This window comes from Corvus hawaiiensis, chromosome 5, assembly GCF_020740725.1.
Source record: "Corvus hawaiiensis isolate bCorHaw1 chromosome 5, bCorHaw1.pri.cur, whole genome shotgun sequence".
NCBI lineage: Eukaryota > Metazoa > Chordata > Aves > Passeriformes > Corvidae > Corvus > Corvus hawaiiensis.
Window position 1 is genome coordinate 7,838,008 of NC_063217.1, and position 120,652 is coordinate 7,958,659.

General features: G+C 42.2%; 2 protein-coding genes across 5 annotated transcripts; one reads left to right on the forward strand and one right to left on the reverse strand.

Moving 5' to 3' along the window:
* Positions 1–20,363: 20,363 nt before the first annotated feature.
* Positions 20,364–92,099, reverse strand: FAM53A (family with sequence similarity 53 member A). 4 transcript variants are annotated; one of them, XM_048304352.1, is made up of 4 exons: positions 71,155–71,401; positions 64,245–64,299; positions 59,678–60,480; positions 20,364–21,570 (listed from the first exon to the last, which is right to left on the reverse strand). In XM_048304352.1, exons 1-4 carry the CDS (start codon positions 71,230–71,232, stop codon positions 21,247–21,249), a joined length of 1,260 nt encoding a protein of 419 aa, XP_048160309.1. In that variant the 5' UTR covers positions 71,233–71,401; the 3' UTR covers positions 20,364–21,246. The 4 variants fall into 4 exon arrangements, with proteins under 4 accessions (XP_048160309.1, XP_048160308.1, XP_048160306.1 ...); XM_048304349.1 differs by lacking the exon at positions 20,364–21,570 and adding an exon at positions 92,024–92,099 and having other exon boundaries at positions 59,408–60,480; XM_048304350.1 differs by lacking the exon at positions 20,364–21,570 and adding an exon at positions 91,909–91,930 and having other exon boundaries at positions 59,408–60,480.
* Positions 91,816–93,870, forward strand: LOC125326087 (translation initiation factor IF-2-like). The gene is made up of 2 exons (XM_048303890.1): positions 91,816–92,372; positions 92,800–93,870. The coding sequence occupies exons 1-2, from the start codon at positions 91,816–91,818 to the stop codon at positions 93,077–93,079; spliced, it is 837 nt and encodes a 278-aa protein (XP_048159847.1). The 3' UTR covers positions 93,080–93,870.
* The last annotated feature ends 26,782 nt before the right edge of the window (positions 93,871–120,652 follow it).

The window sequence follows — 120,652 nt, forward strand, 5'->3', positions numbered from 1 at the left end:
GGGGTGTGTCCCCAGATGCAATGACACCAGAAACAGGCTGCCACATCTGTAGGTTGACTTTCCCCTGACCCTGGCATAGGTTCCTTGCAAAAAAAGCATAACTATGCACACAATTCACACCTGTGCACCCAGATGCCACCCATAACGTGTGCAGAGGACAGGACAATTAGAAGCCTGGCACCATTTAAATATTTCATTCTGCAATGGCCAAATGTCATATATGTGACAAATTCCACCAGAAAGCCCCCATTTCTGCAGAGGGAGAGTGAGAGAAGGGAAGAAAGCAAGAGAGAGACCACTGACTCACTGGTGCTCAAGTGTGATAAGAATGAAAGAGAAATGTCTCAACATAAGATGAATCTTTCACACCCACAGGCTCCATGATGGGACTGTAACAGCCCTGTAGTCTTCAAGTGGCATCAGGAACTGCAGGGATTCCAGTTTAAGGCCACGACTTATAATAATTTACTTATAATTGGTATCAGTGGGTGGAAACTCCTATTTCCAGTTTTGTAAGAGAATTGCTCTAGAAGTCTCTGCTCTCTGCAGAAAAATCAGTGTCAGGGGCTGCGGCAGGTTCAACAGCCTGGAGGACAAGGTCTGGGCACCAAGAGCAGTGAAGAGGACACTATATTGCATGGGCCAAATTGGGGATGGTGCACAAAATTTGACTGTAACAGTTCCCAGGTAATGAGTCCAGTGAAAGAAAAGCTGTCTACCTCTTGGATCAAGAAGAGCTTTCTCTGTGTCTGGGCCACTTGTCGCCATAACAGGCAGGGCCTGAACTGCCAAGTGTTTTTGTGACCGCTGAACAAATCCGTATCTGGAGGGCAATCCTTTCTAGAAGGCTTTTCATACAAAGTGCTTAAGTATACTGCAAGATTTACAACGTAGGTTATTAAGAGCTAGGATGTCAAAATGGTCAGGGTTAGAGCTCCCACCCATTCTCAAACCAAGGTTTCCAGACACGATGTACAGACCCTTGAGCTCGTGGTATGATAACCATCATCCAGATGGATTTGGGCTTCTACTCCTAGTGTAATCAATGTTTAAGTCATGCATGCAGTAGTATTTTTGACAGTAGTATTTTGACTTCTTACTGAATATTGTTCTGCTTCTTAGAGAATGTTGTTACGGAGGCCTGCAAAACCAAGCAGCGACACTTTTGCACTTTAGTTGTGCCTGACAGGTTTCAGAAACCAAAACTCAACCCCACAAAGTTTTGCAAGCAGTGTGTGTGACAGGAAAGTTGGCCAGCACCCAAGCCCATCCTGACAGGGGAAACTGGCTCAGCTGTTTCTGAAAACACCTACTCAGTTCACCCATGCACCAAGCAGTTTTACAAGTTAGTCATTAACCACCTCACCCCCACTGAGGCACAGAGAGTGTGGCTCTCATGATGTGGCTCTCTGCAGCTAAGTGCCTTGCAGATGTGTAACGGATCCAAATCCTCACACACTGGTTTGGGGTGTTGGGCAGGAGGAAAAGAAGGGGTCTTGGAAGGAAACTCCCACCACGGTTTCAATGGGACTCCAGCTGACAAAGAGGAGTCAGGATTCTCTGTGGGTGCAGAGCCAAGTGCTGAAGGTGAGTTACAGAAAGTCAGCCTGAAGCGTTACAGACCCTGAAAACAGCTGCTGGAAGCTGCGTTGTGTGACACTGCTTGCTGACAGGAGCTTGCCTAGGGCATGAGAAAAGAGCTCCTCTTCTATCTGGAAAAGACTCAAAGCCCCATGGTGCTTGGAGGGTGTCTCAAACACAGGGTTCAGGGCATATACCCTCACAGGAAAGACTTGTGGGGCTAGAAAGGGGCCAGGTGGAGAGAAATGAGACCTGGTAATTCAGGCATGCAGCAGAGTCCTCACTCCCACTTGTTGTTCACAACTTAAAGACACACAACTTAAGTTGGGTATCCTTATCACTATACTATGCCTCCAGTCTCCAGGAAAATTCTGCATCACAGAATTTTCTCATCTATTCATATTTTCAGAGGCCAGTTAAATCTGGAAAGGTTAGGAATAGATTGCACAGAAGAGGACCAGCCTTTTTTGCTCAATTTTGAAGAGATCTACTTTGAGAGAGCTGCTTCCTGCCATGGTTCTTTGTCCACTCAGAGCAGGACAAGGCTCATCAGCACAGAGGAAGATTTCCCAACTGCCTTCTGGCTCTCGGGGAGATTGCAGTGAAAGGCTGGAGAGACCATTCCATAAACAACAGGCTTCCCTCCCCTTTACATCAGCAACATTACAGAAGGAAACAAAACAAAAAGTGACAGTGGGCTGAGATAATGCCCTACACCCCTGTACTCCAAAACCCCCTTGCAGGCAGTGGCTGTGCGCTGTGTCCTCTTCTAAGTATGTCACTGCAGGCAGGGCGTGGGCTAGCAGGTGGCACGTCCCCAGCTGGAAATGGGGTCCAGCCATGGCCGTAGGGTGAGTTGAGCCCCTCAAGCCTCCCTGCTCGCCTCAGGCCTTGCTGAGCCCCGCCACGTGCACCGAGGGAAAGAGTTCCACTCCCATCTGGCAGCTCTTGGAGCAACAAATCAAGCGACGCCTTGTTAGTTTTAAGACAAAAGGGGAGGGGAAGAACAAAAGGTCAGAGCGGGACTGATTTCTGCCTTGCCGGCCTCCCTGCGGCTCTTTCCTGTTTATTGGAAAGTTTGCTGAGGGCTACGGATGAGCCTCCAGTGCAAGCTCTGCTCCAGCCTCGAGCACTTGGGAGAAGGAAATGACTCCAAACTTGGCAGCACGAGGCCCATCTTTGCTGGAGTGTCCTGCCACTCTCTGGGGAGCAGAAAGCCAAACGCCTCAGAGGAGGATGTCAGAGCACAGCTTTTTGCCACAGGCGTCCAAGCAAAGGCAAACACACACTGAAGCTGTGGCTCTTAAAAGGATGCAGGCAACCCCCTTGTCTGGCAGAGTCATGGCTGCCAGCAGCACATCTAGAAATGAGGCCATTCTGCCACGGGATCACACAGGGTTTCTCAGGAAAGTGGCTCTAAGGGAATGAAGATCTCACCCCTTGAGGCTGCTGAGTTTGCTTGTCATGCTCACCAGTGATCCCTTTTAGGCTACAAACCTCAGGCATGAGGACAAATAGTTATGGGAAGACATTGCCCTGTCCAGATTGCATTGGCAAGGAGGCAGCATTTGCTGTGACACTTGCAGAGCCCTTGTTCCTGCAGTAATGCTTGTACGGCTCTGGTTTAGGATGATTTTTTAAAATAGGAGCCAAACCTCAGTTTGCAAACACAAGAGCCACTTTTCACTTGAAACAGGCAAATGTGGTTGCGAGGCCTAGCTTACGAGCACAAGTGCAGACTTTGGAGCATGCAAAGGAACCTGGTGGCTCTAGAAGGACATCCACATGTTAACCAAATCACTCACCAGTGCTGTCTCCTCATGTTCATGCCTTCTCTACAGGCGCAGGTCTGGATTTTACCCACCAATGATGCTGGAAAGGATGATGTGCAGACACCTCACACCTGTGCACCAGTGCTCTCAACAGGGACCTCAGGATGACGAACCAAAGGCCAAATAGCTTGGGTGGGGAGAAAAAAGTTTAAACATATGTTTTACCTGAAGGAAACAGAAATGGGCCATGGCACAGATCTTATCTCCCCGCTTACCAGCAAAGCTTTTGCTGCATGACCCTGGAGAGTTGAGACCACTCCCAAAGCTTCAGGAACAACCGCTGACAACAACTGTAACAAATGCTTTTCCCTGGGTGAAGCTGAGGGACCCTTACCCGGCCCACAACCCTTCTGTTCAAAATGACCAGCTAAAACATGCCCGTTGCCATGCCCAGGAAAAGCCCTTCTGAGGCCTCTTGTGTAAAAGGTGAACATGCAAACCATCCCCATGACACAACGAGGAGTGCGTGGGTGAGCAAGCACACCTCAAAGGCACTCTGTCCAACAGGAGGGCAATGTTTTCCTTCTGCCTGCAGCCCTGAAAATGCAGGCTGAGGTCTGAACTCCACTCCTAGGTTCAGCATCAGCACGTGGTCCCTGTGCAGTGCCCCTTGGCCTGTAGCTGTGTCTCAGTCCCCTAGCACCAGTTATGTCTGCTGGCACAGGGGTACCCTGGCTGCTGGGAAAGAAAGGAGATGGCTCAGCTTTCCAGTTCCCAGATGAGCCTCCAAGGCAGGCAGTAAACAACCCACAGCAAACAGAGTAAATGGAACTGGAGAGACAGTAAAGCAACCGAGCTGTTTTCAGACGGCTGGAGTATTTTGCAAGCCAGGGACAATTTAAATGGAGTTGATTGCAAGTTTGCACATACACAAGGCACAAACAGCCTTTTTTGTCCAAAATTCAGCATATCCTACAAAGCTAAGAGAAGGAATCAGGGGAGGTCCTGCAGGGTGCAAGTGCTGTGTGCCCAAAGCATCCTGCAAAGGTAGGAGCTCATCCTTGCTGGTATCACCTGTATGCAGAGATGCCTCTCAAAATGGGACAGATTTACAGTTGCACTGCATGAAAGATGTCCTCACCCTAACCTGCTTTTCAGGCTGACTAATTCCTCCTTTAATAGAAACTCTTCCCCAGCCATGGGCATTCAGTGGCTATTGCCTTGTGGGGCTCTTCCCTCCCACAGCCTCTCAATGATCAGGTTGATCTCTGGCCAGAGGAGCAGCCTCCAGAGCAGCTGTGAGCTGGGAACCTCCTCGTCCCCCTCACAGGCAGCGAGGTTCCCCTGGCACAGCCCAGCTTGTGCCACCCAGCCCCAGGGAGAGGACACTCAGCCACAGAAGGGCAGTTGTTCCCCAAGGCAAAGCCCAAAAGTGTCCCCCTGAGGGCAGGTCAGTGCCAAGGGACACTCTTGAGATGGGGTGACACGTACCACATGGGCAGTGGCCACCACCCCTGCCAATGTGCTACAGGTGGCCACAGCAACTGCAAGCTGTCCTGAAACTGGAGCCTTTACAACTAGTTAGATAACAGATATGGTCCATTAGTTTGGCAGGCTGACAGGCCCCCGTGCCAAAAAGCCCATCTCTACTCAAAAGAGACACTGTTAACAGTAACTCAAGAGGATGCAACAGAAGAAAATAAACAACAGTTGAGGCAGTTGGTGTAATTGGCCAGCAGACAAAAATAAATTTATGCCAGCTTGTGAATACGGCTGCTGAGCATGATTCAGTGAGTAAATCGTGTGGCACAGAGCACAGGGCAGGCAGGAATAAAATTAAGTAAAAGACAAAAGCCAGGCTGCCTCTTGGAGAATATCACCCCTCCAACCACCCAGCTTTTCCCATTTCTGCCCATTTCACTCTCATGTGTCCCCTCATGTTATTAATGTATGGGTTTCCCAGCCAGCCATAATGTTTTTCAGGAGGGACATATGCTTGAATCACTGCTAAAACAAATACCCAAATCCCACAAAACCCAAGCAGAATTAAAAAAAGAAAATGTTCAGCAGAAAATCCCAACCATTTCAAGTGCTCTTTGAGCACCATACATGAATAACAAAGAGTGAGCCTGCCATTTATTCCTTTGCGGATCACTTTTAAGATCAGCTTTTGTTCTGTGCTTTTTAGAGCAGCTCAAGTCCAATGGACAAAAATTCCATTCCCAGGAGCACACAAGAAAGAACTGGGAGCCCTGGGCTGCACATTTCACCTTTACTTTTTCATTTTATACTATAAATGTTCAGCATGGTCTTAACAAACTGAGCCAGCGTCTTCCTTTGTGCAGTGGGGCCGACAGCTTGGAAACTGGAATTCCGCAAGCGGGAGAGGAGGATGGAGGCTGTAGATGATGTGAATCACCTAGAGAAAAAGAGACTTCAGCCAGAGTGGATGGGACCCCACCAAACATTAACGTAACCTCTGCTTTGCAGATGTTGCTTCCTGATCTTACAGGCAGCAGAGAAAAGAGCTCCCCTTTTCTCATCCTGGCCTGGATACATAGAAGGCATTTTAAGACACCTGTTTATCTCCTGGTTTAGCTGCAAACCACTTGCTCTTATCAGTTCTCTCTGTGAAACACCAGCCTACCTTCTTTTTGCAGAGAAGTTTCAGTTATTGCTTGCACAGAGGTGGCTTCAAAGGCAGCAGAACCCCAATGTTCTTGCTGTCTACCACCTTCAAAGGGACATCCCGTCTTGTTGCCAGCTCAAGCCCATCCTTTGCAGACAGCTGGGGGGCCTCCTTCCTACTGAAACAAGCTCCTAGCAAGAGTTGGTTTTCTTGCCTTTTTCCTCCAGCTGATGGATTGCTTGTTTCCCCCTGGTTTATTCACTCTATCTTTTTCAAAACAGTCAACCAAATCACAGTGCAAAGCAATGAGGTCACTATAAACTTCACAGAAGATGTTATCACTGCTATCCTATGATTCCCTCAGTCTTTGCTTTGACTGCCTTGTTTTCCTGAGCCATATGGGAAGATAGTGCCTCTCAGCAAAATATAGACGTGAGAAGTCTCAAGGGCTCTGCCTCAGATAACAAAGACAGTAGCATTTCCTTGACAATTATAACTCTAAGAAATAGAATTTTTCCTCTTTTTAGTTATAGAAGAAATATTTGGGCCAGATTTTCAAAGTGTATTTCAAGCCCCAGGTAGGCATGGCAAATAAACGGCCTGGATTCTTTCCCAGATCCAAGAGGCTCTTCGAAAAATCAGGTCACAAAAGTGACAGTGGGAGCTGCTGAAGGCAGAGACCTTCTACCAAACCTTGTCCTAAACAGCTTCCTGTGCTGACAGTTACTTCACTTTTCAGCCTCCTATGTAGCTTGGGAAATAAGGTCGCACAGACAGCTGTAGGAGGTAGGGAGACCACTGAAGTTAATGATGTTAGGTATAGGTGACACATCTAAGCAGATATATTTTCATCCTCTGGTAGGATGAAACCAAGGCCAGGAAGATCCACAGCAGGTGTCTAGCCTGGATTTGTATGCCCAGTACAAAAACCATTTCCTTCTTTGAATATGACAAACACATCTGTAGGGTGGCCACAGAGTGTCCAGGCACAAGGCATTGTAGGGTGAGGTTAACTTATTAACAATGAACTGTGTTTTGTGCACATTTGAAACCACAACATTCCTTTGAGAAAGCTGTTGGTGGGCACGTGTGGTTGTGCACAGACACGTGAAGGCACTGGCTGCTGCTCCTCAGCGAGGAGGCTCTAATGTGTGTCTTTGTACCTTCAAAGTCACTCATCCAAAGTCCTCCAACTGCCTTGCAAACATTAATTGTCGACTTGTGTGGTGGGGATGCAGGTAAATATCAACTGCCCTGTTTTACAGACAGGTTGACTGTTGCATAATCTCAGCTGATGTCATTCAGAAACGAAAACCAAAAGGTCATTTTCTGTTTTAAGGACTATATCCCTTTCCTTTCATTGTGCAATATTTCTTCATGTTATGAAACCATTTTTTCCTGGTATTTTACATGTGTGTCTATCCTAAATTCTGCTGCCTTCCATGATTGTCTGTTCTGCAACTGCAGATAAGTGTCCTGCTTATTTATCAGAGATATCCCTTATCTGCAGGCTTTCATCACATGTTGGAATCCCCAGCAGCTCCCAGCCCTACAGAGCAGCACCAAGCCCCATTTGCAGGTACTCAGGGGGACTGTTTGGACCCAAACCTTGAGCAGATATCACTGAGGCAGGCTGTGAACAAGATGCTCATATATATCTAATGACTGTCTAGACACATCTGGAAATCTGAAATCCTGCATCAAGCCTGGGTGGGAGGCACATCTGCCCAAGTAACAACTGGCAAATTTAAGCTGTCTCTGGAGGCTAATTTTCAGGGCTTGGCATAAAAATTCCCCCTTTATTTGGAGAAATCCACTGTGATCAGAGGATTTTCAACTCCCCAGACCTCCCTAGGGTGATGGGTGTGTTAAACCACACCTCATAAAGGGAAAAGGTGTGATCTCAGGGCAGACAGTGACTGCAGAGTGACACAACTGTAGGGATGCATATCTCAGTTGTGGGGCAATTTCTGCTCGTATTATCAGGACCTTCTGCTGCTGCCTCATTATTGAAGTGTGCAATGACAGCCAGCTTCAGAATAACCTTGTTTGCAGCAGGTGCAGCTCCAGATTTCATATCTCCAAGTTCATCTTTTGTTTGCTTTTCTCTTGTTGGCCAAACTTCTGGTAGAGCTCTGCCCAGGGTGACAGCACCAAGTTACAAAAGCTGCGTAGATAAGGAGCAGGAAATGACTTTCTCCAATGGATACAAAATTCAGCATCCAGATATCAAGGTCAAGTAGAAAATGAGATTTTTTTTCCCCCCTCCCTTTTTAAATTTTTTCTTTAAACAGGGTGAAACAAGAGTGATATTCTTGTCACAAGTGCAATGTAGCTGGTGACAAGAGACATGAGAGGCTGTACTTGACTCTCCAGTGTCCCATGGAACATGTCCACAGGAAAAGAACTACCTTAGACAAGACTGTGACAAAATATGCAGCCCAGGATGATCACCATGGGAGCAGCCAGAAGACTGATTTCCCAAGGAAAACCGTGGTCTGACATAATTCAACAATTCACCTCCTTCATTGTCTCGTTCCCCTTGAACCTGGAGCAAGCAGGCCTCACATCACCTCTGCCCCCACACTGCACAAGGTGTTATCCTTCAAAATAACTAGGCAAGACACCATGCAGCCTTTGCATCTTCTCTGTATTCATTGTGGAAGTTCCATTTTCATCCCGCCGTTGTGGTGGATCATGCATTTGGACCTGTATCTACCAATCCAATAACTATGCTGGTGCTTGAGACAAAACCATCATCTTCTGGACAAGTTACCTTCAGTTTTAAACTGATTTCTCTGCCATAAGGACAACATCATATTTCTGTTCCTGATGATAATGACCTAGGAATGACCACAGTTCAGCACAAGTTAGAAAGATGAAGAGTTGGTACCACATAGGGAAGGTGCCCTCCCTGCCTAGCAGCAGTTAAAGTTATACAACACCTTCTAGGTTTCCCAAAGGACCCCTTTACTCTTAGACAGGCCCTTGAACTTTTTTCTTTTTCTTTTATGCAGCACAGAAGGGAAAACACTAGCCTTGCTGATTGAAAACTGTGTTTCAAGCAGTAAAAGCTGGCAATACTGAGAAGAAACATAAGCTCGAGAGAGAACTGTGCTCCAAAGAGTGCCCTATTGTGAGATAAGTTTTTCTTTTAGTGATGAATCAACATAATAATCCATCTGTAACACTAGATGCGTCTGCCTGTACTACAGCAAAGGGCCATCTGCCCATCTGCATATATGTTCAAAATGCTGCTGGGACAACCACGATGGTCTCTTAATGAAAGGCACTTGGCAATTAGTACTTCAGTGAAATCGTGCCTGGGTGGCTCTGAACCCTCATTTGTCCTTCCCACTCCAATGCAACAAGTGTCTGTAACTTTTTTTCTTTGTTTTTATTCCAGCAATTTCTCTTTAAAGCCTGGTGGGGAGGGGTGGACACGTTCTGATTCCTGCAACAGCAGGAGCCGAGGCAAGTTGTAATCAACATATGTCCTGTGTGAGCTGCGCGGCCGCGAATTAGCGGGACAAACCGCTCCTCGTTTCCAAAATACCCACCTGCTCGGGGGCCAGGCTGCAGCAAAGCCATCCACTACGTGGCTCCATCTGTCTGACAAACAGGCTGCACATTTGCTGAAAGCTGAATCATTTTGCCTCTATTTACTTCCTTTCTTTTCCCCCCTCTTCTCCCCCGCTCTTCTAATTGGGGCTGGTTTGAAAGGTGCAGACACCCACAAAAACAATGCAGCACAATGAGGCCACGGCTGACATTCGTTAAACTGCTCCAACTGAAATCCGCTGGGGCTGAGCGGGCAGAAAGGAGACAGACCTTGTCAGCCTGTAGTCAGAGCGGGAAAATTAAAAATAAAAATGGTCAGGCTACAAATGGGCGCAGAAAATCCATTGGGGGAGCCTTGCGTTACAGTTAGAGGAAGGAGCTGCAACCAGGATGCCAAGGGTGCTGTAGCACATGGGTCCTGCTGGGAAAGCCAGGGGAGAGAAAATGTCAGATGTTAAAAGTCCTGAGGACCAGATCTCCAGCACCACTCAGCAAAGGGGCAGCACAGGGGAGACCGAAGCACCCTTGAGTCTGCCCCCAGCTCTGATGCAGGCTCTCTCATCAGTTTTAAGGTATAGCCCCAACAATTAGATCAAGAACAGGATTTGAGCACAGTCCCCAGAGTGTACAAGAAAGTATTGAAAATTGTATGCATTGGCATTGCAGTGTCTAAGCAGGTGTAACTAGGAAAGCACAGCTTCTTGGAGGTCTTCCCTTGGTGTCCACAGCCAAGAATCATCCTGACAGTCCTGTGGTCAGTAAAATAAGCATATTTCTATCCCTGTTACAAAAAAACAAATGATGGCCAGGAGGCTGGGTCGCTCTGAGTCTGGAAAGCACAGACTGCTGCATGGAGCTTCTAGGCCAGGACATACTGTGGTCATGAATTTCCTTCACCTAATCACTTAACCTCATTAGGGAAATGACAGATTTCTCCACTAATCAGACCTTCCATTTCACTTACAAAGGAGAGACTAAAAAGGGGAACTAACTGTGATTCTAAAAGACATTTTACTAAAAACTTTCAACAGTCTACCAGGCAGTAAAGACACATTATTTTCCCAGTAGTCTGGAGTATCTCCATAGTAATCTGTTGTGTTTTCAGATGGACTATTCATGAAATGCATTAAAACTAGACTGTAAAAGCTATTTGCAAGGATTATCATTGGTAGGAGCACCAACTTTCTGGTGAGAGAGTGAGACATGGAGAATGAGTCAGGTCTCAAACAAGGTTTTGACAAGTCAAAAAGGGTCTTTCTGGGGAAAGCACCACCTCTCTGCAGACAATGGTGAGATTTTTCTTCATTCTTTGCTACCACCTCACTGGGTTGCTCCCCAGGACAGCATAGCGAGGATCTGAAAGATGCATTGAGTTAATATTCAGGATAGGAAGTCTGTGGGAGAACAAGGTTCACTGCACATCTGAAAGCGTTGATACACGCAGCCGATATTGCTGCCAAGTCCAGTAAATTTCTCTGTGGGTTGCACTGCTCAAACCCGGCTCAATGTCTTTAAAGGTGGAGCTCTTCCATTCTTTCTGTCTATGATTCGCTCTTTTCCTTTGGCTTTGGAAACCCAGATACTGACCTGCCCATCCACGGCAAACTTCTTTCCCCACAGACATCTCACCATGATGAGCAGCTTTGCTCCAGCCCACCATGAGCCCCCTCTGCCTGTCTGTCCCTCCTGACTCCCCCTCTCCAAGCAATGCAATTCATCGTTTGAGCCCAACAATTTACATGCCTAATTGCAGTTCAAAGTTTGCATGAGTGGATTTCAACACCTGAAACGGTGCTCGGCCTTCAGCCAGATGAAATGCTGATCCTATTTTCCCAGCCTTTCTCCCACCTCCGCCCAAAAGGAAGGTGCTGAATTCCCTGCATTCATGTGTCCGGTGCCCTGGCTGCACCGAGGGCGGAGCATCCCTGCATCCTGCCCTTGGGCCACCCATCACACGGTGATGGGGGTTTTGATGTCAGTGTGGACACAGGGAGGGCTTTCCAGGAACAATTCTACAGGAGCGAGTTGTTTTGCAACCACTCACGTGCAATGACAAGGGGAGAGCTGCTGGTGCAGCTCATTCACCCACAGTGGGCGGCTCTGGAGAGATTTTATTTTGTGGCTTCAGTGGGGAGAGCTGATGTGTGCTTGCCAAGGGATGAGAAGCACAAAAGCTGACAGGGAGCCAAAAGGTAGGGAGGAGGGAAGGGGCCCAGATCCTTGTAAAAGGTCTGTGAGGCATCCGGACCCTGTTTCAGCCCAGCCCAAGGCCATCAGTCTCTGTCCCAGTGATGCCGTATGGTGCCCGACCACAGCTCCTCACCACGGACACTGCAGAGCCAGGACAGTCATGCAGGCTGATGTCCTGTCCCATCCAGCCCTGTGCCTGGGGCTGCCCCACTCTCTGGCTGGGGTCACCCAGCCCTTGCTCCCCAACATACATCACCAAGCCTGAGACCCCATTTCATAGCCCAGCAGGGGGATGCAGCTGCCCTCCTGCTGGAACCCCCACATACCCCACAGGAGCTGAGCTCAGACAGCACGACCCACCCAGCTGTCTCTCAAACCTGGAGCTTTCCACCACACTGCAGAACAAATCTGACACCAGGGCAATGAGGAGAGGTGGGCACACCACCCCAGGAACCCCAGCACATGGTCAGAGGGATTAAAACAGGGGTAACAACACAGGATGAGCCAACTTGCTGTGGCAGAGCCTGGATTTTTGTTGAAACATCACAGTTTTTCGTATCTCCGTGGCCAGTTTCAGACAAAACTTTCCTCACTTCATGGAAGAGATGAGGGTGGGAGGGAGGAGCAGGGCCACGGGCAGGGGAGTCACCCATCCTGCTTTACAAAAGCCAGTGCACTGACCTTGGGAATCCAGCATTCCTGCCCCAAACAGCTGGAGGTTTTGAGCATGCCACGGGGCCGAAGGCAAAATTTCAGCAGGCAAATGGTAAAGCTCATCCCAAAGCACCGCGGGCGCACACAGCAGCCTGGCTAAGGAGCAGGCTTGTGATACAAAGCCCAGCTGCCAGCTTCAGCCCTGGTCCAGCTGCCTTCCTGTGCCCCCCTCCATTTGCATAACTATCCATGGGTGGAGCGGGGCAGCCCCGCAGCCGAACAGCTGGCCACTGGCAAAATGGATTATATCAACCTTTTGTCCCCATGTCTGGCTCACTCCGTTTGCATATTCAAGCTTTTCCCCCCAGCCGGGCATCTCCTGCGCCGGGAACTCGAGGTGCTCCGGGCTCAGCCCCTCGCCAGCTGTAGGTTAAGGGGGTTCTGGGGTCCTGTCGGGACGGCCAGACGTAGACGGTGACGGATGGAGACGAGAGATCTCTATAGGCAGGTCTTGGGACACAGTCGGTTTATTGTAAAAGGCGTGGGTATTGGGGCACTGCTCAGAGCTGGCAGACTCAGCTCTGAGCAGGCCCAAGAAAGCAAGAGAGTGAACGGGTGAGAGAGAGAGAGTGTAAGAGCAAGAGTAAGAGCAAGAATAGAAGTGGAAGAGAGAATGAGAATGTCTGAAGTCCTGGTTACAATACAATAAATCATCTTCTGTACTGAATATTCTAATTGTCACTAACCAATCTAATACAAGATACAAATCCTATAGCATTTACATACAGCCTATGAGAGTTCTTATATTACCATAGAGTGTTACATCTTAACTTCTAAAAACTACTCTTTGGACCCCTTCTGCTGAGCTAGTAGGGTCTGCTCTGACCCTTGGACCTGTTTGCAAGCAGAGGGTATTGTTCCATCAAGAGGGGATTACTTCAGTCGGCCATACCATTGTTTTCTAGTTGTTCAGTAACTAAGACCTGGTATTTCAAAAGTGGCTTTCATTTCGATGTTGCCTGTAGTTTTCATATTCCCAAAATCTTTTGTCAGGCAATCATATTTCCAAGGCTTTCCTGTTTCATCTTCCCCAACAGCCAGCAATTCAGTTTTGTTCGGGTGTACAAATATCCCAGTGAGGAGAATGGAAACAGATCCACTGGGACAGAGCCCTCACTGTGAGGGAAGTTGGGAGAGTGGAAATGAGGTTGGATGTTACCATTTGCAAGTGGATTTAGGAACAGGTGTAACTGAATACTGGAGTCTGTAAAAACGCAGCACTACACAAATTAGAAAAAAAAATACTTTTCGAAGTCACTCTTTTCCTGTCTGAGAGTCACTGCTACCATTCTGAACAGCTCTTGCTGTGCAAGATCCACGTGTCTTCAGGAGTTCAAGGTCTATAAAGCTTTCTGTATGCACAAATAAGACGAACAGTCCCAGTGCTTTCCTGCCTATGGGCTAAATTCACATTCTTTTCCTCAAGGGCAATGGTTTTAGGAAACTTCTCTTGGCAAGAACTCAAAGAGATTGGTGCCTAAAGACTATCCCAGTCATTCTCACTAGCACTGAGTAAGGCCGACTTAAAGAAATTCCTTCCTTTGGAATGAATGTGTGTTTCAGACCAAAAATATACTGAGTAGAACAACTTGCATTTGTTACAGTTCAAACATTGTGCCACAACCTTTTTGGTTTAAATTTTGGTTGCCTATATTGGACCTTTTTTCATATTCAAATTTTGCTATTTCTGTTGAGTTCTGTGTGTTTTCCCTCTTTGTTTCTGTCACCATTTTCTCATTTGCCTAGACAAATTCCAGTATAATGACATTTGAAAGCAGAACACCCACATTAGACAGGCAAGTCAGACACACTCACCCTGCCCTACATGATGGAGAAGAGCTCCAAGATCAGGTCACCCAACATTTTTCATTACAAGATTTTAAACTTGTTTCCAATGACTTAAAGGTGTTCAGACTGAAATTCTTCCATGACAGGTATTTGCTTTGGGTCAGTTCCTTCTATTTGTTAAAAAAAAGCTAAACTTGTTCAACACCAGAACCAAAACAACCAACCAACCATGTAGGTAAGAAGTCTTAGCATCTACAGGGACTCACTTTCCTGTGATCATCACAAACCTAGTAAGGTAAAAAGGTAAAAATCAGCATCTGTGATTCCTATAAAGTTTCATCCAATTTTGACCTTGCTTTAAGATATGGAAAAACACACCAGTTTGTAAACTTTTATTTGAGATTGGAAATTTCAGTATTTCAGCTCTCTGAACATTTCATATGGCATGGGAACACACCTGCTGTCCCAGCTCTCTGTCACTGCCCAGGTAGCCCACACACCGCCCAAATCCTTCCAACAAACCAGCTCTGGACATAATTTTCTAAACTGAAAGAGGATAATGGGTGTAACTGAGCAGTATGGAGGATAGAACAGAATGATGGGGATGGGGAGACATTAGGGATCTTATGAGTCAGAGGGGAAAACCAGAACTAGATCATCTTGTAACAGCCAGACTAAATTCCAGAGTAAATCCTATGAGCCCTAGGCATGGACATTGCTTTCTTGGCAAGTAAAAAGCTATGAAGACATCTGCAAAACATGTATTTCCTCTTTGGTGGATCCATTCTATCAGACTATAAATGAAGTAATCACAGGCTGTTTGCTTGCATAAGACTGACTCTGATGTGGGCCACACAGAATGATACAGAGTCATTGGGGTTGGAAAAGACCTCCAAGGTCATTGAGTCCAACCTTCTGACCAACCACCACCTTGTCAACTGGACCATGGCACTGAGTGCCATGTTCAGTCATTTCTTGGACACCTCCAGGGAAAGTGACTCCACCACCTCCCTGGGCAGTCTTTTCCAAGGCTTAACAACTCTTTTTATGAAGAAATTCTTCCTGATGTCTAAACTGAAACTCCCCTGGAGCAGCTTGAGGTTCTGCACTCTCATCCTGTCACTGGTTGTCTGGGAGAAGAGGGTGGTCCCACCTGGCTCCAACCTCCTTTCAGGGAGTTGTGGAGTGACAAGGTCTCTCTTCGGCCTCTTTTTCTCCAGGCTTTTTCTTTCCAGCTCCCTCAGCTGCTCCTCACAGGACTTAAAAAGGTCATGACTATGCTGGTGACCAAATCTGGACAATTAGCGTATTTTCCTGTCTTGTTTCAGTAGAGGATTTATATCACATAATGTTTTCAGAACTGTGCTAGAGGTAGATGGACATTGAAAAGTCCCTCAGAACTAGCAAACAGCAGAGGCAAGGCTGCCTGCAGACTCACAGTTTGCTCTCATTCACCTTTCTGCATCATGCAAGATTGTCCATTCATATAACAACGTGCTCCATTTTCCATGGGAACACATCTCAGTGCATGGAAAGAGCTTTGGAAGGATGAAGCAGAGTCATGCAGCAAAATCACAAGCAAGGGCTACAGCACTGACCCTTGCTGTACCCACATGGCCATGAACTCTGACACTTCAGAAACCTGTTCAGACAGTGTCCCAAACCCTCACCTGAGGCAGAGCAGCTGTAAGATGAAGAGCAAAGGAAAAAAATACAGTGCTGGGGCAGCTGAACGTCATCCCAGCCCATACCTGAGTGCTCTGGGAGTACATCCTCACTCCACGCTGCTGCAAGGAGGAGTTCAGCCAAGTCTGTTTGGGAATGTGGGACACAAGTTTTGAGTACTCTACAGAATAGCCCTCACTTCCCATTCACATCACCACTCACATCACCCAAGCTTACCTGAATCAGGAGACTACAGCTCTTTGCCCAAACTGAGGCATTGTGAAACATTTAAACTTACAGTTTGGGTTTTAAAGAGTAAGAAATGAAATGCTGCTCTAAGGAAGTTTTAAACTTGTTTCCATGGAGTTTATGCCATAATTCTCTGGCTCAAAGCACTCATAGCATAGATCTCAAAGGCATTTTACAACTGCAAAAAGCCATAAAAGCAGCACTGCTGATGGGTCCAAGAAGCTGTAGATAGTAAAAGCAGCCTCATTTTCCCTACCCAGCATTTCAGCATGCCAGTGACTATTGTGATGACCAGATGGTGGTGGGAGCAGCAAGTTGGATGATGTTAACTACGCACAAACTCCAAAACAACTGATGCCCAAACTCACTTTGAAAACACACCAGAATGGGCTGCTCAGCATATGGCAGCAACGCTTCACTGAAACTGCATTTTGTGTCCTTTAAACAACTAACAAGCTCCACTAAGGGGTCCAAGGGCGAGCAGCCACAGCAAGCAGGGCCCCAGATCCTGACTATTTGATGCTTGTCCCTTTATAATGGTGATGAAAAGGTGCAGAGATGTGGTGGAAGTGTCAGCCTGCAGCTCCTAGACCAGGTCCTTTGTAAGGTGAGCATGTGCAACACATGCCACCAGCACAGCTGTGTCACCTCTTCTAATGGCAAGACCTCGAAGGAAACATCCCGGGTGATTTGCTGAGCAGCACTGGATGATTCCTAATGAAAGGATGAGCCCTGCTGTGAGAGCGCACTGTGCAGCACACAGATCTAGACTTGGGTACTTTAAACAACAAACAATGCCTCATTTGCAAAATAAACACAGTGAACTGATTGAGAAAAATCATTCTGGCATCTGCCGACCTCCACTGAAGGCTTTCTAACAAAACTGTGTGTTTTCAGAGGAACTGCAGAGGCTGTCTTTACACCAACAAGTAAGCAGCAACTTCACCTGCGATTTGAAAGCAAAGGTAAATTCACTAGGCACCACCCCTCAGAATAGACCTGCATACACACAAATACGTATTTATGTTTTTCTGAGAGATGATTTAGCCCAAAGTTACACCACAGGGGCCTGTATTCAAACAATGCCAGCTCTGAGCAGGATCCACAGATCCCAGGTGAACATGGAAAGGAAGGAGCATGGGAGCTCCTTCCTTTCTACTCCAGAGTGCTCTCCTTGCCACCTTATTCCCAGCTTCTCTTCCTCCAGCAGTTATTTACCTTGAAACCTCTAGGGTTGCTTGCAGATGAAAGCTGCACAGATTCAGAGGAAAATGGGACAGGAAAGGACTGTGGAAAGTCAGCCAGCCATGTTCCCTGGCCCAAAGCAAGCTGAAACACAGCTATTGCTCCGGACAGATGCTTGCTCTTAACAGACCTCCATTTGTGGAATGGCTACTACTGGCTCCCCACACATCTGTTCAGTGACTCCCTACCCGTTTTTTTTTTTATTATTTGGCCTTAGAAGAAACTACCACTCATCCTAGCTACAGTTTAAGCTCCATCTACCATATGATTTCAAGCTCAGTTCTTTCAGTGCATCCTCACAAATGCCTTTTCCCACATTTTCAAGGTATCAGTCATGCAACTCTCCACTGCACTTTCCTGCCCTATGTGCAGTGCCTCAAGTTGCACCTCTAAAGCACAGGATTATCTTGAATCTCACCAAATGCACCACCATTTGTGAACCCCAGCCTGAAGCTTTTCTACCACCAGCAGGACAAGCTGACAGATCTTTTATCTGAAACAGTGCTCACTAGCTGGCATGACTCTGAATTTGTGCAGTTGTTTTACCCTACCTAAATTTAGTGCCTTGCTTAAAAAGGATCTTGTCTTTCCCCACCATCTCCTCCCTGCTGCAACCATTTCTGCAAGTCGCCAAGACTATTTTGAATTTTAATGCTATCTTATCTTTCACATCTGTCCAGCTTCCTGTTGACTGTAGATTTAACGTGCACACTACTTTGTTATCCAGGTTGTAATAAAAATGAAAGATAAGTGACCTAGAGCAACTCCCTCAGCCCCACACAACACGGCCTTCCGTTCTGACACTGGGTGCAAGATGGAAGGAAACCACTCCCAGAGCAGAGCTGCTTACAGCCCACTCAGCTACTTCCAAGCACAATTCAGTCTCTGAAACCACACTTTCCCTTCTTGCAAACCATCCTCTGTTTGCCCAACAGCCACTAGACCATCCTATAAGCAAGTGCAAAGGTGCCATGCTCATCATCTGTGATTTTTTTAGAGCGGGACTTCAGATCTCATGGGGTGGATGCAAAGTCCAAGCTTGTCCCATCTGAAGGAAGTTTTAACCAATAATTCCTTCTGCTGTTGGTTCTCATGGGGGATTACACTGGAATCTGCAGACAAAGTGCACAGATTCCTTCCAGCAGATTTCTTCATTTGTGTCACTGCACAGCTGTTCAACTGCTTATTTTCCTGTCACCGACTAACACAAGCCTAAACTAGATAATTACTACTTCCTACTGTCATGAAATTCATTCTTCAGTATCCAAACCCACTCTTTTCTGTTTGTTTCCATGAAAGGGCTATTTAGAGTTTTAACAGCTGGCTTAGTAGGAGACTGAGTCCTATGTTACCATGAGCAAATGTACCCCTTCCTACCCTGATCCTCAGGAATGTTGGTTTGTGTTGACTGAAAACAGCACACCTACAAAAGCAATTCATTAACACCACAGGCAGGCCATATTTCAGAGCTAGAACAAATATTATCTGGTTGTCTATCCTTGCCTTTGCTTTATCACCATCTTATTAATAGGTTCAGCTCTTGTTATTTTTTCATTGACAATGCACATCTTAACCTCTGAGGCATTTTCTTCTTTTACTTCTTCTAGGAGCTTGTCTCCTTGGGGGAGGAAGAGCTAAATGGATTGCCACATTAGCTTTCTCATTCCATGCCATTACACTTTTAACTAGTGCTTTCAAATAGGTAAATTAGCTTTTAAGTGATCCCAGTTGTACCATTGGCCTTTGCTACAATCCTGCATTAAAGCTGATTCACTTTTACTTACCTCTGCTGCTCAGTTAAGAATACACAGAGAGGAAATGCAGTTCTGCAGCCAGCAGCTGCAGTCCAGGAGTGAGTTGTGCTGTTCATTATCCACGGCATCTCATCACCACACTGTAGTACTTGTCCCATCCACCCAGGAGGGGAACTGGCTGTACCTCACTCCCTATTTCTTGAGGAAGCACCAAGACCCTCCATCACGAGATTATTCCAAATGGCTGTATGTGCCAGCACCTGTATGCTCCGTGCTGCCCCAGACCAGGCATCTGTGGGGTGAGACATTCCCAATAGGAGCTTCTGAAGGAACTCAAATTTTTGCTCCAACAGCAACTCCTTTATTTACTCATCCAGAAAAAGGAGAATGATTTTCATCAACAGTGAGTGGCTTCACTTCTCCCACACAATGTGCAGTGACACATCAAGAACCCAGCAAGACTCTGCAATGTTCTTGCACCTTACTACGCACACACACCAGTACCAACAGCACAGATCACTGCCACCTGCAGTAGGAGCCATAAAAGTAAGAAAAAAGTTTTGAGCATTTTACTGAATACCCTGAATTTTAAAATTTTGTTTAGATTCTGAGTTATGTGCACTTGTTCAGTAATTAAGGGCCAATTCCCTTTACGATCCAAGGCTGACCCTAACCACAAGGCTGGATCCTGTATCACACCTTGCCACAGCCTTTGGCGCATCTCTAAAGGTATTTTTTTCATATTTTAACCATATTCCATCAGCTGACTTAAAATAGGTTGCTGTACTTTGATTTTATGGCACAAGTTCCAGTAGGAGTTGGCTCATTTAAGAACACTAACATGATGCACTCAAAGGCCATAATCTAAGTTTCCCATTTCCTATCCCCTTTAACACCATTTTGAGATCAGCTGGCCCCTTGTTGAGGAAATTTCTTTTTGTAGCTGAACTAAAAAAAATAAGTATGTGTTGCAATAGCCTGCAATGAGTGCAATGAGACATTTGAGATGATTCCAGCGTATGTAATCATTGAGACACTTTCGGGATCCAGCATGAGTTATTCCACAGCTCTCCAGACAAACCTGATGTCACTTTTGTTTCAGATGACCAGAAATCTGCCCTTCCCCTCCACCCAATTCCACACATAAGTACCACATTACAGAATCTGCCACAGACTGCACGTTTTTCACCAGTAAAATCCATAAATAGACACAAGTGCAAAGCAAAATGTCATTTTATTTAATTCAAGGACTATTTTCCTTCTAGTATTGCTGAAGGGATCACCTCCTGGGGAATTGATCATTACAAAGTCCCTGTCTAAAAGTTCAAGTGCTCTTGTTGTACATTCTTTTGAACCACAGAAAACGTAATGACCAAGTAAGGTGGGCAGCTACTTGCAGTTTTAGCCCACCTAAATTAGCATTGCCTCAGGCTAGAAAACAATTCAAGTAGTAAAATAATGAAAAATGTTAACCTTTAAGGTCACTACCATATTTTGATCAAAAAGTCCTGAATGTATGAAAAGAACATTTGTACATGTTATGAAGTTGTTTTTTAACCAGACACTGTCAAAGATGGCAGTTAAGTATTTTGGACCAGTTGTCAACCAGATATTTAAGAGTTCTATCTGAAGGTTTATTACCAATTTTATTATGCAATTCAATTTTCACATTAAGCTCTTTAACAAAAGCAACATAGACCCGCACCAGAATCACTGTAGACAGATTTAGTTTTATAGAATGCCCTTCTGAAAATTCATTTCAAAATAGAGATGCTTTTTCTCCAGAACTGTAAAAGCCATAAAAATGCAAAATATTTGTTAGGAAATTTTTAATCAAAATTATTCCTTAATGTTCAAAATAACATTTAACCTCCTACTTTTTTTGTTGTTGTTGCTGTTGTTGTTGTCATCCACGTATTGACCAATAGACTAAACAGGTAACAATGGTTCACGTTTTTCCCCACCTGAAACATTTCTTCTAACACAGGCCCAAAGATAGGCAATACAGAGATTCAGGGACATGGATTATGCATGGCAAAGGTAATCCTCTATCACTTTAATTTAGAACAATTCTGATTCTAGCACACAACTTGGAGTCTCAGTTGTTTTCAATCTGCTCTAGGTCCAAGTCGCCACAGTCTAGAGGGAAGATTCCTTCCTCACTGCTCTCACAATCACTCGTGTCCTCGTCGCTTTCACACACTGCGTCTGCTTTCTTATAATCCCTTGTTTTGAAGCTACGTTGGCATGAGCCATGGTGCCTCCCTTCATCCAGCTGCTCTTTCATCGGGCTGGAGCCAGGGGTGATGATGTTCATAAGATCATTTGAGTCACATGGGGATGACACAATTGTCTTCATTTGTGTGTCATCATCATCATCTTCATAGTCAAGGGAGCAAAGACTTTTGGAATTTTTTAAAGTCTGCAATAAAAAAAAAAAAGATAAAACCATGACTATATTAACCATGAGTGGACAGGAGGAACAGAACAAATTCCTTACATTGTTGAATGGTTTGAGTGTATGTACTCAAGAGTGCCACGTGTTTAAAGTAATCTTGGAAATGAGAGGCATGAAGAAAGAGGAAGAATGGTATTTACTTACAACAGTCAGGTTTTGCACAGATATTTTGGCTATACTGATTCCCACTTGTGAGAAAAACAGTCCCCTTTTTTGTGCAGGAAGTTCCAAAACCTACCTTTGGTCAACTACATGAGGAAGCAGAGACACCCGCCCAGTTTGCTGTATTGGGTTTCTGGCAAATCCAGTGCAGAGCACTTGGTAACACCAGCATTTAGGTCAGACAGCTGCACTGCAGCCTGGTCAATTAATTTCCCCTGCAGACAATGAGCCCTCAGGCATCACCTCAGTGAGACTGTCAGGACAACTGGCACATTTGGGTAATCTCAAACAGAAGAAACCCAAGCCTCTACTGGGAGCATCTTGCTCCAGAGTCAGCTTAGTTTGTCTTTCAGTTGGGTACTGTCTGAACAAGAGCTCAGGAGCAATTCTATTTAAATTCAAAGGATATTAAACCAGAGGGGCACTCATCTTTATTTATACAAAGGCAAAAGAAAAGAAACACTCAGTAAATGTGCTACCTCTGTCCCACAGATAAAGGAAAAATGCCTAAGCTCCTCATGGAGCTGTAAGGGATCCTTGGCTAGAATCCAAAGACAGCACTTAAGAAAATAAAAAACAAATATACAGAGAGCAGAACTTAGATTTTAACAAGTGAGAAACTTCCAAACTGTGCCTCATAGAAGCACCCAGTGAGAGGAAGGTGAAATAGCCAGGGCTCCTCTCAGAGGTGGTGCAAGACAGAATAACACTGATTTTCAGTCTCTCACTGGTTAAGTGACTCCAGTCTCACACACAGCAATCATTGTATTACAAGGAGATCCACAGGGAACAAGACCAACTTTCACACCCATTTCCAGCTTCCTCCCCCAATTTGTCATTTCTTAAGTATTTTATATTTATTTGAAATGGGAATATTGCAACATTCCTAGTATGCTGTATTCCAGATGCTCTTCCAGAGCACAGGGTAATGGTTCCTACTTCACCAATGCACATCAGCACCCGCATAAGGGGCTTACCAGTATCCTTGGGTATTTTTTAAACAAAACTTCACAAATTCATAAGAAATTTGAATTAGGCTTGTCTGTATACAGCTGGTTAAAAGAGGAAACCTCACTACGGGGAGGTGATTAGCCTGATCCTCACATATGGAACACCTTGCAGACAACCCCACTGCCATGCTGCAAGGTCACACAGTTCCTTGGACACACCTACATCAAATCTCCACAGAAAGCTCACTGGAGGGAAAGCTCAGGTAAAGGTAAAAAGCAGAGCACCCAAGCTTTGGAGCTCAGTCACAACACAGGCAGGCTGAGGTGATCAGAAGCGATGGGATGGGATGGTGGTCCCCATCACTGGTACCCCTCCACAGGGAAGGCACTGCAGCAGCATTCCCTGAGCCTGCACCACATTTAACACATCAATGCAACACATTTCTCTACTGATCAGAGGTTTGTTCTGCTCTTCTCCTGCTCAAACAGCTTTCAAACAACACACATTAGATGATTAGTTAACAAGTTACAGATCTTTCTGGCCAGAAATGTATAAGGGATAATCTAGTTTCTTTGAACAGACAAACAAGACCTCATTTAGAAGCTGATTTATGTAACTTCAAGGCCTGCATTCTAAGATCAGCTCTCAGAAAAAAAATTACTGCTGGTCACAGTTTGTCAGGAGGAATTCAAAGTCTTTGCTAGCCATGGTTAAAGCCCATATCCAATTTTGCATGTGACTAACACCAACAAGATAAATAACCCTGCATGATCAAAAAGATTTCTACTTTCAATTTTCACTCCCCTATGAAAACAGCTGTGGTATAATATACATTCCTCTTTTCAAAATGCTTCTGTATAGCTCACAGCTTATTCAAGTAGAAACATTTGAGTTTCTTTCTATGACTAACAGGTACAAATTTCTCTCATGTTTACTTAAGAGCAAACCAGTATATTTTTAAAGTAAAAAATGTTTAAGTATATTTTAATCCTAAGTCTATCTCATTCCTTTGGAAAACACAATAGGATGTGTTCTATCTCCATATAGGGGACAATATTTTCAGTTCTTTAAATTTATAGTAGGCACGGGGAAGGAAAGGGACCAAATAAAGAGAAGCTTTGAAAGTTCTGCTTTCAGTGTTTCAGAAAGGAATTCCCGACTCCCCCTTCAAAATATCTTTTATTCAATTTACTGCTAGAAATTAATCCAACCACACAGCTGTCTTTCTAGAAGGTTTGTGTACATAAATGGAAAATTGCCTGTTAGCTGTACTGTGCTGAAACCACTTGAATGGGAACTTTTAGCCAGTTTCAACACAACAGCAAGTGCATTCAACTGGTTCTTTGTTCACCCACTTGTCACAACCTCACCAAACTAAAAATAGGTGGATTTATTATCTCACAGCACAATCCCGCTCCTTTCACAAAGCAAAAGGTAGAAATTGCAATGCATTCAGGCCCTCTGAACTGCAGCCTTCCATGTTACACTGGTACAGTACCACACCTTCCAAGCACAATTGTGCTCAGTGGGGAGCCTGCGAGTACTTGCTCAATGGTCCTCATTTTATAAAGGATGCTGGACTAGCAAGACAAAAGAGTCCACAGTTGGCAATGGATAGAACTCAATCAGCTAAAAGTATTCTTTTGTGTGATGGAAAAAAAGGAAAAAAAAAAAAAAGAACCTCAGTTTTAAAAGAAGTGAGGCAATAAAATGTCTGAATATTAAGAAAAAAACCCCAACTTTGTACCAAAAACAATGGCAGGGAAGGAAATAAAAGAAATCTCTCTAGACCCTTGCCATACAAAGCAAACAAGAAAGGCCCAGAGCAGCTTGAAAGGAAGCTAATGTCTGTACTCTTTACTAAACCTTCAGCTCAGAAACCCGTAATACATCACTTTCCAAATATAAGAAGCAATAAAAAGGTTGTTTTTGTTTTACTAACAAAACTAGAGCATTTGCTACAGTAGTCAAGGGAAAAAATAAGACATTTATGTGCATGAAAACCTAGTGTATAATGGGAGCAGCAGTTCTCATGCTTCTCCCCCAAGCCCCCCATCATCCTCCAAGTCCACCCCTCAGCTTAGAGTGGGAGTGAAGATCCAGCTGCTCTGAAGAGGTGCAGCTGCAGCAGCTGGCACACAGTGAGGAGCAGAGGAAGCCCGAAACCACCAGGAGCTCTGAGCCCATCCTACTGCTTTCTCAGCACCTGTTATCACCACAGGATGGGCTGCTCCCTGAAGTCACAGGCTTAGGAAGAGAGGGAATTTATCAGGATAATCAGACTGGTTATCTGGCTTGCTTCCTCTCCCATCCTGCAACTTCTGCCTATGATGGCACAAGAGATGCTGCTTTAAGACTGGCACACAGGATTTCTTGACTGTTAAGGTCCCTCTACCAGATATATGAAACATGTGGCTGGTACAGTAGTCCTCATGAGGAGATTCTGGAATTTCCTGGAGTATCAGCATCTAATCCAGGAGTAAAACACTGAAGTAGCAGAACCCAAGCATGGAGCAACATGTGGCCTTTTTGTTCCTTCCCTGTATCTAGCCAGTTGATGGAGATGGGGCAAGTTAGATGGGCTGCACTTCTCCCTTGAGAGCTTCATGGGTCCTTACTTCACTTCCTTGACTTGTGTTTCCTGTAGGTTAGTGAGACTGGCTGAAAAACAAATGCCTTCACTGATGATAACGCATAGTTAAGCTTCAGATCAGAAACACCACAAACAGCATGATGTGTTCATGTCTCAGACACCAACCTGTCCCCAAAGAGGTCACAGTCGAGTCTCGGCAACAACAAAATCCAACCATGGTACAAATTCATTATTTGGAGAGACTCCATTCAGTGAAGCTAAAAGGGAGGCCTAAGGAAGGACTTTGTAAGAACTGACACAAAAGCCTGGTGCTGAGCAGCTCACAGTCACACTGAGAACAAACCATCACCTGGCTGACATCACATCCAACCACACAGATATGAACGGTGTCCCTCCCTGTAAACTGAATTTTCATTTCATGCACCTAATTACTTATATTAATACCTTCACCTCTGACAATTTAAGTTGGAGATATGTGCAGTGTCTACTGTAAATGATTAGAAATGTCAGCTGGTTGTATAGATTAAAAAATATCCCATCAGTCCCGACCCCTGCATCTTCTACTATGCATAAAGTGAAAAATAGCAAGAAAAAATGCTGTGTTTATTTAACAAACTATTAATCTTTCTCTAACGTAAATCTCTTGACATTTGACTCTGACTTTTCTGTCTTGAATTGCACTGAGCATTCAGGGAACACTTCAGTGTTTGCAGATAACCTTTGCTTTCAAGTAACTTGCAGCTGAGTAGAAATGTTGCTTCACTGGTACAAAGTGGTGCTGACAGGAGGAAAACAATACAATATTCTCCAGGATGTTATGTGCTTGAGGTTTGCTAATGCACTAAAAGTTAAAACCCAAAGCTTAGTGGGAAAGAATTTCTCCCTGTTCAAACAAGAAATTAAAAGGTGTAGCAATACATTAAATTTTAGAATTCAAGTGTCTAGGAAAATACATCAGGTCCTGAAGATTTTTAAGTTACGCATTTGAAGTAAATCAAGAGAGATGTAATTTTTGTTCTTGCACCAGGTTAAAAAACAAGTAGTGAACAAAAACATTTCTATTTATGTATTATGTGGAAACAATCAAATCCCAAGAAAATTCCTGACAGCTTCACAGGCAAAATCAAATCTCTGATGAAACTGACTTTGGAACCAAAGATGCTCTTCTCTTTCTGTAGCTCTGCAGGTATCCCTCATTTTCCTGGAAATCTGACTGTACTTTTATATGTTAAAAAGGCAACGTTTATGTCATCATCTATAGCTAGGAATCAGAAAAAAAGCCTGGAATACTGGATATGAATGAGAACAAGCAAACAGCCTCTAACATTCTGCCATGTAATTAGACACTAAACTATAATAACCATTCCTTTCAGCAAAGAAAGAATTACTGCTGCAATTCTTGTAGTCAAATAAGGTGAAACTCTATTTGCAATGCCAGAGACCCAGTTAAAAATCAATACAAGCTGACAGCAATACAAGCAATATGGCTACGACTTGAAATGACAATTGTTCAGTGCTTTGTCTCTGCTGTATCTTCAACGATTATTTCAATTTTTCAGATGTAGGTGCCCAGGAAGGGAAGGGAACTGCCATCAACTCATTTCACATCAGATGCTAAACAGCATCATGATGTAATAGGCTTTCATCTCCCACTAGCCAGACTGTTCCAGATTTAAGCGTGCAGTTTTCTGGTGTAGTCTACCATGAAAGTTGATCTATTTATTGGCCTAGATATTTATGCTCATATTCTAAATTGTGCCACAGTATCCTTGTAAGTTTTGTTTATAAGCTGCAAGAACCTGTGATTTAATTTGGGTTTTTATTTAGTGCTATTAGTTGAAAAAAATAATGACTTAAAGAAATATTTAAGCAAAACACTGAATTTATCTAATTATACTCAGTTATGCCAGAATACAAGGCTGCTCAATGTGTAAGTCTCCAAGTGAGAAAAATAAAATGCACAAAAACTGGGGGACAGGAAGGGAAATTGGGGTCCAGTTCCCTGACTGAGCACCACTGCACTCATACAGAGTTCCCAGCAATGGTGAGGTGATTTCAGAACTCAGGCACTGCAGCCTTCAGAGCTGTAAAGCAGCCTACTCACCTAGCCAGGAAACTTGTAAGACCCAATTAACATCACTGCTATCACACCACAATCCAAACAGCCAAGTTGGAGGCATGGCAGATCCCAAATACATCAGGGATTACAAATACCACAGATTGAGTTCAACCTAAAAGCCTGCTTCGCCTTGCCCCAAACTCAGACAAAAAAAATCATTCATTATGGGCACTGCACATATGATATTAAATTTCACACTCAAACTAAATATCCTCTCAAACAAAGCATCTTTTCCTTTTAGTGATCTGAACAACTGAGAGCATCCCCAGCCCCCCTCAGAGCTAACACAGCTCACCCCTCATGTGCTTACAGACTACATGCACTCAGTGAAGTTCCAACATTATGTAACATAATAAACTAAGGAATTTAAGCAGATTAAAGAAAAGTTTGTCAGTCTAAAAGAGTTTAAACTGAATTTACTCAGCCAAACCACTACTGTCATTCCTTTAAAAATGAAATTTTGGTCTGATAGGGACAATTTAGTGCAGGAAACCCAGTGCTGGGGTTTAGCAGCTTCTACAAGTTCAGGACCATTCATCTCAGGGATTAAGTTTCGTTTGCTTTTAAAGACAAATTGAAAGCTAAGTGAGTTAATGCAGTACTTAATGTAATACAGTCAAGAATATGATTCAACACTAGTGCTAACATGAAGAGGGTGAACATATATAGCCATTTTCCCCTTTTATAATGCCCAGATCAACATTAAACCACATTTTTAAAAGTTTACAGTATGGAATTTTAATCAAGATGTTAGCCTCTTAGATTTTCTAATTCAGTGGATTTGTGAACCTCAACCTTTTACCTTCCCTGTCTGAGTAAGTATAAATCATGCAAGCTTTTATTGTAAGAATGTGGAATTACACTCTACAAACATCAGGCCTACCTATTTCACCTGCATGTAATTAAGCAGAGAAAGTTTCAGCTATTCTTAGGACCAGTCCAGTAAGCACCTCCAGATGCTATGAATTATGCCATTAGCTACAACAGAGGGGGCTCACACAATGGATTTAACTCTTCTGAACTGGCTGATAATCAATACAGTGCCAAAGTGAAACACAGTGACATTGCTTTGTTCAGCTGCCTAACGCAGCACAAGGCTTGGGCCAAACAGGACAATTACCAGATACAGCAGCAGCACTCATCTGAAACGCACCGATGCATTAAAGCAGAGGTTTCTTCAAAGGCAAAGAAGCACCTCACAAAAAAATGATTCAAAAGGGCACTGAAAGAACAGGGAAAGGGCCTGGAAGATGGTTCTTGCTCTGGTCTTGCTTCAGCAACAGCTGCAGTCAGGGGTCTCTGCAGTACCACAGAAGCTTTTCTGCCTTAAGGTAAACACTGTCTTTGCACCCCTTCATCCAGATTATTTTCCTACTCACTGCTTGACCCTAAGCACATCTCTGTTATGGATAGTGAATTTATTCACCTTATGGATAGACTGAAGAGCTAGACAATGTGAAGCTGGGCCTCTACTGTGCTTGACCTGCATAAGCTCGAGAGGCTTCAGTCTGGCAAATCCAGTCAGCCAACAGCACTAATGAGCAATGGTGTGATGAACAAACAGATGCACCACTTGTGTGCATACAGGGATGATAAACACATCTGGTTTTGTGGTAGGAGGACACAGAGGGAAACAATGTAAGCACATGCTCTCTCCCAGCAGAAATGATTCATGCTTTGCCAGAGTCATTCCCTCTTTTCCTATTCAAGAACTATTACCTTCCCTTTCAGAAAAGGAACAGGCTATGGAAGCAAGAAACAACTTAAACTGCTTATTACCATCTTCATTAGTAATATGACAAAATAATTTTATGAAGACTTAATTTAAACCTTATCTAATTAATACAGATGAAAGCTGCATCTATTTTTCCACATTTTAGACTGGGAAATAAGAAGGCATGTACACATCATTAACATAAGCTACACACACATCCCTGAACAGAAACAGGCACAAAAGGAGCAGCACAAGAAAACTGCTTAACAAGACTATGATTGCTTGCAGTACCATCTCTCAGTGTTCAGCATTCAGGATCCAAAAACAAAGACCACCCTGGGTAGTCAAAGCCTTCTGATGTATTATTCCTCTGACAGAAGAATTAACAGACTACAATCAGCTCTGAAACAACATAAACAAAAAAGTTAACTCCAACCCCAGGAGTTTTAATAAGTTTCTCAGTTTCTAACCAGATACACTTAGACAAGAAGAGAGAAAGCTGTAGCTGTGCTTCCACAAAACTCCAAATAATCAGTGACATTTCAAAGTTTGCTTTGCCATGCCAAACTCTGCTCTCAAGTAACAAGGTTTAACTTGACTGATTATGCACCAGAGTAACACAGGACAGGATTTGACCCTTGTGGCTTCAAAACATGACCATATTGGCTTCATTTCCTGCCATTTATGTGTCATCTATTTTTATAGAGAAGTTCTATTCCTGAGCAGTTTAGCCAAGGTCTTATTCCTTCATGACTTTGCTATGAGCTGCAAACAATTACTTTAACAACTGAATCACATATGCACCAACTGCTGCAGCACGCATCCACGTACCTACTTCTCTTAAAATTCCTGCATGTTCTCTTTTTTTTTTTTAATCCTCAGGTCCAATATTAAGTTGATATGATGGGTCAAACTTAAGAGAAATTAGAAAAGTAAACCCCAAATCCTGATTCCAATGCTGCCCTCATTAGTTACTGACAGATGTCAGACTCACCTATATTATTGGGTTATGCTAGCACTCCATCATAACTAGCATTTTAAGGGATTCTATAATTGGGCCATAAAGTTCACTTCTGCCAGGGAAGGGGGATGGGGAAAAAAAAGGGAAAACTACCCCATCATCTTGGGAACAGTTCCCCCTTCTTCAGACCAGTTTTCCACTACAGAAATACTTGTCCAAAACAAAGCCTTAAGATCTTGCCATGGAAGTGCACAGAGGCACACATGGGCACAGACACACAAAGCACAAGTGCTACTATGAATCTTTTGCTCAGCTCAATGCAAAACCCACAGTTTAACAGTAAATTCTTCCAGGAGCATTAATTCAAATTGTAGGTGAACCTTTACCACTAATTATTTCCAGGGCCAAGTTAAGTTGAACACAATGCATTTGTTTAAGAACAACAGAATTAGTACCAGAGATTGAAGGTGAATGGTGCATGGACTGCATTTTCTACCTTGGTATCTGATTTTGGACTATCTATTTTTGAAATAATGTGGTTCAGGAAGTGCTCCTGACATTAAGTGACAGGACTGCTATACATTTTTAATACTAACTCAACTTGTACTAAAGCTCCTGCTTGATAAATACATTTCAGACAAGTTTGTTTATTGGTTCAAATACCAAAGCTGACAACATGTCAGCAGTTGAGGCTCACTTTGTTTTTTTAAAAGCCAGGAAACCATATATGTGGGTCCTTTATCCTTCAGTGCAATAGATGTTTTAAAATACATCAAACCAAGTCAGAGGAGAAGCAAAGTATACACAGCTTGTGTAAGACAGAGTCAGCACTGAGATTCCTAAAACATTGAGGTAACACTAAAACTGAGCTCAACCTCTCATTGTACGGCCTCAGTTTTCCTCTGTTGTGCGGTAAACCCAGAGTTTGCATGAAAAAGCTGAAACATTCCAAAAACTGCATTCAATTATTACACGTGCTTTATTTCGAATATGAGCATTTGTTTATGTTACCCCAGCTTGCAAACTTCCTAGCATACCATGAAGGCCTTCTAAGTTTTAGTCACATGGTTATTACTATAAAGAAAACTGAAATCAAGAAACTCATCAGAAATCTCATTTATTTAAATTTCCTTTTCTGCTAATACTTAAGTTTTATTGCAAAGCACATGTCATCATCAGCATAAAAATAAATGAGTACTTCCAAGTATAGGAACAGATAAGCTATTTGATTATCTGCAGCTCACCTTAACACTAAACCATCACCTCCCAGATCACTTATGCAGAAAACATCACCTTATTAACTATATTCCATTAAAAGTTGCACCTAACAGCAACTTAAGAACAGGACAAACTTCCCTTCAATTTGTATGTACTTGAAAAAGCATGTAAACAAGTCAGTATTTCCCATCCTAATGGAAGAATTGACATCACTAAGTGATGTAGAGAAATTCCCATCAGTTCATTTTCACAGTCCTGAGATATCTGTTCTGCTTTTATCACACATATGCACCAGTGCATAGATGCAGCAGGAATTGATCTACACAACGCAAGACTAACAAAAGACAAAGTGACAGTTAAACCTTCCACTTTTCCAAGTGATTTTAATAAACCTCTCTGCAGAGAAAAGCCTCAGGTGAATCAACTTGGTTTAAGGTCTCTTTTAGATGATGATGCATCAAGTCAGAAAGTGACTGTCAAAAAGCAAGGAAGTTTCACAACAGATAACAGAGTATGGAAGAACAAAGTCTAGTTTGGGAGTTAAGTCCTTGCATTCAGGTACCATAAATATGTACTAATCTATTAATTTCATTAACATGTTATTAAAAAAATACTGCATATTTAAAGAACCCTCTCCCCAAATTACCCTGAGTTAAAGTCAAAGACATACAACTTCTTTTTCTAATAAATTTTAGAAGATTACACTGGGATTTTATTTTTTGCCAAAAAAATGTGGGGAAAGTTCCTGTATCAAAGATGAAACATTACTCAACACTTCTGCTAGCCATCATCTTTTGCAATTTAGAGCAAGGGAAAAAAATAACTTAATCCCCTGCCACCTGCCAAAACCCAGATGGTAAAACCTGAGAAAAGTGCTCTCACCTCTCTTTAAACCCTCTGGTGCAGCTTAGGCACATTAACTAAAAGTACTCTATATTTAACACTAAACCATAGCTCTAAACTCAGTATTGTATTGTTTTTGAAACAACATCACCAATAATTTAAGCATAATCCAATTTTCTGATGGGATAAGTAATAATTAAAAAAGAAATATCCACAGCTGGCTGAAACCTGACATGTGATTCAATAGATGGCCCCTTTCTTATAATGTCAAATGCAGCTGGTCTGGTACTCATTAGCTCTTTCAGCAACGTATACTTATTGTACATACAGGAACTTGCCAGAAAGGAAAAGCAACTCTGCAGCAGATATTAAGCTGCCTCCTCTTCTTCTTAGCACAGTGCTTACAGAAAAGTACCGTAAATATACACACAAAGCTGACTGCAGGTATGGCAAAGCAACACAGTGCTGAGCAGCTCTGGGTATCTGCAAGACATTTGTTACAGAATCCATTCACAAAAGAGGGGGAAAACCTCCATCCTTAATGAGATTTCCTTTTCTTCACTCTCCTCAGGGAGAGGGCTTATACTCCCTCACTGTCAGAGCACAGGGCACCTCCAGCACAAGGGCTCAGTTCATTAAATGCCATTTCGGGCCTAATTTCACATTGTGACCCACTCTGCCAAGGCAAAGAAAGCAAAACGCCAGATGCTCTCTGTGCCTGCTACCTCAGCAGCGTTTCATTCACTGCTCCAAAAAACTTCCAGGCACCCATTCAAAACCAAGTACCCCCAGCCTGGTCTGTCCTGTCACAGGACAAAGTGCTGGCTTGTCTTCAGCTTACTTTTGACGCTTGCCTATCATCTCCCAGCCCAGCCTACTCCTATCTCCTTTCCTTCTTCCCAAGCCTGCTGGAATTTGAACTTTAAATGGACGCCCTCCGTGGCAACAATAGATAAAAAAGGAGCCTTTGATTGTTCATGCGTTGCAGAAAAGAAAGGAGGAGATTCATCCTGGCTGCGACCTAGCAGGAACTCATCAAGCACGGCTCCCCTTCCATTGCAATGGGATGCCTGAGCCTGGAGCTACTCATTCAAGCTCCCTGCATCTATGTTTCCATTCAAAGAGGATGAATTCTTCAGGTTTCCCCTGAAGGAATTAAATGTTGATCTGTGAATGAAGAACACCACCAAGCTTGGAAAGTTGCCAAAAGGTTCTGTAACACTCAGCAGTTTGGACTTAATTCAATACTTATTGATACCTAGCAGGATTTATAGCTACATTATTTATAAGGGGGGGGGGGGGGGGGGATCACAGAGCCATATTTAGACCTTGGTAATAAACTATTTTTAGCACCATCTGTTTTTCTAGTTTGCTCCCTTGCTTAGGCAAGAGCATACTTTTATCCAGCTCCCTCTTCCTTGCCCATTTAAAAGAATCCACAGGGTCTAAACTGAAGCGTAAGTTAGGATCACTTGGAATATTTACTGTGCAGCAATCCTCCTAATCATGTTCTGGAAGTCAAACCTGCTGACTAAAGACAGTCTTGGGCTGATGTAACACTGTATGTTGTCTTGACAGAACTGAGCAGATATATTTAATGTAAGGGGCAATGTGTTTCACAAAAAGGAGGTTACTATCTGGAAAGGAACAACTGATCATTAACTGCATTGAGCCATCTGAAAAGTGGTTCAGAACTTCTGGCAGTGCTTTTCTGGGCCACAGTTGCCAAGTTTCACCCTCATTAAACACACAGATTTTCTTTTTTTTTTTGTCACAAGTACATTCTGTCAGGCCAGGCTGCTGTTAGAGGGGGAGACAAATCATAAGCAGCTGCTGCAAGCACCTTGTTTCAGAGATGAGTTTCAAGCTGCAGCTGCTACCCAACTCAAAAGCTCCCCCAAACCTTAAATTACCTCTTCAAGTTTACATTGATATTCTGCTTTTAGTATGTGACAACACTGGTGGCCTCTGCAGCATGACAAGAGAGAGTGAAGGGATTGCTGGTTCCTTGAACTCTGACAGAAGTAAAGCTTTGGGTACTTCATGCTGATTAAGTTCTCAGAAATGCACTTGATAGCAGCAATATATTCATCTTACCCTCCTGGCTCACAGAAGTTTTGTTTTTACCCAAATAGCATACATATTCAGAAGTTTCACTGCTAACTGTGTCAGATTAAGAACTTTTAATGTAGAGCAAAGCAGAAAACTCCTGTAAAATATGAGCTCATAGAGTTCTTAGTCGTTACAAGGGGCAGCAGCAATAAGGGTTGCAAGCTGGTTTCCTAGGTCTTGCAGCACAGGTCAAGCACTCCTGGGAAGCCAACTGCATACAGCAAAAAACCACAATCATTCCCAGCATGCAGTACATAGGTCAAAATTAAATTCTACAAATGCACAACATAAATGCACAGCCACCACTATAATGGGTTCCAACAGTCTTGAGGGCTTTGAAACATTCAAGCAATGAGTATTAATACAACATTCATTTGGCACTGGCATTATGCAAGAGTAAGTTCAGTGTGAAGGAAATGTAACAGTGCTGCCCACCCAGCAGCCTCTGGGATGTTTCCTTCCACTTCACCGCATTTTTTTTTTATTTCCAGTGGAGGAAACAGGGCACAGCACTTCCCACAGCAAGTACAACAAACTGCCAGGTACATGGAAAGGCTCCTTGGCAGCACAACATGCAGACAAGGCCATTCCCAGGATCAGAGCCAGGATGGGGAAGTCTGCTCCTGGTGAGAAGCGTCTCCACACACCCCAGCAGCAACCACTGTGTCCCATCTGCCAAAGCTCCCAAATGATGTGACAAGTGGTCTGTCCCTCTCCAGGGAAAAAAGCTCCAAATCTGTGCTGCTTGGAGAGGACACCTCTCAAAGGACAGTCTGCCTCAACTGAGAGCGCTCAATAAAAGCCGTTCAAAGGACAGAGTCAGTCTGCAGTACTTCGAGTGGCCACACAAAGCACATGGACAAAAGCCAGCGCATACAGTAACTGTCGCAATAAATTTAAGATTTATTGCCAAGTATGTTTAAGAGTAAAAACTGAGATCACAACTTGTAGTTCAATTCCCTAAGGCATAACCTGCAAATATATTACAACATGAGAGCAAACTAATACTGGTGATTAAGCAGGAATATAATTAGAGGATCTGGAAATCTTCAAAAATGCAGCTTGTTGCAAGCCTTATAGCAAAGCATCCAACTTTCATGGGGGCAAGGATGCTCGCTTGTTTGCACATAAATATACATTTTTGTAAAGATCTGGAAGGTATAACCTACCTGATTCCTTTTTCAAAGCTGATACCTTATTAGCTACTAGACATGCATGTTTAGAATGATTCTGCACTCAAACAGGACAACAACGACAGATGAATCACAGTCTCAGAAAGCAACTGGAGAAGATGATGGCAAAAAGATCCAGGACCAGGCTTGCTAGGATCTGCCCATTCACCCTTCCCTTACACACCAGATGGTCATGGAAAGACAACAGTTATCTGTCCTTAAAAATCAGTGATCACAAAGAAAGGACTTTGTGATTAACTCTCAAGTCCATACCAATTTGAGAGGTGGCTGGGTGCCAGTGAAAGGAACCGGGGCAAGTCAGAAAAATCAGTACAAACTCCATTTATATCCTAATTCATTCACAGATCTCTCCCCTCCACCCCAGTGACTGTAAGGGATCTGAGCAATTGTGATTCACAACTCCAACGCTGAAACCCTCTCTGTCGATATTCTTACATAGCAAGCCTATGTTAAACTGAACTACAGCTGGTTCTAACTGTATCAAATTATATATTGGCAAAAAACAGGAACCATTAGAAAATTTGTATTTTATCCTACTTAAGTAGCTAATCTGTAGGTGAAGTCTGAGCTTATCTATTTTGAACTTCCAATTTTAAAAATAATGCTCCAAAAGCATTGAAGTAGTTTGAACAAAATGACTTTTTTAAAAAAAAAGTCATACAATAAATGTATTTTTTTAACCTCAGTAAGTTTGTTACCACTACTTAGCATTTTGAACAGTATTACTTCAGTTCTCATGATGATCATTATTCAGCAACATGTTTCCATGTCAAGGCCTCCGATGGCAGAGTAGAGTGAAAAAGGTACAGAAAGGCCTTTTTATGTAAAAATATATAATTAAACTGTGTATGTGCTCTGTAAGCAGCCACAAACAAATCCTTGTCTCCTGACACTAGTTAGAACAAACATATCAATACTAGCCTACAAGGTCACTCACACTAACTTATGCAGTGTCAAATCCTGATTTGGAGTGGTATCACCCTTGCTCCTAGTAGAAACATTTTATGGTGACATGTACACAGAATTCCTTGACCATTTCCAACAGTTCACCATTTTCTACAATTGCTGTATTTACACAAGCACATGCTGGCTTATGTCTACTACAGATGTGTTAAGGCCACCTGAACGAGTTCAAATTATACTTGACTCAAGCTACAGGTGGGAATCCAGTTCTTTAGTTGTTAAAGATATAAGAAGGGGATACATGCTTCAGGTATTGCAAGTACACATTACAAAGGATTTCTCCTACCCCCATCAAACAAGAGAATAACATTTACCAGATTAACCACAGCCTAAAGTTTAATCTAATTGCTTTTGAATCACACTATCACTACAAGATGCAACAAAAACACTACACTTGACATGCAGGCACCCCATTGACTTGAGGACCCATTTCTCTTAAAACTGAATTCTTTCTGCTGCCCACTCTTGCTGGGCGAGGACACCTCCTGCAGAGCTCAACCACCACAGAGCAGAAGTAAGGTAAGATGAATTTAAACCAGGCTTTTTTCCAAGGGATATGGAAACAACCAGACAGTTTGGATCTCAATTAAGAATTTATTATTAGTGTCTCAAAAGATGGGGATCAATTAAGTTCCTTCCAGTATACTGAAGCCATTCAAGATTACTAATTACTGCCCATCTACTCAGGGTCTGTGCTTTCTGCCATTAAAGAATCGTAGGCTCAGTAACAGAAAGGACAAAAATTGTTATTTCTTCATCTGGTTATTCAAACTTTCCAGGAGGTGTCCTCTCCCTAGGAGAGGGGACAGCAGAAAGAATTCAGTTCTCTTAAAATACAAATACCAGAAAATAGTATTTTTCAACATGGTACATATATATACTTTAGTCAAAAGTCTGAGCTGAGTCTGGAAGTTAAACACACTTCACTGCAAAGTTAAGTATTTCTGTGCATATTAAATCCCATTATTACATTCCTACTCACCTCACAAAGTACTTTATTTAACAAGCTTAAGGGCCATTTACCAACCTAACTGCACACTTGCATGCCCTGAAAACTCACCTTAGTGTGCCAACTACGTGAGCTTTGCAAAATTGAAAAAAGCAAGTTTATTGCTCTGGGACATGCAATTTTAACAAGCCTTGGAAATTCAACTTAAAACAATTTTTGGTTCTATAGTAACACAGACTCAAGTTACAAGAGTTACACAATCAAAATAATATTAAATGCTTAACACAATGGCCTGTCCATTGAGCACTTCAGGACCATACAATCACTCTGGAACCTTCAAGTTCGTATTTTGATTCATGAAAGTATTCTTAAAACAAGTAGGATGAATAACATTCTCAAAAACAAAACAAACCAAACCTGCTAGGAAAGCTTATACCAAAGTAAACTCTAAATGCTGAAAGGACAGAAGGGAGAAAAACCCCCACACTAAGTTTTTATTTTAGGGGTTTGTAGCACATCGAGAATCTCAGCCTCTGGATCAATTTTGGTTTTGTGCACTAATGAAGAATTTCAGCGAGGCTCTACGTTGACTATGCTTCAAGCACATCTGATTTCTGCCACTCTCAGCACACACTACAGCAGTTACATATAACCTTGAAGCTCTACAAAATAGGACATGACAGTTAAGCCACAAGCACCTGTCATATGAGTTTTAAGATCTCATTTAAGATCTTTCATACTATTTGTACATCATAACACTACTTCATATCACTTATTTTAACCTACTACTTCAGACCTAAATACCCTTATATATCTTTTAAAAGGGACAAGTTTTAACACATTAGCTGAAATGGAGTTACTCAGCATTAGCTGAAGTTCAAAAAACTTTCAGTCCTGCTAACCAATTTACGCCACAGTATTCTTGTTCCAGTACTGCCAAGACCACAAAGTTCTCCTGCTCTTTACTGGTAATGTGAGTTAGTCTAGAAGACAAGCAAAGCACACACCGATCAACGTAAAACAGAACTGAAAACTGAGATAGTTAAAATATAACTAGACAAAGGAAAAAAAGTCTCATACAGTATCAAAAGCCACACCTGAAGAACACTGGGAATATGCAAAACCCTTTCCCATAAGGACAGTACCTTTGCAGAGCTTAAATTGTTCGACCTCTGGTCTTAAAGGCTCTTTTAAACTCTGCATTTGTAAAACCTTTAGTGGCCCAAGCAATCATACATGGAATTTTTGAGTGTGACAAACTAGTCTACCTCTTGCATGAGAAAAAGGACCACACAGGCTATATGCCTTCTAGTTTTACTACTCAAGCTTGGCTGAGGGAAGCCAGTTTCCTTAGCAGGAAGCTAGAAATGTTAGTAAGTGTGGTATTGCAGCCTCCTGCTACGTGCATCCTTCCTGGGTGAGGGCAGGGTGGAAGGACAAGAGATTCTCACCCTACAGCAGGCACCAGTGACCGCAGAAGGGACACACTGAGCCAGGCCTTGGTTCTAGTGCAGACCTAAATATCTACCCAAGAGTGAGATCTACCACTTCTCCTTCCCCTTACACTGACAGGCACAGGATATTGTTCTCCTATTGCACTAGAACATCATGTCCTTTTGAAAACGAAATAGTTACATACAAAAAAATCTGCAAGTAGAATTTCAACACTTTGATATTTCTGATCAAGGCAGACGATGTAATGGTACCTGGAACACTAGGGTATTGCAAATAGTGAATGTCAAAAATTTAACAGGCCTCCAAAATATAACTCAATATTTTATCCCACTGAAACACACCATGAAAACACTTTTGTGCTGAAGATACTTCATGTTCAAAACATTCCACTGACTGAGCAAGAGGGCTCATTTTTGCAAGCCACAAAATACCAAGATATGCCCCTTCTCCCTTTTTAGAGGAAAACAGAAATTAAGGATTTGCACATACAAAGAACTGGGAAGAGGCCTTAGACTAAGAGAAGAGTGTCTGCATTCAGCTATTCTAGAACAGTCATTATCATTCAAACTTCACACCCTTCTCACTTGATAACTGAGCTACATAGGCAAGCCTCAACTCACTCATACATGGGGCCTTGCTACAACTTGTCCCCTCAAAGTAACGAGTTGTCAAACTAGTGGTATGATTAGGAAAAAAAAAAAAAATTAAAGTCCAGGCTTCCTTTGGTTATACCACAAAATAATTCATGTGAAAAAAATGTAAGTGCTGCTTTCAAATTAAAACCAGAGGGTGTTTCCCTACTACAGGAGAAACATGTTTGACAGACTGAAGATAACCCTAGTCAAATCATCCCATATACCTTGCATTAATTAAGCACAGTTCAATTAAACACAAGAACAGGTCAGATGAGTACACTGTATTTCATGCAGCTGGAAGCAATGCTCCTAGGTCAGAGAAAGACAAATTTGTTCAAACATCTGCAAAAAAGTTCAATGAGTTGATCCTCTCTCCTTTCCCAGTTTCCAAAGTACTCTGCATTTTTGCTTCCCCTATCATACTTCTTTATAATGCCTAGAAGCATAGATATTCTTTTGGACCAAAAAAAAAAAAATTAACTGCCAAGATTAGCTTGAAAATGTTTCAGTTACACCTGAAAAAGCAGTTATTGAAATTTAGTTTACATAAGTTTATCAGTTTCTATATCTAATTTGAGTACTTGAGTATTTAGTCACTTGGTTGAAGTTTACAAAGTTGCCACATTAATAATGAAGTTATCAGCACACTGTTGCTGCTCAGCAGTACTGGCAGCAAGCAGAAACAGTTGCACTTCAGAACTGAGGATGCATTTGCTATTTTCTCAAAAGCATAGGAAGACAGTTAAAATGGAAGTGCTGTTAAGCAAACATCCGGATCGATGGAACAGTCATTTCACAGAGCACTGAATGATCCAAGTTATTTTTTAACTACTGCAAGTTCAAGATTCTTAAAAAAGGCTGTTGGGCGGATGAAGTGTGTCACACCAGTATTGCAACAAGAACAACTAATGGAAAACCACCCAGGCTTCTGTTTCACACAGGGTACTGCAGCTCAGACTCCAAAAGGCTTGGGCTCTCCACATTTCTGCCATTTTATTGTTAAAGTCAGAGCATCATTTTAGCCACTACAGGTTTATCAAAAATACACTGTCAGCAAGATAATTTTTCTATGTCAAAAGATGTAAGTTTAACACAAAAGGACCTATCTACTACTTATCCTGTTGATGACTTGCACTAGAAATTTTATTTAATCCCTGATTACTTTCTATTGCACTTCAGAGCTAAGAACTCCTGTTCAGGAGCTGCACTTTGTTCTCTATCACCTCATTATTACAACAGACCTAATCTCCAAGGTACCACCTTATTTCTCAGCTAATGCAAATATTTACTTGAACTATTTAATTGCATTTTTAAACCAGACAGGTGATGCCTGATCAAAGTATTTTCCTGAAAGTCAGATACACAACATAGCAGATGTGTTCACATGGCAAAGCAACCTCAAAATTTGTGGTGGGATCTCCAACACTGGGAACAGTGCAGAGAAACTATAACCATGACAACAGCAAATCACCTAGAAAAAAAGGCTGCCACACCTCCTGATATCAAAACAACACAGGTCCTAACTTCATCCTGTGTTGCCCAGATACAAGCAGTGTTTTTCACTCCAAACTGACACTTTCAATCCTGATCTCACAAGCAAATCTGAAACCAGCTCCTTCTGCTACACATAAATGAATAATTTATATAAATAAAAATGAATCAATTAGAGAATTAATCAAAAACTAAGAAAACCAAAGACTCCAGGACCTAAAGAAAAGCAGGTTAAAACAATTCATTTTTTCATCTCTGCTTGCACAGAAAGTTGGACAACTACAACATCTGGATATGAAGAAACTAGCAAGATTTGAAAGAAAATTCCTCTCATTTAGTCCTGATTTTCTTTAAATAGACTCACCTGAAAGTAACCATACTAACTTCTGCCATAAATATTTTTTTTCATTTAACAAAAATTCTTCAATCCTTTGCTTCAAAATGCACAGTAAAAACCTCATTCATTTAACCTCTCGAATCCTGGTAAATTCTCACACAGATTCTAGAAACACTCAAAATCCACACCAGAAGACTGCCTACCAGCACTGAGTGACCTTCCTGTTGCTCCCTCCCTTCAACCACACCAAAAAAATCCCCAGATTTTAGAGGCTTCTAGGCACTGTCTATTCCTGGATAATTCTTCCCAAACAGAGAAGATTCCTCTTGCTTTTTACAAACTTAAACCATTCTTATTTCAAAATGGAAATTCTCCCCTACACATACAAGTCCTCACCCTTGTAATTTTCACAACAAAAGCTCATTTCATATCATGATTGCAGCTGCATTTGTTGTAAGCCAATTTTCTTCCTTCACCCAAAATCCCCAGCAGTCATTACACTCAAGTAGTCTTACATATACAAGTTTGAAGCAAGTTATTTTCTCTAATGTTTGTACACCACACTGAATTTAAAAAGTCTTTCTGAACATCAAAAACCCCACAGAAGATGAGTCTTCTCTACTAATCCAGTAGTACTGATCTCACAGGAAGTTTCTTGGGTGGAGACTTGAGAAAGTTTTCACAAGCCTCTGAACTGTCTCTGAATTACTAGTTGGGTTTTATCGCACATGCCCACTTTCTACCATCCAAACAGAGCTAAACCAGAACATACGTCCAGAGAAAAACCTCAGCCCTGGCACATCTTCATCCCCCTAGAGGTGAGGAAATCACACACCCCACTCAGCACAGCAATTAATATCATATTCTACTTACCCTTACTGACATAATCAAAGCAGGTTAAAGGACTTTTCCATAAGTAAGACAGGCAAGGGAGCTGAGTGACCACACTTCAGTCGAAGGGAGCCCAGAACAGCAGCATGAGACAACTAGTCTTGGAAGTTATGCCTTATCCCAAAAGGAAAGGGGTGAGTTATTCAAAACCATGCTATGACACAGCACTTGGAATAAAAAGTTATAGTCTGTATTAAAAGCCCTACTAGCAACAAACTTGCAATGCCTACAAGAAAAATAAACTAAGCATTGAACCTCAATTGCTTACTCCAGGAAAGTATGTAGGAAAACAGGTCCAGAAGAGAATAGTTCTTTCTTCTTCATGATCACACAGTTTTCTAAAAAATGTATCTCTTCTAGTTTCATGTACTTAAGAGCACTGGTACATCTACTTCAAGTGTGGCACAAAAACCTGCTCCCAACTCTAATGTTGTATCTACCTCCATGACCAGCTAACTCATCATTTATGAGTTCTGCAAGACACAGTGCACCAATACTGAGACCCTCATCTAGAGCAGAAACACACAAAACAACTGCACAAAGATGGAGGTGGACATACATGTTTGTGACAATGCATCTGAAGACTGCTTAAAAATGGGAAAAATATGCCCCGAAAGAATACATTATATTAACAGACTTCATGAGTTAAAGCTGAGTGACATCAGCCACATAAGGGAAGGTTGGAATATTCATGAACTTGATTGAAATGATATCATGGGCACATTTATAGAAAAACACAAGGTCACACTATCAAACTGCATCATGAGGAATTAATCAGTTGGAAGGGTCAGTGCAGGACAAGAAAAACAAGTGACTGCAGTCACCAACTCAAAACAGCCATAAAAGGAGAGAGAATAAAAGCAAACAAAAAATAGTAGTCAGAGGTAGGGATGGCTCACAATCTGCTTCACCAGAGCCTGTTTTACTTAGCATGGAGAAAAGGACCATCAGCAATAACTTTCTCTAAGCAGGCACACTGCAGAAGGGCCAGCTGGAAGGAAGAGCTGAAGAACCAGCTCCAGGGAACACACACTTGAAAAGGACATGTGATATAATCAGCTATGAGTAAGTTAAGAAATCACTCACAACCTTTTTTTCTTCATGGAAGTTTTCTATCATAAACCAACCATGCTGGGAATGAACAACAAAATCCAGTTCCAATTAAAATCCATGTTAGATTGGTGCTCATGTGCTAATCCTAGAAGAAAAACAAAACAAACCACAACAACTTCTGCTATATTCACTTGGTTTTTACAGGATGTTGAAGGACAGGAACCTGTTCAGTCACTTTCAACAAGAGACTTCAGCCTGGCTATACATCTGACAGTTACTACTTCTTGGAAATTGATGCTTCTACAGTATGTAAGCCTAACCAAGAAGGTTAAGGAAGAGAAACTAGCAGGGTGGGGAGTGTTACACAAGAACAAATCTATCATAAATCTCAGGACATATTTAAACAGATCACACAAAAATATTTTGACCACAAGCTGGCCAATGAAGGGTGAAAGTAGCCTTACTCTGTGTACACAAAACCTTTTCAGAAAAAAAACCCCTCCAAGTAGGTATGAGTCATATTAAAGAATTTAAATATGACTGCTCTGGAACTGACATGTAGAAGGGGAAGGAGCTTTAAAGCAGAGGGAGTTAACAGCAGCACTCATAGTTCACTAACAGTTCCACTGAGGTTTGTTCTTACAGATTAGAGGTTATTACAAATACGACTGTTCGCAAAAAATGCATTTCAACATCCTGCCCCGCCTTCATTTCCTCTCTGTAATCCTTTGGTTTACAGTTTCCAAACATGCACTTCAAGGATAAAGTTATTTCTCCTGTAACCCAAAGGTAAACCCACTAATATACATTACAAACCACATTATCATTACAAAACTGGACTTGAACCTCAGTCTGAATGAATATGGATCAAATGATCCCCCATGGAAGGCATGATGAAAACTGTTTCACAGCAAGGGAAGGACTTCACCACAACAGAAGAAAAAAACCACCCCAGCATGACAGCAGCCAAAGCAGTACTATTTGCAACATCTCCTGTAAGACATCAAAGCAAAAAAAAGGTTGTTTTGTTTTGTTTTTAGATAAACAGATGAGAAACTCAAAGTGTCCCAAACCTGTCACTTGTTACCCTCTGCAGACAGTATGTTGTAGCACTAGTTTGAATCTCCTTCCTATTTAGGTCAGTTCCTGCTACTCCCACAAGTTTCTGCAGGACAAAGAAACACCTCATATTGCTACTATTACTTGCAGTGAACGTGGCAGTATATTGATTTTTGCTTTGTGTAAGTGGCAGTTGGTTTCATCACTAGTCAGAAGAACAAGCATCTTAACTGAAGTTATTTCACAGGTGCATGAGGAACTCCCAAAGTAGAAGGTCCAGCATGTATCAGTAGACTCATACCTGAAGAAAAAAATAGCATTTATGCTTGAACAGATATCTGAAACCAAAGGCCGTCTCAAGAACATCAGCTTTACAAATAGTGCTGCTCAGGGAATTAATAATTGGAAGAGACAGGCATTGAGAACTATTCATAGACCTAGAGCATACACTAAAGAGGTTGCAGAGGACATTCCTTCCTTCCCCCTCAAACTCTGGCATCCCCTCCTGAAGTACACTAGCATGCTTTTTTTAACCCATAGCTGTAAGGCACTAACTTCCAGACTATCAAACTGCTGACAGAAGCAAATAAAAAAAAAAGATTTCCCCAAATTCTGCTTGGGAGCTGAGGTCTTCATATTTTTCAGAATATGTATTAAGACAGAAAAAGCCAGAATTATGCTAAGTGGATTTCAATTTAATATGGTAATGTTAAAGATTCAAAAACCACAGTCACTGATTGCAGAAACAGATTCACTAAAAAAATACAAGTACGAGCCATAAGAAGAGTTGATCACATTTGAGCCAGTTTGGATGGCAGAAGGATGGTCCTGTGTGCATGGGAGCAAAGGTGGACACAGATGTTTGAGTGAGTTCACGCGGCTTCACAGATGCTGGATACTCTCAGCCCTGGCTCTCAGATATGCCATGGCTACAACATCCAGCAAATGTCAGGGTCACTACATCCCAATCCTACCTAGTCAGGCAATGTTTTGTATAAAGCAGCTTCTACAGTAGCCCAAGAACAGCTCAGTGTCTTTATGTAGTACTGACTGTGGGTCATGCCACCACACAAGAGGATCAGAGAACTCAGTTCTACTGGATCTTTCTGGTAGAAGTCATAGAATATTCCTTACTGCCATAATGAAAATGGAGCAGGACTTAGTGAAGCTCAGCACCAGGAAGGACAGCTGGTTTTTTGGACAGTTATTCTCTACAATGGAATCTAAACAGGATTTTGACACCAGACCAAAGAACTTGAAAAATCCCTAAACAGAAAGCAGCAGAGCAGAGCTGCAAAGATAACTCAGAGCAAAGCCAAAGGGACTAGCAGAGCAGCAATATACATGAAGCAAAACCTGAGGAGTGGCAAGCTGTGTAAACTACTTAATTCTGCACATGTCCTGTTCTCACACAGTAAAAGAGAAAGGATCACTCCCGCTTCCAACATTCAGTTCTGCTGTTCTCCCTCCAAAAGAAAGAGCTTATAGCAGCAATAGTCTGTAACATCCTTATAAAACATAAGCACATGCAGGAACACACAGACACAGTAATGGGGAGAGAAGCTGGCAACACTTAGGAGGAAAAAAGTTTTTAGACCATGTGAAATTAGCCAGCAGACATCATGCTGGGTTGCCAGTTCCCAATAAACACAGACATGCATTTCGTAAAGATGCTTAAATGCTGTCTGACAAAAACGTTGACTCCCAGTAGAACAGTTCCATACTTTAGGTTTGTACTATCTAAGATTCATCCTAGAGGAAAAAGCCTGATGTGCAGACAACGGTTTCCTTTTTCAAAGCCTGTTACTGAAGGAGCTTTTCAGGTTCAAGAATCTTACTTTTTTTTCTGCCCAGAACACAGCTGGGCAGAATAGCATCCAAATTCAACAGTATCAGAGGCAGAGACTAGAGGTTCTCCAAATCCTGTGTCAAACCATCAGACTAACCCCTTCAGGCAACAATGTTCAAGGTAAGAAAAACAGTCATCTGTCTTTGAAAAATAACTAGGTCAAGAAAATACTCTGCTGTGGTTAGAAAAAACCCAAAAGGCCACTTCTTAACAAACTTTATGACCTGTACAACTCCAGTTTGGAATGTAGTTATCAGTTATGTTTCAGCACAGAAAACTTAAATCTGTTCTCGACAGCAAGATCATTTTAGGGAACAAGACTGGGAAAAAAAGGTTCCCCTCTAACACTGCTCAACCTAAAAAGCTTTTCCTAACAAATTAAGGACTCCATTAATCAGCAATTAGAGCTATAAGTAAAGGACCTTTTTCATCATAATGAAGGGGGAAATCACACAAGATCTGGATTACCCAAGATCAGATGCATCTGAAATGGAGCCCTAGATGGATAGCAATTCCTAATCCCCTTCCCTCCCCTTTTTGTAAGCTACCTAGAGAATTCATCTTGTTCATGGCAGAAGGAGCTAAAAGCATCAAATTTAAGTCTGGCATTATCTCCAACAACTTGGCAAACTGCAGATTCATCCTCAGGTACTTAGACTAACATTAGAGTAAAACAAGTCTCAGTTAACTGGCCCTGTTCATTAAAAAAGGACTGGAAAAAATAAAAGTATGTTCAAATTCAAGCCTGGTAGAAGCTGAAGGTATGGGGACAGGACCTGCTGGTCCTGCCTGAAGGATCTGACATCAATATGAACACTTGCTCCCATAAGTCTGAGACTATGCAAGAAGCCTTAGATGTGCCCTGGAGCTCTTAGGAAAAGCTTTCCTGCTCTAAGACACCTATTTTTAAAGGCCTTCTTTCTCAAAATGGCTGTTCCTTGGACAAGTTACAAAGACTAACAGCTCTGGTGTCAAAAAACCTTCATCAGTAACCAAAGGAATTTCACTAGTTGTATACCAGGCACAGAGCTATACACAAACACCGTCAGATGCACTGAAATAGCAGGGATTTGGAGACCACTCATGTTCAGCAGACACCAAATGCTATGGGCAGGACACTCCCACTCAACAGGAAGTGTGAGCTCTGATGATTAAGTGCCCCAGGCTACTCACAGAAGAAGCCAAATACTGGCAACTGGAAGCTTCTAGCTTGCAGAAGTAATTATTTGTAGTACTTTGAACTAAGCTAAAGATACATAGCCTGATATATAAAGGATGCTTCTTCTCATTTAAATCAGTATGAAAGTAGCACAACATGCACACCAATACAGGCAAAATAAATCACTTGTCCCCCTCACTATAACAATAATTACTTTTTAATAGATTACAGTTTCATTTTTAATAGTTTAATCTGTGATGCCCTAAAATATACTCACAAGAACTAAGCAGATAAAAAAAGCCCAGGAGGTAACCCCGTGACAGCAATTCATACTGGTTTTGTACCACGATATAAAAAGTTGCCATTTAAAGGTTTCACATATTAGATCAAATTATAAACTGGGTAGAGAATGTTATTCTAAACCACCCCACCAAAAGTAAAAATACCTGTCAGATGCTACAGCTTCACAGGACCAGGACACTAATTATCCATGATTCATTACCCATCCCACAAACCTGTTATCGCTTCCTCATATGGAAAGTTCTTCAGGACTGTTGTATTCTGAAGCCTGGCAGTCAGAAGATGACTCACTTGCTTTGAGACAAAACATTATTACCAAAATATAATGCCTGTTTCATACAGACATTGTTATCACCATTGTATTTGGAAGATGAAAACAAGGAAAAGGAATTCAGCTTCCCTTCCTCTGAGTCCTCCTCATACAAAACTCAAATCACAGGGGTGGCAAGGGGAGGGGAGTGAGGAAGGGAAAAACAAATGTTAAAGTGGTTTCCACAACCAAACCCTCCATAATTTCAAAGCATGTGCAACATTAAGATGTTGCAGGGTGACCACAGGAAAGCACAGCTTCAGGGAAGATAACGCCTTACACCAATGCCTTGCACACTACCATTTGTTTAGGGACATCCTTGAACAACAAAAACTCAAGTACTTTGTGAGCCCAAGCTTAAAATTACACAATAGTGGCTGTGAAAAGAAATGTTTCGGAGTTAGCTTATCTTCATCTACATAAAATAAAACACTAGAAAATTAAGCAGCAAGTGATGAAGGAGGGTCTGTAATTCAGAACAAAAAAGGATGCAGTTTAAGGGTTTTTTTTCACCTATAGAACTTACTAGAAAAATTAATCCAAGTTCCCAATCAACACTTTATTGGATGGGGCAGGGGGAGTCTCAGTCTCAATTACATCCTAGATTCAAAAGGAACTGGGAGGAAGCTGAGAAGTAGTAGTTTCGACATCTCATTTCGTGTTTAATTACACATGCCCTTTTCTCTAGCTTCATTCAATTGCAGAACTATCTGAACTGTAAAGTTCAAGAAATTGATATAACCAACATTAATTGCTATCAGAGATGCTTCTACTCAAGTAAAGAAATCTTTTTTTCTTAAAGGAAAATCAAAAATACGGAAAACCTTGAAATTCAAGCATCCCTCTCAGTTTAATTTGCTGGACTCAGCATGCACCATCAAGCATAGAGGATTCAAACTCATCGCCCCAGTCTACTGCTACAGTCTCCTGCATCTCCCTCTTGCAGTAACTACACTCTTAAGCCAGCATTGCTATGCCAGGAAGCCCTCAGAGCTTACACCATCTACTACCTGTACTGCTGCCATAAAGGTTGACACAAACTGTTCAAAAGGAAAGTTAATTCCACAGAGCAGTGTCTCTGACAATTAAATCCATTTTGAGCTGAGTTCATATTACTTGGATAGAGCCCACAAGTTTTACATGAAAAGCTCAGACAAGTCAGTTCAATAGCTACACACCATTGACACCATCTGGGATCTTAAGCCCTACAAGATTCATTGTCAAATTAAGTTATGACCTGTCCTGCCTTTCTCATAGGCAGATGCTGGAAGGTTTACACAATGTTTGCCACCTTCCACAAAAGAAGGTATTAGATTAGATACCATTCTTCATTTTAGGAAACTAAACTGTTCTTCTCACTTCCACAAAAACTTGTCACAACAGATTAAAGAAATAAAAACCACGCTTAAGTCCCTGCACCTCCCCATCAGCAGAGAAAGTTCCTAATGCTTGCTCCCCCCAAAGGGCCTTTAAAGTCAATCATGGCACAAACATTGCCCTTCAGCACTGCTGCTACACACATTTTGGTGAAAATTCTCAGCTCTTTGTTCAAGAGTACTTCTGTTTTCACCTGGTACAGTGCTGGAACTTATTTTTAAAAATTACAGCTTAAGTTTGCTATGGTGCTTTGCTAGTTATTAAGCATAATTCAAGGTTTTAAAAATAGATTTTCACATGGTCCACATTAAAAACTATCTGGGAAGGGATGGAAAATGAACATCAGTTTTGCAACACCACAGTGTTAATAGGAACTGTGTAATTATAGATAAGCCTTTTAACTGATGTTAACAAAGTCACTCTTGAAATAGAAAAATTTAGAGACCTCCTACATTACTTTCACACAACAGATGTGCAGTTCATCTATTTAGGTTTAGAAGGATGAAAGAACCATACAACTATGCCTGAAATGACAAAATCCAACTCAAAACTGATTGTCAGATAGTAACATAAGGCCTAGTGGAAAATAAAGATTTTTGACAAGGTTAAAAAGCTGTCTTTAAGCTTAAATCAACTACTTATGCCACAAATGCATACTCTAAAAATAGTTTCATACCTCCCTGAAAATACTACTGTAATTTAAACAAGTTCCTGCTCAAACAATGGACACAGCATGAGACAAGCACTAGCTGCTACACATGATCAAGAAGTTTAGAAGAATGCTATACTGATTTATAATGGCATAAAATAAAGTTGGGGGGGGTTGTTTTGGTTGTCGGGTTTCTTTTAAATGTTTGGAGTTTAAGCCCACTTACAGGCTTTTTATTCTGATGCAACACGTTAATGATTTTTTTTTTTTTTTTAAGTTTTGAAACCAACAGCTGAGTATTTCTAACATAAGTACTTCAACTTACAAAGTAGCATCTGTATAGCACCTTACAAAGTAGAGTAAATAAAGCTTAAGATGACTGAAAAAGGTTCATCATTTTCTAAAAAATATTTCATTAAACTATTTTACTGGAGTACTTTGAAGAGGTTTAAATTAAGAGACCTAACTATTAGTGAAAGGAATAGTCTAAATGTTTGACTGGAAATGGAGATCCAGCTGAACACCTCAGCTGGTGCTTCTTAGAACTCTGCAAGAAGCTCTAATCCTTGACTATTCAGAGCAAAAACTCCTGCTCATGCGTAATTCTCTAACTCACAAAAAAAAAAATCTTCCCGGCCAAAAAAGCAGAGTCATTCATAAATTTTTCACAAAACAGAGAGGTGTAGCTGGATACAGGCTCCCAAGCTCTAGATACCACACCTAATATCTGCCATTCCTCCTCTCGTTCCAGCAGAAGTTGCTTTCAAATGGAGGCTAAGACATCTCACATGTTTTTATTAACTAGAGGACCAGGAAGATTAAAGTTCTATTTCCATGAAATATTATCATGACAGTAGGAAAGAGATCCAAAAATACATGACACTATCTTAAGTGAGTCTGAATGACTTTTATAGCTTAGGCAAAACTGCCTCTGCTTCCCACAAAAGGCTCTTTTATCTGCTAAGGAAACCACATCCCTGGAGGCATTTAAAAGGCTACAGTGGACCAAATACTAGAAAAATATATATTGTGGGAAGTAATCATGCATCAACAGAGAACAAGATAGAATGATTTAAGACATCTTTCCTCAGCAATGACTTCCACAGTTGTTTTTCACAGATTGATAGCCAAATGTAAATAGCTACTCACACAAAATTTGACTCAAACTGCTGTATATTATTTTTTATTTAATTTGAGAAAATGGAAGCTTTAATCACACTACATAGGAGATGCATATTGCTTAACTTCAGAGAGGCAAATTTAACTCACAGTCCAAATCAAAATACTTGGAAATTTATTAGACATCTGTTGTCCAGAGAGGTGCAGAGCTCAGGAATACCTGCGCTCTTCCACAAGTGACAGCAGTGCCAGGACTGCCACTGGCTATCACTGAAGTTTGCTCAAGAAGTAAATGACACAGAAGGAGGCATCTCAAGAAACTGCTCCTACCTTCCACATACCTGTTCCTCTCCAAAGAGAATTTCTTCCTGATCTTAGCAATTCTCTGGCCTCTTAACTGATTTCCAATGAACAAAAATAGCTTGATCAACCTCTAGCAGATCAAAGCTGACTTGCACTTCATTGTTCAAATTCCTGCAGGCATAGCAGTAGTTTATCTTCACTCTACTGAAGTTTAGAAAACCTGTAAGTATCTTACTGTACTCCTTTCCATTCAGACATTTGTCCTCCAAGACAAGGTTACTCTTAAAGAAAAGCCACACTCTGGGAATATTGAAGTCTTTAGCCTCTTGCACAAAGGGAAACACTGCATAGGCAAAGAGTAGGAAACTTCTCCTTGAGGTCCATTGCTGGCAATTTATTTTCAGCTATAAATTATGTTTATGCCTAGAATTACATAAAATTGATTTAAACCACTGATTTACTTAGCTGGACAATTTTGATACTATCTTGATATTTGAAATACGAATCATGTTATCTTTTGCTTTCTTGGTTTATGATCACTTACAGAAATTACTACCACAGGAAGGGGAAAAAAAAAAGCCCAACAAGTCCCAGAAGTGTTTTTCAAAGCAAAGGTTGGCCAAGATAAGTTCTGTTTTTCAAACGTTAAGTTAAAGGCTCCCCTGGTAATAGGTATTAAGTTTTCAAAGAAGAGCTAAAATTCTGTTCCTGGCTCAATTGCTTCATTCATAGCTGTTCTTTTTGCTCTTAATCTTATACAAAGGGAAACTACTGGTGTTACATATCTGTATATGCTACCATTTTATTGATCCCAATCAACCCCAGACCAATCCTCCTCTACATATTACTCATCCGTATTGCATTTTCCACAAACCATATTCCAAAAGCCAAGGGCATCAAGGGTGCCCTCCAGCACAAGATATCCACACGTAGTGCAAGGACATCTACCACCAATTTTATCTGAGCAGTGCTGCACCATCAATGCGCCACTGAATTGCAACATCATTCATAGGCAGAAAAAACCAGACCTACATTCTGACCAAGAGATGCTGTGTAGTACATCTTGCAAGTGCATCACAAGAGTTTAAGTGATTAAGTGCTGCAATCTAAAGACCTTCCCAAACCACACTGCACTCATGTGCAGGGCACAGAACGGCCTTTGCTGACTCCACTGCATCCACAAGCAAAAACTCCATCTACCCTAAATAACCTGTTTGTTCCCATTTAGACACGAGGCTACAAGAGACAAGCTTTACATAAGCATCTCAAGCTATTTAAAGCAACATGTTTACTATTTACAGAACACAATCTGAATGAACTTCATGAGCCAGTACTTAACCTACTTTAGCCAGTGCAGCCCTGTGTCGTGGTTTGACACTGGCCAAACGCCAGGCACCCATGAGAGCCACTCGCTCACCCTCCCCTGCCACAGCTGGGCAGAGGAGGGAAAAGGAAAAAAAATTAACAAACGATTCATGAGTGAGATAAGGACCAAGAGAAACACTTCAAGGGCAAAACAGGCTCAACTTCAGTGGCGATGTGAATTTATTACTAAGAGAATCAGAGGATAATGAGAAGTAAAATAAGCCTTTAGAACACCTTCCACTCCCAGCCTCTCCCTCCCTTCTCACCGACAGTGCAGGGAGACAGGGCACGGGGGTTCGGTCAGTCCATCACCGAGACTTCCTTCTGCTGCTCCAGGAGAGGAGTCTTCCCCTGTGAGGCCATGGGGTCCCTCCCACGGGAGACAGTTCTCCTGAACTTCCCTGGCGTGGGTCCATTCTCAGGAGCAGCAGCCACACCGCACCTGCTGCGGCGTGAGCCCCTCCCACGGGCACACAGCCCTCCCAGAACTGCTGTGCTGGGGCTCTCTTTCCACAGGGTGCAGTCCTCCAAGGACAGGCTGCTCCAGCCTGGAAGCAGGGCCCTCTCTCTACTGCGTCTTCCACTGGAGCACAGCCTCCTCCAGGCATCCACCCGCTCCGGCCTGGGCACCTCCCCACGGGCTGCGAGTGGATCTCTGCATCCCCCGTGGGTCCCCACGGGCTGCGAGTGGATCTCTGCATCCCCCGTGGGTCCCCACGGGCTGCAGGGCCACAGCTGCTGCACCACGGCCTGCAGAGGAATCTCTGCTCCAGCACCTGGAGCACCTCCTGCCCCTCCTTCACTGACCTTGGTGTCACCATGTTCTTCTCCCTCACATGTTCTCACCTCCTCTTCTCTGACTCAAATCCAAAATCTTGTGACTTTGTTTTGATTTTCTTCTTAAATATGTCATCACAGAGGCACTACCAACCTCATTAGCCCAATTTTGGCCAGCAGCATGTCCATCTTCAGAGCCATCAGACATTGGCTCTGCCAGACATGGTGGGAAGCTTCCAGCAGCTTCCTCATAGAAGCCATTTTTGTGGCCCCCCTGCTACCTAAAACCAGACCATGCCAAACCAATACACCCTGACTCCCAGGGCAGGTACCCTGTGAGCTTAGTGAGGGACTTGATATCACTTACTTATCCTGCACATGCTAAAACATCTACCTGGAAGAGAGCCTAACACAAGGGAGCAGCTCCTTCACTACACTACTCACATATATGACAATACTGTCTTTTTTTCATGTCCATTCTTGAGTTCTAGGTACAGCAGTACAGCTTGGGAACATTAATGCATTTTGCTGTAGCATAATCAAAGTGAACAAGTTTACTATAACTATGCCTAACAGAACATAACTTGAAATCTTCTGGACAAGAATTCAAAGAATGAATGAGAATGCTTCCACACTTATCTTGCTTAAACTTAATGAGGTCACAGTATGGCTAACTCATAAACCTGTCCACATACTGACCCATTATAGTAACTTCAAAGGGCAAAAAAGAGCCATTGCTTGGTAGTTCTCAGACTGCAATGAGAATTTTGTTACCCTGGTTATATACCTAAATAAAATAATTAGTATTACAGCTCACCCCTGTATCTACTCACACTGGCTTCTACAAACTGGCCTCCACAAAAAGAAACTCAAGTAAGTGGATGCAGAGATTGCACAAGAGAGATCAGGAGTAACCAGGAAAGTCTCTGTAATAAAAGCAGCGGTCACCTGACCCAAGCTCAGTTTGCAACACCACTGATGTGCTCTGCCCTTTATTAAGCACTACTTCCTCCTCCCACCCTTCAGGGAAACACATCCACCCCCCACATTCACCTCTACTTTGTGTATATCTTTAAACTGCTGTGGAAGTCACTACCAACTATAGTCCCTCTGCTTATTCTCACATGTAAGTGATACTAATTTTGCTGTTTTGGTCAAAGTCGACATCTTTGACTCTGTTCACACTCACCCAGTGAGAAGTCCTCCTTACTACATAAAGCCACTACATCACTGCAATCTGCAGCATAAAGGTAATAGTCAAAGCAATTTTAGCTCAATTTACTTTAAGGATCAAAGTTATCCAAGTGTTTTGCCTGTTGAAGAGTGTAAACTTCAAGAAAGACTAAATCAAGCATTCAGGTGTTGCAGGTGATGAAGAACTGTTTACAAAAATTTAACTGTTATATAACACTGGAAGTCCAAGATACAGGGTTAAAAAAGCAGATTATCAACAGCAAGCAGCTCTATCAGTAGTTGTCAGAATTTGATTCACACTCTGAAGCCCCCAAGATGCACACTGGCAGGAGCCAGGCCACACTGGAGGAAGTATCACATTGCACATTCATTGTTCCTGCATCCCTCAAAGCAGCTGTTCTGGTTGGGCAGGGTGCCAGCCACAGCTTTGGCCTGACCTGGTGTGGCACTTAGAGTCTCTCTCAGTACCAAGAAAACCCAGTACTATAAAATCCAGATGACTTTAAAGCATTTCTACAAAAAGAAGCACCCTGTGCTAGGAAATTACAACTTCAGTCCCTGAGTTACTTGACTGTTTAGAAGACCCTTAAAACTCTTCACTGTGTTGTCTTACCAATCCAATGTTAGTTAATGCATGAGATGCTCTAGGATTCACTAGTTGAAAATATTACTTATGTGGATAAAGCCAGGTGTTTGGTATTAACTATTTAAAAAGACTAAGCACCACTTCATAGAAAACACAAATAGTTCGGGCTTTTTAAGTATGATACCCAGATTATTATTTTTTGGAACCTCGTGCCACCACACTGGGGGAGGAGTAACACAAGAACGTTGAACACCAGAAAGACTTCAAACTACAGCGTGTTGTTTGATCTAAAACAGAATTAAATCTCACTGTCACAGTAAAACTTGCTTACACACCAAAAATCATGTGCAACCTCTTGGCTGCTCTTTCCTTGTCGCACCTCAGGATCAACTGACATAATTCATGAAGCAGAACATTGGAAAAAACTCAGCAGTTTCCACTTCAGTAAAGAAACATTTCTCTCCTCATACTGCAGTTAGCAGTCTAAACACCACCTTGACTCATTCTGCGGCAGCCTCTGAGACAGAGCGGATTTGCTGCGGGAAAGCACAAGAGCTCCAGAGAGGCTCTTTGCCACACGCAGGCACCTCCAAATACCAGGGTGACGGGATGTCTGCTGCCATGAAGGAAGGCTGACACTGCTTACCGGAGCCAGCTTCTGATTTGGGTGGTTGGGAACAAATGCTCAGTGGGCACAGACACTGCATTCTGCTGTGCTACAACTCCTACAGTTCTTCTTGCACACAAAACTGAATGGAGAAAATAATTTTGAGCCTTCAGGGGCTGAAAACAGCTATCATATTTTGTTATCTTTTCCTACAGTCTTTTCCACTTGTTTTTACAGCTGTCTTCATGTCCTAGAAGCTCTGATGTTTCACAAGTTTGTATTTTCAGCTTCTAGTCCAGAAAAAGATCCTTCCAGAATTTAGCACTATGCAAGAGCTAAGCAGTGGTGTACAGCAATCTACCTGAACACTTCAATCTCTTTCTACATACATGAATCACTCACTTTACTGGATATTAATGTAGCATTTTCCATGAGAACTGAAGATATGGCATATTCCTTCCCAAGAGGGCATGAAAACCTAAACCAGAGGGGGAATGCAGTGAAGTGTGAAGGTCTGTGGAAGAATAAAACAAAGTCAAAGTACATAAAAATAAACAGTTTATGGTATTAAGAGCTGCCCAATTTCTTTACCTCTCCTGAATAAAGGCACAAATCAGAATATTAAAGATGCAACAGTGGAAGAAGCAAGCCATGAACAAGTGCATAAATTAAGAACACGCACAGATAGATTAATAATCTCAATTTTCTCTTCACTGAATTCTGAACTTAAAAAGCAGTGACAATGAAAACTTTGCTTTCAGAATTAGACTTTTGATTTTCTAGCACTAATATTTATCAAATTATCAGGGACTGAAGCAGCAACCAACAAGTACATTTTCAGAACTCAACTAACAAAAAAACCAGTTCAGTAATGAAAAAAGCCCAAAACAAAAACAAAACACATCAAACAAAAAAACACTTTTCATCCCCTTCTGCCTCTAAAGCTTCACCCAACCACAGCTATTCAAGATCTTCATTCAGATATAACAGCCCTTGCTTCAAGCTAAAGTAAATAAATCATTTATTTACTGATAAATATTGACTTGAGACAATTCCTTGCTGAGAAGCCTTGAGCAACTTTAGCAGGTGTTTGTGTCAACCTCTCAGGACACCAGAGCATTGGCAGAGATGCCTGCAGCCCCAAAACTTTCATCTTCAAGCAACTGTGGCTCCAATATACCAGTTTCAGATCTATCATAAATCATATTTGCCCAACGTTAAATTCTCCACAGGCACTATTATCTAACTGCTGACCTGGTTTTAAGCAACTACTTGATAAGTTGAGCTTTTTAAGAAGATTTGAGAACATCAAAATATTTGCAGTAAAGCTTAGAATAAAAATCCTTAAAAGCGCTTGTTTTCAACAGAGGCCTTTCATAAACTGACTTGGAAGTGAATTTGAAATCACAGAAAAAGTATTTTTGGAAACAATAAAGAGTCATCAAGATACATGAAAGGAAGGTCTCACTGAACTTTCCCTAATGGTAGCCCTGATCTTCACTGAGCTACACGCAGATATAGGACACCTTGTATGGCACTTTGAAACAACCCCAGGGCAGGGGGGTAGATTATCTTTGAAAGTCCCTTCCAACCCTATTTTATGACTTCTTGATTGTATGTTCCAGCTGATGATTCTAATAAGTAGAGACAAAATCAAACTTCTGCCTTCTGTAGTATTAGTTCCTGGTATTTTTCACAGCAGTAATTTTGCTTAGGACCACAATGTAAGTTTCACAGCATATACATCTGCCAGGATTTGGGGCTTAGAGAGAAGGTAAGATATGAAGACTAACAATATAATGGGTAAGCAAGCTGTCATTCTAAAAAAACCTAATATTTATTGGAAAATTAATTCAATTTTTTACTTCAAATGTTTCCAGTACTTGCCTAGTTTTTAAACAGATGTTTCCATTAAAGTTTAGCATGTTTGGAAATTGATGTATTTCCAAGCTATACTTTGTGCCTTTGATTAAATACCTTAATAGGAAGATTCTACTGAAATAGCTGGAAAAAAAACCATCAGGGCCTTAACACTGCAGAATGAACTTCATTGCATAAACTACTCAACTTATCATGAAATCATAATTTCAAAGTAGGTCTTACAGGAAAAAGTAGTCAAGACTGGCTGAATATTAGTCTCATGTATAATTCTACAGTAAATCTAAATAGCCAAAAACCTTCCTATAGACATGGGCTGTAACAGGTTCCCTCCATACACACTGCTGTATGGATTATTTAAAAGGTGTAAGATCTGAGCAACTGAAGCTATTCTGTAGCCTGAAATATTGCATCTCACCTACAGAGCATGAAGAATGCAAGCATCAAGTCTAGCCAAAAAAGGGGTAGGTTTCAAATTTTACATAAAGAAACCTGCATTAGACCACACAGGCAGTTGAAAGGCAAATCCAATAATACTTCTGGTCTAGATTAGCAAACTAATCCCAGCAGTGATTAACACAGAAACAGGTAAAATCTGATTAGCTAACTAGTAAACTTGCATCTTGGCCAAAACTCAGAACACTGTCTAGTCATACCTAGAACAGAATTGGTTACCAACCCTGTCAATAAGTAAACCAGACTGTTCTACCCCCACAGCTTCAGCAAAAAAATTGTATTTTTCAAGAGGAAAATCCTTTAAGATATAAGAAGCTGTTTTATAGAAGTAACAAGGGAAGGACAGATGTTATAGAGACCTTTAGCCAAGCCCATATAAATTAGTTAGCATCAGACAGGTCCAGTATCTATCTTACTAGTATTTTTCCCATGTATTTTGATGTAAAGCCTACTAATACTGGGGTACCACAAACTGGAAGTTTTAGCCAACACCCCATCCTATTCAGCTTTTCTTTTGCTCAGTACATCACGTACAGGGACACTGGTGCACAACTATGTCCTCTCCTTACATTTTAACTGCTACTTTTGCCAACTACCTCCTCCCCACTACTCGTAACAGATCTATCACACAAGCCTTCCAAGTCTGGTACTTACTGACCAGTAGGGTTATACTCACAAGCACAAAGTGTTCTCTGACCATAATGTGAGATTCAGTTTAACATTTTGAACTGCAGCACTCAACTCTGTGGACACAGAAGCTCCAAAAAATGAGCTGTGTATATGCATTTGTATTACATGCAGAGTATAGGCATGAACTGAAGTTTTCTAGTTCTTGCATCAGCACCTCTACTCTCATGAGGAGGGAAGTAGAATTCTGAATAAAATTCTGGAGTAGAACACCTCTCCATTGAGCTGGAGCACCTGCAGTTGCCATATTAGAATACTATCGCTTTCCAACTGCTTATTAGCAGCTTCTTTAGTTAATCCATTTATACAGGGGTTTACTTGCTCTTATTTAGGTTTATGGAATTACTCAAACTAAGGGGAGGCTTAATCAAACAGAGTTGCACTAAGATTACTCAAAAATCATTGCATTTGGGAACACAGTGGTACAAATTTTTTTGCTACCACATCTACTCCATTCCCCATGGCTTCCTTGCTTTTCAAAAAGCAAGCCATTTCTCTGTGGCCTCTGCTTTAAGCATCTTTTCAGAGCTCACTGCATTCTGTATCAAGTAGAATGGACTTCAAGAACTGGGTTTCACAGGCAGAATATAAATTGCTTTAGGGTATAGCAACGGCAAGTACAAGCAACTTGCTCTCCTGCTGAAGGTGACAGATGCAGATTTGCAACAACTGTAACAACTACAAATTAGTCCGCTGATCTAGAAACAGCCTTTCTGCAAGAGCTCCCTTCCCACACAGAGGAAAGTAAAATCTCACCCGTGTCATTTTAAAAAAGTCTAACGATGGCCTGTTCCATCGTACATCCTCCTCCCGTCTGCGCTTCAGCCGGCTTTTCTTTTCGTTCAGGACGCAGGGCTGCGAGCGGCACCTCAGCAGGCCCTGCCGCCGGCTGAGCTCGGGTGTGGAGGTGGGAGTGCTGTTGGCTGAAGGCATGAGATTTCCTGTCTCGGTGATGTGCTCCTGGGAGAGGGAGAGGCGGCGCCTTGGGTTAAAGTCACAAGGGCCTCCAGAATTCCAGCGGGTGCTGGAGCTTGTGCTGCCCTCGCTGCTGTCCACAAACCCGCTGCTGGCAGAGGAAGGTCTGGGTACTGGAGAGGTGTTGAAGCTGGTGATGGTGAAGACGTTGTTTAGGGACAGGATGTTTTGTGGCAGGCTGATGCTTGTGCTTCTCTGCAAGGTGGCACTTCCGTGGCTGTTGCAGCGCTGCAAGGTAGCGCTGCCGCCGCTGTTACAGCGTCTCTTTGACACTGGAGTCCAAACCTTGGAGCTGCCCGGCTTCCAGGGCGACCGGCAGCGAGCCAGCTCGTCCGGCTCCGACAGGGACCTGCAGTGGCGCTTGGTGGGCGGTGCCAAGGGCTGACCCGAGTTCTCGTTCAGGTTTAACTCGCTTATCCATCCTGACACCATGGACGTGTTGGAAGATTCCTGCTGCCACGGCAGACTGCCATTGCTGGCAGCGCTGGTGCTGAACGGGCACACTGGGAAAGGGTAAGCTGAATTCCTGGTTGTGTCAGGCTGGATTGGGTAACCCCCATTTAAAGCTTTCCAAGGACTGTCTTCTGAAAGCAAAAAAAGATACAGGTAAAAGATGAAAAGAGAAAGAACAATTTGTTTTAAACCTAGTTTAATGTATAGCCATCAAAATCATGTTTAGAAGGCTGAGCCATAAATACCCAGCTCTTAATCAAAATTTCACACTAAAAAAAAAAAGATAGAAAATTCAAAAAACACAAAGACCAAAGTATTTCAGGAACCAGTCCAGGCATTCCAATGTATAAGTACTTTGTTAATACCTTTTCCTTTATACTGAATAATTACAATATGTGCTTTTCAGTGAGCAACAGGGACAGTTTCTTAGTGTACACACATACCACAATTAACAGTGAACAACCTCAGGTACAACCAAAACAGATTAACAATGTGAGAAGCCAACAGGGAATTTTTTTTTCTTTAATGCAAAAGCAGGATAATCTCTTCAGACTGCTGTTCTTCATTTAGCTCTTATACTTTTCTATTAAGAACACCTTATTAAAGAAAACTTGCAAAGGGTGTTCACATTCTCCAGTCTGAAAAGCTTTACTTTAAATTAGAAACAGTATAAAGTTAAATCAGATTGAAGATTGTTGCCTTCCCCCCTCCCTTACACTCTGAATATAAGAAAAAACCCCAAATCTTAATTCAACGCATAAAATAAAGTATCCCTTAAGAACCTCCTGCAACTTTTACTGTGAATGCAGACATAGTGCACAATTTCTCATCTGAAGTGGCAATGCTGGGTTAAAAGCAGTCTGCCAGTGCAGCCTCTCACTCTTTTGTGAAGCGTTTCTTTGAGAACATTCTGCACATTTTACAGCTGTTCCTCCACATTATACAATGAAGTGTAAGAAGAACTACGGCAGACTTTGGATTTGCAAATTGAAAAGCAGCAAAACTCTTGGCCAGCTAACAGTGCTTCATGCTTGGTTAGAAAATTTGCTAATTTAAACCAATTAGCCAAATAAGTTTCACTTATCCTGGCTTTAAAGAAAGAACATTTAAAATACCCATTTTTTTCCCATACACCTATTTTAAGAACCTAGATAGAGCCTAAACACTAAATACTAGTATATTCTTATGGTTGACTTTCTAAACTAAGTTTTAGAGTAATTTACAGCTAAAAGATTGCTGAGTAGCTTTAAAAGTTGCAAACCCAAATAGTTGTACATGTTCCATGCCCAAAGTATGTCATGGATTATCCTGTTTATTTGGATCTTATTTAAAGAACACCCTATTGTCTCAAAATCATTTAACTGTGCAGACAGCTGGCCTATTCAAACATGTTTTATTAGAATTCCTCTGTCCTTCCTCCTCCATTCTTTCAGATGGGTACAACCACATACTGTGCTTTGCCTTAAGCATGCAAGCTCTGCAAGGCAGGGACCATCCATAATTCAATGCAAGTCAAAGAGCCAACACAATGGGATCCAGCTAATGTTTGAAACTCCTAGCATCTACTGTAGGACAATTTCCTAGCTTGGACTTGCTTGATTTTTTAAAAATCCTTAGGAAGTTTTCTTCCAGGCTGGGAGGCTTATTTAAAAGTTTAAAGTAAAAAAAAAAAGCCAAGAGTTGAACCTGTGTTTTAATTGTTTACATGACAGAAGCACCTAATCATTTAGACTGGAAAACAGCTCTAAGATCAGAGTCCAACCATTCACTCTGCCAAGTCCACCACTAAACCATGTCCCAAGTGCCACATCTACATGTCTTTTAAATACCTGCAGGGATGGTGACTCCACCACTGCCCTGGGCAGCCAGTTTCAATGCTTGACAACCCTTCAATCAAAGAAATTTTTCCTAACATCCAATCTAGGCTTCTCCTGGTGCAATTTGAGGCCATTTCCTCTTGTCCTGTCACTTGTTACTTGGGAGAACCCCTTCCCTCATGCACTAGCTAGGTCACCGTGGTAGAGAAGGAAACCAGGTTGGTCAAGCAGGACCTGCCCTTCATAAAGGCCAGACTGACAGGCCTGTAGTTCCCCAGATCCTCCTTGTGGCAGATGGGTGTCACATTTGCTGACCTCTGGTCAGCCAGGACTGCTGGTAAATGATGGAGAGTGGCTCAGTGAGCCTGTCCATGAACTCCCTCAGTCCTCTTGGGTGGATCCCATCAGCCCCAGAGACCTGTGTGTGCCTAAGGGATGTGGCAGATCTCTGACCATTTCCCCTCGGATTATGGAGGCTTTATTCTGCTTCCTGTTCCTGATTTCCAGCTCAGGTGGCTGAGTAGCCAGAGAACAACTGGTCTTGCTATTAAAGACTGTGGCAAAGAAGGCATTAAGCACCTCAGTTTTTCCTCATCCTTTGTCCCTATATTCCTCCCTAAAACCAGTAAAGGATGGAGACTGTCCTAAGCCTTCCTTTTGTTGCTGATGCATTTACAGAAATATTTCTAATTGTGTTTTATGGCAGTAGCCAGATTAGGTTCTTGCTGGACTCTGGCCCTTCTAATTTTCTCCCTGCATAATCTCAAAACATCCTTGTAGTCCTCCTGAGTTGCCTTCCCCTCCCTCCAAAGGTCACCCCTCCTGGCTTTTTTTTTTTTAGCTTTGAGCTCCAGCCAAAGCTCTCTGTTCAATCAGGCCAATCTTCTTCCCCACTGGCTCATCTTTCAGCACATGAGATAGCCTGCTCCTGCACCTTTAACATTTCCTTCTTAAAGCACATCCAACTTTCCTGGACTCCTTTGTCCCTCAAGACTGCCTCCCATGGGATTCTGTCAACCAGCCTCCTACACAGGCTGAAGTCTGCCCTCCAGAAGCTCAAGGTGGCAGCTCTCCTGATCTCTGCCTCCTTATTTCTCCAAGGATCAAAAACCCCAGTCACTGTGACCAAGGCAGCCTCTGACCACATCACCCACCAGTCCTTCCCTCTTCAAACCCAGCAGGTCCAGCAAAGCATCTCCCCTGGTTGATCTCACTCATCAGCTGCATCGCGGAGTTTTCTTCCATGCAGTCCAGGAACCTCCTAGACTGCTACCTCTCTGCTGTACTGTACTTCAGCAGACATCTGGTAAGTTAAAGTCCCCCACAAGGGGGGACAACAAGGACTAGTGATTGTGAGACTTCCCCCAGCTGCTTAGAGTATTTTGTCTCCCTCTCCATGCTGGTTGGGTGGTCTGTAACAGACTCCCACCAGGATACCTGCTTAGTTGGTAATGCTATTTAAGATAAAGCATCATTTGCCTTTGAAACCTCTCACAAACCAAGATTAACATTTTAGGAGGAATCCCACTGAGCAAATAAAAGTCCTCCATGCTCAGAGAAAACATAACATGCAAAATTTCAAGTCCACGCCTTAATAAGGCAGTGGAAAGTTTACATATCAATAACTGGGACTTTTGCTTTTGCTAGGTAAAACTTATTCTAATAGGACCAAGGAGCAATAAAAGCAAACAACACTTCTATGAGGGCACTGGACTTCACCTTATGATTTGCATCATGCTATATGTTCTATGTGGCAAAGAATAGAATAAGGTGTACAAAGATTTCTACTAGCTGAGGAATCTGAAGATGTTTAACATGAAAAACAGCATTTCTGTGCTTCTGTACACCAAGGCAGATATTGAACAAAAAGAAAGTGTTACAAGGGCTTTTTACTATGCAAAGCAGATCACAAGTACAAAACTAACAACCAGCTATTCCCAGTATTGTTCAAAGACCAGCTTAAACCAGCAGGCTCTACAGCAGCATGCTCCATCCCCCTCACCTTATTTACAAAAGAAAGGCTGCTTGCTATACCAATTACCTCAGTAAAACACAGCTAAGGTTTCTGAAGAACTTACCATTGATTTCGAAAGGGAACAAGCTGCCACTTTTGTTCAGCTTCTCAGATGAGTACTGAAATCAATCAGAAAAAAAAAATTTTAACTGTGGAAAGAGTCAGCATTCACTTCAAGGAAACTGCATGCACTTTTTAGTTTTCCTATATGTGCACTTAACAATGCCTTTTAAAAGATGGGGTTTATTCAAGATTTCTTGAAGAAATTCCTGAACAGCTGATCTTTATAAATAAAGCCTCTGGCATCTATTTATAATGTTTTCTGATATACTGCTAAGTATCAAACTGTTTCAAGAATTACAACATTAGCCCATGTGAATAAACTGGAAAATTAAGAGTGATAATTCATCTTTAATGAAAAAGCTTTGATCCAATTCTCATTTCAGTAGAGAGGAAATTACAATCTGGCAGTTGGGTTTCCATTTTCAATCTTAAGGCTAGAAGGCAAAACACTTCATCTTCAGCTAAGAGACAAGAATAGCTTTAACTAAATTAAATATACAAGCTCTTGAGGTTCACCACCATGAACACTGTTCCAATCAGGCTTTATTAGTATTTTACATTTTCTTATAATCAATGCAGGGACATTTTTTTTTTTATTTCTTCAAAGTAGAAAAGCCATTGAAAAAATCTTTCCTATCTCCAAAACATCTGTTGCAGACTGACTGCTTTTTAAATCTCAACTTACTGGTGGTGGCTCCCTACTCAGAAACAACATAATAGACATGCTTAAAACAAGGTTTGTGTATAAAGGCCTTCAATTAAGCCTCATCAGTAGCATCGGCACAGTAAGACAAGTTTGTAACTAATTTTACCTAAAAAATTACTACAAAGGCATTCTTAATGGTCTAGATTTCTCAGACAAAGCATAGAGCTTGCAATCTGGCCTCCTATAAAGGAGCTATAAATAAGTGGCTCATAGCTCCATCAGCCCAAGGGTCATTATTCACTCCCCCACCACCACCTCAGGATGGAGAGGAAGATTGCTTTAAAAAAGAGCAACATACTTTATGTGAACATTGTTCTTTGTGTATAGCCAAAGATGATAGCATTGTACATACGCTTCCTTTCCAGATACAAAGTCAATTTTTAAACAAACATCCTTGAGCTACAAAGCTTTTTCTTTTTTTTCTGTACAGCAGCACATAGTGCTAGTGACAACTTTATATCCTTGAGCCCCGCAGAGAAAAACATTGAGCTGTGGTAATATTCCCTTGGTGTTATTGTTTTAGAGGTAGGAAATAATAGAACAGATGAAAGGATAGGACAGCAATGAGATTTTTAATCTTATTTTTCATCAGCATCTGCACATGAGACAATCCATTTCATTCTTACTTTCCATTTGCATCTGTAGATGCATTTATAACCTCCTTTTAAAGAAGCTACTTCAAGTAAACAGCAGAACCCTAAGTTTAAATCTCCATTGAATTTGCTATTAATTAGTCTGATTCAAACCACTTGAAGTCTGCAACTTGCCAGTTTTATAGTAGTAGTCACATTTAAAAAGCCAGTATCCATCATTTACTCTAATCAGGTACCAGCTTCATGTGAAACACAGGAGCACATTAAGGTAACAGTAGCTACATTCCAGCTGTCCCTGAAGGGGAAATGGACGAACTAGAGACTAAAAGATATGGTCTTCAACAAATTCTTCCTTTCCAGCTTTCCCCAAATGAAAGGCAACACCAACCTATTCAACTATCAGAGAGTAGCTAAGGAAATGTGTTATTGGAACAAAATTCTGTGTCAAAAAGTCTTATAGCTGATTTATCCTGAACCAGATGAAAAGGGCAGAAAGATGACTTAATATGAGCATAATAGTTAGGGATGTTTAAAAGACTGTTTATTCACAGAGACCAAGATATTCAATGCTTATAAGGAACAGAACCTCAAGCACAATCCTATGTGGCAGTCGATACTTAGTTTTTAGAGTTTTACAGCCAAATGCATCTTTAACAAGGTTCTCTTCATGGATGTCCAACTTGTTTGATTACCTGCATTTTTACCACCTTAAAAAGCCTTGTCCATCAGGTAGACACTAAACTACTTTGACAGCTGCAGAGCACTGAAAGCATTTTTCAGGGTGAACATGGAAAAAGTGAGATCACATACACACAGACCATTTGTCCTCCAGAGAACTGCAATGTTCTCTAACTCAGACAGCAACCTTGTCTTTACAGCTATTTCTGACCAGGTTCTGGAGAAGTCAGTGCTCAGTTCCATGACAAAGCAGACATATTTTCTCTGCAACTTGGGATCATTTATACAGAATCCTGCTAAGTGACAAAAAAATTCTTTGCTAATTCTTCGGAGATTCAGACCAAAAACCTTAAGAACATCACATGTGACATCATATGCTGAAAGGGAGAGTAAGCTGCACTATTTCCAGCAAAAGCTCAAGGCACTGCAATAAGGGTTGAGTGACTAAGAGGACAGTAAGTAACAAATCTCCTTTACAATATATGCTTAGCTTTCTGTAACTGAAACTAAAATACTTGGAAACAGTGTCTGCTGGTGTATTTTAATGATGTCTGGAAGTCCAAATTTGAGTAGACTCTGTCAGGCTGTAAATTCTTTACAGGAAGGAGGATTTTTTTTATCTATACAGCACATGACACAAGTCCCACTAGGTATTACTGTAACAGGGCACTGAACCAGTTTATCAGCTCTCCTGGGCTGGCCACACTCTACCCTCCCCCATTCATTCCCTTTGTGTTATGATCTACCCAAAAGCTTCCTCAATGAAGACTTTTCAAGCATAGTCATAAAAGAAAGACATTGCAATTGCTAAGAACCTTGACAGGGAAGTCTGCTACCCTCTGTGTGAAGGAAGTCTTCCTTAGAATAAGGCCAAGTTATTCAACAAAGTCACTTTCCTGAAGAGGAAGCATCCATCTTGCAACTACTGCTTTTTGAATAGATGTTAAAACATCCACCAAGATCTCATGCCTCTGGAGAATTTATTACGGAAATAATGACATATTTTAAGATGGACACACAAAACAATGAAACTACAAGTTTCACCTGAGGTTAGAATTATTTGCTTCATGCCAAGAAGTGGATCTACTTTGAAATGCTTATTCACAAATAGAACCTCTTTTGTGCAGTTGGAGAGACTATGCTCAAAAGGAAAGAAAACATGCGGCACAATATTTAGAACAATGCTGCAAGTTTCAGTCAGTTTTCTGAGTAATAGCTGTTCTTTCATTAAAATAGTCACTTGAAAAGACACCTAGTCTGAACTAAGTAAGTGGAAGAGCTGTGTGAGGCTGACAACAAATTATAATTTCATCACTAATTTTAAGTGTTCTTTGCTAGCAGAAGCCAACTGTAACAAAAATAATTCTGGCTATTCTTCTACACTCCAGTGTATTGCATTAAGAACTTCACAGCCTGTGCTATCCCTCCTCATTATTCTCAGAATGACAATTTCATCTTCATACTTTTAAAATTAATGGCTTTAATTTCAAGGCATTTTTTCCAGTTTCCAAGTATATTTGAGTTCCTCCAATTTATCAGCATCCTTTCCAAACCACAGGGAAGCCATTGTTTATCATGCAAATACTAATTTAACCACCACCATACAGATGTGACTCAGTTTGAATAGGCCATACCAGACCTCCATTTTTCTACCAAATATCCTCCAAATATAACTGGATATGAAATAGTGAGGAGGAACATTTTGACCTTTTCTCAGGATGTAAAGAAATTATTAAGTCAAGTCTTCTGACCAGTGGCTTTTCCTCTGAGGAAGTCAATCGAGTTCTACATCTTTCAACACAAATAAGCCTCAAAAATTAAAACTAATGAAACCCCCCATGCCTGTAAGGGGTTTTATAGTAAAACATTCCTTTCACAAATCCTTGTCTGGCAGTGGTTATGTTTTCTTCTTAATACCACACCTTGAAGTCTTACAGCTCACATGCTGTTACTTCACAAACCAACATGAGATTCTATACAGGAATATGAAAAAGGTACAAGTTTACTCAGAATATACAAAAAAACCCAAGACTTTGAGCTCTATGAGAGTTCTGAGAGTTCAAGGGAATAGAGACCGACTATTTGATTTAATGCTGCTGTCAATCCATGAAAGACACAATGTGCTCACAGAACTTCTGTCTTGTAAGTTGAGCAACCAGGGACACCACCTCATGAGCTACAGTACCCAAATTGAGGAAAAGACCTTGGGACAACCTTCCTGCTTCTAGAGCAGGTCACTCAGTCATTTTCCTGAAGGCAGGTGCAGGACAAGGCTGTACAACATAACTGAGCATGCACTGGCTGAATTACACCAGCCTGGAAAATTAGCATGTCATTTAACAGAGCACTAAAAAGCTGCAGCCAGTATTTTACAACATAAAAGAGAGGTACTTGGTCACCACACAGCTTACACAACTGAAAAAATGTACTATGCCCTATACATGTTGTCTTTATGCCCAGTTCGGCTGCACAGTAAATAGCTTTGAAAGAGCTATTCTTTTTTCTTTTACAACCCTGATTCATGAGCTGTATTACAGAATAGCTTTTCCCCAGCTATTTTATCTACTTGTGCCAAGACACTCGAGCAGATGCACTGCACAAGGTATCACAAAACTGATAAGGTTTAACTACATTAACCCAGGCAAGAAAAGTTGCGTCTTGATCCTCAATCAGCTCACAATGAGGTTCACCACATGGTGTCACAGAACTTTGTGCCAGCACAAGTAACAAAAGGTGCAGGCAAGATCATTTCAGAATCGCTCTAAACTGCTGCTATTAGAAGAAACCACAGCATTAACCTGAACTTCTTGCCAAAAAGCCTAAATGTGCTAGCACTGATACCACACCACCATCAGCAGCCTTTTTCCCTTAGTGAAATTACACAACTGCCTTCACCAGTGAAAAAACACTTTTTATCATCTCATGTTCACATTTTAGTCAGGAAGCCATCATTTGCTTCCATGAATCCTTTTTAGTAGGGAGCATCCTACTTGCACACTTTTATTCACACTTGCTTCTCTATTTCCACACCTCACTACACACTTTCCACACTTTTTCAGGGTGCCAATGTGTACAAACAGAACCTGTTCCTAGCCTCAGAACCTATTTTCTGTAAGAACTAAAGCACTTACAAAACCAATTACTTGACAGATAAAAGGAGGAGAGGAACAGGAGAAGGGCAAGGACAAAACAACTGATGAGACATCATGTGCCATTTTCCGCTCCACTTGTTCTTTTTCATGCTTTATTGTAAGTCCAGATAAGGAGAGGAATAAAAAACAACCAACCTACAACACATTACAGCATGCCAACACACTCCTGTACAGACTGCACACTGTAAAAGCAGTAGTATGTCCTTCTCTGCTACTCGAGGTCTGCAGTCCAAAACCTACAGTAACTACTGGTAAAAAGACAGTTCCGTTTCCAAGTTTATGCAAACTTTAGGACCTCAAAAACTAGAAGTTACAAGGTGCCACCACATTTAGTTACAAATACTGCTACTGGTTATAGGTCATCATTGCCTTACACTTAGGCCCCAGAGTTTAGTTAAATGATGACTTTGCCAGTTCACAGATACAGCAGATTCTCCTACAAACTGCACGTCCCAAGTGCTTCATCAAACCAGACAAAATAAATGCAAGCTAAGTAAGCGCTTCTCCTGAGAGTTAACGCCATTTCAAGACCTTAAATCTGTCTTTCAAGAATAGCACATATTTAAAGGGAAGGCAAAATAGAAGTAGAAACAATTATTAGAAGAACTCTAAATGGACCTGCTACAGTTTTGAAAATAAAACTGCTTGATTAATGTCTACTGTTAAGATATCCTTACTGGACAAGGAACTGGATACATGAGAATTGCAAGTGCTTGTGCACAAACTCCACCACATTCAAGATATGCTTCACCTGCTTTGGGCTCATGAAGTAAATAAGGAAGCAGTTCAGCTGTTCAATAGAGTTTTAAAATAACTGACATACTTCAGGTCCAATATTTGAATTATTTTTTTAATAAGTAACAGAACTAGAGTTGAACAACACCCTGACATTTAGTCAAATTAAGTTCTTTTGTGTCCCACTGGAACCTTAAAGTTTGACCTACACAAGGGTGCCACTGTAATTAAAGTCAGTAAAACAAAATTAGTGCATTCCATACAAAACATGGTCTCGAGGCTCTCAGGTAGGCACCTGAAATTGACAAGATACTGTTCTGCATTACTCACTCTAGAGTGGATATTTCATTCACAAATGAGATGTGAAGAGAATAGATTCCTTCATGCCTGAATTGCATGCTTGAACCACACTATGTACCCAGAGATTAAACCAGCAAGAATACCACCATAAACTACAAAGTTTTTCAGAGCACCAGGCATCTGAGACACTGAAGAAGCAAGGATCCACTCTACTGGTATCAACAACAGTCTGGAGGTAACCTGACTTTTTGTTTAACTGTATTTACCTGACAACTTGTTCTCTTTCTGCCTAGTGCTGATAGTTACCTATGTGGCAGTCAGGGATTTTTGTAAGTAAATACTCTTGTCAGATATAAAGATATCAAGCACCTGGTTATAGGAAGTGAAGAAAACTTCAACCCATACAAGTATTTGTGGGTTTTGCTAGCAAAAACAGGAATTCTGAGAAGCTTTGATAATTCTTTTCAGTCATTAGAGCACTATTTCATGAAAAGAACTGGTTTTTTGCTATTTAAAATGAAGTAGCAAGGTTAAAATGATCATTAAAGCAAGAAAGCATGACTTCAAAAAGGGGCTAAACACTGAAGTTCCACTTTTTTCCTCCCCTTACAACTCCCACCCAACCTTGCAAACCAGTCCTAACCTAAATAGCTACATTCTGGCTGAAATACATTCTTGAATTTGTTATGCAGTTCTGAGTTACTTGGCATTTCCCATTTATTTCATGTTATTTTGGTAGATCCTTACCAGATTAATATTGTATGTTTTACAGGTCAGATCATCCAAGCTCTGGTTCTGCAGCTTTTCTGTTATTAGTGTTACCATGGTAGTTGTTCCTTTTCCACTGCTCACACGGAAGTGTCAGAGGCTCTTCAGTCTCTTCTTTCAATACTCATGAGCCATTTCTGTTTTGGTCTAGAATCTTGAGATTTATGCTTCCATCTTATTGCCAAAGTTTATTTTCAAATGTTGTCAGTGTATCATGTCTGGCTTCCTGTAAAATTGGATTAGAAAAAAGGAAAGAAGTCAGAAAAATTCTTGCATATATCATAATTAGTATTGTAATAACACAACTCTTACTTGGACTATTCCTTCATGCAAACTGATGGCCTGGCATTTCAGATTACACATCTCTATTCATGAAAGAATACTCCTATTTGAGGTTCCACTGATTAAAATTTCAGAAAGGAGATAAGACTCAATGGCAAAGATCAGAGCATCATTTGGCTTTTTCCTGCTATTGAACTGATTCTACCCAGGAGTTTGATCCAAGGCAGATGGAAAGCTTTCCCAAATTTTAACTAATGAAGCTCAAGCCAGGTGTATTAGAACAGCATACAACACAGGCAGATACCCACCATACTGTTCTGCATATTTGACACAATTTAGCATTTTTTACCATGGTTTTTCATCACTAACCCCTTCTTAAGAAGAAAAGTGGAGCAGTGGGTAACAAACACTATACCCACTTCCCAAACCTTCAGCTACTTTTAATACCCTGCCCTGGGGTTTTTTTCAGGTTTGGATTTTTTTTTCCTTAGGTTACAAAATTGTCAGCAAACACCAGATCTCCTAACCAAGACAGATTCCCATACACATAGAAGTATCACAGACAACAGCTTTGATATCTTTATTCTATGAGCAGTCACCTAAATCAAAAGCACTAGGTTCATCAGCTACATAAAAAATCCTCTACATTCCTCCCCGCCCAGTGATCTGCATTAACCATTCTCAATTATTTAAGCTGGTCAAGCATATTCAGGGACCACTATGGAAAATAAAGTGGGAAGAGATCCTCACAGAGGTATTTCCAAATTTAAACATGAGGCTTTGGGAAGGAACATTGATGCTGCTACGACCACAAGTTTACTTACATTTTCTAGTTTTAACATCTACAGTTTAAAAAAAAAAGGCAGGAAATTATTTTCAAATAATGTTTCCATAAAATATTGCCTCTTCCACACTACTAATTAGCTGTTTAAATAACCAGTAGTAGCAAGGAAAAAAAGCAACTTGAGGCTATGAGTCAAGTTAAACCCACTTAAAACTAAGATATTAATAATCACAATAGTGATGTCAGACTATCTTTTAAACCTGTTGCCTTTAAGTACTCCTCTAATATTATTTTCATATGCTAACCATGCACTACTTTACCTTCGCAGCAGTCTGCTGCACAGAAGCCTCCTTCAGCCTGAGAGCTGTCCCACAAATACAACTTCTACCCAACATTTGGCCCTGTTCTTATATCTACTTTTTCTTTTGCTGTAAGGTAACATGCTTAGAAATGCTCTTCCACCACAAATAATGCTACCCAGATAGCTGGAAATTCAACTGGTCTGTTTTTACCACATATGTTCTGTCTTTCAGGAAATCACACAACTTGAAATATTTACATCTTGTTCTGAAATTACACCAGGTCAAACATCAAAAAACCTCCAAGTTCATACACTCACTGGTAAAAGCTGCACATACACTGTTCAATGTGAGCAGTCAGAGCAGAGCGTGGTTCATGAAATACTGAAGCCAACTTTGAGGGCAAGCATGTGAACACAGCAGTATCTAGAGCAGCACAATCAAACACTGCTGTGTCCCTTTTAAACCTGGCAGAGTTCAAGTAAATCTGGAAATTCGGAATACAAGTCACACGAAAGGCTGACTGGAAGTCTGAACTTGCTCCTTTACAGATTGAAAACATACTGAAGAGCTTCATAACTGGTGCAAAGACTTTCAGATCTATGTTAAGGATTAATATTTCCACAAGTAAGAGGCTACTACTAAGAATCAGCTGAAAAGTTCAGCAGACACTTCATTACTTCTATTTGAAGGGCTGTAGAAGAATTTGTGGGTTTTTTTCTCAAGGAAAAAAAAAAAAATCAAAATCCAATAAAACTAACCAAAGATGGGAGAAAAACTGATCTGTAATCAGTTAATTATAGTTTTATTTTTCTTAGTACTTCAAATCTTCAAATGTTTCACTGCAATTTTAAGTCAGCTTAATACAAGCTAAAATAAGGAGAGACTAGACAGAATGATATTAGACTTTAGTTAATGAACCAGCTGAATCAAAGGATAAAGGGAAAGCACATGAAATCACAGAAGCATGGCACTTTCAGAATCATGCTGAACTGTAGTTATCCACACTCATAAATCCTACCAGCTACTGAAAGTAATACTTGGGCACTGCAACCACTCAGGCCCTTTGTGACAGCACGGAACCCAGTCAGTTCTGAAACACAGGCAGTGTGGAAAATCCCCCACAAAAAGTTTCATTTTAGCAACTCACACTTACCAATCATAATTTTTCAAATGGAGACATGCTCCACTGACAAAGATTTTATTTTTAAGTAGGGGGAGGGATGAAAAGGTGCTGTTGGCCAGAAAAGCCTTCACCCATCTGCTCCCACTTTCTACTGCTCCCCCTCTTGAGTAAATTCCATGTCTCAATATGAAGCACAACCCTAATAGCAGGGGTTGTAGTTCAGATCAGAAGCATGCTTTGGAAGTGAATTCCCTTCTCATCTTTCTTAAATGTTCTTGATCTGTACATTGGCATTAACTGTTTTACACTAGAAATCTGTTCTTATTGGGCAGTCCTTGTTAAAGACAACACAATGAATGTTTAAGTGGTCAAAACGTCGCCAACACTTCTACCACTGAAATGTCACCATCACACACCTACCAATGAAAGGCATTCTAGGTTGCAGTTTGATGTACCTCAGCTGCCATCACAGCTGCCAACACATTGTCTTCTCTGGCTATTTGTGGCCCACAGCAGAGTGCCAGCACAAGTGTTTCTGCTCATCACAGAACTAGATCAGGGAATTTTTATAGCTGGATAAAACCAAAACACTTCCTTTTGTTTCTGGGAAATGTTGTTTTCCAGCTGGATCAGCTCCCCAGCCTGGTTTGCCGTGAACTGGACACAAATGCTTGTGTGGGCATATTGCGGGATGCTGACACTGCCTATCCAAGTACCTGTCCAGCTACAGCATCAGAAAAAGAAAGAAATACCCCACACAAGAAAGCCAGTTGACATCAGCATTTCCTACAGTGAGCCAGGCAGATTTTTCTTTCATCAGAAATTAGGCATCTCCTCCTCAAGCACGGTTTGAGCACGTTTCACTCCCCATCTTCCTTTTCCAATTTGTACTTCTTTGACTGGTCAAACTTACCAGCTCAAAGGGATCTGAAATCACTCCTGCAGGCTCAGAACCTTAACTCAGTGACCAGCCTCCTGGTTCACGCTGGTTGAGCTATTTATACTCCCCAAAGAATTGCTTCCCTCATCTTTGCTAGTTAATATTGGCTGACAGGACACAAGAGATTCTTCAGAGTGACTCTAGCTTCACTCAACTGTTGTCATCTTAAAACTTCGTTATTATGCATTTATAGGCTTTTTGTCCCTCTACCTCCTAGAGCAAAGCTTCTCACTTGATTTTCCTACTTTTGAGGGTTTAGTTCATTTCAAGACTCTCTGCTATGGTATGTATTTAATGGATCCACAGAGACAGTAAGCTGTTTACATACTTTTTCCACCATGGTATTCTTCTAGAGCTGGTTAAAGGCATCCAACTTCATTTTTCAGTCTCTCCTCATCATACTCTTTATGCTTATCAGGCTGAATCCCTCTCAAACTGCTCAGCACTTCATACTAATTGGATTTTCAGTAATATGAACCATTTGACCATCCTTGTTAGGGCAACAAGGATGCTGCTGAATTTGCATGTTTTCAGCTGCCTCATGGCAGAGATCTTGGCACAATCCAGTCCTGCCCTGGAATATGTTGGATACAGCCCACAGGTAACACACCTCTGTTGTCACCAAGTCTCCAAAGGCAGCCGTGGAGCCAAGAACTGCCAGTTCAAACAGGAACATCCTCTAAGCCTTGAGCTAATAATTGCCCTTGGAGCTCCAAGTTGGATGGAGTCCTACAAGATTATGGCCATCTTTCCCTTAGCACACCATTCTTTTTGGAGCCTGATTAGGTAGGATAGCAGGCAAGCTGAGACCTCCAAGATAAACACACACAACAAAAGATGTTACTCAGTCTCTGTCCTGGGAGAGACTTAATCTTCCTACAATTTCCTTGAGCTGGGGGGCAGAGGTGAGAGGTGGGGAGGAAGAGAAGCTATTTTTATTGTTGAAAGGTAGACTAATCAAAAGGAATAAATGGAATATAAAAATCAAACTCCAAATGCAAGCCAAAGCTAACATTCCTCACAGCTGGAGAATGAGCTGTGATGGAATCAGTATTACCATTGTCTATGTTCTGAAGTTCTTTTCTATTCATTCTGAAGGCTGAGAAAAGTAAAGATTCATTATTGTATCTCTATAGTACTACTAAAGGAGAGAGGGTTTATTTCTTTAAAAGTTTAGCTACAAGTAGTAATGACTTGTAAAATCTCTGCCAAAATTAACAGTGAAGATAGAACAGAAGTGCTCATGTCATGAATTCTGTATCTTCGGTGACATCACTGGTGTCTTTTTTTGGGAAGACTACTAAAAATACAGATTATCCAACCTCCCAGTCAATTAAAGGATGTCAGAGGCTCATTCAATTTGACAAGCTACTTTCAAAGAGATGAAGAGTCCTGATGAAGAACACAAAGCCAATACAAAAAAAAAAATCTCTCCTTGGCTCTAAGAAAGTAAGGCAGCCAGACTCATTTCCAACCCACTCCTCCTCCTCTACATCCTGCAGGACAAAATGTTCCAGCAACAGCTCAGCTCAATGGGAAAATTTATATTTGTTTGAAACACTTCTAACAATTTCTTCTCTGTTTCTGGAAGTTCTATCTTGCATAAAGAAGAAGAGATCACAAGATTTTTAGATGATTTCCCTGTAAGACAAATGTAGGTGTTTCTTGGTGATCACAATTCCATTTTTTTCTGCCTATGGCACTAAAATTACCTGAGAGAACAGAGAGGGTTGCTTCTTCTGTTACTCCTCATTATTTCCTACTCTTTGCTCCATGTGCTACATGGAACCCTCATTACCAACAATCCCATACATGCACTTAGCCTGCTCCCAGCAGAAGAAAAGGATTAGCTGGAGTCAAAATTCCAATTCGGATAAGTAGGTCCTTTAAAATATTATCTCTGCTTCAGCAAGCCAAAGGAGCTAATCACTCCAGCAGTACTAATTCCAGATCTAGATGATTTTGCTACTAGACTAGATGAAAGGTGATGCGATTTTTCGCCTCCTGGCACTTCCTGAAGCATCTAAGAAGCATTTCAAAATTGAAACATCACACAAAACTGATCAAGGTTTAAGAGAGCATTGTCTGTCCCATCTCACTTATGCTTGAAGCAACACTAAGTTGGAAGACCAGCTTTTCAAAAACTGCTAAGCTAAAAGTTTATGCTATGTGACAAAAGGCTACAAAATGTCTAGTTTCTTGCAATGCAAAATTCCAGCTTCCAAAAGGGAAGAGAACATTCTATTTCTAAAAGTACACATTATTTACTACAGTGCTAAGAAGTTCACAGAGAGGCTAAGCATTCCTTACAACATAAGTCTATTATTAATAACTTTTAGCCCAGAAAAGTTCTTGGTAGTAGGCACTTAAAAGAGTATTTGGACTCTAACCTTTCTAGCACTAATCTGCAGTGTGGCTATTCTGCAAACTTTCCAAAATTACACATCAAGTTAAAAAAAAAAAAAAAAATCAGTTCAATTAGGAAGTCTCCTACAGCTATAAAGCTATCAATCAGTGTTTTGGGGGATTGGTACTAAAAGGGGACACCTCAATTTCCAAAAAATTATACTTCATGAGTCCTCTCAATGCCCTTTATAGCACCCCTTTATTTTCTGAGGTTCTTTACAAAGAGTTTTTAAACAGTGCATTAGAATAAGTTTCTGACCAAAAGTGACAAAGAGAGGAGAGTTTATAACCCTACTCTGTATTCTGTAGAAACTGTTTCACAACTATCTAGAAAACTGTTTAAATTGTAGTTGTTCTCCCTGAAGAGTTCAGATGTGACAAAATAAAGGCTTAACACCACACTCTACACATTCTAGAACTCTGAACAAACAAACCAAAGAACCCAGTTCCAACATTTGCCATTTAGAGTTTCTCTAAAAGGACTGAAGACAGATTTCCTGAGCTACAGAATCTCTTCACTTTCTCCATGCAGTGCTTTCATAAACCAGTTTTTATTAGAAGGAAACCTCAATATTATGAGGTGTTCAAGCTTCGATTAAGACTGACAACTCCAGCACAAAACTCCAAAAAGGGACAAGAAAAATAGGCTAGAAGGGATCCTTTACATCAACTGATGGCCACTGGAGACAAGTTTTTCAGATATTCCACAGGCTCTAGAAGCACAAGGAATATCAAGAGCTCAAAACTTTCTCCTGAAGAACATACATCACTTAATGAATGTCCAAGGCAGGACTACAGATCACCATTTTAAGGTCAAAAACTAGGATTTGGGTTGGTAATGTCTCCAGAGATCGATGAGAATAAATATTAGGTCCACTTACCTCAAATGCAGAAAATCACTCCTGAGCCCAGAATTTCACTGTTTTGACCCTAAAGCATCATCACTAAGACCAGCTGGTCACTAAGGCAGCTGAGAAAAAACATAAACCGCTACTAAAATAAGGCTGCATCCTACACACTCACTTCTACTCCATCTCCCACGCTTCAGATGCAAGAGCTCCTAAGAGAAGGAAGGGAAGCCTCATCCATCACAGCCTATGGATTCCACTTTACTTAAAACAGGCAGGTGATGTATTGGAAAGAGGTTAAAGGTAATACTTTGGTATTACCTTTGATAGTATGGTTTCCCTTCCTTAGCTTTACAATTCACCCAACTTGGCCGAGAAACATACAAAACAAAGGCCTAAAATAATTTAATACATTTTGATTACACACAAAATATTTTACACAATGAACTGCTGTCTGTAATAAATATACCACCTTTTACTTCTCAAGTGTCAGTGGTTTGGCTTTGGTTTTAAACCAAGATGAGTCTCCTTCCAGAAAGGAAAAAGTGTGGAGATAGGCAGTATTAAACCTTTGTCACAGTTTATAAAGTACATGTCTCAAAGCAACAGAAGTGGTGAAGCAAGCTCAAGAGACTTTTTCCAGGTCATACCTAATTAAAGCAGGGAATATATCACTACAGAAAACTAGGGCTAAGAATTCAACTCAGCCAGAGGTTAAAGCATTTTTTATTGCCAACTCCTATCAGTAAGAAGTCAGTCTCTCAGGTTTAAACCTGTCTTTCACACCTGAAGACCACTAATACTCATATCACAGACAAGTCATCCTGCATCTTTTAAAGCATCTATGTCAGATAGGACAACAGACTAGCTGTGCCTTGTGTCTGATGCTGTTCCAAGATGCTTATGTTACTTACGCTCTTTCCTAAAATAATCCACCACAATGACAGGCAAGGATTTCATTAATTTTGCTGAAGAATATTTACATCTGATCTGTTTGGAGTTCCATTTGAATGAGCCATCAGCTCTGGCCCACGACCAGTCATCTCCCTGCAATGTGAGAATTGGACTCTTTCTCCTCAGCCCTACTGCAGAAAACCCAAGGCTACAGTGTGATATTGAGGAACAGAAGCCTGATCTACTGAGGCTTGAACATATGAACACCAAGCCCTCGGCTTTTGCCATAATTATGAACTAAGTGAGTTAACAGTCATTATTTCAAGACAACACTACTCAAACCAAGAGCTATTGCCTGTTTAAGCAATTCAGAACAAAACCTAGTGGGCAATCACCACTTTTTTACTGTAACTTTCAGTCTATACTACTAAAATCTCAAAGCTCAGGTCCTAGCAACAAATTAGTTTCACCCCCACATACTGCTTTTATAAATTATGCTATTTAAAACCAATTGAAGTATTTACTTCATAGACAAAGCCTCCAGCAAGATACAAAATTCAGACTCATAGTAATTTATACTGATAATATTAGTGTTTGGAGAAATCTACCTACCTAGCAGACTTTCACTAAAGTAAGTGATCCAGACTGTACAAGACCCATGAGATTTCATTTTTCTACTAAGGCTTGAGGAATAAAAAAAATAGATCAAGATTAACCAGCCCTACTACTGAGATATTTGCTTCACTCCACCAGTTCAAAAAGCCAGAGGAAGAAAAATAAAAATAATGAGTAGTATCACCTACTTTATCTCAGTGTCTGCCCTTAAAACTGAGAAGTAAAACAGGCACATATGCATACTTTAAAAATACCCAGGGTTGAAAAAATAGCACTGACCCTCAACTCATGTGGCAGTGACAACGACTACCCCACGCACATCCGGCTTCCCTGTGATAGAATGGAATAATATCAGCACTGAAGTACTGTTCTATTACCAAAGCCTATGGGCTTGGAGCTGAGGGATTATACAAATCTCTTCCATACATCCTGCTCCCAAAACACACACAGCTAATAAACCTCCTCCTGTTTGCCTTCAGGTTCATTCGGAGGAGTTTCAGACATCTGGTTGGCTTGTTTAAAATAAAACGCCTAACTAGTAGGTTTGTTTTTATGATCCCAAGTGTGAAATGTTCTTGCTGGAGGCCTTAGGCCAGGTGAAAACCACTTATGTAAAGATACTACTTCATGGCATTTCAGGGATCTAATGAGCTATATAATCTGCACACAGGGAAGACTCCCTTCATCAGCTTGCATACAACTATGGAAATTAAAAATGAGGAACCTATGGTAGTCCAAATATTTTTCAGTAAATAGTACAGCTGGTGAACTGCAGATAGCACTAAATTTAGAACTCAAGTTCTGAGCAGCATTCTGTAAATATCCATAGATCTCAATGCTTACAGCAACATGAAGCACACTTCTCCAAGCTTTACTGTCCTAATTTTTCATACTGTAATATTTCCTTCCCATGACAAAGTATTATCCCCAATTTAGCAGTTTAAGAAGAATGTATCTTTGCTCAAAATTGTAACTCTCCAGAAGATCATTGTGCAACTATACTGAATGAGCATATGTATGTGTATATACTTATTTTAGCAGTTCACAAGTACACTGTTTACATATTTTCATATAAAACCCTATAGTATAAAGAAAGCAAATTACAGGAGACGTTTGCACAACAGTAAAATTCTATGCAGGCTTGCACAAAGTGGTTAAAGCTTGCTGCTACATTATCTGTGTGGAAAGAGCATGGAAATGCATTGAACAGATATGAAATATGGTGTGTAGCTGACAACCAAATTCCATCTCGTGGCCCAAACTTGTTCTCTATCATGGCTCACCATCTGTAATTTGTTACTGAAGAAACCTTAATTCATCTGGCAGGAGAAACCACCTCAAGAGGTGGCACAAAAAGATGGCAAGTTCTGCAGCACCAGATCCATTAGAATTCAGAAAATAAAACCCAAGTACCACACAGTTTTCAAATAGCAAAAATTTTGTTTTAAATAAAGACATCTTGGTATCACACTACAAGTACCAAAACTGAATGGTAGTATGAAGAATTTCTTGTTGTTCCTATCAAGTTAATTATTTGTTGGTTTCCAGCTTCTGTTTTGCACATACCATGAGCTTTGGAATGGTGAAGCCTCTGAAGGGATCTGCATTACATATAATCCGCTCTACATGTGAGCCCTCAGTCAACAAATGCCCCAAGTATGAGCATACCACAAATTAAAGTCCATTAAAATAATGGAATGAAATACGAAGACAAAAGCAGTACACATCAATACTGTGTGTGCTTTCACCATTCAATTCAAACATTACTTCAAGTGTCACCAGGGACATCCCTTTTGCCAGACCTATTAAAGGTACTTCAATAAAAATTAGTTCAGTTGAGCTATGCAGCTCTTACTTGTTCACTAGACTATTTCAAAAGCCAGATAACTACTTTGTCTCTATGCAGTCAGCCTTCAAGCAGCACAATGAACAACTGGATTCAGGAAACACTGTGTTAGAGGTCAAGACACAAACCAAGGGGTACACATTGCAGTAGGTATTTAGAAAAAGCATTTGTAACAATTACATCAACTAAAAAATCCCATGAGACAAAGTTACAGCACATAAGAGAATGGAAAAAAAGGTGAACTACTTTAGCACATTAGTATGATTGTTTTTTTTTTAAATACTGGAAGATCACCTTTGCTTGATGGAAAAGCTTAATATATTCTGTGTACTACCTCAACACTATCTGAGGTTCAACAACTCATTGCTTCTACAAGCAAATTCTGTGGAAAGATGTACTTGTCAAAGGGGATTTACAGAAGTCACCAGAACTCCAGACTACAAAGCTTACTTGCAGACTGGGCTACAAAGCTTTAATGTAAAGCCATGCCCCTGTATGGGAAGCAAATGGGCACAAGGTGCCAATTAGTACACAAGTACTGTAGACCACACTTCAATCAGTATAAGCCAAAATTACTATTTTATTTGAGCACAAAAATGCCAGGTGAAAAATGAGCATTGAGGAAGGCCTTTACTTTTAATCTTCCCTGACTGGGACAGAAATTTAGCAGTTTTTGAATGGCAGCAGGTAGTCGCTTGGCAAGTTCAGCACAGAATATTCACAGACAGCAACTGTGCAAGGGAGGGCATGACCAAGAGTGTTTGGAAAGGAAATGGGACCTCCCACTTGGGTAGTTACCTCTACAGACTACAGCATTCTGACAAGATCAACTTTGGTAATCAAGCTGAAGGACAAAACAGTACAGTCAATGAAGTCAACAGTAAGAGAGATGCAAGTGCGTCCTTTTAGCTCTTCACCTGAAAACTCAGTCTTTCAAAAAAATCTTTCAGTGCTGACAAAAAGTGTTAGTTAATTTAAGCTTCCTTTAAAAATAAGCCTCTGAAATGACATCTGGGGTCCTGGCATCTTCACACATGCAAAGGTTAAGCACACTCTAGTCTGCATAAAGCAGTAACATCTTTTCTGCTGAAGATCTGAAGAAAACCACTGCATTAGGGGAAGTCGCTGGCTGAACACCTGGACCCAAGAAGTACTGAAGTAATAAACAAGCTTTTGACAGCTGCAGCCTTTCCTGCAGGTGCAACAAGCATTTACTTCATTGCAGTTTGGTTCAGTTCAACAGCTAGTTTAGAACTCAGAACTAGGTTTGGTTTTATTTGATCAGCTTGAGCTCCAGCGAGAAAAGGGCAAAGGGAAGGTCCCCCCAAACTAGTTCCAAAGTTTAAGACTGTGTATTTAACAGGACTATAAAGTTTAATCTCAAGGATACATGGCATTTTGCAATGTTAGTAAAATTTGAGTATCACAGTTAATACAGAAAAACCTGCCACAACCATGAACACACCGTGAAAGAACTTTTCTGAACACAGCTCCCCCATAACCCTGTTTAATGTTTGTAATACTTACAAACAACTATTAATAACTAAGTACACTCAGCACACATTTCACCAGCCACATTTGCCTTTAACTTCCCAATACCAGGTGATGCTGCCTTACTGTTCTGGTAACATTTTGTGGATTCAGAGTGGTCACTGAGGCAATCCCATCTAACAAACATTCAATATCTTTAGGATTATCAGAGTTTCTAAACCTCTGCTCAATTTAACATTGCAGCATGATTTCAAAGGATATCTGTCCATCTCCTTAGAGCATTCATGGAAAGAATGGTTGGAAGATTAATTATTCCAGCTTGTAGCCAGGCACAATAAAACTTTTAACTACACTCAAATATATCTGTGTGATGAGAATAAACTGCTACACGTGCAGGGACTATAAATAAGGCAATGATAAGCAAGTCTAAGGGAATTACTGAATGGCAGAAGCGTAAAGAAAGCTTACAGGGAGAGATGCTAGAGAAGAAACAACAAATAGCACTTACAGAACCATGTCAAACAATCCCAACAGAGACAGGGCTCAGAGAAATCCACTTCTATGCAGCACATGATTCATTATGTGCATCGAGTTCAACAGGGGAGATGATGCAAGAACTAAGATTTCAAAGAGAGAAAATTGCACCTATAGAGATGTCAACAAATACTTACAAATACAAATCCAAGAAAAATACTCTAAAGAAAAGCTGTTCCAAATAGTGGAGCTTATCCTTCAACACGTAGCTTGCAATGCAAGAGCAATTTCATCTCAAGAATGAATAGCTTCAAAGAACCCTAACTACAGATGACTTCAGCCACCCTGTAACACCTGGAATTATTTGCAAGGTACTAGATTCAGGCTTTTATGTGATATATTTAAATACAGACAGAAACAGGACATGGTTGGGGGTTTGGTTTTTTTGGTTTTTTTTTTTTAAAAAAAAAAAAGGTTTGGACATCAGTTTGAAGTTAGGCCTTTGTTCCATGCCTGCCTTCAAAAAAAGGTCAAAATTCATGTCACTGGTCTCCAATTCCCCCACATTCAAGTAGAGCCTCTGGGAAGAGTGGGAACCTTTTGTGAGCACTAAACAGCTACGAAGAGGTGTGCAGCACCCACCTGGCTCACTGAGACATCAGTGTAACAGGGTTTAGGGACAGGGAGGAACCTGTGATCTCACATACATAAATTTTACAGATTTCTGCTGCTGGGAGGTAAGCAAAAGCTCTACAGCAAATGCAATCCTTGGGGGACAATCATAGACAGAGCAGTTCCCAGTGGTGTGTGGGAGAACACACAGAGCAGGAACCCAGCTCAGTTCCATTTCTGTGCTTCCCGTGATCTGCTGCTGGCAGAGGAGGCTTATTATATGTAGGAGAACAGCAGGAAGGACTGCAAGACAGCCTTAAAATTCTGCATAACTTTGACAAGTTGGAAAAATGTTCTGCAAGTAATAGGATACAAGTGAGTTCTGAAAGGCACGCTCAGGCAGGATTAAATGAACAAACAGGAAGGCAAGTTCTTCAGAAGAAAGCTGTGAGCTAGGTGGGATCAACAGGCTGACCTTGAAATGAGTGTTAAGCTGGTGTAAAAAAGTCAAATGTATGGGGATGCATAAACAGGAATATCAGCTCCAGGGCACATGAAGCCATTTTTTCACTCCACTCAGCAGAGTCTCAGCTGCAGTACAGACTTGGGCTTTGAGCAGCACACTTGAAGCTCAATGGGAACTAACTTAAGCGAACAACAAGAATGGTTAGGGCTGAAAAAAACCATGACCTCTCAGGAAGACCTGAATACAAAAGTTTTATTTAGGACAAAAGTATCACAAGGGTGGAGGGCAAACAGATGGGGAAACAGGAACATTGCAAAGAACAGTTCAAATATTTTTGAAAGATTACTTACAACAGGGGAAGGAATAGCTGCCCCTTATGTCCAGGGAATTAGGCAATAAGCTTGACCTGCAGTAAGGAAGATGTCTGGTTTCATATTCAGAACAAGTTTTAATGCTGAGGACAGCAAAGCACTGGACTAAGTAGAAAGAAGAGCTGCTCAGGCTTCTGTTATGAATCACATTAGATGTGCAATACCAGTATGGGGCAGGAGACTCACGACCAGCCTACACCTTTCACAGCCCTAATTTTTTTTTTTTTTAATGATGAACTCAGTTTCAAGTCCCTGTAATGTTTTTGCTTATCCTTCTACAGTGAATGTTGAGTTTCAATGAACTAGAAGTTACCTTTCTGATTTTTCAAATTAAAACTTCAGGTTTTGCATAACCAGGTTATTTTATTATTACCAAAAGAAAGTACCACCTTCCCCATACTTCCTTCACACAGGAATAAATCCCCTTCAATCACCTCCCACGGCAGCATGCAAGTTTCAGCAATATTGCAGTATTCTGCTGCATCTTTCTTCTGACCAAGAGAAGCCAGAAGCCCATTACTTGAGAAAGACAGGCGTGCTTTGCCTTCTAACAGCCCAGCAGGGTGATGTAATGGCTTTCACTGATGTGGTGTCAAGGCACCATCACACAAACATGTGTGCACCTTTTACACCCACTGCCTCAGGCTGGGCTAGAACTTCCTGAGGATGGAAAATGCTGCACACAGCAGCCAAATACTCCAAAATAAAAACTAAGATATGCAGCATTTTACAGATGAGGAGCTGAGGTAAAGAGCACTAGTTACAGCCAGTCAGAGTTCCCATTTAAACTACAAAATCTAAAGTCACTAAAGCACAGAAGAGTTAACTCTTAAGAACTCAAGCATAAATAGACCACCTAAAAAGCATAAAACATGACAAAGTACTATCCTTTTTCATCCTCTGTAATAATTTGGTACTACAAGTATTCATCCAGGTACTTTCCTGCTTTATTAAATGACATTCTTCTGATTTGTAGAGCATGAAAGCAGAACAGCAGCAACAGTCCACCTTACCCTCCTGCAGTTCAGCAATTTCTTATCCAAATATTGAACCAGAAAGGTCTGGTCAGGATGGGGCGCTAATGGAAGAAAAGGATGAAGTCAGCAGGCACATGTGTAGCCAAGCTCAAGAGGACTACTATGCATCCTGAGAAGGGAACAGGCCAAGCACCAGGCTGGAACTGGAACACACTGGCTCATGTTCCAGTGCCAGCAGAATCTCTAAACCAGCAACACCCCTGCTGTCTCTTAACCTTTGGTAGCCTCTTACAACAGGCAGCAGAACTTCAGCCTCCAAAATACTCACACTTCTCAAATTCATCAAGGTTCAACTTTGTTGTTCCATTTCATTGCTTTTAAGAAATGAAAAGATGAAGTGCTGGGTACTTGTTCCTTTCCCCCTTCCCACTACAAGAAATACATGCTGTACTTCAGCTGGTTCATGTAAGCAGTTCTTATATGCTGTTTTCATTACCCCTCTCTCCTCTCATTTACTGAATACTGCAGCAAATAATGCTCTAAAGCACAGCAGCAGTCTTCAGGCATGCTCACACACCACTACCCTCCATTCCAACAGATAGCAATGAATTATTTGCCACTACCATCACATTGGGATAACTGGGCAAAGAAATTCCCTTTTTAAAACTAGGATTGTAATTTTAACTGTCAGTTTATCAAAAACACTATACAAACATACAAATAGGTCTCAGGTATCTAAATGGAGACCAGCACTTAAAAAAAAAAAATCAATAAATCACAGCCTCCAACAGTCCATAGATCAGAAGTTTCCTATGTTATGAAAACATGATACAAAAACCACCTGCAACCTCAATGGCCATTTACATATTGACTAAGAAATGCTGAGCTGCAGAAGGCAGAACCCCAGATCCAGACCCATCCTACCTTAACCACGTTCCCACAATTCTGCTTTATAACTTACATCACACCTGAGGCTCCAAACTTTAACCTCTTCCATATTTTGCATACTACTTTTGTACAGTGGAAGCTGATAAAGCCCCAGGGTTTGACACATCCAAATGACACACAGCTTTTGTCACTTGCACCCTTCCTTAAACATGATAAACTTTCATCTCTCTAAAAACAAAGGAGGTCAGCTCAACAGAAACCTGGAAGGAAGACAGAAAAGTGCATTTTTCATTGGGAAAGCACAGGGAGTTAAAGGAAAAAAACTTTAAAACAAGAATTTTCATTATAAACAAACTTTTGAAGGTAGAATAAAGAACAAAAATATCATACAGTATCCAGTCATAACTGTATGAGATGGATGAATACTTTACCAAGACAAAAATCGAAAGCCACAATTAAGAAGGTGAAACATAACATGTGCACAGCACTGAAGGAATGATTTAGAGCCACTGACATCAACACAAGCTGTGCAGAGCAAAAATTAAACATGCTGCAATAATAATGTGAACTGCCCAATTAGGTTAAAAAATACATTTACCCTAAAAATTAAAAAACCTCCTAAACCCCTTGAAGGCATTAATGCTGTTCACAATGTTATTTGAGATGCAAATTAGGGACCTAAAGCTAATATAACACCAACAGAAGTTTCTATTATTCCCATTCAGGCTCAAGGGAAGGCAACAGTAGAGGAGAAACTACAGCCCTGTTGTATGAGGTCTTATTAGGACAGTAAAGGTTTTCCTTCATTTTTTATACCCTCACTTTAATGTAGAAATGGGCAAGTTAAGAATGTGATCTTTCATAACCCAAGAAAACTGAAGTGAATTAACAAACAGCAAGTCAGTTGTCAAGGCTGGCTGGATGAGGGGAGTCTTAAGGAGAAAGAAGTATTTCTTTAAAAAAATGGAATTCAGATCCTGTCTTCCAGCATCACAGATCCCAGGCTGAAGCACAGAAGTAAAGGTATAGACAGTGGTGCTGCAGTTATTTCTTTGACTAATCTCCTGTACCAGCTGGGTTCCAATTTTGAAGCTCAGCAAATGCAGAAACCGCTTTCTTCCATCTCAAATGCCCTCCCCACAATGAGGTGTAGGTCTTGGTACACAGAGTCAGTTTTGCAAATGACACTTCTAATGACAGCTCTAGGCAAAATACTGTTTGATTTCACACCCTTGGCTCTATCTATACAGACAGACCCATACACACTGCAGAGCAGTTGCCATCACTGGCACTGGATGTCCCAAGCTCTGGACCTGATACATCACTGACAGAATTCTCCCCAGGGCCTTTTCTACAGTTTAATTTTCACTTAAAGAAATGTTGTCATATCAGGTTCAGAGCAATGATGTGAATATCAGGTGATCAAAACCCTTGATCTTACTGTTAACACTCAACATGCAAAATGTGGCAGCTACATTTCGCCAAAATACTCTCAAGTTCAAACAGCAGAAAGCCAATTATATTCGTTTTGTTTTTATACCTCAAAAAATACCTAACTTCGTATTACCTTAAAACATAATATTGAACTGCTTGCTTAAAAAACAGTGCTGTCAGTAAACTGAGAGCCATAACCCAGATAATGTATTTAGTAACAACCCTGCCTACTTCCTCCCCTCAACCTAAAAATTAGCAGAAACATGGCCTTCAGAAGTTATTTACGCCCACTGCAAAGCATTAGCAGTTAGCTGAGCAGCTTCTTGCCAGCTTGCTAATGATATTATTCCCCAAAACAACCAAAAAAAAAAGCCGAAACAGCACCACACGTAGAAAGGACTATGCTAAGAGCTGACAATTACCTGGATTTCAGGTTTCTCCATCCTCAACAGTACCAAAATATCCAGCTGGATCACCACAAAATTTTGTAGAGCAGCCTAGAAAGGAGTTAAGAATATGCCACTCTCCCCCTCCCCCCTTTTTTTTTTTTTTTTTTTTTTTACAGACCTCCTCTGGAGTGAGAAGAAAATCCTTAAAGATGACCATTTTCTGAAAATACGACTGTCTCAACCACCCTAACAGAGTGTTTACAGTTAAGAGAAACCAACAAAGTGAAGGTGGTTTTTTTTTTTTTTTAAGCAGACTCATCACTGGATTGCAGTACTTCAGTGCTAAGATCTTGTTAAGGACACAAACTTCATGACAACCAAAAAGCACACTCTCCATGTCAATGGCTCCCTCACAGGTGTAGTAGAGTCAAGAATTTAGAACTTACCTACCAAGGAAGTATCAGACCCTACACTGACTTCAACTACCTGTATTTCTAGGATGAATTCCTTCCTTAACATTGAACAGGGCTTCCTTCTGCTGATTAACCCTTCCTTCAGGGGTGCTCATAAAGCCCTCCACAGGATTTTGTGAGTAGTTTCACCCCCCCAGTAAGATTATGTTACTTACAATATCTAAAGTAAAAGCTGCAGATAATTCCACAATGCACAGGAATCTCTTCTATTTGAAGTACAGTACCTGCAAGACCACTCTTACACAACTAGCAGATCTCAAGAATGCAGTAATCAAAAAATAGTCCAAGAAGTTTATTTCACAAAAAAATCAAAATTACAGTTAAAAGCAAGCAAAGCTTTGTCTAAAAAGAAAGCACAGAACTTGTGAGCTTGCTGGGGAGAGAGAAGCTCACTGTTGCCAAAATACAAAATTTCTGTTTATATTATGACCATCAACATACACAGAAAGAAATGTAAATCGTAACATAAATACTAATATTTTCCACTAAAGGCTTAAGGAGACTTGTTACTAGTATTTAAGACAACTCAAAGCAGAACCAAAGAGGACAAATTCTTAGAACAAAACTCAAAGCCAGCATCAAAAAAGTGGAGGAGCAAGGAAAGAATTGTGTTTGGAAAGTTTTAAGTACATCATGATTCTAAAGGGAATAATCTATCAAACCACAGGAGGTGACTAGAACTGCCATCATCACTGCTAACACAAAGGAATGTAGATTGGGGGCAGGCAACAGAGGAAGGGGGAGAAAGCACAGAGAAGGGAAAAGGAGAAGGAACTAAAAAAGGGAGCCACAGTAATGGCTACCAGACTCTCAAAGAATTCCTAAAGGAAAGGATAAATCCTTCAAGGTTTTGTTTTAAATAAAGCAATCCATGCAATATATTGCAGTCTTCTCAGTATAGTCAGGCTTTCAGTTTATCTGCACACCATATTTTCATAAATATAGTTTTACAACTCTACTAAACTTCCAAAGCTTAACACAATGGTTGCAAATATAAATATTTCTTCTTTCAGTCTCCTCATTCTTCTGAATCATAGTACCCTGCAGAAAAACAGCTTTTCAAAGGGAAGAAGGGAAGTTTAACCATCCTGAATTTAAAATATCCCTTTACAATTATTTAACCAACTTCAATCCCCCAGTTAAAGAGACAATAACTATGGGTTACGCACTGGCAGGTAAAGGCCGCTAGAGGACTGCCAGATTACCACAGGAACATCCCAAAAGGGTATCATATCGTTAGGGGCTGATCTTGCAGATCACTGTTTTGAGCTGATGTCTAATAGGCAGCATTTACTTCCATATGATGAAGAGTAGCATCTTGCTACTGATGCAAAAAAATAGGGCTCATTAAAAATAGCAGACATGTTAATATGAACAGTATTTCACAGAAATTCAAAACGAGTGAATAGTAGACCCATTTTCTAGTTCAGAGTTCCACCAGCTTATGTAGAACTACTTGACACGTATGTTTTAGTCTCCTGGCTCACAGTGCAATTCTTCCAGGCGTTTTTGGAAGCTCAGTAACTGTAAGGATACAAGCTCTTTGGGCTTGAACAATTACACTGCACCTCCAATAAAACCAGATCAAGTAACATGCTTCATCAGGAAAGTTTTTGCTATTCAGCAAACATTGTGCTCCACATTTCATAAGCCCGACTCAAAGCAAGCAGACCATTCACAATTAAAACACACCCAGAAACATTTCAGCTTGCCACAAGAGAGACAAACTTACTGTTTCTTGCCAAAAATGGCAAATTTTTCTGACAAAAATATTTTTTGTCAGGCAAATGAACGAGAGGTAATGCAATAGTAAAGGCGGCAATAACTGCTCTCAGGAGCTAATTTTAATGTAAGCACAGTGAACCAGAAAATGGATTTGACCAGCTGGCTCAACTCATCCCCAGGCCTAGCACTCATGGTGAAAGCCAGAGACTTAATGGGTCAGAATCACCCAGCCCCTCTCAACCCTGCAACCCCAAAGCTGAGGTGCTGCTCCAAAGCTTCTGAATGCTGGGATGGGGATGTCATTCCCTAAAGGGGAAAATGCCTGAACTATTCCATCCCAACCCCAGGAGTTCAGATCCCTGAGCACCAATCCTGAGAAGCCTCCACAGCAGGTAGCTGCTCTATCTCATAGGACCTAAAGCGACCTGCTGAAATAGCACACCAAATTTCAACCACGCATTTCTATCCAGCCTCCCAGCAGGCCAGAAGACATTTAATAAGCCAAATAACCAGAACAAAGCCATGTTACTGCCCTTAGAGAAGCTAGGATAACACAAAGAGCCCATTCACTCGCCCACTGAGCCCAACTGGTCGTTAAACTTTGGGGCCATAAACTAGAAATCAACTTTCCTATTGCAGAGGAGAGGGGAAGGAAGAAAATAACCACCGCTTCCACCCAGGAATCATTATGGAAGGCAGCTTTTGTGAAAAACACGCACCTCCTCAGAGGTAACTCTATCCTTGAGCCAGACAGGGGGGAATCGCCTCAAAATCGCCGGGGTACGTGCCTGCAGACATGTGTTTGCAGGGCAGCGGCACAAAGGAATGTCCGAGCCCCGCCGGGGCCGGGCACCTTCCCTTCCCCGCACGGCCGGGCCAGGCCAGGGCCTTGGGAGACACAGCAGCGCCGCGCAGCCGGCCCGGATTCCGCCCCAGCAGCGCCGATCAACGCTAATAACTTCATTTCGGGGGCTTACGGGCTTTCTGCCCGCCGGCGGGGCCTCCGGCCTCAGCGGGCGCACGGCAGCAGCCCCGGCGGTGCGGGGGGAGCGCGGCCCGGGCCGAGCACCGACAATAACAACAAAATGCACAATATCCACACCGCTTTACCTATCTATCAAGGTAATTGGAGGGATGAGCAGCCTGCAGCCCTGCGGCAGCAGGAGGTGCCACTGCGGGGAAGCGCAGCCTCGGGGTGACACCCCCGCCCCGCAGGGACCCCCGGGCCGCGCTCGCTGCCCCGCCCGCCCGGAGCTGCGCGGAGCCCGCGGCCTCCCGAGCTCCGCGAAGGGGTCCGAGGATGGCCGGGCCGCCTCCCCTCTGCCCCGCACTGCCTACGGACCGCCAGCGGGGCTGTTGCCTGTCCGGCTGCTGCCTGCAGGGCTGTTATTACCTGTCCGGCTGTTGTCTGCACGGCTGCTACCTGTTACCCGCCCGACTGGTGTTACCTGCCAACCGCACTCGTTGCCCCCCCACACCCCGTGCCCCCCCACAGCAGCCGCCGGTACCTGCGCGGCCGCGCCGCCTCCCCCGCGCCTATGCACCGGGCTGCTCAATGGCAACCGAACAAAACACCGCCGGCCACGCCCCCTACACCGCCCGCCCGCGCCCATTGGCCGCGCCGCCCGCCCGCCGAACCTTGACCCGCTCTACCATTGGCCGGCGCTGCGGCCCGGCCCCGCCCACAAAGGGGCGGGGGGCGGGCTCTGCCCCGGTCGCGGCGGGGACGCGCAGCTGTGGTGCCGGGTGCGGTGGGGAGCGCACGCCGGACTACAGCCCCCAGGAGGCCTTGCGGCGGCACGCCTCTCTCATTGGCTGGGCAGCGCGCGTCCGCAGGGGCGCGGGGTCGCCCGTGGAGTAAGATGCGCTTCGCGCGCGGGGGGTGATGATGTCATCGCGTGCCCGGATGGAGCCGCAAGCGGGACGCGCAGCCTGCTCCTCCTCGTCTTCTTCTTCGTCTTCCTCCTTTCCCTCTTCCTCCTTCTCCTCCTCCTGGCTCTTGGAACCCTTTCTGCCTGTGCTCATTTTTCCCCCGGCCTCACTGTGGATTCTGGTGCGTGGGAAATTGCAGTTCATCTGCTTCCACGTTCCTTGTCCGTATCCTTGGCAGGGATTTGGCTCCATCCTTGTAATCAGTTTTTGTTCGCAGAATTCCCCACTGAAAACAGGTTATCTCTGAAGCATTTCAGTGCTACATCCTATCCAAACTTAGAAAATATATATATGTATTTTTTTTTTTTTTTTAAGAATGAAGTCATTATAATGTGTTTGCCTTTCACACCAGGCCGAGGTGCGGCGGGACCAGGGCTGACACCCGCGGCCGCCGCCGGAGCCCCCCGGCCCAAGCCACTCCCGCTGCTCCCGTTGCCTTCCTTGGAGCCGGCGCTTCCCGGCGCCGTGTCCGTGTGCTTACACTGCCCTCTGCTTGCCCGCTCTCTGCTTCCCGTCACACCCGCCGAGAATTCCTCATCGCCCCCAAAAAATGGAGGGCAGAAAGCCGCCCAGCATCTGCTGCTCGCTCCACAAGAAACGTTCCTATGGGAGCTTCTCAGAGGCGGCCGTGAGTCAGCCGGAGTGAGGAAGTGGGATGTGTTTGGACAACAATTACACCGTGCACTTGTCAGGGCAGAGGCTGCTTTATGTGGGTGCATAATCCTTAACGTCATGAGAAACCAAACCCTGATTTACTGCTGCCCACAGGCCTAACATTAGTGCGGTGCAGGTATTTCTTATTCACGGTAACTGTTAGCAAGCTCTTCGTGTCCCTGTGACAACCATCTGTTGTTTCAGCCTTCTGCAACCTGTTCTTCTGTGTTTGCACATGGAGTTGTATTTCACTCACCTTTCCTTCGACGCACGAGTTTTTCAGCTGAATTTACCTTATTGCCCTGTGAGATTTTGCTGAATTACAGGACAACGCTGCGATAGGTATCCGAGTTAACGTCGCAATGCAGAGTCCAAACCAAAATTGTATTCCTGGGAAATGCTTACTTTGGCTAGCTTACTTTCAATTTTTAACCTTAAGAGACCAATAAATTAAACCCAATTTTATTTTAAACAACATTACCAGGTTTTGCTGCTGGTCTTCATCACTGTCCTCCCATCTTTTGCACTCTGTACAACCCCACAGTACTTTTTTCACATAGTTTTCCAAGATTCCTCTCCCTGATTATACAATGAATATTTAAATCAGTGTTCCAGTTCTCTGTAAGATCAACACATACCTCTCTTCAGAAAGATCTTGCAGGCGATTACAGGTACACAGAAGAAAGTACACAGGCTTCTCCCATAACTCAGCCCTGGCTCTTGAAATGCTTTGTGATTGTGCTCATTTTGCTCCTGGCCTTGTTGTGGATTCTGGTGCATGGGAAATTGCAGTTCATCTGCTTCCATGATCCTGTCCGTATCCTTGGCAGGGATTTGGCTCCATCCTGTAATCAGTTTTTGTTCGCAGAATTCCCCATTGAAAACAAGTTATCCCTGAAGCATTTCATTGCTAAATCCTTATCCAGATTTAGAAATAACATTTTTTTTTAAAATGAAGTCATGATATAATTTGTCTTTCACAACCATTATAAGTATTCCACTGGAGTAGAGCAGCTCAGAGGTGAGATTTTGACGTAAAACTGTTTTTCCTTTACCTATGACTTCAGCCATTTCCACAGTTTTCAAGCATTAGTGTTTCCAAGATACTTTCCACCAGACTCCTATACTATTTATGTTTCAAGCAGGGTAAAACCAGAGGGAACTTTGTGTATTTGAAATTGAAGTTTCTTGATTGCAACTGTTCAGTCACAGCCGTGGCTGCAGCGCTGGGGGAGGCACATGAAACAGGCACAGCTGCACTTCCCCAGCAGCCAGTGCTGCTGCTCTCAGCTTCCACAGGCTAGGTATTTCCATCTAGGCAAAACTTTGCAGGAATTAAACTGTCTTGTGCATTAGGTAACTCTCTGAACTTCTTTCTCTTCTCCTGTAACACTCCCCTGTAATTAATTACTCCCCTGTAATTTCTCCCCTGATTTATCACTTTCCATTCTCCTCTCCAACTTCATCTGCTTTTTTCCCAGTGTGGCAATGGCTCTATACTGGCTTCTTCGGGGGTGGAACTGCTTTTACCTCTCTGTAGTCCAAACCCAGGTGGGAAGATGAGCCTTTAACTAGAGATATCACAGAGGAGGTACTTCCTATGATCCCAAAACTTATTATATGGGCAAACCACATACAGTGGTCAACAGAAACTACAGGACGGGGTGGGAGACAGGAGTGAGTGATCATGTCTGAGACAGGGCAGGTGGTAGCTCTAATCAATGTCACTCAGTATTCAACCAGAGTCTTCTTTCATTTTATACCCAAGAGTAAAACCCTGGCAGGGATCCAGTTTATAATTCAGATCTTGGTAAACACAGACCTAAATTTCCCTCATGACAAGGTTCGATAGTAATTGTCTAGCACTTTAAATATCTAATTACAAACATGCTACCACATGGTAAAGTGGTCCGTGTCTGTTCACTCAACTGTGTGTCTTCAGGAAGGGCCATCTGTTTCCAACAAAACAGTGAGACACGAATGTAGGCAGGTTTCTAAATTAAAAAGAAAAAAAAGAGAAAGAGGAAAGAAAACAAACTAAAGAGAGACACAAAGCTGCTCTTTACAATAAAGCACAACCTGAAATAGGTGCAATCAGAATGAACTTCAGGAGACAGTTTTCACCTAGGGAACCAATGGATAGCATGGCTTCTCTAAGATGTCCTTCTGAGCATTATTTTGTGCACCTAAACTGCTGCATTAAGAATATGGAAGTCTTCACTACAGCACAAATTTGGTCCATCTTGACCCCTGTGTTCCATAAAGAAATAGCAGATCCTCTAACCTCCTGTCTCCACACCTAGGTCATGCATGCAGGTATTCAAAAAAGGGAATGTTTTCCCCTCCTTAGAACATGGCAGATAGGCATGAGTGACACTCTGACGTTGCCTCTCGGGCAAAACCAGCAGACAGACCATGATGCTACGGGTGTGTGTTACAACTAAGCTGCTGCCTATCTAGGCAAATTACCACCTAAGATCAGGAAGGGAAGCAGAGGAGACTGTGCAACTCAGTTCTTTTTTTGTTATTATTTTCATATTGTTTGTAGATAAGGAGCCCAGCAGCTATTTGATGTAAGGTCATGAAGTGCAAAAATAGTTCAGACACTCTGTAACGTGCACAACTGCTCGTAAGGGTCAGGTGAGCATTTCCAACACTATTTCAAACTGATTGCAAAGTGTTTTGCTGTGGACACTGATTAGATCAACACTAGTAAGCCAGAAGTCAGTGCATTTACTGCATACAGTGTTCTTTTAACAATGAATTACAGAAGCAAGACAAGTGGGTTGGGATAGCAGGTCTCAGTTGGGATAGTAAGTCTCAGGTAAATTTACCCCAAATAATGGTTTCTCTTCTTGTGGTAATCACTGTTGGCCATTCATCTACTTTCCCATAAAATACATATAGTGGCAAAGGGGCCTGTGTTTTAAAAGACAAATTTACAAAGGCATGTCAGGAAGAGTCCAGATCCAATAAAATCCTTCACCGATCCTGTTTCCCTCAGGGTCACTTTGCACTCCCCCTGAGGAGCAAGGGGGCAATGTAGATTCCATCTCCTAGACCAGGGAGTCCCCACACAAGGGGGTGAAGAAAGACACTGGACTGACTCTGGAGTCTGACAGAGCAGGTACAGGAGACACTGCTTGGGTACTGAGTTCACGGTGATGTTCTTCCTGTTTTGAGGGGATGTTTGAGCATGGCTGAGCCTCATCAAAGCTGCTTTTTACACTTCTCCATTCTCTCTGTTGAGCAGTTTCACAGGTTCTGGGCACAAGAAGAAGTTCTGCCACTAATTATATGTATCAGTTGGTGGGTTTAATGTAAACCTTGCTCAGACTGCTCAAATAGATGAAGTTCTTGTATAATGTGCTTTTCCTTACTTATATTCACAGGCTTGCTACAAATGAGATAAAGCAGTGAGAATGCTAAATAAATAATCTGGAACTGAGAAGCAGAGCAGTGTTCAGCATCAAAATCTGAAACAAATAGAGGGCTGACATCCTGGGATGTTAGAGTCAGGGGTCTCTCACATACCACCATGAGCTGGCTAGATATTATGTTCTTAAAAGGATTTTGAAAATGTTGAGTTAATCATGACCAGATCAGTTTTTATTGGATTTCATGGAAGGGTGACTCCATCCCGTGCACTCTGAACACAGCTGACTTTTCCTACACCCAGCCTTTCACCTCCATTACCTGTTATTCCAGCTACACAGTTGCCTGTTTCTTCTAAAATTGAGCCAACTGGCCAGGATATACTTCCTTCTTCAGGGTATGAATTAGCCACCGGATTTCAGAAAGGGCCAATCAAGCTCCATGTGCTGAGCCAATACAGCATTGTTCAGCTTTTCACTGCAGTCCCTGAGGAGCAGCCTGTCTCCTGAGAACTCTAAACCACTAAGAGTTCAGCCAAAGCATCTTCTGCCTTCTCAAGTTTCTAGTCCTTCCTAAATTCATTTCCAACTGCCTTCTCTTTTGCAGTATACAGCACTTCCTTCCTAGCCCTTTCCAACACTTGTCTGTTTTTCCAAATGGCTTGTTCATGTCCTGACTGAGCTTTTTCTCAGCCCAGAACTTTTCCCCAATTTGTGTCTCCTTGAAAAAGCCAGGGGCAGCACAGGTGCATCAGGTACATGCATCCTGCTGCCAGAGTTCTCAGGCTTGCAGATTTTCTGCCAGGACAGGGCTTGCAGAGCTCTTGTATTTCCAATACAAGGCATAGGGAAGGCATATCATTAACAAATAAATCTGATTAATAAGCCCTGTTACTTAAAGCCCACTCTGCACAACATATCACACTTGTTATGGTTCACCATCCTTGATATAGAATTTCTGTATGAGCCATTTCATCTGCTTCTCGTTTTCTATGAGTTGAGGTTGGGGGGTTTTTTGGTTTGGTTTGGTTTTGGTTGGTTTTGCTTCATTTGGGGGCTTTTTGTTGTTTAGGTTTTTGTTCTTGTTGTTGTTCTTGTTTTTGTTTTTGTTGTTGTGGTGCAGTTTTCTGTTTGTTTTGTTTTGCTTTGGATTTTGTTTCAAGGAGACAGTAGTTAGCACTGTTCCGGTACTTTTCTGCTTTTACTTACCCAGGAATCTGAGAGAGCAATTAGCAAATTAATTTTCCTGTGGAAAGACACTGGATAAATACTTTGTGTTAGAATTGTTTATACCTGCATAGGTATTCTTTTCTTTTATTCTGACTCAAGCTCTGCAGTGAAATGGTGGAAAATGTGCACTGGGCAGTGTCATGGTGTCAGGCCTTAATATCTTTTACCATCTCTCAGGAAACAAAGATGTTTCAAACATGAAACTTCACTGGAGAACAAAGTGATTGCAAGCCAATAATATCTGTATGTCACTTCATCTCATTCCTAAATTGACTGTGGTTAGATAAAGCAGCAACTATTTTAATCCTCAAATCAAAACAGGGATTTGGGGATGAATTTTCCTTGTGTTTCAGCCAAGCAGAGTGATATGTACCCAAGATTTTAACCATGAATTCTTCACATAGATTTGTGCATACTAATCATTGGGTATATTCAAGTATTGAAGGGTTTTCTCTTACATCTTATATTTCTGGATAATTTCCCCTGCAGAAGGCAGTTCAAACACCACATTTCTACTCATGCTCCCAGACATGCCTGCTCTGCTCCAGCTGAAATCGTAGCCTGTCAGAAATCCTGTCCCAGACACAAAAATGACAGCTTGAGCCCATTGTGACTCAAACAGAACTCTTCATTTTTCTCTCAGTTTTCCCCTCAACTAACCCAGTCTCATCCCATCCAGACCCACTGACTTCTGCTGCAGTGGCTGTCTAGCCATGTCCTTTAGCCACATGAGCCTCCTCCTCCTAACTCTGGTGGCTTTATTTTGTGCTCTGTTTTTGTTGTATCAACCACATACTCCCCATCTTTTCATTCAAAGCCCTTCACAGCCTGTTCTGCCTCTATCTACCTTTCAATAAAGCAAAAGCTGTTCTGCCTCTTGAGCCCCCCAGACACTCTGAACTGCACCATAAGATCATCCAGTGTGACCTCTACTTACCTCAGGCCTTTACATTTAACAAAGGTACTCATATATTAAGCCCAAAGGTTTCAATTAAACAAAAGCATTTTCATTCTCAGGAGAGTAACCTGTGTTTCACAAGCAGAAAACAAGAGTGATCACCATGGCCTGAGGCTTTTTTATGATGACCTGAACGATTCAGGAGGTCAGCCAGGCTGCTGGCTGTAGAGGGAGGGGATAAAAAAAGACAAATTAATCTTCATGTCCCTGTTTCCCTGACTGGGAGGGAAATGTCTTCCTGACCCCCAATCAACCCTGTGCAAGGGAGCAAGAGACATCCATCAGTCCTGTAGAAAGAGGGGTTTCCTCATCACCTCCAAGTGCCCACATAAACAGTTGTGCACTTTGAACTGTGAGACATTTAGGATGTTTCTGAAGAAGGGAGGAGATAATAATGGAGCTGATACATTTTAAAATCTGTTTTAATGAAACTTGGTATCTTTTGAATTTGTTTCAAGGCTGACTGACTAAGATGCAAGTCCTGGCTGAAACTTTTTCTGCACTTGGGGTAGGAGAAAACCTCATGAGTTTGGGGGTTTTTGTTCTGTGTTCTCTGTTGTCTGAGACCACAGGAGCTGATGAAGAGGCCTTGTCTTCAGCAGAAATACTTTGCAGGGTGTTTTCTATTCAGTTAGGTACTTCCATGAATTTTGTGCACTGTCCGAAACTGTGCACTGTCTAACCTCTACAAAATTCAGTTGAAGTTGCCCAACTGGTTTTTAATCTGTTACATCATGTACAGATACACACAGACAGGCACAGAGGACATGCAACAGTGGCTGTGTGTTATCACAGAAGCACAGAATGGCTTAGGCTGGAAGGACCCTCTAAAGGCCGTCTGGTTCAACACTCCTGCAATGATCAGAGATGTCTTCAACTTGATCAGGTTGCCCAGAGCCCCAGCCCACCTGGCCTTGAGTGTGTCCAGGAATGGGGCATCCACCACTGTGCCAGTGCTTCAGCAGCCTCACCATAAAAAATTTCTTCCTTATAGCTAGTCTAAATCTATGCTTTTTTCCTCCCTCATCTCCCATACTGTTGGTTAAAGGCAGAAGATTTAATTATAACTGTTTTTTGAATACCAAACTGGGGTTGTTACAAGTCCATCAAAGGCTGCCCACAAAGCCTTACTCCCAGAAAGAAGGAACTGAGCAGGAAGAGTGTGGCACAGGTACTGGGCTCAGAAAGCAGCAGTGAAACTCTCTAGCTCCAAACCTGTTACCCACAGGGCGAGGCTCCATGGTTTCCTCTTGAAGCTAATGAAGCATCTCATGGCTCAGTTTAAATCAAAGGCAAGTGCAGTGCGTTGCTGTGTAAGCAGCAATACTTATTTAAAATCACAAGAAAATGTCTGATTTCAAACTGCAGTAGAGCAATGCAATGAGGACCACTGGAATCTTAATAAAGATCAGCCATGGTACCTCTGTCTTCTTTTTAAACTACAAAAAGACACCTCTTGGCTTTGGCAAGGATTATACACTTATTCTGTGTTGGTGCAATGCCCAGCACAACAGGGACCTGGACCATCACAAGAGTTCCTAGGTACTTTGGGTAGATAAACAATAATCTGCAAGAAAGAAATTGCTTTGAGGTTTCAGGGCAGTGGAGTGTTTTCTGTGAAGCAAAAAATGTAGCTTGTTCTCCCAGAAAAATCAGTTAAAATACTCTGCATACAGATCTGTAGATCCCAAATGCAGGGAGGCCACTGGAAATCACTAAAAGAATTCCTCTCTCCCGACTCCAAGAGCTATCATCAAATTTATGTTTTGAGGAAGAAATGCAATCTTTGAGTGTAGTTTTTCTGTTTCCATTCTTTTTTAATGTTCTAAGGATAACAGGTACTTATTTAAAACAAGCATCTCAAACTTTGTCATTAAAAGAGCTGTTAGGATTTTTTTTTACATTTTTAAACTCATTATGTATGTCTGTATGCTGAGGCCTTCTGTGAAAAAAATTAAAGGCAAGCTTCATGGGAGCAATGTATTTTTTTCCTGGTTACCAACCCTGTACAAATTAAAAGCACATTAGCCACTTTGAAAATAAATCCAACTGCAGTTCAACCTCTTTGGAGTTTTAGTTTGAAGATAGCAGTGGCATTCCACTGACTAAGCCACTTGAGTGAATTTCCTGATTTTGCTTAGTTGCTTAATTTCCTGTTGGGCTCACATTTTGCCTAATTCAAGACAAAAAGACCCCTATAAATGGGATAAATGATTGAAATTGCAGAGCTGGACATAGTAATTTGATTGCAGTTCAGCATGTGCCTCTCTGAACAGAGGTAGAATTTCTGAGACATGCATATAAGTAACTCTAAAAATGTCTTTAATTCAGCATTTTCTTCCCTTATTGAATTACCCATCTGTGTATCTGAATATCTGTTATCAAAGGTCTTCTCCTTGTGTCCAGGGTTTAATGTGTGTCCATGACAAGTTTCCCCCTGTTATGACATCACTCTTGAGGCTCTAAAACAGGACAAAATGTAAAGCAATAGGAAGTGCTGTGGTCTGTTCTTCATAAAAGCTCTCTAGCAGTAATTAGGAGTACATTTAAAGCAGATCTCCTTCTCTGCCTCATTTCTGCAGTCATAGGCTTTAACTTTTAAATAATCAGGATTGTGAATGGGACTAAATAATGCTTTAGCCATAGCTTATAAATCATGGCTATATAATACTTAGAATTTAAGTCTTTAACCTGATGGTTCCACACACCTTTCCTTTATGTATTGCTTACCATGCTGTAAAAAATTACTGGGCTATAAAAACTTAAAGTAAAACTGTTGACTTTTTTCTTTGCTTCCTTCCTCAGTGAAGAGCACTGCCAGTGTGGGTTTATGTATCAGTTAGATCAGGGGAATAGTCTATCAACTTAAAAACACACTTCTCAGCTTTCTCTGAACACCATCAGCCTGAGCTAAGCCGGATCTTTTCTGGGAAGGCTTTCCAGGCAGCTCTCCCTGAGAGCACAGTCTTTCCACAGCACTAGCCATGGTCCAGGAGCTCCCAGAGTGTCACCTGTGTGGGGCTGGACGCTTCAGGGATTTGAACCTCGTATAGGCCAAGGCTAAACTAAAATCATTGCAATACCCTTTTACAAGGGTCAGTTTCTGTAATATCTGTTCTTCAAGTATCTTTTCAGTCAAGAACTTGGTGGTGGATTGAAATTAATATAGTTGAACTGAACTCCCATATTTGTTAAACTAAAATGTTAGCTTGGCTTTGGATGCTTGAGCCTGATGATTCTGAAAGGGCTGTTGTGAACCACATTTCCAGCAGCCTGATTTGCTTCAAAGGTGACAGATGAATCCTTCAGGAAATGAAAATACTGTGTCTTCTTTCCTGAAGATTATTATTATTATTATTATTATTATTATTATTATTATTATTATTTATTGCTCTCATATGAGTCTTCTTTATCAGATGGTCTGTTAGTGGCAGGGATCTTCTCACTATGTTAAACATCTGGTTAATGGCCTGGGACTTCATCACTGTTTACAGATATTTCTAACAGGAACTGAGATCAAAGATCAGGTTAATGGAAGAAAGACCAATGAAAGATGAGAGCCAGTCCTCTTTTAGGAGGAACCAGATTCTGCCCTTGTAGAGCTTTGTCTGATAGGTATTTTTCCATCTCTGATGACTGTAAGTCAGATCCTGTGATCTTTATATTGACCAGCTTTGTATTTAAAACTACATCAATAAGACCGCATTTAATTTGGGCGCATTTTTAATGCACTGCTCTTTCACTTCCTAAAAAATCCATTGTAACTAGCAAGAGCTATGTAATACTGCCTCTAAAAATACTGTGCCTGAGCATCCTTGTGGCCATGAACCAAAGGTGCTGGCTTTTTCATGGTGGTGGAATTGGTCTGAAGGTTGCATCACTTTCTGGGTTCTTGCAAATAGAAGAATGTAGGTTGAAACAGGGAAAATAATTTCTCAGAAGAACCAACTACACATGGATCCAACAGCCACTTGAAACTTTACAAACTAGGTAGCTCTGAGAGTGGGCTTCAGGTTTCCATCTATATAGGAGCAAATTTAACTATATATATATATAACATAAACATGACCAAGATACTATGACTAATTTAGGTAGTTCTGTTTTTATGTTATTTTATTTTTAAGATCGGTGGGAGCAGCCATGGTTTGAATTAAACCCAACACTTCCACATAATTGAAGAGGGATTTACAGAAGATGCAGACACTTTTCATGCCAAATGTTGTGCACATACAGAATGAGAACCAACAATTACAGTTAATTTCTGAGCCCACGTTCTGCACACAAGAAGCAGCAATGTGCCTCCTTAGCACAGCAAATGCATTGGGGACGGGGTTTTATAGGGAGGTTATGCATTTTTCTCAATGCTGTCAGAACCTGGAAATTGTGAAATGCCTCGGATTTCTTTTGCATGCGTTTGTCCAGGCTGGCAGGAAGGTGCTCTGTCTGGCAAGGTCTGCAGGCTAGGACAGCAAAGGGCCCGGCAGCATCTGAGAGCTTGAAGTGCAAGTTATGGCAGACAAAAGCAGCGCCTGTTGCATTCCACCTGTTATCTGCGGGAGTCAGCAGCGCTGCCTTCCCCCTCCAGCTGCCGGCAAGTCCTGGCAGCGCCGAGATAACATTTGGTTCAAGATCTGCTCCTGCCAGGTTATCGATAAAGTGAGGGAAACGAATACCTGGAGGGAGCAAGGCTAGATTTTCAGTTTGCTTAATTTATGGGCCAAGTTTTGCCTGGTACAATGGAAGTCCCGCTGTCAGTGCTTTCACCAGCTTTTACCGGATGTCATTTTGGGACATGAAAGGAGGTTTGAAGAACACTTTGCAGTGATGGTGGCTGACCTACTGCATTTCTGGTTACAATTAACAGCACATTCTCACCCACTCTCTCCGATTCTGCTTGTTCACAGGCCCGGGGGCAACCGGAATATCTTTCTTTTGTCCCACGCTCCTTCATCACCGTGGCAACAAATGGGCAAATATTATAGTGTTTTTTGCTTTTTTTAATTTGCAAGTAGTCTGGTGAGTTTTCAAGACCACACACACACACAGACACACAGTACATGTAATTCAAACTCGGGAATTAGCACATTAAAACCATGGGTTTAACCAGTAACTTGGGCTGTGGCCTGGCTCCAGGCCAGTGCCCACTGGAAAACGTCCTCACGAAGTCACACAGCAGAGTGGTGAAAACACAAGAATGGGGGCCATGTCCAATGCCAGCCTATGGTTGCTGTCACCAGCAATTACAGGGAGGTTGAGGTCCTCCCCAGGACCACCCTGAGTCCATCCTAATTGTGCCACTGGTGGAAACAAAGGTCAGCTCTTGTGCAGGGGTTTAAAAATTGAACTTGCACCCCCAAGGGGACACTGTAGCCCTGGGCCCGCAGGGACACCACAGTCACTAATCACTGTGGCCTGGGAATCAAAGACACCATCTGCTTCAACAAGGGCTGTCCCCAAGTGGAGGGGCAAAAGGAGTAACACCAGGAGTTCATCGTCCACTGGGAATTGAGGGAGGGGATTCACCTCTGCCTCTGTGCACACTGAAACCCCCGTGTCACCAAGAATGCACCAGGCAATACTCGTCCATGCAGCAGTTAATTACAGCACTGGGGCTATAGGCGTACATGGAGTTCCAGTTTCTGGTTTGGAGTCTGGGAAGAGATCCTTGCCAGCTACAGCTGCTGGAAGGTACCATGTCTTGGCATGGCCATTAGGCTGATGGATCATCTGGCATCAGACCCAAGGGAGCTTGAAGGCTCTCATCTGCAGCCTCTGGATACAAAAGCTAGCCAGAAGCGCAGAGTCTTTCCCTAACCTGCGGTTCCTTAAGCACCCTGCAACATCTGTATCACTTGGGCATTTCATGGGAAAATTTTCTTTTTGTTGGTTACGTGTTGCTGCTTGCATTTGTTTTTTTCTCCCCATGTATCTAGACCATCTATTCTTTTCAAGTGACAGATACTAAAAGTAGTAAGCTGTAAAAACATGTACCACCAGAGTTATAAAGAAAATCTCTTGGGAGATGGTAAAACAAACCCAGTCCCAAACACCCTCCCCTGGCCCACATTGCCAAACCACCTCCTTTTCTACCACCCTGCCAACAACTCAATTCTTCCACAATACCTACAGGGAGGGAGGTGGTAGCAGATTAAAAAGCCAGGTTCCTCCCTCGCTGAGGTTTCCCAGCACGTATTGCCGGCCTGGGGAATACGGGGGAAGGGCAGAGGAAAGGCTGGCTCTGCCTGCGTAGGGCCGAGCAAGTTTTCAGCTGTATAAAATATATTAAGTCCCAATCGCGCTGGAGCCCGTGTTGAAAGATTTCAGCAAGGCCAGCACTTGACCTTTCGCAGACAATAGCCCCGGCCTTAATTGGCAAGTGCTCATTGTGCGGCCTCAGCTGTGCTGAACAGGCGGGTTTCATGCTCATTCCCCCGTGGGCTCAGGTCTGGGGCTGCGGGCGGGAAGCGGCCAAGGTTTGGGGGTTCCTGATTGTTCTATAATGCCACCTGCTGACTCGAGGGCGATGGCAGCCAGTGTATCAAAAGTCCTTTCATGGAGCCCTGCTTTTAACTTCAGTGCTATTTATATTAATGGGATCATTCAATGCACTTCACTCATGTCCTGATTTAGAGTCCAAGGACAGCCCCGAGTTACAAATCCTGAGTGAGCACCGTAAGATACACTGGACACTAACTATACTGGCTTTTTATGCTTCTCTGTGTTGCAACTACAAAATATAATGAGGAGGTGATTGAAAAGGTCTTGGAACTCAAAATATTAACATGTCTGTTTATACCACACTATGCTTGTTCGTGACTGAAGCGAGCACAAGCATCTGTGTGCCAGCACTATAAAGTGTCTTCACCAAGTGCCCAAGGTGGTAGGAGGGGGCAGACATAAGGGGCTACTTTGTCTGGGAGGCACAGATCTTGCTCCAGCTACAAGCATCCACAGCAATTCATGCGAGGATGCATACATAGAGTAGTAAGGAGGCTCCCATCCAGAAAAAGGCTCTGTACCATCTACTTTGCAAAACCTGGGAAAGTGCAAACATGGACATGGAATGGATGGTACACTGCTAATTTAATCTTTTAGCAAATTGAAAAATCGTGGCCCTTTTATCTGATAAAATTTGCATTTCCTGAGCTCATCCAATTATGCCAGGGAGTCCTTGTTCTTCACCACTTCCCTGTCTCGACCAAAATTCAGTTTTCAGCTCCATCTCTGGCTGAACACTTTTACTGAAGGATCATCTCCATTGCAGGGTGTATGTGCTCCCAGCACACTTCAGCTACTTGTGCTGCTCTACCTGTGCTCTGCTTGTCCCCTCACATCCATTCAAGTTCTCTTTCCCTGAGGTCTGGCTCTGCTGTTGCTCCTGGCACCAGCGTTACTTATCAGCTCCATAAATAATTTGTTCATCCAGGTCTCTACCGGCACCCGCAGCAAATCTTTGCATCTTTCTTACAAGCTCCAGGCTGATGCTCAGGGTACGTTTTTCAGAGGGTTTCTGAGATGGGCAGCTTGATGCTCTCCAGCACAGCAGAGACAGGCACTGCAACCTTTGCCTTTTCACCATTCTCCTCCTTCTGGCACCTTTATGGGGTCCAATTTTTTGTGCTGGCCTCCCACGCACTTCATAAAAGACGCACATTCAAGCAGGCTTTGTGCCCGGAACGCAATTAAACATCCAACTGTCCAATCTGTGTGGCCAAATCCGCAGTGTTCCCGGGGCTTCTCAGGTGCAGGTTCACACTGGTTCATCAGGTTTCCATAGGGGGGAGGAAATGTAATTTAGCTCTTTCAGTCTTAGTCATTGAAAATAAAAGGGGAGTAAGTGAAGCTTGTCTCTGGCTATAGGAATGGCAGACAAACCAGCCATGATTCTTTATCTAAAAGTGAAATTTGCAAGTGAACAAGGCATTATAATTGATGCAGATTTAAAGATTTAAGGTGAGGCTATTCTGTGTTTTGTTTGAATGACAAACCTTATCTCGCTTTTCCCATCCCCTCCCTTTTTCTTCCCTTGCACAGCAAAATGCTAAACAATCATTTCTTCAGGCCCAGTCCTCAGAACTGCCATTCCCTACAACTTCAGCAGGTTTTTTTTGAGCAGCTGGAGGTGTTTAGCAAGCCTGAAAGAAATCCCTCCATCAAACCTTTCTTTCATCACAAGCTGACCACAGAAATGTCACAATACCTGTGAGGAGCGGTTTCGCTGTGTGCTCTGGCTCAGTCTGTGCCACTAACAAAACACTATATGTGATGAAAACAACCCAAAATCACAACACAGAAAATAACTATCTTCTCTACTGAAGATAGATCAGGTGTGTTTAATTCCAGAACAGAATCAAACTTAAGCTCCGGACTATTAACAGCGCACCCTGCTAAACTGGCAGTGCCTTTCATCATAAAGCTGTGGCCTGTGCCCATCAGTACCTTCCCAGGGCATGCCTGGCATGGCTTTGGGAGTAGCAGGAATTCCTAAAAGTCAGAGCCAGCTCTGGCTCCCTCCATGGTCCTCCTGCACTGTCTGAGCAGGCTTTGCATCCGCAGGGAAGTCTGGCCCCTCCTCATGCTGCGCACCAGGGCTCACCAAATACACACACCTGCAGTTTCATAGTATGAAAAGCCATCTGGATGGGATACACAGCCTTGGCAATGATTTTTGGACACTTTGTGTCTTAGGCCTAAAGGCCACACATGGGCCCAGAGGAAACCACAGCACCACAGACCTTCTGTACATAGCTGGCTGTGCCACTTTTCTTTGGGGCTGAAAACACCATCTGCTCTGTTGTATTTAGCAACATAGCTGTCACCATGGAAAGGAACAATTTCACCTCCTAGGACTTGTCAGGGGGCAAAGTCTTAAACTATAAACTCTGTTATTGAGTTTAACTCTGAATGTGAAGTGCTAAAAAACACAGTGTAAGACTTGGTCTCTTTGTTGAGGCAGAGAGAACAGGGAGGTTAGAAGATGGACAGGAATGGCTGATGGCCCAGAAGTAATCTTGGATGAACAGAAAAGTAAAGAAAAATTATTTTATAGCACTGCTACTAAATGGCAGCCTTTAGCATACTAAAGCACTGTGTCGTAACTGTGCAAGGGAGGTTCCTCACCCACCGAGATGGATCCATGTAGAGTTGGATTGTTCATCTCTCTCACACCAGCTCCTTTGCATATAGCTGGGCATTGCATTGCCTTTGCCCCTCAGCTGTAACTAGGCAAGGAAAAATAAAGTGTGTAGAAGAATAAAAGCTGCAAAACCACTCAGACTTCAATCAAAGCAAGAGACCGCTTGGAGCAAGGAGCTCTAGGTCCTCCTGTTAGATTTGCATTTTCCAACTACTGCAGAGGAAAATGAGATCTCATCTGACTGAAGGCAACACTGTCCACTGGAATGTCTGACTGCACAGAGACACAGATGAGCCTTTGATGGATTAGCTCAGGTTTGAAAGAGGTGCACAAGGATGGAAACAACACATTGGAGAACAGGTGGAAGCTAAGCACACCTTGGCAAACTGAGCTCTAGGGGTTTTTTCTTATAACTAGGAATTGTTGAAATTGCTCTGAAAATGCTCTGTTGTATATAATAAAAGGACAATTTCACTAAGCGAGTGGGTCAACCTCACTAGGTTATGTACCTTAAGAGTGACAAGGGCCCAAATCATGTTGGGATAACAAGATTTAAAACAATCCTCTAGGAAAAGTGCTTACTTTTGGTCAGTGCATTCAGTGAAAAGCAATTCCTATTGCACAAGGACAGGAGGAGGTGGAGGTGAAAGGCAGGGATCTACAAGGATGCCCAGGATCTGCATCCAGCACCTCACTGTTTCTCCAGCTTGCAGTTTTCCAAATGACTGTCATCTTCCTCCTTGCTCTGCCCTCCATGGTTGTTGGAAGCCCCTTCTGTCCCATTTTTCTACCCTCTCAAATATCCCTACTGCCCTACCCTCTCATTTACTGAGAAATATCATCAACAGGTCTTTTCTCCACTTCTCTACATCCTTAATACTGCCAAGTAAACAAAATAAACCAAGTGCAGCATCCTCACTGTCAGAATCTCTGAAGCACCAGGCCTGTGAGTCTGAAGTGTTATAGGACAGTTATAGGACAGAGACAAAGAAAAAAAACTCTGGCACACTTCTGTACAGCTGTTTTGTATTAATTGTTAAACTGCGTGATACAAAATGCAAAGATAAATTTGATTTAGTGGGCAGATCTCTTCTGAGTAAGAAGCTTATAGGTTTAATAAAGAGTCAGTTTTTAATGATATTTTCTATTTTATTTGTTATATATTCATTATGTTTTCAATGCTTGAAATGAGATTCAGAGAGAACATGAGAAAAACTTGGTTTGGGTGTTTATCTGAAGAACCAAAAGTCTGAAAACACACTTTGAACTAACATTTGCAGAAGTTCTGCCCAACCTTTCAGCTGCTAAGATTATTAATGCAAATTAAAGCAATACTGATATTTTCATTCCAGTTTGAAAATAAAGGCTGATGAGAAGTCCCATTAGAGACCAAAACTAGCTACCTACTGTTTGCAGCAAACACTAGATGGGATATTTTTCTGAGAGAAGGGTAAGCACCAGTACAGGACAGCCTGCTCACTTGTCTGGTTTAGAGCAATCTCAAGCCTTTGCATGCTGGTAATCTTCCCAACTCAGCTCCAGATGTTAAGGCTGGCTGGCTGGAGGGAGGAAGGGAAGATATGGAGAAGAAAATGCACCAGATATCCAAGAATATCCAAGAGAAGTTATGCAGTCTCGGACATTCATAAAAGATGGGAGCTTGCCAGCTCCTCCACATATGGGATGGAGATTTGAAAGTGGGAAACAGCTGCTGTTGTCCTGTGCTGCCTCCCAGGCCATGGAACTTGTGCCAGTGGCCCACCACAGCCAGAGATGGAGAAAGACCCTCAGTGCAGAAACCCAGTTAGATGGTGGAGCTAGAGCTGACAGAGGACAATCTCATCCAGGAGAATCATCCCTGACCACCAGACTATGTCAGACCCCTGACAATGACAGCTGGGCTCCTCTTACACCCACTGGGATGATGTCAACCACCTTCTTGGGGAAGCACTGATATGTGAAACTCACGTGTGACTGTCACACTGTCACATGCATTACAGCAAGAGTTTCCTGGATCCCCCTCTATGACTGATTAGATTTTATGTTTCCCCAGACATCTCCAGAGGGAATGTGGGCCTTTGTCCAGCTGCAGTCCCATGTCCCAGCTCATTTCACAGGCAGCTCAGGCTGTTACTGTGCTACCCCGGGATGTTGAAATCTTGCACCACACACTGCACTTTGATGTGGCATTGGCACAGGGAGGATGCTCCCCTCCAGCAATGCACAGAGTGAAACTATGCAGTGAAATGCCGAGTCCAGGCAGGGTCAGGATGGATTCCACGGCTTTTGTGCTGCCTCTTCTTCACTTTTCCCTTCCTGTAGCAATTATTACTCATCAGCACAGATTAACAATTGCACAAGCAAACCCTCAGAACAAATGAAATCAGGGCCGAGGGCCAATCTTAGTCAGTAGGGCTCTGCCACTGACTTTAAATGGGATTGGGATTTAGCCCTGCAGCCTTTCCCTGTGTTTCCTCTTTTTATCCATTCATGTGCTGCACATGTGTAGTTCTCTGGCAGCTCCTCCAGCTTTGGGATGAGGCACTCACAGGTACAAGCTCCAAAAGTTGCACCCATAACCTTCTGGCATTCTTCTCCACCCACTCCCTGGCCCTGGCTTTCTTCTAAGAGTTGTTCCAGCCATTTTATGATATCTTTTAAAAGGTAAGAGAATAAAGACAAAAATAGCTCTCAATCCATTCATATGGGTTTCTGTTGGGCTGTGAATAATTTAAGGTCTTCTCACCTCATCTCTTGTTTATCTCGTAGCCTTGGGCCTCATCTGCATGAAAGAGTTGCACCCATCCAAGTAGATGTTAATTTAAACCAATTCATTAAACTAATACAAACCCCGGAGCAAGCAGAGGGAGGGATGCTCCCCTGTTAAACCCAGGCTCCTATCGGTTTGCTTTAATCTGGTGAGAAACTAAACCAAAGTAAGGAGCGCCCATGGACAGGTTCGCTCTGGTTTTACTGAGCACATGGAACAGAGCAATGCAAATCATGCCAGGGAGTTCTCACTGGCAGAGCTCTGCTGCTCACTCCCTGCAGGGACAAGCTCAGACATTCAGCAGAGATTGGAACCACCAAAAAATAGTCATGAGCCTGCGACATACAGCCAGCCTTGAGCTGGGCTGTGTTGTGGGGGTGTCACACCTCTCACCCAACCCAGGGCTCTGTTGCAGGTCTGCACTTCGTGGCCAGTGCCCCTGCAGGTAAAAAAGCCATACTAGTGTTTTCATACTATGGTTAACAGGGGCTATACAAGAAGCCAGGTAAAGTGTAGGTCACCTGGAAAAACTGCAATGCCAGTGAGAGCCAAAAAATGAAAGAATTGCAAGGAACACCACCCCAGAGTCACACAGAAAATCACTATTCAATGAAAACAAACCCAAAAAGGAAAGAGGGGAGGGATGGGACTGGAACATTTCTGCTTCGCAGCTCTGCCCTCTTTTCAGGGAGTGGAAAGGACTAAATCCCCTGTTGTCAATATTGAATGAGGATTACAAAGAACATGAAGCCAGACTTCTCTCACGTGTGCCTAGTGGGAGGATGAGAGGCAACAGATCCAAGCTGCATCAGTGAAATCCCAATCAATATTAAGAAGTTACTTAATGATGAGAGCAGTTAAACAGGAGGTCAGAGAGGTCGTATCTCCATCCATGGAGATAATCAAAATTAAACCATACAAGATGCTGAGCAACCTGATCTAATGCAGAAGCTATCTGTCTTCTGAGTAGGGTGGAGGTTTGATCTGGTGGCTTTAAGTCCCTGTCAATTTAAATTATTCTGTTTTATTCCAGTAAAATTTCTTTTCTGAAGCCAGCTTCCCCCATGTTCCAAAGTCACACAGCTGGTAAATTCACCTGGCTATTACCCAGTTGTTCACTCTTCCTGAAGAGAGAAGGCAAAAAGAAAATATTAAGAGACCTGGCTGTCTGCAAAATGGTGCCAATCGGTGCAGTACAATTCCATGGGGCAACACAGAAGATTTTCCATCAGGAAAGTGGAAGTGGGACACTGGAAACCTACAGAAAGCTTCTTAGCATCCACCTCCCTGCTGAGTGGGTCACACCGAGATGTCTTGGCTCCAGGGGCTCCTCTAGGCTTGGGAAGTTACTGGAAGTTTTGCTAGTGGTGATAATATCATTTGGCTTTCCCCTGCATTGGTGAGCACTGGGAGTCGGGGTGGAGGTGGCTGCTGGCTGGTTCTGGCACTTCAAAGCTGCACCAGTAGCACCACACCACGGTACCTACGCCTCTAGCAGCAGCCACAGCGCCCAAATTTCCATCACTGTGAGTGCTCAAGGCAGGAAGAGAGACAGAGTCACTGTTAATATGGGCAAAACCCCTTAGGCTATGCAGGGGCAGCATAAATATAACAAGATCCTCATTATTTAAGAGAGGAGAAAAACCGAGGAATGATTTTGCAAGAGGTATATAGATTTTGCCAGTACTTGAATACTTTTGGATTTGTTTTGATTTCTATATATACACACATTCTAGGAAAAACATTTGTGTTGTTTACATTAATTTTTCATCATACTGGAGAAATCCTGCAGGATCTGCTTTGTATCACTATAGTTCTTTTCATTCAAGGATCTTTTATCAGTTATCATGCCAAAGCTTTCATGGGTTCAAAGACATGAAAAATAAATTTCCAGGAGGAGGGCATGCCAAGTGCCACGAAACACAAAAGCATGATATCTAACTCAGGAAGCCTTTAAGCCATGGATAGCTGGAAATTGGGATAGCATGCCAGAGAAATCTCAGCATGTCCTTGTCTTCTGTTCCAGCACCCAGCACAAACAGGACACTGGCTATGTGCTGTCTTCATGTTCTCAGCCTGATCCTCACATCTCTGGTCAAAGTGATGGTGGGTGCTCCCTTGGTTTCACTCATCTGCTCTCCCTAGGAATTGACTCCTGGGCTTTGTCCATGCTGCAGGACCCCTTTGTCCCCACCCCTCGCTCACACCGACCCTTTGCTGTGCTCACTCAGATCCCATCAAGATGCAAATGCCTCTTTTATTCCCCGTGTGCTTTTCTGCCAGCTCATGCAGGTGATGCATCCTGTGCCAGAGCTGGCCCACGGGAGAGGAAGGGAGAGCACAGCTGGAAGCAGACAGAAGAAGAAGGAGCTTTTCCCTCTCCATGATCTGCTGTTCACTCTGCCTGTGCCATAACAGAACTTCTGCCTTTGGGCACAGCTCCACCCCTCCTGAAGATTTACTGTACATCTCCAGTGCACTCTCAACCTCCTGCTCCCCCATTTTTGCACAGGCTCTGGCTCTTTTTGTGACCTTCACTGAGCTGAACCAACTGGCTGATGCCCCAGTTACTTGGCCTAAAAAGGGGTCTGACAACTACAAATGGTGGTATAAACGTGGCAGGCCCATGTGGTTGTCTTGAGGTCTCCTCCAGCCTTAAATGATGTTGGGCATTACTTAGACCTTGTGACAGCTGTTGAATTTGACTCACCTCTTCCACCCCACTCCCTGAAACAGATGTGGTTGTAAATTACAGCCAGATTAGAAGGATCAGTGAAGACCATAAGAATACAAGAGCAACTAACAGGTTGTAAATTCTGTTGGGTTGTGACTTATGCAAACCGTGGCTCTGACCTTCAGCACAGTCCTGAGTGTACGTGCAACATGGACAGAAGAGGAGTCTGCTCTGCTGCACTTCTTTGACAATCCAAGATAACTGTGAAGGACGACAGAGCAAGTGCCCAGAGATCTCAGAGAGCTTCCCAGAAGTCTGCTGATAATTGCTGTGAGATGCATCACAGCCATCCTCACCTTGCCCCTGGATGTTCATGGGAGATGCTGAAGTCCATCAAATCACAACTGTAAATGCAAGAATTCAAGTCTCAGCCCCCAGATGGGCCAGGAGGGGCCATCTGAAGCTCTGTGTTCAGAAACCATATTCAGTAAGTCCACCAGACCAGCAGCCCAGCATAGTTAACACACTGCTATAGCCTAGAGTGGGAAATCAGAGGCAGAAAACCTGGTATAACACCACTTGGATTACTTCTCTGTCACAGGTGGTGTTTGTGGTCTTCGCAAACACCTAATCTGGGAGCCATCTGGAGTCAGTGGGAGGTTTCCATTTACTGCAGATCTCATATCAGACCAGTTATCTATAAAGCATTGGGATATGGGCATCTTTCAGTTCTTGAAGTCTATAGAACTTGCTGCCTTGGTCAAATTTGTACAGATGCTGAAGTTGATTTCTAGTGTGATGCTTAGGCATAGTTGAGGGGAGAGGGTTCTTAGAGAAGGAATCTTAATAAAATTACTTTTAAAAGTATAAAAGTGTTCCTCCTATTGCCAGGAAAATCATAGTTTTTCATACTCCATTGGTCTGAAGACAAGTTTTTATTTTTTGAGGAAGTACTGCAGAAAGTCAACAGAGGCTTTAAGAAATTATTCTTTAAAGGGTAGGTAGTTGTCACTGCGCTGTCTTTGTTTGGTTAAAGAGATTAGAACTCAGGCAGTGGTAAGTTTTGCATGGCAAAAAGACACTTCAGATTTCTATTTACAAGAGACCTCTCTGTATTTTATGTCTGCTCCATTAAATATGCCCATCCCAATACAAGAGATTAACACAATGGACACAGAAGATAAAATATATTTCATTTGTATTTAAGATATGGTGCAGTTATTGCATGCTCACAGCTGTAAAATAAAGAAAATAAATGAGGATATAAAAAGTTTCTCCCAGTCACATGCTGACAGAACAAGAACCTGTATCTCATTTTGTTTGGACAGCAGGGGAAAGATGAGAGGGGGGCAGCCAGAGCAGCTGCAACTAACTATGTCTGTTTCAAATTCAGAACAAATCATCTTCTTGGTGTAATTCCTGACAAATAATTTTCTTGTCCAACAATTTTTAGGTTGATCCTGCAGGACTGCTGGGATAATCATCCTGACACTGCAGATAACAGGATTGTGATCATAAATCTTGAGATTCAAGTACATTCACCATGGTTGAGTGACCACCAGCATTTTGAGGGAATGAGAATATTTTTCCCCTGAAAAGATGACGGCACGAAGGGCACATATGCAGAAAGTGAAGCCTCGCAAATACAGAACAATGCATCATCTTTATTTCAATTTGCCATGCACTCCTTATCATTTCACCCACATTCTGCCCACTAATCAAGAGGAAGAGGCTTGGCTGGTGCAACTGGTTCTGGATAGATCTATTTGTGGCTGTTGCTATTGCAGCAACAGCAAAAGTGCCTTTTTTATAGAAGAATCTAGGCTCTGTCACAGAACATAAGCGACTTACTCTGTGAACAATTATTTTTATCTACAGAGTGAAAGAACCTTTACTCCAGACTGGTCATGTGTGGGGATATTCCAGTCATGTACATGTAAGTGATGAAGGGAAATAACACTTCATTATTTGGCCCTGCTTGGTACAATTCTGCCTTTTCCCTACAGAACAGGACAGATCAAGTATTTAAGTAATATTAGTATTACAGAACTATGGAGCTGGGTTTTTTGTCTTTTGAAGATAGTTTGTCTTCTGCAAGCAAAATGAGAAAAAAGTACGAAATAGTACCGAGTTGTTTATCAATATAAAACACTCAGCTGATGAGATGCACTAATCCACAGCCAAACCCTGACAAAGGCCCAGCTGACTCCTATTTAAGCCACCACCTTACTCCACAGCTTTTATATGTCAAATCCCTGACAATACCTACAATTTGAGCCAATTCCACAGTTAACCACAGCCCTGCATATCCATAGTGATCAAAAAAATGCTCACCTTCCAAAATGTGAGGAATCTGACATTAATAAAGGTGTGCTGCTCCCTGCTAGGCAATGTATGAGCTGACCAGATGTGCCACATTATATCACTTGCAAACTGGCAGCATCACAGGGCAAGTGTGTTAACTGGGATACTGCTGTGAGAAGGTGAAGGGGATGTCTGGATTTACTTTCTTCCCCAAGGACCTCTCCAGCAGACAGCATCTTCTCCATTGCACATAATTCTCTTTTACTAGAAACACCTGGTAGGTCTTGTAATTCCTGTCCTCATGTTGCAGTGCTCTCCCCTCTCACATCACTGTCCTCCTCAGGCCACACAAGACACCCTCTTTAAAAGAACACAGAGCTAAAAAGCAGAAGAGGAAGCAGACGACTCCCCAAAAACCAGAGCAAGGCTATAACCTGTACTGCAGCCTCAGCCAATGAGGTCTAACAAGGAGTCCCCCTTTGTTTCCATTTCCCCTGGACTGCAGGATGCTGGTAAAGCAAAGAGACCTCTACAAATCACTGCTGCTGCACAGGCTGCCCAAGTTTTTCTGGAAAAAGTTGGTTAAGTCAGTGAGTTAACAATTTGTTCCAGTTACAACCTAGAGTACAGCAAAAGCTTCTTACCTTCCTCTCTCTGCAATTGCAAAGCTCATGCACCAGGACCCTCATACCCTTGCTGCATGGTTTATATATTCTGTGTGCGTGGGAGTGAGTGCTCAGGGATTTGGGAAGGGAGGGGGAAAGGGGGAAGAGTCCAAACAAAACATTTAAATGTAATTCCTTTGATGGTGCAGCTGTGAGAGGGCAACTGAGATGATTTTGCTTTATTTCAGAAGCTGCATAGTTTTCCTGTCCTTTATTAAATAGAAATCATGTTTCCATGGCCAGGCTCTTCTCAAGTCAATCTCTCCTGCCTGCAGAGCAGACCTTGGCTCTAAATTCCCACACAACTGATGCTTCATTTTCCCCCCTTCTTATGACCCTGTCTCCCACCTTCTCTCCCAAGCATGGCATACAAGAAATATTTCCCAACCAGAGCAAACAGAACACTACAAATGAACCCTATTTGCTTTGCAAGAAAACTGCGCAATAGCCCCCAAATGAGAACGATGAGTTGGGGCGTTGGAAACCCTTGCAAGGCAAGTGGCTTCCTAGTTCATTCCTAATTCCTTTACGTGCTTGTGCACTCCTTGACATGGTGGCATGAATCCTGGTCTCCAGGGCACAAGGAGCACAGAGCAGACCCAGCTCAGGGCGATCCAGCAGCATCAGGAGTTGTGGCAGTGCAGGTGGATAAGGGAGCCGTGCTGCTCCCCATCCATGTGGCTCCTCCAAGAGCGCGGATCCCTGATGACTTCAACACCTCTACCCCAGGCTTTGCATGGATCAGGGACCTCTCCACCTGCTGTCAAACACCTGCCCTGTCAGACAGGAGCAATGGCACTAAGTGGCTTCATGGGGATGTTTTCAGAACAGAATACACTGCAAGGCAGTTCCTGCGCTCCAGCCTTGCCTTCCGTGAACCTGCAGCCCCCAGCTCACACGCCATCCAGCCGTTTCCCTTGGTTAAACCAGGAGCTAAGGTGACACAGTGCTGCAGCACCGGGCTGGTGGCACTGGAGAGCAGATAAATGACCACAGGCAAGGCAAGGAGTCAGTACCTGCAGCGTTCTGTGGTTTTATTGCAGCGGCAGTAGGGGGCAGGCAGGGGAGGGTTGGAATTCTGTTTTACCCTCCACATTCAACAACGTACATGAAGGTTTTTCAATCCCTCTTCCAGAATAAATAGCACAGTTGAGCCTTTCCTGGAAGGGCTAAACCATTCAGAAAGAGCAAAGAAAGGAGAGAAGGCGAAGCTTCTCCTCAACTGCTGACAAGCAGTGGTGTGACAGGCCTGACGTGATTACGGAGCACAAGCTGGACGCCCTCCCTCCCAAACCATTCATCCTCATCTTCCCAGCCCAGCAGCTGGCTCCCTGGCTGTGCTCCCCACCACCTCTGTCTGCATGGTTACTGTCACGTTTGTGAAAACAAGAAACTTGTGTCACACTCTGAGCTGCATCTCAGAGCATCCCAAGCAGGGGGGGCACAGGGAGGGACAGTGTTACCTAGGAGCTCTGGGATTTTCTCCGATAGACTTGGTTCATTTTCTCTGAAGCTTCTGTGTTTTCTTTTTTCCCCTTTCGCCCCACTTCTCTCAATGGTCTGGTGCCCTCGGAGAGTCCAGGAGCAGACACCAGCTGGCCCTAGCAAAGGCCACATCCCCCACTGCCTGTGTTGTTCTCTCCAGCTCGCCTATATGGATCCCTTAATTGCATGCATGTCTTTCAGGCTATTCTCCATGCATGAGCTGTCAGCAAAACCTTGCTGGAAACACTGGAATTTCACATTTTTCATGGAGATTTTCCATATCAAGTGGGCAGTTTCACATTTTCCATGAAATTCCTAATGACTAGAAAAAAAAAAAAATACAGCCCCAGTGTTTGGAAGGGCTTGCTCAGCTTGCCTTCGGGCACCATTTGCGTGTTAAATGCATGTGTGTGAATTTACTTAGCATATCATTTCAGGGATGGGATTGGAATTTTTTTTTTTTTTGTTGCAGATGACAGGAGAGAAGCATGCATTCATCCGTTCATTCATAAACCCAACTTGTGGCACGGCACACTGGGGAAGAGATCTTTCGCATCATTTTTAAAACAGAGAGAGTGCAAAGCCCTGTCAACTGACAATATCCATCCAAGCTGTCATTGCCAATCACTTGAATGGACTGCAGCAGAGAGTATTTTCCACAATGAGATACCAATGGGGGTGACCATTAGGTCAGGAGTCTTATTTTCTCAGCTCACCAACCCCTGCAAATAAATTCTCACCAAAAGGAGAGAAAAGCCTCATTGATTTGACAAGCGATCAGACACCGCAGTTGTCATTTTCCCAGCAGTTGCTGGCATATTTTTTTGCCTGGTGTGTGAGATATGAATTTTGTGACTTAACCTATCAAGCTCTTAAAGGGATCATCCCTTTTTTATCTGCATCCTAGTGAAAAGGAGAACTCACAGCAGCAAGACTCCGAAAGCAAAACACTGTTCTGAGCTTTAATACATTATTAGCTGATTTACAACAAAGTTCATACAGGGGCTCTACTTTGCTGTTAATAGTCAGACATACTTAGTTGACCTGCAAGAATGTGGGTTTTTCCCCCTCATCAATACCCATTTTAATTTGTAAAACACATTTTTATAAAGTTGCTGGTGTTGTTCCCTTATGAATGCATCAAGCCAAACCAAGACAGGCTACGAGAGCAAGAAAAACCACATTCTTCAATGAAAGAAGTCACATTTTCAGGTCTCAGTGTTCTTAGAGACACGAGTTTTCATAACTTTTAAAAATATCACATTATTATTAAAAAAAAAAAAACAAACCCAAACAACTTTATGCTGAATTCCAGCAAAGGGCCAGATTCTACCAGTGGATCCAGTGAAACAGATTGGTGCTGGCAGACATTATATGTGGTATACATTATTCCATGCTACCAAAATCCACTTCACCTCTTCAAACTAGAGATTGAAAATTCATGTCAGATTTGCTATGGAGTTTTTTGGAGGGAATATCTTAGCATCACCCAAAAGTAATTTATTTACTGATGTAAAAACAGACTTTGTGATGTTTTTACAGGAAGGTTCTTTGGGAATATTTTCTGACCATGAGGAGACCCTGGTCCCCAAATAAGAACAGGGAAGTGAGTCCCTGGTTTAGCTGCCTTCCCACTACAGGCACATAAAGGATGTGAATCCAACTTCCCCAGAGTGACAGTTTCGCTTTTTTCATTAAAAACAAAAGTTTGGTCTATAGATATTTTTTACACCATGAGAAGCTTGTCCCTGCCCAGTTGTAGACACTTTTTGAGGAGCTCACCATCTGCTTGAACACAACTACTTCCACTGGACTGGATTATGATTTGCAAAACCTTCAGTTCCATCCATCCAGCCCTTTAGTTCCCAACAGCAAAACTGCACTAGGTCTCACTTAGCCTATGGCATTATTATAATACAGAGAAATAATGGGATCCACTCATACCGGAAGCACTTCTGTCAACAATTCAGAAGATTTTTAAAGTGTTATATATATATATAAAATATTTTCATTCCAATAATTGATGTATCTATATTTACTATTGGAGAGGAGAACATGACCAAGTCAGAATGTTTCTTTACAAGTATTTTAAAGAATGGTCAGAATTCCATTAAAAATAGATTAAGGATCAGGTAAAGCCTCACCTCTGTGCCTTACACATGGTCTACCATCAAGATTGTTGCTGCCAGTTTAGTTTCTCCAGTAAGAATGAGAGAAAGGAGTTTTATGATCAAATGTCAGAATAATAGTAATTTATTATTTTGGTAAATTGACAGGTCACTAGACTTAGTATCAAATTCTTCTAAGCACTATCAGGCCATTCTTTGTTAATCAATACTGCACATTTCTTACTAGTCTTATCTTTGGAGTACATTGTTCCAGAAATTCTACCAGCATACCAAAGCATGAGTCTTGCTTCCAGATAAGCCTGGCTGGCTTAATTTTCTTTAAATTCAAGATAAGTGCTCTAGTGCAAGGGCCAACCAAAATGACATTTTATTCCTGATATACCTATTAATTCTATCTTTGCCATGTCCTTGCAATACAATATTCAGCTGCTCACGGCATGAGCAGTCTCTAGGTAGGACTGGCTCTCTATTCCTTTTTCTGATGTTCTTTCCTTTGTGCACACACGTGGTAACCTCACCAACACGCTCCTCTCAGCTGCTGCTAATTCCCTGCTACGATTTCACATCCAACACTCCAACTACCAGGTGTAATTTTAACTCAGACAGCAACGCTTTCAGAGCACTGGGGGCTTAGTAGGTGTACGAGACAAACACTTTCTAACACATGTCAAGGAATATGGATTCCATGTTCAGGAATATTCTGAAACTAGTCAGCTGTGGATAAAATCCTGAAATTAATTTTCCCTGGGAAATCTCAACTCCTCAGGAAAAAATAGTTTTCTGTTCTTCACAAAAGTGAAGTTCAAACAACTTAAATAAGCATTTT

Coding starts and splice junctions, on each gene's coding strand:
- FAM53A (XM_048304352.1), bottom strand. CDS start 71,232: ATGGTAACACTAATAACAGAAAAGCTGCAGAACCAGAGCTTGGATGAT. Junction 60,481..64,244: donor GTTCCCTTTCGAAATCAATG/GTAAGTTCTTCA, acceptor TTTTGCTTTCAG/AAGACAGTCCTTGGAAAGCT. Junction 21,571..59,677: donor ACTTTTTTAAAATGACACGG/GTGAGATTTTAC, acceptor TTTTTATTGCAG/ACTTTAAAAAATTCCAAAAG.
- LOC125326087 (XM_048303890.1), top strand. CDS start 91,816: ATGGCCGGGCCGCCTCCCCTCTGCCCCGCACTGCCTACGGACCGCCAG. Junction 92,373..92,799: donor GGCGCGGGGTCGCCCGTGGA/GTAAGATGCGCT, acceptor CTTTCACACCAG/GCCGAGGTGCGGCGGGACCA.